This window comes from Nomascus leucogenys, chromosome 6 (assembly GCF_006542625.1).
Source record: "Nomascus leucogenys isolate Asia chromosome 6, Asia_NLE_v1, whole genome shotgun sequence".
Lineage (NCBI taxonomy): Eukaryota > Metazoa > Chordata > Mammalia > Primates > Hylobatidae > Nomascus > Nomascus leucogenys.
In genome coordinates, this window is record NC_044386.1 from 34,716,801 (window position 1) to 34,840,272 (window position 123,472).

Here is a 123,472-nt window from a genome sequence, read left to right on the forward strand (position 1 = left end):
AGCCCAGGCTGGGGCTATGCAGAAGAGCCATAGAGCACCATGCAAGGCCGCCTTTTGATAGTCACAAGGCAGTCTGTGACGTGACTCGGTTTCATACAAGCTGCTTCCTCTGCCTGGGATGCTCCTGATCTGTTGGCACTGTTTCTTAACTTTGGTCTTAACGTCATTTCTAATTGAAGCAAACTCCCCTGTTAGTGTCTATATTATAGGATCCTGTTTGTATTCCTTTAGCGTTTCTCAACACATGGATCACTACATATTTTACTTTTTTGAATGTTGTCTGTCTCCCCGCAAATAAAATAACTCCAGGAGGGCAGAGGTTTTTGCTTTGGTCACCATTAGAGCCCTGGTGCCAGGAACAGTCCTGGCACAGTGTAGGCACACCACAAGGGTTTGTTGAATGAATAAGAAACCATTTTGCAAGTTTTTTTCCCTCCCGAGTGGTGATTGGTTGCTGGGAGTTGATAGGCAAGGCCACTGACCATCCAGTGGGCTGTGTGGTAAGAAGGGGGTGATTCCTAATAAATACCTGTGGATGGCTGCCTGGCCCAGTGCATGCAAGGAAGTACAGAAGTACAGAGGGCAATAGAAATGAGTTTTTATTTGTAAAAAGTTACAAAATGATATTGTACAAAAATAAAGTCTGTAGAGAACTTTGGTTGTATAACACAAACGACCGAGACAGATCAGAGAAGTCAGAACTTCCAAACAAGTGCACTCCTTACTGTATCAGATGGTGATCGCAATGATAAAGAAAAATCACAAACTTTACCCTTTTGTGGATTTGGTGGAGCAACTTGCTTCCATTAAAACCTGCTGGTGGTGTGTAGGTGATGCCGGGAACGAGCTATCGACACCCATTGGATCCTACAGCTTTTTTGGGCAGGGACTTTCCATGGGGAGCTGTTGGGGGGGTCACTGAGGTTGAAGCCTGGGAACAGTGGCCATCGCACCTGCCAGGGTTCTCTGAATGGGACAGATGCCCCTGGGGCCACATCCAAATTGTGCTCCACGAATGACTGGATGGCTGGGGTTTGTCACTGTTTTGAGCAGTCTGAATTCTCAGCAAGATCCCAAGAGAGCGTGAGAGGGAAGGCCTTTCCTCCATTTCCCAGGTAGGCAAGGAGAGCAGAAAGGACAGAGAAGGGCAGAACCATGAAGAATTTGGGTATTTTGGGGGAAGGGGGTCGGACGTCTGATAACTGCTGCTTCTTGTTACTTTGTAAAACTGACATGATTACCTGATGGAGGCCAGTATTTCATTTAATTGCTAAATCTGTCATAGTTTTATGACTAATAGCCACTAAGGTAGTAATAGATTATCTCCTTGATGAAAATCCCTTTTATGAAATGTGTAACAAGCTGTATTACAGGGCCCAGTGTGTCACACATGTGTTGACTGCCTGATAAATTCACAATCTAGGGCATGGAGGAGGTGGCTGTTCCCACCCTATGCTTCCTTCCGCTCCAATCTCTTTTTTTTTTTTTTCTTTTTTTTAGACAGGGTACCGCACTGTCACTTAGGCTGGAGTGCAGTGGCTTGATCACAGCTCACTGCAGCCTCAACCTTCTGGACTCAACTGATCCTCCTTCTTCAGCCTCCTGAGTAGCTGGGGCCACAGGTGTGCACCATTACGCCTGCCTAATTTTTAAAGTTTCTGTAGAGACAGGGTCTCCCTATGTTGCCCAAGCTGGTCTCAAACTCCTGGGTTCAAGAGATCCTCCCACCTTGGCTTTCCAAATTGTTGGGATTATGGCTGTGAGCCACTGCACTGGCCCCGACCGCCTTCATTTAAAGGCAGCACACTCTTAAGTATGAGGCTCCGTGTGTGTGGCTGTGGCTGGCCCAAATATGGCTTCCTCAGCACCCTTCTCAGCCATCTGCTCCCCAGGGAGCTGTCAGGTGTTTGGGTATATAGGAGCAGCAGCTGTTGACCCCCGGTGACAGCCCAGGGGTTGTATAGGACCTGGCAGACCCTACCTCTGGAAGGTCCCTCTGTCTCCTGGGCTGCACTGGGCAGCCAGCATATTCTCGGGAGGGCGGTGGGTGGGCAGGGATGGAGGGAGTCGGTAAAATGGTAGCTACCTGACAGCATTGTTGACATTACTTTTAGGTCAGCATTAAATCCAGGACTACCTACTAAAAGGAACTGAACCTTTTCTACATATGGTTATGCATAGTACAGATAGGTATACGTGGAGGGGGCTAAGAGCTTAAATACAACAGGAAGTGGAGCCCATGACGTTTCTGTTCAGCAACGGAGCAAGGAAGAAATAAAGTCAAGTGCCAGTGGTCTCTGCACGCTGCTCCAGGAAAGGGGGCTTGCCTGAGATGCTCCACAAATAAAAACTGGGAAAAATGCTGAAATCTGGGGGAAATTAATGAGAAATTTTCTTAAAAAGGTAAAGTAAGTGATTTTTGCCTAGCAAAAAACTTTTTAATACTTTGAAAAGCATGGACCCTTGTTCCCAATTCAAATTTCCTTTTGTCAGCTTTCTTTGCATTTTGCGAGCACATATACTTTGGCACCTTTGAAAAGAAACTTTAATAAATAAGGGAAAAAAGAGAAACTCATTAGTGAACGGTAATAAATAACAATAACTTAAATCTCAATAAATATCTTCTCTATATTTCTGTATCTGAAAGAGATGCATTGCATCGAGTAGCTTCGCTGGTCACTGGTGACCATGCATCAATGGAGCTGGGTATGTAACATCTGTCTCTCTGTAAACCAACAGGCCCGAGGGGCTCTCCCTGCCCGGGGGCAGTTCGGGGCCTTCCCCGATTCTCTCCTACAAGAATGCTGGTGACAACCACAACTCGTTTCTTGTTTCCAAGGACATAAAGGCAATACCTTCAGGTTTGTGTTTGATCATGAGCACAGCCTTTTTGGTTCCTAGCCAACTTCTTCCCACCCGACACACCGTGATGGAAATCAATCACCAACCGTTGGCAAAAATGCTGGTTGTAGTAAACCTCGGGCCTCAACTTTCAAATGCAAAGGTGATTATCTCTTGTATCTTTGCTTTTCTTTTCCCTCTCCTTTCCAGGGTATGTCTCCACTGAGTGACAGAAAAATAAACCTCTTACTTTCAGCAGTAAAACGTAATGACAAGGAACAACACCAGGATCTCTGTTTCCCTGGTGTCTTCAGACACATGAAAACAAATCACAGGAGATACACTGGTCTGGTTCAAGTGCATCCGCAACCATGCCGGTAATCAGTGATGGTGGACTGTATCAGCTGAAACGGTGGCAATAGCCAACCAGGAACATCAGCCCTGAGCTTCTAGTGACATCGGCTGCCATCCTGGAGAATCCAGAGGGCTGTTTTCTCTCTCTCCTGTCCAGTTGTCTGTAGCTGGATCTCCCTCTACCAGGCTCCCATGATGGCTGCCTTCCTCCTCCTCCTCCTCCTCCTCCTCTTCTTCTTCTTCCTCCTCCTCCTCCTCTTCTTCTTCTTCCTCCTCCTCCTCCGCCTCCTTGGTCCTCATCTTCCATTCTGGGCAAACATTTCCTGGGAACCTTGGTCCCTTTCTTTGCACTGTAGCAGGAATGCAATACACAGCAGTCTCTGGAGCCGGAGTCAGATACATCCACACCTTTTAGCGGAATGCTTTCTTAGAATATGGTAAACCAGGTTATCATCTAAAAATGACAGGTCATCATCAAAGGCGATGGGTCTGCAACATGCCTGCCCTACTTTGTCAGTCACCAGCCTTCTATTTCTGGATAAGTTTTTCAATATTTTGTCGTACGTTGTCTCAGCTGCATCGCAAGAGCCGCTGCAGTACCTAAAAATCAGTTCCTCCTTGGTTTCATAGCCCAGACCCAAGTCAGTGACATTTAAATGTATTGCAGTTAAGACACAACCCCGGTTTTTGCCCCTCTGGTTTCTCCGACCTTTTCCTCTGGAATTCTCTGGGTTGGCAGCTGCAGCCTGCCGATTCCGCTCTCTTCTAGGAAACACTGCCATTTGTTTATCTGGTGACCTTTTCAGTCTTTTAATGGTGGCTTGAATAAAATCCATGACATCATCAAACTGATCAGGATAATCCTCTGGCATATTTGCTGTTCAAAAAGAAAAGAGAAAATGGCACATGAGACAAAATGATCATTTCAAGCCGTCTTCAAGATCAAAGTGCCACCCTAAAGTCAGCAAAAATTGGACCCACAGCAAAACTATCAGCCGGTTAAGCTATGGGACCACAGTAATCCCCAAGAACAGAGGCAAAAATGCACAGAAGAAAGATGATTTAGTTGGAAGAGGAGACTAATGTGGTGGTGACATACTTTCTCAAAGAAAACAAATCCTTAGAAGCGTAGTTTTCATTTGAATAACATCCACCATTTTTAACTAGTCCATGCAGAGCTTGCTGTGAGCTGGCCAATCTTCTAGGGGCATTTTTCCTGCCTAGTCACACAACCTAGAGTAGGGGTTCTCACATGTGAGTATGCAGGAAAATACCCTGGATATTGACTACCACGCAGATTCTTGGCCCTACCCTTGGAGACGATGAGTCATTTGGTCTGGGGAGGGGCCAAGGAATCTGCATTTCTAACAAGCCCCAAGGAATTCTAATGTAAAAGATCCACGCACCAAAGATCCACGCACTAAACTTTGAGAGACACCGTCTTAGAGGGTGAAAAAACTGAGGTCTTCCAATATGGCTACCTTTATCTGGAATACTGAGTGCTCGTCCCTGAAACTTGCTTTGATTCTGTGTGGCTGAGTGGGACAAGAGCCATTCTGACAGAACAAATGAAGAGCTCAGGAATGCAACTATAGTTTAAAACTTCCTTGAAAATCATTAAGGAACAGGAAAACAGTTTATATTTTACTAACAAAGAGACTAATTTACCGCTTCTTTTGAACAGCATGACTTTAACAAAAAAGTCCAGTGATAGAGTAAAATGGCATTTATGTATCATAGCAATAAATGAAATGAGATGCTGTTCATGCATAGAAGCAGCCCTGCCCCCAAGAGTCAGGTCCAGCCTCAGCTGCAGGCTGTCACATGGCTCCCACTGTCTGGCTGCAAGCAGGACAAGAGGCTCATTAGGGAGATCACATGGAGGAAGGATGCGGGGACACTACGATGTCTGAGACCTTTGGTGAAAGTATAAATCAGCAGTCTCTTGGTGCTTTCTGCCGGATTTCAGCGTTTGCTTTGGCGGATTAAGTAAGCAGAGAAAAGTAACTAATGGAACAATGTAATAAATTTCTAAATGGGGGAAAAACAATTCAAACACCTGTTTCTTAGGTATTAGGCCTCTTATGTCCCCCTTACCTCATTTTTCAGGTCGTTTAGTATGTTTAGGATTATAAGTGGCTTAGAGAAAAAAACCACAGAAGAGTTGTCAGCAAGAGTAAATGTTTTTTGCCAAGATTGTGTTAAAGCATAGAAAGATTACATTATGTCTAACCCACGTCAAATTGTTTTGTCATAAACCTAACCTATTTAATTGTTAAAATATATCAGGTATCCCTTCCTGGAGAACAAAATCTAGCAAAAGCAACTTAACCATGTGTGTGTAGTGTGTGTGTGTGTGTGTGTGTGTGTGTGTGTGTGTGTGTGTGTGTGTAATATATAAAACATATGATATATAATAATGAAAAGACTGGTGATTGGAATCCTTAGCATGCCTAGCTGCTATCTGAAATTTAGCATTGGCTGGATCAGCTGCACGGAAGTCACAAAGCTGTTTCCACACTGGCTGAAGCCCTGTCGCCTCTTGCCTGGATAACCGCAGTGGCCCCTGAACGGGGCTCCCTCATTCTACCCTTACCCACCTTCGATCTATTTTCTACCCAGCACCCAGAGGGATACTTTAAACGCAGAACATAACCTCCTCTGCTCAAAACCTTCCAATGGCTCTCTGTTACTCTTGGAGAAAAAGCCCAAATCCACAGTGGCCCTAGAGGCCCTGCCTGACCTGGCTGCCCCTCTCCTCCAGCCTTTATTACCTCTGACCTCCTCTCTTGTTTCTCCTCTTATTCCCTCCCATCTAGCTACCCTGGCTTCCTTACCATTCCTCAAACACGGGGCTTAGTGTCAGTACCACTGACCTTTTCGGCTGGGTCATTCTTCATTGTGGGAGGCTGTCCTGTGCACTGTAGGATGTTTGGCAGCATCCCTGGCTTCCACCCAGGAGAGGCCTGATATAGTATGGCTGTGTCCCCACCCAAATATCATCTTGAATTTTAGCTCCCACAATCCCCACATGTTGTGGGAGGGGGCCCAGTGAGAGGTAATTGAATCGCGGGGGCAGGTTTTTCCTGTGCTATTCTGGTAATAGTGAATAAGTCTCATGAGATCTGATGGTTTTATAAAGTGCAGTTCCCCTGCCTGCCCATGCCCTCTTGCCTGCCACCATGTGAGATGTGACTTTGCTCCTCTTTTGCCTTCTGCCATGATTGTGAGGCCTCTCCAGCCATGTGGAACTGTGAGTCCATGAAACCTCTTTCCTTTATAAATTACCCAGTCTCAGGTATTTCTTCATAGCAGTAAGAAAATGGACTAATACAAGGCCCATAGCATCCCCCATCCTAGTCATGCAATATCTCTGGATATTGCAAATGTCCCCTAGGGGCAACATCATCCCTCGAGAACTATAGCTTAAACAGTCAGGAACTCAGGGCCTTTGTGCTGGCTGTCCCCTCTCTGCCTGGACCCTTGGCCTATAGAGCAATTTGCATTTTACGTGCAATATAGGTAGGCAAAAAATACCAGATTAAATGTCTCCCACCCTGTGGCTACTCCCACATCTCCTTCAAGTCTCTGCTCAAATGTCACCATCCGAAAGTCCCACCTGACCTCCCTACTTAAAACAAGATTCCTCCCCAACCCCTAATCCAGATACCCCTGCCCTGCACCTCCCCCTCCACCGTAATTCTTGCTACATTCTAACACATCATCTAACTGATTTCTTCGGGTTGTTATTTATAATCTGTCTTCTCTAAAAGAATGTCAACTCCAAGAGGCAGGAACTCTGTTCTGCTTGTTCACTGATGGATCTCCAAGTGCTTGAGTAGGCTGTGGAGGCCTACGGTAACTGCTGGCTGAATGAGTCGGGTCATTTTACTAGGGTGAAAGAGAGTTCTTAATTTTTCAAGGGGACACTGGGACTTCAGCTGAAAACTGCATCATTATGAAATGAAATGCTCCAAAATAAACAGCCCACATTACTCAGGAAAGCCACTCTGCCCTGAGTGGCACAGTCATTGCCCGCCAGAGAGCTGAAGAACTGTCTCCAAAACCGCCTTTCCTCCTCGGCTTTCTGCAGCTTTGCAGCAGCAGCATTAACTCTCAGCACCCACTTCCCCTGGGTCTCCCAAAGCTCTCTGCTCCCTAAGTAATGCTTTCTTATGGGGGCCTGGGAGAGCACTCTTTTCTTTTTTTCTTTTTTCTTTCTTTCTTTTTTTTTTGTTTTGAGACGGAGTTTCGCTCTTGTCCCCCAGGCTGGAGTGCAATGGCATGGTCTCGGCTCACTGCAACCTCCAATTCCCGGGTTCAAGTGATTCTCCTGCCTCAGCCTCCCGAGTACCTGCAATTACAGGTGCCTGCCACCACGCCCGGCTAATTTTTGTATTTTTAGTAGAGATGGGATTTCACCATGTTGGCCAGGCTAGTCTTGAACTCCGATCTCAGGTGATCCGTCCGCCTCAGCCTCCCAAAGTGCTGGGATTACAGGAGTGAGCCACTGTGCCCGGCCAAGAGTGCTCTTAATTTGTCCTTTCCTTTGTACTGCTTTTCACTGAACTTCCTTTAGGAAGTTTTCTTTCAAAACAAAACAAAACAACAACTTTAAATCACTTTGATTGACAGAAACAATTGACTTAAAAAAATGAGCTGCGTTAGCTATTGGTGATTTCTTTCAATAATAAGCTGTTAAAGAGGAAATAAATACAGATGTGCCCAGTTTCAAAAAAAACATGCTTGTATATAAATCAGAACTTATAAAACAGATATATTAGGAGTGATTAATCAAAATACAGAAGAGTCTTCAAATTAAAAAAAAGAGACTCTGTTTTACAAAAGGACGCACATCATAGGCTCTGTTCAAGAATTCTAAGTAGGTCATTAATTTAGGAACCTGGGCATATAGAAAGTTAAGTTCAGCTAACAATCAACTGAAGATTAATCAGAAATGAGGGTAAAACATTAATAAAATTTTAATATAAGCTAATAGGAAAATATTAGAGTCACAGAAGTTTAAATTATGCTGGTTTAGACACTCATTAATCTATATGTTACATAATTTTTTATTACTAGAGTTATAATAATAAGGATTTGAATCAGCACTTACAGTGTTCTTTTTTAGCCCTTGATACTTGGAAGATCTTGAAAAACATTTTTCTTCCCTTTTTAAGACATTTTGACTGCATGGCTTTGTCACAGGCTTTGTTTGCCAGGTAAAATACAGAAAGCCTGGCTGTATTTGAATTTCAGGTAAATAGTGAATACACGTCATAGCAAATTTGTCCAAACCCATGGCATGTATAGCACCAAGAGTGAACCCCAATGTCAACTATGGACTTTGAGTGATAATGATTGTCAATGTAGGTTCATCAACTCTAATAAATGTAACATTCTGGTGGGAGATGTTGACAGTGGAGGAGGCTATGCATGTGTAGGGGTAGGGAGTATATGGGAACTCTCTGCCTCCCTTTCAATTTTGCTGTGAACCTAAAACTGCTCTAAAAAATTAAGCCTATTATTTATTTATTTTTTAAAAAAAGGCTTCCTGGCATGTGGCTTATGAAAATTCCTTCCTTTGATGGAAAATCTCCTTCACACTTTGTTGCTAATGTGGAAATATTATTTAAGCCCAAACTTCAGGCCATATGCAACTCTTACTAAGCTGAAGGTTTTTTTTTCCTTCGTCGTCATGAAAAATAGAAGAACCAACAAATATTTTTGCTGAAAAATTTACATGGATATGAATTCTGGAAGCCAGGAAAGGGCAACATTGTATTTTTCAAACCACAGGGCAAATAGGCCTGCATGTTCCAACTAAATGAGTTCATTCTTAGAGCCAGCCTCAATTTATCGATGTGAGGCACTTGGGGGCATTAGGAGCCATATTCCTCTGCAGAGGGTGCTGGGCAGCCTCACTAAGCCTGTCCTTAATTCTTCTGCAGAGGCCTCTCACCCAGCCAAGACAAGAAACTCCTGGTGTTGAGCTGAGATGCCCGCAGCTGCCTCCATTTTCCAGGAATTCACTGAGCTGAGGGAAAAGAAGAGGGGTCTGGGTTTGGATTCGTTACCTAAATTAAGACTTACTGGTGCATCTCTGTCTTCATCCTATAAAAGGCTTGGCAGAATGTCAGATATGCAAATTACCCTCATTTATTAACTTTAATAGTGAAATACTTGCAAACCACAAAAGAGGAGCATCATTAAAAAAAAAAATAGGTCATATATTTGCTCATTTCCCAGACCTGCTTGGAAGATCTATCTTGGAAAACATGTCCATCTAAAAGATAAAGTTTTTGGAAATCCAAAATGCTCAAATGCACTTAAGCTGTCCTTCAGAGTGCAACCAAATATTTTGGTGTTATTCTACTTAAAATATTTTAACTTTGATATGTTCTTTGTATAAATAGTGTTACTTAAACAAATGAAACCTTGTACTGGGGCACAACTCTGGGAACAAACAGTTCACTGCAAAGACTTTGCTGCCCTCGATTATAGGGGAAAAAATAGTAATGTCATCTCAGGAACAAAGGACTGAGATAGTGACTATTTTGTAAAGTCAACTGAGTTTTAATAGGAACAATGGTGAGGGCTCCAAGTCCTCCCTGTAATAGCTGAACTCAAAATTACATAAGCCAAAACATTATATTGGTTAAGCTGGCAATAGTGGACAAAGTCTTTCCTAAAATGCCAGATTTGTCTAAAAACAGTAGAGGTTAACTATATTTTAATCAAAGGGTCATTTTTATACTTGTAGCTGGTTGTCCCCTCCTCAGCCTGGCAAGGCAGGGATTCTAAGCTGACTTTCATTCTAAGTCATCCTAAGTCCCCAACCTGTGGGCCTGAGAGGGAGGTGGCACAAAGTTGTCTATGAGGGACAAAGTGGTGAGGACACAACTCCTTATCCAGAAGGCGGAGGGAAGGTCTTTGAGGCTCAGAGGGACCCAGGAGAGAGGGGGCCTGACCTCAGTACCCGCAGTGGTCCTGTTCAGGAGACGTCTTCCAGGCCAGGCTTGAGATCTGCATGAGCCAGGCTTGGCTGATGCAGGGGCCCCAGAGAGAAGGCTCAGGGGTTTCTTGCTGTGGTGAGAACAGCCTTGCTACTTCACTAGAAAGTGTCCAGCTTCTGTGCCTGGAAGGGTGAGGGCTAATGGGACTCATAGGGATGAGCTGCTGCCTGAGCCAAGGCCACACAAGTGAGAGATACATCAGGAACCAGTGCCCAGATGGTGGGGCTCAGTTTTGGGATGGGGCAGGATGCTGAGGATGAGGCCGAGGTGCGGTGCCATCCATCCTGACATGTAGAGCTTCCAATGAAAGGCTGTCTTCAGACAGGAGGAAAATGGAAAACCCCCTAATGGTGGGAGACATTTAATCTGGTATTCTTTGCCTACCTATATTGCAGGTAAAATGCAAATTACTCTATAGGCCAAGTATCTGAAAAATATAGAGATATCTCTCTATCTATAAACACATACATATACACATGCATGCATACATATGTGTCTACACACAGAGACACACACATACATACTTATACGAAAAGAAAAGATCAACTTAAAATTGATACAACCTCTCAAGAAGAGTCCCAACGAATGCCATTGTTTTGGAATAAGTTAACTTTATCTTTCTATATGATACAAACATGATTTTCTTCCACTAATATTGGAATATCATTACAAGAACTACATGGCTGAGTTTAACTTGTAAAACTTCTTGCATTACAAAATTTCGTCAGGCTATAACTTAGATAAGAGCTTCCTCGAAGCACTTGAAAACCATTACCAGTATAAAGGTGGAATACTGCCTACTTTCACACAACGTTAACTTTAAACCTGACAACCTCCCTTCAAGGATAAATTGAATACTATCTCCATTTTACAGCTCGGGAAGCTGAGACTCAGAGAAGACAAATATTTGGTGAAGTCCATAGGACTAATAAATGTGGACTTGGTGGTTCAGTTTCAAAGCTCAGACTTGTTGTCTTTTTGTTTTAAAGTAAAAACTCTACTACCACTGAGCGCTTCAAGTCTTGTGGCAGATGGGAATTTACTCTGAGACAAAAGCAAGACATGCTGGTTTCACCTGTACACGTTTACCAAAGTCAGCACAGGAGGTGAGAAACATACATTCTGTTGAAAAATTCAGTATGAACTCAGGTACGCTAAGTAGATCCTAAAGTTAGGCTGCCATGGGCCACAGAATACAGTAAATTGTCTCCAAAAAAGGAAAAGCCATGCTACTCAGGGGCATCTCTCCTGTGTCCTGGTTCTGGCATATCATGCTAAGACAGCTCTGGCGATTTCCCAGTTAAAACCGGAAAAGCCGCAGCCAGCACGGCAGCAGATCCAGACAGAGAGGCCCCATCTCCGGAAGCTCCTCCAACTCACGCTGGCACCAAATGACCAGGCTCTTGCTGCAGAGTTGGAGACAAGAGAGGCCCGGATTCCAGTCTTGGGTCAGTCCCTGACCAGCCGCGTGACCTTGGAAGTAGTCACTTAACCCTTCGGAGGTCAACTCAGTGCTCTCCGGGGCCCTTTCCAGCTCCAAAATGCTGAAGTGTGGAGAGTTTAAGTCTTGGCTGGAACGTGTGGCCAGACACGGGATTTTCATTCACCTCTGCCAGGGAGTAGACCACCTCTGGCTGACGCCCCAGCAGCATTCAGCTCAGCCAGTACCATCGGGGCCCCACAAAACCCCACAGGAGGTATTTTAGAACTCCGCATTGCCCGACCTCTTCAGTTTACCTCTTGGCTCAATGTCTCGGCTACATTTGAAATGATCGTCATCAGTCTTCTCTTAAATCATCAAGTCATCTTCCTGTGCCCTATTTAAGAGAGGTAAAAGATGTGTAGAAAGGACCCTGTATCTGCATCTGAAAGCATCCAGATTCTACTGTAAGGCATTCTTAAATGTCAGTTTCCATCTGTAAAAATAGAGATGGGCCCCATGGCCCCTGAGAGGACACACTACAGCCTCACGCTACAATTCCTTCAGTCTCCATCACCCAAAAGTCAAACACTCAATTTACCATTTTCTTCGAATCTCAATTTTATTCATTTCTGTTTTTGCTGCTTCAAGTATGCTTAGGTCATACCCAGCTTATGACTCCAAGGCTAGAATTGCCCACTGCAAGTGGTACAAAATGGATCGGGAGAGTCAAGCAGCTTGTCCTTGAAGTCGATTTCTGGGCTGTCAACTCTTGTTCTTATTTGACCTTCAGGAACCTCTAAAATGTGCAGTCCATGAGAATGGACTCTAAATGTGAGTTCATGAGAATGTTCCAGTTCTCTGAAAAACTTCTGTAAAGTTTTGTTATCTGCTCCTATTTCAAAGTGATGACTTTGCCATGTATTTGAACTACTTTTTTAAAAAGGCCCATAGATCAGTAAGCACTGAATGCTGATGCATCTTACATTATGTAATGACCTTCCGTGCTTTCCTATTTTGGACACGGAATTCATCTAGTGTTTGGTAGACCGTCCTGATCATAGGCTGCTGTTGGGTTAACTTTCAGAAGTGTCTACAGCATCTATTTTCCTAAAAACAATTACCAGCTGAGGCAATTTACTAAGTCATTGTGACCATTTCCAGAGCTACCAGTAGGTTCTCTTCAGGACCAGTGGTTTGTTGACAGTAAGGCATGACATTGATTTATTTGAAAAGTATTTGCATTGTAAAAACACCAGTGTTTTGTTGTTTTAAAAAAGCATTTCTGGATTCTCTCAAGGCAGAAGAAAAAGACCAACCGGAATGCAAAACACTTTAGAATATAGAAAAAGGAGCTATGGGTGTACTTTGAAAAGCCACTTTGCCCATCAAATTGCTATCTTATTTACCATCTCCACCCACTCTGAATGACATTGCACATACTAGTTGTGCTATATCCTAAACTGTTATCCTACAACTCAACTAAGAAAATTTGTAATAAATGGACTGAAAATTACTCCATCAATACAAATAGCCAGAAAACCCCACTCAGGGAGAGACAGACAGTAGATTCCTTTGTTACTCAGGTTCTGATCGCCTTGCTCTGATTTCTATGTATGTGGTCCATGCTTTTATTACAGTTATGCTAATAATTTTACAGTAATACAGCACGGTCCCCCTGGGTGGAAAGTGTCCATTCTTCAGCTTTTAAGTCAGGAAAACACCCAACAGGGTGTTCATTTGTTAGCTAATCCATGAACACCTGGTGTGAGCTAAAAGCACTCCAGAGTCAGTAATAAACACCCCAAGCTAACGAGCACACACCAGGAGCTCTGCTACTGCCCTTATAAAAAACTTAACAGGGAAGGGTGAGGAAGTTACGCAGGAAAATTAAGTGCACAAAAAGCCACTAGGGCAAATCATCCCTGTGGTGTTATCAGAGGCAGGTGGTTGTGGGGGAAGCGGAGTCTCTCCTTTCTTCTTTCAGCGAAGCCCTGCCCCCAGCCTGAGAGGCTGCAGGACCCTGCAGGATTCTGCACTCAGCATCCCTCGGCTCTTCCCAGGGGACCCACTGAGCAGTAGGTAAAAGGCATGTAAGGGTCTCAGTGATTTGAACAAGAAGGAGGGACTAAGAGAAGATGAAAGAAATCTGCTTTATCATTTGAATTTGTTTGGTAGATTCCTGTGGTCAGATATGAGTAGGGAATTTCTACCCCCAGTGAGTGAATTTACGGGAATCTCAAAGACTCTTCAGGTAATGAGATATGGTTATCATTCTAAAACAACTTTACCTGCCAAACCCATTCCCTGATTTTTTTTCCTTGATGACTTTTTGATGCAGTCAGAAGAGTGACATCTGAGTGTGGTGGGCTGGCAGGAAGTGATCTTGTGCAGTGGTGACAAGTGTGAGTGCTGGACTCAGGCTGCCCTGTGTCCAGACCCTGGCTAAGCTGCTAACCCTGTAAGCCTCAATTTCCCCATCTTTCAAATGGGGCTAGTCACACCTTTACCTTCAGGTCAAAATTAATATGATAACATAAGAAAAGATTTCAGCTCAGTTCCTGGTCCACAGAAAGTATTTCACAAATGGTGCCTAATGTAGGCCAATCTGGTTATGACATCTGGGATCCTCCTTCAGCAATATTTGCACAGAAGGCAGCAGTGCAAAGCCAACTCTATAGTCTCTAGACAAAGCAAGATTGCCCAAAAGGGGATCCAGACACTGGTCCCTACTTAGTCTAGCATGTTCTACAGGGAGAGACGTCTGTGCAGGGCCTGGAGCCTGGTGGGTTCTGGGCACAAGGCACAGGCCCGTCTTGGGAGGCTGTGTGAGCTCTTCCGTGTTCCTCAAAATGCCTGACAACTAAACATGCAAATATCAGCAGACCCCGGAGCTCATGAGGGATATCTTTGTGTCCACTATGGCTTAGAGCAGTGTCTTCAAACTGAGGCACCTGGCCCTCTGGGGGCACATGAAGACTTTCTGCAGTGCCTATGGGTGGTTGAAAGGGAATCCATGTCCATTTCCTCAATTTCCACATGTGCCGTGTCCTAAAACGTCTGGTCTGACTGCGGATGCTCCTGCTGTGGTTCTGCTTGCCCACGTCCCGTTTTCCAATCCCCCTTTGTCCTTACTGAGAGATGGTGTGCTTCTCACCTATTTAGCCATTCTATTGTGAGGCCTGTCCCAGGGATAAACACCTTCAGGTGCCATACAAAGGCATTCATGCATGAATGGCTCCTTGGGACAAACTGATATTGGGTGCTTCCTGATGTGAGGACACAGTGCCATGAACATGATATTCCAAGGATGTTTACCTACATCTAATCATGTGGAAATAATCAGACAGATCCAAACTGAAGGGTGGTTCTGGGAAACAGCTGGCAAAAGAGCCCAGAGTTTTCACAAATGTCAATGTCATGGGGAAAAAAAGACTTGGGAATCATTTTAGATTAAGGAAGTATAAAGATACCAGACAGTCAAATGCAATTTATGGTCCTGGGTTTAAAAAAAAAACAAAAACATAAAGGACATAATTGGTACAACTGGGGACATATGAACACAGACTATCTATTGGATAACAGTATTATATTCATGTTAAATTTCCTGAGACTGATAACTGAATTGTGGCTATATAAGACATTGTCCTTGTTCTTAGAAGGTACATACTGAAATATTTAACATTCTGATGTTTGCAACAAATTCTTAAATGGTTCAGAAAAAAACGAGGCCAAATGCTAAAAAAGAGGTTAATCTTAGTGAAGGATGTATGGGTGTTCACTGTACTACAAACACTTGCAAAGGGAGATAACTTTGTGAATAAACCAAGAAATCCTGAAGCAAGTTGCTCCATATTTCCTCCTGGCCAGGCCCCTTGGGAAGGCTCAGTGCTTTCTTTGCTTGTCTGACTGTTCACCTATCCATCTCTTTACCTTACAATTGGGAACCAGAAGTGTGACAGTTGTCATGGGGTGTACATTAACATGTACATTTGAATTGAAAATGAAGTCAGACCTTTTCTGACCAAGAAGCCAATTGATTTGGGCTGATTAGTTTGATCATTTTCCATGAACTGAATAAACTACATATGCAGGTGCAAAGTTTTACCAAAAGAATATTTAAAGCATATATACAGTTCCTGAAAGGGCTAGAAATGACATCTGGTGTAACTATTTAAACCTATGAGGAAAAATTTTAGAAAGCTTCAAAGTAGGTAATAATTTTTCAACATTCTTATTTGCAGGTCTGCAGGCAAAAAAAGTTGGAAGGCCATATTATTTTAAAGCCATGCTTTTCTACTTCAATTATGTTATTAAAGTTATGCAAAAGTGGGTTTTGCCTCTACTGAGCTAACCAATTGTTTCCCAGTGGCGACCCAAGTCTGCTTACACATACTCCTATTCCCACTGAGGCCATCGCTCTGGCAGTCATGCAGTCACACTAGGTTTCCATATGGATGCCATCCCCTCGCTGGGCAGAACGGGAGAGATCTGAGAACCAGAGTCTCCCACAAGGCCTCCCGAATGCTGTCTGCCTACCAAGCACTTGAGGAGACCTTGCTTTGTTGCAAAGAGTTAGGGAGCCTTCTCTCATTGCAAAAAGCATCAATATTATAGGAATACTTAGAGAAATTCATGTTTCTCTTCTTAAAAACATCCTGATCTGGACTTTGAAGTAGTCATTAGTAATACTGGCTTAAGCCCAAATGGAAATTTTTAAAGGGCCAAAAGGAAATTTGATAGTCTCTGCTTCTCCTTTCTCTTTGCTTGCTTAATTTTCCTGGAAATCTGTGTTTCAGGGTTAGTGAGTGCATTTTTAAGCAAGCCAAATGTCTGTATTTTCTTAATCCACTAATACGCACGCACAGTCTGTGTAAAGTCAAGAAATATGGGCTTTCGGACCAACATACTGAGGTTTAAATTCTGGCTTCACCACTTACTAGGTCTGTGACCTGGAACAACTCTCTAGGTCTCCTTTCTTCACCTGTAAAATGGGGATAATAATATTTCCTCTTGTATTGTAGAGCTCAAACTTACTTGATTTCAGGACAAGAACTGTGTTCAGCATGTGGATAGTTAAAAGGTGCTAGGTCATTAACTGTAATATTAAGTGTTTATTTGCAGCTATTCACTTACTTGGGGCTAATAGTTTGGTTCAATTGTGCCTATGTCTAGAAGATTTTTAAAAATAAAAGCACAACACCTCAAAATAAAAGACATGCTTATGGCATAGGCCCCACTCAAAAGCAGTCTGGGTATTTAGGTAACTTCTGCTGCAAGACAGCTTTGAAGCAAGATCCCGCCTTGCAGTCACCTGCCTGCTCCATGGGTGCCCCTCTGCTATCAAAAACAGAGCAAACACCTTTCCTGAATTTTATAGTATCACACAATCTGGTATCACCTGTCAAGACATCTTCAATTTCCCACCACTTCTTAGCACCTCTTTCTAGAACTTGGAGACTGGTCTGTCCTCCTCTTTGTTCCACTGTCCCTTCCCCACATCATGGTCACAAATTTGTATTGTATGGAATGTCCCCCTTTCCTTTTCCCTTCCCTTCCAAACACCCATCTTTCAAGTACCAGGTCAAATCCTCCCTCTTCCCTGAAGTCGTCCCTGCTATGATCCCCAAATCCCAGTGATCTCACTGCTAGGAATTTTTACCACACACGCATACAGCTCACCTAAACCCTACACAATAGACATATCTATCTGACTGACATTCTATTCATCCATCCAGCCATATGCCCATCCACCTAGCAATAGTTTACAGCTAGATCACAAGCAACTTTATTTATAAATTTAGCCTTTTTGAGGCCGCATGGCACCCAGTACATGAAAGATATTTAATATTTGTTTCCTGATTGAGCTCAAGTAATTAACTAAAAAACAAGTATTTTAATCAAATGAAGGTGCTATGGTCCATGAGTGTTAAATAAACAAAGATCAAAGAGATGTTAGGAGGGGAAAATATCAGGGAGCTTTAATTTTTATATCTGTTGAAGAAGAACCTGCTGAGTACATTGCTTACGCCCTGGGTCAGCCTAAGGTCCTAAGATTGGCCAAATCAATTTAAGCCTTAAATAGATTTCTCTAAGCAGTAACAGTTTGAAATGGGTTTCCAGATGGGCCAGAATGAGAATGTTGGTCTCAGATCTCAAGTAAAGAATCAGTGCCTCCTACAAGAGTCTGATGTGCAGTTTCTTGATTCCAAGATACCCATCCCAAGTGGCAGAGCTCCTTTCCAGCTTAGGTAGTTACTTTGTTAAAGTATTGTTCATTCATGCAGTCCCTAAGCAATAAGACACAATAGATAGATGGCGTTTGTTTATTCTAAATTCTGTATTTCATAACATTAGATTTGAAAGCTTAACTTTACCCAGCTTGTTGCACTAGAAGCTTCCTTAGCTCTATAGAGGTGGTCTCACAGTTTACTAAGTTTTTTTGCTAGGGTTATGAAACTTCTTAAATTAAATGTCCAGCTGGGATCATTTACAAAGATACGCTCCATCTCCATACAGGTAGCCTCCAACCCACAACCCTCTTGTCACTTACATAGAAAGATCCTACCCTGCCTTGGCTCCCTCCTTCCCATGAGGGAAGAGGTCTCCCTAACATAACCATGGGAGTTTGGTGAGAAAAATTCCACTGGAAATATGTGGGCTTGGAAACTGGGGAAGGGACGGAGCTGTGAAACCTGGGAAGAGCCAGGGGCAGCTGACCCAGGGGCAGAATCCCAGGCAAGCCTGGCCTGCCTATGTGCTGACCAACCAACAGTGGGGCCCAAAATAGCCTGCCCACAAGGCCTGCATTTCTCTCACTCCCCGTACTCTGTTGTGCTGCTGAAATCCCACTATTTAGAGCAGCATCCTGGCAGATGTCGTAGCGGAAGAAGGGAATTCACTGGGTGCCCCAGGAGGGGCCATTGCAAGTAGGAGGGTGGCAAATGACAACTATGATCCCTATTTATGGAGCAGAGGCTTTACAAAGCAGTATCTAAGTTAACCCCCACATCAACCCATGAGACAGCTTTACTCTTACACCTATTTTACAGGGAAGAAAAAACGAAGCTTAAGGGATGTTAAGTAACAGCTCAACATCTCAGTTAAGTGGCAAGGCTGGGGTCCAAATCCTAGCCTGGTCTGAATGTGTTACCTTGAGCTCTTGCTTGCTGAAGCCTCCCTGGTTTCTTGTTCTGTGCCCTCCTTTTGCAGATTATGGGATGTGCCCCCCAGGGCAGAGATTCTCACTTAGTAATATTGTGAGTGACAGTTCAGTTATATCGTGGTTTACATAGGTTTTTGTGGGCTAGCCTGAAAACTTGATAGCTTAATTTAAAAAATTGTTTCCATAGGAAATTTTGTGAACTGCTACCAAACTGGTAGAATATAATCCCATTATATTATACTAAATTAGGAATTACTTGTAATTACAACTTAACGATGCTCAGTGTCATTTTAGTTGGTTTCCAGTGGCACAAAAAATTCAGCCCTTATTGGACTGAGGTTCTTTCACGTTGATTTTTTCATACCACCACACATGTACATTTACTAGAAGCTATGCTCCATGAGGGCAGCGACTTTTGTTTATTAGGTGTATCAAGGTATCCCTAGCACTTAGGACAGTGCCTGGCACAGACAGGCATACATGTAACTATTTGGTGAATGTATATGTGCATTTAGATGCAAATTTTTAAAACCACATGCATTTTATGCTCTTACTTATTAAATACATTTAGAGTTGAGATAGGGAATATGACTATGATGAACTAACCTTCAATAAATTCAGACAACCTTGTGCACGATGGTCTAAATCATTAGTTCAAGACCTTCCTCCCATATAAAGTATCTTCCCCTTCCCATATAAAGTACATTTCAGTAGTTTGGGGGAAACTCTGGTCCCAGCTTCAGACCTGCCTCCTGTGATCATGGAACTGTGGCGCATTATAGATGAGTTGCTTTGCCTCTTTAGGTTTCAGGACTAGAGGGGTTTCCTTTCAGCTCGAAAATGCTATGACATTTGCAAGTTTCAACTTGCAGATTCCTCATGCCTGCTCTAATTGTCCTTTGGAAACTGGCAAAAAGCAAAATACTGGGAAAATACTGGCAAAAAGCAAAATAAACAAACAAAGCTAGCCAAAGAGAAAAGTCTTGGGTACCCCAAAAGTCAAATCACAAGTCCTTGAGTTTAGACAGGCTAGAAGTTGCTATAGGAGGCAGCCCTGGGCCATTTACTTTACAGCCAGCCTCTAGGCAAGCCCGTTGGCCAATTATGAATTCCATTTGGTTATCTCACACTGAGGTCATACTAGGAATAGAATTCTGGATGTTTTATTTACATTGGAACCAGCGGAACACATGCAATCTTAAAGGTGAGTGTGCAAACTGTGAATATTCTGGTCCTCCTGTGAAAAGCACAGAATGACGTTAATGTGGCATGAAAGCTCTTTTGCTCAATCATTAACTTACAAGTATTTGGATGGAACTAGAGGAATCAGAATTTATGATACTTTCTATTTTTAAATGAAATGTGGTGACTTAATGTTTTTCTACATAAGCCTTAACCAGTTACACCGTGTACAGTGCAGGATATAAATGTCAGCACTGTGACAGAGGCGTGTTGACACTGGTTGAGTGTTCAAAGTCTGCATACTGTCATTATTTTGCTTTCCCTGCACTTGACAGCTTGCTACCGAATCAAACATATCTGGAAAGAAGTCAGTTTGGCTTAGAATGCAGCTCAGTTTCTCTTTGGGAACGTTTCTTTTTCAGGTTTCCTCTGGGATCTATTGGGTCTTCCCATAGACAAAACACAATGGGGTGGGTTTTGCTGTTCAAATGTAAATAGAGTAGTGAGAATCTTGTTCACTGATGACACAGCATCAATTTTGGAAAAGGGAAGCAATCCCTCTTCCCTACAACATGCCCTTGTCCCTGCAATCTGTGCTAACTCGCTTACTTTGTGACTATTTGTACCTTACATGAGCCAAAGATTTTCGTGGGTATTATCAAGCCATGGTGGTTCAAGTCTAGTTGCACATTAGACTCATCTGGGGAACACCTAAAAACTCAGGTGCCTGGGCCACACCCCAAACCAAGTAAATCAGAATCTCCTGGGGTGAGACCTAGCATCAGTAGTCTTTAAAGTTCCCCAGGTGACTCCAATCTCTTCTTAGGAGATTATTCCCAAAGGACTTTAGGACAAGCATAAAGGCCAAGGGGCCAATCTCATAGCCACTGGCATTGTGGAGTAGAAAGGCCTCTCTTTATGGTACAGTTACAGACTATTCATTGAACTCTAAAGTAACTTGCCCGAAAGTCACAGAGTTAGTTGAAAGCAGAGCCAGGAGTCTGAGCCAGAATTAAATGAACCTAGTTAAACAGGGCACTAATATGGCAATTAAACCTCCATGAATTAATCAGTTTTATAATCAGGCACAGTCATTTTTCTCTTGGCAACGTCTGGGTTAGAGAACTATTATCTGCCACTGTGTTCCTGTCCCTCTTGTCCAGACCGTTTGAGTGAATGAATAGCCAGTTTTGGAAGACCCGGTACTAAGGGGCATTTTTAAGTTTCTGTTGGAGAAACATTTATATACACTAAATTTGTGATGGAAATAAAAGCCTTTAAAGTAGGTTTATACAGTTAATTGACAGACACTCTTGGAACAGGTACTTTAGTTTCAAAGGATTAACTATGTTCCCTAACTTCCTTTTGAAGTCTTAATTTGCCTTATAAAAAAATCCACTTTCTATCTTTCTTGGGACTTGTGGAAGAAGGTGCTTTTGTTGCTATAATTAAGCATAAAATAAGCATATTGCATTTACTGGATTTTTTCCTAGCCAAGGCCATTGGGTTTGGGGGACTCAGCGCACAGCTGACTATTGCAGGACTACTACTGTGGTTATGACCATAGTAAGTTTCAAGCGCAAAGTTACTAGAGGGATAATTCTGGGGGTGGGGTTAGGGAGGGAAGAGTAGCCAGGGTGGTATCCTAGTTACATACAGCTCATTCCTGCTTTATTTCGGGGTTGTGTGAAATTTTCTATTGCTACCTTTGTTGACATTATGCCTCTGCAACAGCCTCTATCACATGTAATGTAGCCTCTCTCACTTCATGCAACAAGCTTCTGAGGAGTGGAGGGAAAGCGAGATCACATCACAGCTGATATGCCCTGATTGACTTGCTTCTAAAACATGTTAATTTTTGAGAGGTAAATCACAGACTTATTTTCTAATAAGAATAACCTGGGTTTTTTTTCTCAAGAGTTAGCACTGTCACACGTGGAGTGAGCTACAGTCTTTGTCCCTAGTCCCAGCCAGCACTATTTATGGTTAAGTCTTTCTAGAACCGGAACTTTTCTGAACAGAGGAACTTTTCTGAACAGATTTGACATTACCCAGACGCTTGTTCTGGAAATGGAGGCCCTTCTGTGTTTTCTCTGCCTCTGGCTTGCTTTTGTGAAAAGCCGGCCTCTCGCCTTGCAGGCACAGTTTAGGATGAAAGTGCAATAGTTTTCAGAATTAAGCACAGCCAGGCACAGACACACAGATAAAGGGCTTTGGAAGCAAAGAAAAACTGGGAGTGTGTATAGATGAGGGAACAGAAAAGGGGACAGCTGTGTGTGTGTTTCTGAGGTGGTGGTGCTGGTGGGGAGGATATTTGTTCATCAGAATGCTAAAGGAGCAGCATAAAAATTCCATCCTCTCTGTGCTGGGCAAACCAGCGCGTGTCACTTTCGGGCAAGGTGTGCGGGCAGCAGTGGGCAGCCAGGCACCCCTGGGGCTTCAGCACCCGTACCCCTTGCCCACGGGTCGGTAGGCCACACAGCCATCATCAGGCTGGCTTGGGGTACATGCGGGGCTGGCTGCGGGTGGGGGTGCGAGGGGGGCCGCCGGCGGCCCCCCGGTGGGGAGGGAACGGTTCTTACAGTCACTGCTCAGCGCGAAGGGCGCGCGGCGGCGGCCGAGGGAGCGGTCTTCGGCGGGCGCCTCGGGAGGCCTCTTACCGGCGGGCAGCGGGAAGGCGGACGCGGTGTGGAGCAGCACCAGGCAGACAGCCACGACATCCCATAACTTCATCTTAAAGTCCCGTCCGGCGGCGGCACCTGCGCGGGCAGGCGGGAGGTGGGGGAGAGAACCGCAGAATGCACGTTAAGCCTGGGCTCCCCGCGGGTCCCTGCGCCCCTCTCCAACCTCGTCACCGCCCTCCTCCGGCACCGCTGCAGGCCAGCGGCTCCTCGGGCACTCCTGCCCTCCTTGCAAGTCCCCAGTTCGCTTCTTCCTCCTCAGTGCGCCCCAGGAGCAGCTCGCACTCCTGGTTCAGGTTGCAGCTGCCCTTCTCCACCACCCGGTCTTAGGGGTCAGTTTCGAGCAGGGCTGCTATCCCCTCCAGTTAACTTCCCATCCCCACCACCACGATTCCTGTTCAGTCCCCTCTACAGGTGCGCAACATCCCCCATTCCTGGGGGGCAATCGGGTAGTTCCCACCCTGCGTCCTCCACCCCAACCAGAGACCTCCCGTTCTTGTCCCGGCAGCTCCTATAGGCCCCGGAACCAGCCCTCGGCCAAAGCAAGGACCGGTCTTTCTCTTTGGGAATAAAATCAAGCGCATTCCCCTGCCTCGGGTCCCGAACAGGCTTCTGGCTAGTCGAGCGCAGGCTCGGGGTCACCACTCACCCCGCCTGCCGCCCACACCTCATTCTTCCCACCTAAATAGGTATTCTGTTGCCAGGGCAAGAAGTTAGCAGGGACTTGGAGACTTTTGGCCTGTATGGGATATCTGGGTTAAGTTACTTAATTTCCCGAAGCACCGATTCGATTTAAAATACTCGTCCCACCTCTTAAAGTTATGAACATTAAATCACGCATGAAAAACTCTAGCCGAACATGTAGTAAGAGCTCAGTAAATGCTTTACCATTGCTGTTAGGCAAAGACTGCATTTGCCTTGAAAGTTTTAATCCTCCGTGGTATACCCGAAAACCCTCTCTTGATTGGATTTTGCACCTTTGAGAGATTCTGGCCCTAATCCCTTCCCCTCCCAGAGGAGTCGCTGGCTCCCCGCGCCCCCGTCACGCCTGGACGACTGTACCCAGTCTCGGACGCTTTGGAGGTGCTCTGGCACTGGAAGGCCTAGACCGTGGTACGGCGCAGAGTAGGGGGTTCAGCAGCTCTTTTCAGCCCGAGGTGGGCTCTGTTTGGCTTCTCAATCCTCACACCCCTACAAAGGAGGGCCACGCAGCTGGGGGTGGGTTAGAAAAAGGGGCTGTAAATTTGGGGGCGAGTTCCAACCAATGAGGAGATGAGGAAGAACCGAGGCATCTTGGGGTGCAGTGTTATCTAGTGCCTTCCTAATCCCAGGGTTCCAGTCTCCAGGGGACTAGTGACCTAGAGAGAATCTCCTCATGCGGAATCTGCGAGATTCATGCAGTCGATTATCCTATCCCCTCGACCGGCTCCATAAAACGGATTCTTAGGAAAAACTCGATTTTTTTTCCCATGCGTGAGGGAAATGCAAAAACCAGGTTAATGCAAAAACCTCAGTGCCTTTCCTAGCCATTAGTTCACAGGCACCCCCGCCTCCATTCCAGGGTTCCAGTCCTCATCTCTACCCGGAACCCCAGTCCCTGTCCCGGTGTAGGCAACACGGGGAAGCCTTTAATTCGGCTGCCACCTCCCACCTCGGCAGAGACGAATGCATTTTCCATCCCCTGAGCGTCTGTTTGTTCGCTATGCAGCTGTTGGGCTCGAGAGGGTATAGGGACTAGAAACTCGTAGTGACCTGCAGCACCGAGCGCCTCTTGCCTCGCGGGCTGGTTTGCAAACTCAGGAAAAAGCTAGGTTCTGGGTCGCGACGTGCAAACACAGGAAAACTGCACCAGGCCGTGCAAAATGAGCCCAGAAAGGTACTTTGGCAGCTAGGACCTGGGGAACGCGAGCCTCCCCCAACAAGCCCCCCGCCGGTGCCAGCTCCCGGGTGCGTGCGAAATGGCTGGCGGTCGGACCGGAGGAGCATGGAGGCGCGGGGTTAATGCGCCATTCCAAATCGCGGTGCCCGCCAGCAGGAAGTCACAGAGGCACTAGATTTCCCTACCATCTTAAGAGGGTTTTCCCTTTTTTCCTGGTTGGCCGACGGAGGGCTTTTTAAATTGGACGTGGAGATCCTCAATTAGAAGTGTGGCGAAGCTGGCAAAAGACTCACAGTGGAAAACTCCCCGCCTCGCCAGAGGAGGCTCCCGGCTGCGGTTCCCGCCCTCGGCCGAGCGCCGCCAGCGCCCCGATCGAGCTCCCCTCTTCCCCCGGGACAGGGAGGGCGCATTCTTCCCTCTGAGCGCCGCCAGGACCGGCTCCAGTCCGAGGGGCTCTTTCGTTCCCGGTATTTGCTGGGCGGGGGAAAAGGGGGGAGGTTGGGGGACTCGGCACACACAGCGTCTATTAGGACGTTTTTCTCAGAGTCCGTGTAGGCTCCACCCCTCGGCTTCTCGGTTTGTCTCTCTATCGCTTTCCCAAAACACATCTACATCTGCCCGACGCGTTTCTCCTCAACCATGGGCCTTTGCCCGCAGTGCAAACTGCTTCACGCGCCGCCACGTGCGAGAACCAAGCTCTGCTCCTGAAGTGACAGGGGCTCTGCTCTGCCAGGTGACCCCGCACCATTTCTAGTGCCTGGCAAGCTGGTCCCCTTCTGGGTCCGGGACCACCACGCCCCGGCAGGGCAAAAGCAGCAGGCCGTGGGCGCCGGCACCTGGTGGGTCCCCAGGCCTGGGGAGGCAAGCACGCCCAGGAAAGCCACAGAAGCAGCCGCTCGCCGCGAGGCACTTCTGAGTTCCCGGCAGCAGGGGGCACCAGAAACCGTCTGAGCCGTGTCGCGCCCACGAGGCCCGGAGGCTGCGTTATCATTTTAGTTATAAAACGGGAGAACCATCACTCCCTCTACGAGCCTCCCGAAATCCGATTAGCCCGGGAACTTGTGGAGGTCCTTACCAGCATCTCTGCTTTTCAGGCTCCCAACCCTCCATTCTCACTGATTTTCCTCTCCCCACTTCACCTGAGCGGGTTTCTTGGCAACCTGCTTTCAGACCATCCCCCACCCCTTCCCCGCGTCACCATGACAGCTTCGCAGGAGGCAGCGCTCCCGCCGTCTCAGTGCCCCCGCACCTTCTTGTGCCTGGCAGGCTGGGAGGTTTGTTTGGGCTTTGCCTTCAAGATCCAGGTCTCAGAGAGAGAAAAAGGAGGCGGTGGGGCGGGGAGACGGGTTTGCTATAAACTCGAGGTTTTTTTTTTTTTTGGCGGGGGGAGGTAGAGGCAGAAATTGCTGGAAGATCTATTGCTTTTCTTAACTATGCTTCATGTTCTTGACTGACAGAGGACTTATTCTCCCCTTAACCCCCCATAACTGCGGGGCCCAAGATGAGGGAAGGAAAAAGAATTTGGGACACCTCTCGCAGGCAAACTGGGAAGGGGGTCTGACTGTTTAAAGGGCCGGTTTCTAGGCCCGAGAGCACCCGAATTGCTAGCGGCAGAGAGCTTGGGACACGGCGGACTTCCCAGAGATCGGACACTTGTTACTTGTTGAAAAGGCGCCACCTTCCCTGCCAAAGCGAAGGCGCAGTGAAACAGTAAGAGTTTGGTCGAGGCCGGCTTTGACGGCTTTGCGGGACTGGGTGAGTGAGATTGGAAGAAACATCTCTTCCTTGAAATACCTAAGCATATATTCCAAATACTGAGCAAGAGTCGAGCGCGTTCTAACATCTCCGCAGCAGGGGCCGGAAGAGTTGCCTTTGTCCCCGCCTATGAGCAGAAGCGTCGCGAGCTCTGGGATGGGTAAGCCCCCCGGGGGCGCGCACATCGGTCCTGGCGGCGGATTCTACCAAAGCCGAAACTAGCTGGGCCCCAGGAGGCTGGCTGGAACCCGCGAAAGTCCGTTTCCAGCCCGAGGAGGGTTCGTTTTTCTTCGTTCGGGCAGGAAACAAACCACCAGCGCGGAGTTAGCCTCGAGGTGTTGTAAAGTAGTGGCAGTGGTGGTGGGGTGTTATTGGAAGGCGGCACAGCGTACAGGAGAAAAAGGGGTCATTAAAATAATAACCTCAATGGCCTAGTGGAGTCTCAAGAATATGTTCGAGACAGAGATTTGAATCCAGGACTGGCAAGAAAGTCCCTCTCCTAACCTCGACGGGGATGTTTAGTTGGGGTGGAGGGCGTTAGGAACGTGCAGGCAGCCGGGTGAGGAATGTAGCTTTGCCAGACCTCGCACGGAGGAGGTGAGCCCTCCATTTTTAGGTTCTCATCACCTTTGCAGCAGCCCCTCCCCCCGGCCTGCGCTTTTCCTTGGCACAGATCAAAACAAGCTCAATAGTAAGTTGCACTCTTGGCAATGACAGTATCTCTGCACGTCCAGAGAGGGCACATTTCGACGGCGGTGGGTTCGAAGATGACCCAAGCCCTGAATCGTTCTGTGACTTGACGGAAGAGCGCCTCGCCGAGTCGGGGAAGGAAACTGCCCCTCTTGGGCATTCCGGGTTCAGGCGCATCTGGAGCTCCACAGATCTCTGCCCACGTGGAAAAGGCAACATGCCCCTCTGAAAGGCCGGCCTCTCTCCGGTTCTACTTTTCTCCTCCTCGCATAGCTTAGGCTCCCTCTAGTCTTTCCACTTTCTACTCTCACCGCTTGCCCCGGGGTCCAGACGCACCCCTCTGACTAGGTCGCCCTTCAGCCAGCCGCACCCGCCCGCGACGCAGGCACCACCCGCTCCCTCCTCCCCGGCCCGCTCCCTCACTTACCTCGGATCGGGTCTCCGCAGACCCCAGGTTGGACATTAACTCCAGGTGTCCCAAGTCCCAGCCAGGAGACCCATCCGGGCTGATGGCTGGAGCGCGGAGCCCCGCCCAACAGGTCAGGGGCAAGAGTTCGCAATCCTGGGGTCGCGCGGGGCAGCAAGGGCGCGCTGGAGGCGGCGGCCAAGACTCCCGCCGCCGCCGCCGCGAACAGGGCGAGGGCTGCCGGCAACTCTCCCGCCGGGCCCCCGCACCCCCAGAAGCCGAGGTCCGAGCAGCCGCCGCTGCTTTGGGTGGGGGGCTGACAGGGCTGCGCGCGCCGCGCTCTTGGCTGGGGCTGCGCCGGCCCGGGGCGCTGCGGGCGGCTCAGCGGCTGCTGCCGCGCTCTGCGCCTCCTCTGGGCGCACTGCCTGGGAGCACGAGACTGGCTTGTCTGATGCTGCTGCCGGAGCTGAAGTCTTGCCTGGAGATCCGAACGAGACACCACGTCAACCGGCGCGGGGAGTCCCGTGAAGACATGAGGGCGCCAGGAGCGCAGGCTGGTCTTCTAGAGCCCGGGCTGGGGGGCCGGGGGCCGGGGTGGGGGAGGGGAGGCGCGGGGCCCCGGGAGGGAGGGGTCGGGAGGCGTCGGCTGAGCCGGGCGGTGGGGGAGGAGAGGAGAGCAGCGAGGAGGCCCTGGAGTTCCTGAGGCGGGGGGCCGGGGTGCGAGTGGGCGACGCGAGGCGCCCCTCCCTGGGCTGCAGGGAGAGCGCTGAGAGCGTGGAGACGCCGCGGGGCTAGCGCCTTCTCCTCTCGGGGTGGATCAAAAATCGGGAGGAATGTGCGGCGCTCTGCGCGGGCCAGCCGAAGTGGGCAATCCGAACTTGACCGCGGCGCCCGCGCCGGGCTTCGCCCCCGCGCGCCGCACTGGGAGGGAGGCGCTCTGCCGGTGCAAGGCCGCGCCGGGCTTTCCTCGCGCCTGTCGAAGGCCGGCCTTCTCGCTCGGATGTCTCGCCCTCTCGCTTCTCCGCAGGGCAGGAGGCAGTGGCGAGAAAAGGAGCTGCCGGCCGGAGTTCTAGCACCGAGAAGGAGAGGTGCGGAGCGGCCGGGTGAGGGAAGCCGAGTGTTTGCCAGGGGACGCTGCGAGTGGGGATGAATTTATAGGGCTCTCACTCCGTGACGTGCCCTCCAGTGGCTTTTCTGATTCGCTTTCTGACCTAAACACACATTAGTTTAGTCCCCATGCTAAGGCCAACACGGTCTCCAAATATCTGCTGGCTGAAGTCAGAGGCTTTGCATATCATGTATTACATGGCAGGCAATGAAGAAGGCTTCTGAGGCTGGCCGGCTCCTCAGTCCTAGGCTCCATTTTCATGCTGTTGTAATCTAATACCAGACATGGGGTAGGCACATACATTCAAAATCCCGATTCCAGAGGCGTAAGATCACTTTATCAGGAACGGGTTAGGGGAGGTTGAGCTAAACCTGTTTTTATCCAGATTTTCGAAAATGCAGATGGGAAACTTCAGCAAGCGCCCACTTGGGTGCTGAGTTTCCAGCGATCAGTGGCCCGGCCCCCATTCCAGAGTTCTGTGGATGGGAGAGGTGAGACCTTCTGGGCATTCCTTTTGTTGGTTAGTTCACCACCAGAAGCTGCCTGAGCCTTCTTTTGTAGAGGACAGGAGGAGGGCAAGTCCTTACACACCCTGTGCATGGCTATAACCATAAATACATTTCATTCACATGGGGCATGGAATTGGCTCTACCTCTAAAATAATGTACTAAATAAGGCATGTCTTTGCTAAGCAGAAACCTGCTTTCCGGAAGCCATTGGACCTGAATTCAGTGGGACCTCTTTTATTTTATTAGCTGGGGCCAGGGAAAGTGTAAACAGGCTCAGTTTACGTCCATGTACCTCTTATTTTATGACTCATCCGGTTGTTGGGGAGTATGTGTTCTTCAAGTAGCTGATACAGACAATAGGCAGGGGAAATGCGTGTGGCAGTGTGGGGGGAAGATCATGTATTATTAAACTTCTTAAAAGTCAAAGATCAGCTACTTTGCGGGTTTGTCAGTGAAGCGAGTGTGGGAGGAAAATTGTTCTTACTAACGTTGCTGTGATTTAAGATTAAGCGAAGTGAAAATCGAGTCATCCAAACATACCTTAGCTGAAATTAGGATGCTCCCTGCAGTTCTGCAGAAAATGACATTTCCCTCTTTGATAGATTTATGGTAGAAATGTAGTTAGATTCAGAAATTAGAGGGCAGAATAAGCTTAATATATTTATTGCCGTTTAGCGTTGTTTTTGGAAGTTGAAGACGACCCTCATCAATGTTCTGACTCTGAATGATTTCTTTATTTTTAGAGGGCTTTTTGCTGGGGGTGATCAGGCCGTCCAAGCACCTGCAAATATCTAGCATTTGCTGTGTGCCAGGCAAAGGGCTAGGCCCTGGGCATTGTGCTGATTGGGCTTTTTTTGGGGGCGGGGGGGCGGGGGTTGCAAGGAACAGATACCACTGAGTTGACCCTAAGTAATGGGAATTTACTGTGGAAGGAAGGCTGACCGGAATCTCCACCATTCAGCCACGTGTCTCCGAAAAGCCTTCCGGAAAGGCCACCCAGCCAGGCCTCACGAAAACTGGATTGAAGTTCAGGAACTGGAAGGTCATTCAGGATACAGCTCTGTGACTGGGTTATCTCGCTGCCCCCTCAGCAGCAGGCATCTGCTGATCCCCACTAACGGCTTAGCGGGCAAGGTGATTCAGCTCCTCTCTCGCTGTTTTTCCCTGGGTGTCCTTTGGCTTCTGCTCCTGCTACCAACTGCTCAGCTCTCAGTTGATCTCACATTTAAACTCCTTTAGTGAAAGGATCTAGTTTGTCCCGCTAGGGATTCACCAGGGGTGAGAGTTGGACTGAGCCTTTGTATCAGTCTCCTAACAGGTTGCAAAACACCCTGTATATCCGCAGACCTGGGGGCAGGTGCCTATCCTGGGCCAATCATCTGTGTCCAGGTTGTTGGCATCACAGAGTACGCAGCCTGGCCACCTTTGCTTGAGATACTTCCTAGAGTTCCTCCCCACCTTCCCCCCACGGCGGATGGTCCCTCAGAAGGAGCTGGGTTAATGGTAGGCACTTTGGGTTTTGACAGTCCTCTCCCAGCCCTTCAGAAACTACCACTACAGACAGGGAGATATGCCCATGAGTATTGATGGTATAAAGTGATAAATACTCCAACAGAAGTGTATATGAGATTCACGTCCTGCAGTCTGATTTTCACATGGCCAGTGAAACACTGGGGAGATTTCAAAAAATATCCAGACCTGTAGGCTGGGAGTGGTGGTGGCTAACACCTGTAATCCCAGCACTTTGGGAGGCTGAGGTGGGTGGATCACTTGGGGTCAGGAGTTTGAGATCAGCCTGGCCAACATGGCAAAACCCAGTCTCTACTAAAAATAGAAAAATTAGCTGGTTGTGGTGGTGGGCACCTGTAATCCCAGCTACTTGGGAGGTTGAGGCATGAGAATTGCTTGAACTTGGGAGGTGGAGATTACAGTGAGTAGTGATTGCACCACTGTACTCCAGCCTGGGTGACACAGGGACTCTGCCTCAAAAAAAAAAAAAAAAAAACAAAAACAAAGTCCCAGACCTAGGCCCTGTTCAGGGCAATTAAATCAGAATCTCTTGAGGGGTGGAGCTCAGGAGTTGATCTTTCAGATGCTCCCAGGTTAATGAATTGGCTTTATCTTTTCCCAATGGTTGCAATCATCTTATGATTCTTTTTGAAAGCAAAATGAAGAAGCTGTGTTTTGATAGGTTCTAAGACTGACTCTTCCAAAACATTAAATTCCTTTCAAAATACGAAGCATCTTAAAACAGTAATATAAAGGAAAATGTTAAATTTAATTTAGAATTAAAGCAGATATTTCTAATTTTGAAAGAACATTTATTTACATGGCTACAGCATACAGATGAATTCAGCAAAAGTTCCTTCTGAAGTGACTGCCTTGAATAAAGTTAAGATGGGAAGCAAACATTTGGTGTCTTGGGAACCAGGGGATGCCCTGATGTCACAGTCTCACGCCCCCATAAGCTGAAAGTAGGGAGCCCCACAGCTCCGAGGCTCCATCTTCTCTGTTCTCAAGGAAACAGAACAGTTTGATTTGAAGCTGTTCCTCAGCGAAGTCCAGAAGGGAAGAATTTGCAGCACCGACTCTGCTCTCAATAGGCAGAACATCCTCTGATAAAGCAACAACAGCAGCATACCGCTAAGGATTCTCACATTGTCCCCAGATCTCAGCTTTCTATCTAGGAAGCCCTGCCTGAGAATCAGAGAGAACAAACATTGTTCAAGCCTCCCATCTCCTCTTTGAGGAAAAAGGTTCGAAGCCCTGCTAATTTCCTATCTCATCGCTATCATCCTCTTCACCGGGATTTCTTGTGAGTCTCTAACTGAAAGTTGTCTAAATGATCGGTGCAATTTGTGCCCAAGGATCTTACAGTCCTTGGGAAGAGAAAACACAACCATAAAATGATGAAAAATAATACAAGGTATTATAAGGTTATGGAACTCAAACTAGCCCTTGATTGGAGTAAGTAAGCAGAGAGAAGGTGGGGGTGAGGGGACATTCCAGGCTGGCTGAAAGGGTCGCTGGAGGAGACTGGATGCTAGGTGCTGCCACATTCTTGCTCAGCCTCTGTGGCCCTGTAGGGCTGCAGCCTGTAGACGTGATGGGGTGGGTGGGTCAGCTTTTGGCCATTCACAGAGTCCTTGGCGAGCTCCCACTGGGGCTTTGCAGCTGCTTTGACTGTAAGGGCCAGGACCCGGGTCCCTGGACTGCCTCATAACTTGGGTCGTGAGGACTGAAACAGAATCCATCACTTAAGCAGGGCAATTTCCTTTTCAAAGTCACTGCTTTATTGGACCGCAATTTGTTCCATGCTTGCTTGCTTTTTAACAGCCATTTTCACGAATGATCCTATTACTCATGAAGGAAAGATAGATTTGCCTTCAGACCACTTAAAAAAAGTGAAAAGAAAAAAAAAAGGAAAGGGGAAAAATTCACCTTAATGGCCTTTTTGCAAGTAGTGGGTAGTGACAAATTCTTTGGAGTAAATCGTTTCTCATAAGAAATCAATCCTGACATTGGCAAGGGAGATTTATCAGTGATTTCCAGCAGTTTCTTTCATTAGGATCAAATTGTCTAATTGTCCACTAATTTTGTTTTTGGCTCTTGAAATTACTTTGTGAAATTCCTCTTTTCCAGAGATAGAATTTCAATCAGGTGAGAGTGTTGCGGCAGACTTTCTTACTATGCAAATAATCTGATGGCTTAGGTCTGGGGTTAGCAAACATTTTCTGTAAAGATAATAAATATTTTAGGCTTTGCAGGCATACTGTCTCTGTTGCAACTTCTCAACTCTAGCCTTGTGTTGCAAGAGCACCCATAGATGATATGTAAATGATAATATAATTTTTTCCACGTCATGAGCTACTTTTTTTTTTTTTGTTTTTGAGACGGAGTCTCGCTCTGTCGCCCAGGCTGGAGTGCAGTGGCGCAATCTTGGCTCACTGCAAGCTCCGCCTCCCGGATTCATGCCATTCTTCTGCCTCAGCCTCTCCAAGTAGCTGGGACTACAGGCGCCCGCCACCACGCCCGGCTAATTTTTTGTATTTTTAGTAGAGACGGGGTTTCACCGTGGTCTCGATCTCCTGACCTCGTGATCCGCCCACCTCGGCCTCCCAAAGTGCTGGGATTACAAGCGTGAGCCACCGCGCCCGGCCATGAAATACTTTTTTGATCTTTAAATGTAAAAACCATTCTTAGCTCATGGACCATACAAAAGCAGGCAGTGGACAAGATTTGACCCAAGGGCTATGATTTGCTGACTCCAGTATAGGTTAAAGTTCTCACTTTGATGAGACTTATCAGCTCCAGAATTGGAAGGGACCTGAGACTTCTAGTTCAAGCTCCTCATCTTACAAGGGGAGAAAATGGAGGCAGAGAATTGTTAAGTGACTTCCCCAAGGCCACTCTTTGACAGTCCTACCATCCAAGTAAGTGTGCTATACAATTATTTCACTGGTTTTATATGTGTGTGTGTGTGTGTGTGTGTGTGTGTGTGTGGAAGGGGGCACACGGGGAGTGTTCTGTCACCTTTCAAATTGTGATTTAGTATATTTTATTGAGGCAAGAAATGAGTCAAAATTCAGGTAAATCAACTGGGATCTCTATTGGGGGCAGAGGTTAATGTCAGGCTGAATGGGGAGCGGAACTTTGAACAGAAGTTGATTGCTGCCTTTTGGAACAGCAAAACTCCCAGGCAGAGAGCAGAGCACTAAATACATTTTTTCCCCTGAAAAGGCCATGATGCTTCTGTAATTGGCTTTTAGACAGCCATCACAAAGGCACAGAGATAGGTGGGGGTTGGGCGGAAGAGAGATTTGAGTGGGGAGTCAAGATACCAGTATCCTAATTCTTTTGTGGACCGCCTAGTTCCTCTTGCACACTTTTGGAACCTTCCTAAAGAATGGGAATTCATAGTGGTCAGTTGACTCTGACAAGAATTCAGTATTTGGACCTTTATTTATTTATTTATTTTTATTTATTTATTTATTTTTATAAAGAAAATAGGCCAGGCGTGGTGGCTCATGCCTGTAATCCCAGCACCTTGGGAGGCTGAGGCGGGCAGATTGCCTGAGGTCAAGAGTTTGAGACTAGCCTGGCCAACGTGGTGAAACCCCATCTCTACTAAAAATACAAAAAAATTAGCTGCACGTGATGGCATGCGGCTGTAATTCCAGCTACTCAGGAGGCTGAGGCAGGGGAATTGCTTGGACCAGGAAGGTGGAGGTTGCAGTGAGCTGAGATCGCGCCACTGCACTCCAGCCTGGGCGACAGAATGAGACTCCATCTCAAAAAAAAAAAAAAAAAAAAAAAGAGCAAAAAGAAAATAGAGATGGAATCTCCCTATATTGCCTAGGCTGGTCTGGAACTCCTGGGCTCAAGCTGTCTTTCCACCTCACCTCCCAAAGTGCTGGGATAACAGATATGAGCCACTGCCTCTGGCCAGTATTTGGATCTTTAAGCCAAAATATTCCAAGAGACCTCTATGCCATATATTAACTACGTAATAAATGGACTTCAATCTAGTCTCTTCTGCTCTTACCTAAAATACATGAATTGTTTGACTGTTTCCAAGAATGGCAACAGAGCAACATGACATCCACTCCTCTTTACTCTTACACCACCTCCTCCATTGCCTTCTCCATTTTTCCTCCATATGGGAACACTAATCAATCAATTCATGAATCCTCAACAATTATTTATGGGTTTAATAGAAGCAAGCAGTGAATGCGAGTGTGGATTTTATGGCCTCTTGAGTGTTTCAAGCTAATACATATTTCACTGATGTAGCAGCAGGGCCAGGACTCAGGTGAAGCCACCGAGGCACCTCTCTCACCTCATCCTAGACCTGGCCCTGATTAGCAGAAACTTCAGGTTGACAGCCCCAAGTCCCATAGCCTCAAGTTGAGAGGAAGGCATGCCAGTGATCAGGCAACTCAAGTTGGAGCTCTGCCCCTGACAAGCTGTGGGAGCTTGGGAAACTTGTAGCCTCACCTATTTTTCTACCTATTTTTCTCTTCTTGCTCCTTCTCTCCCTCCCTGGGAATCTGTGTGAATAGATGAGATAATAAACCAGATTTTCTGAGTTCATAAGTTACTCCCTGGGAATAATTTATATTGCACAAATACTTTCCGGTCACTGGTGTATTATTTGGTAAATTACTGCCCTCCTGCAATGCTGTAAGTGGAACCCTAGTGACCTGAAAGAGTTAATGCCTCCCTGCACGCAATTAACTTACTCCTGGGGCATAATTTACACTCTAAGAGGATCTGGCGGACCATATGTGAAGCGCTTGGAATTCTTTGAGAGAAAGGCAGCTCTAGAAATGTAAAGAATTAATATTACGCAAGGCGAATTTGCAGACCTTTCTTCGAGCAGTCTATCACGTAACTTCACAGAAAAGTCCTGTAAGGTAGGTCATTGTTATCCTTTCCAGAGGCATTCTCTAGCCAATGGTAAGTCAGCGGATAATATACCCAGCATGAGGTTAGGGAATACCTATTTGTAGAATGAATTCCCTATTTGAAAAATAATGGGCGAAAGATTGGGAGGTACATTTTAGAAATCTGAGTAAAAAACAAAAGCTAAAGTTAAGATAATTGTAATAAGTCTCTGCTTTATAATCTTGAATAGTAGGAATGTGACCTAAATATAATGGGTCAATTTTTTATACAAACTCAGGGACACCAACATATTAGAATGTGGCATCTGTTTCAAAGTGGTCATCTGAGAAGACTATCTGTATATCCTAATATGCACCTGTCACTTGAAACACTTTTATAACCTGCAAACACAATTGTCATCCATCCAACAAATATCATTTAGGCATCTCCCTTCATAAGGCCCTGTGTTGGCAGTTGCTGAGGGACAAAGAAAAAGTCATGAGACAGCATCTCTGTATTCAGGGATGGCAGTTCTCTGGGTTTTGAGGGTGGGTTGAATTTTGAGCAAAGATCAAACCATCTGAAATCAATTCTAGTGAAAGAGGAGGGTTAAAACCAAGAGAAGATAATTTAGAGACTGGTCATGGCTCAGTGGTAAATTGCAACGATGGCCTCAGTTCTTCACCCTTCTCTGTATCTATGCTCTTTGCTATGTGACTGCAGTTCCTTTTGCTAAAGTGATGGTGTCTATTTCCCCATCCTCTGAATCTGAAGGGGCATTGTGACTTGTCTTGGGCAGTAGAATGCAATGGTAGTGAGAGTGTGCCAGTTTTGAGCCAAGACTCACAAGGTAAACATGTTTCTACTTCCTCTTTCAAAGCTATGCCATTGCCAGGAGAACATGCCTGGGCTAGCCTGCTGGAGGATGAGAGGCGTGTGGAACAGAGCAGTATTGCTCCATTTGTCACAGGCAAGGTCAGTTTAGATGAGCTGAGAGCCAACTGATTTCCCTTCCACTCTTCATCCCCAGACATGTAAATGAGCCTGTAAAGATCAACAGCACTGCCTCTTCAACCAGTCTGGAATAAGCAAGGAAGGCTTATTGTATACCCGTGGGATTTTGTGGTTGTTATGCAGCAACATTATGGCAGTAGATCACTCACACAGCTTGTAAACTGATTCCAAAAGAGGAACTCTCAATGCTAAACAATCACAACATTTCTGGACTAAGTGATTGGTGTCTCCAGGTGACTACCAGGAGGCTGTAACATATGTTTGGAGAATAAATGTCCCAATGTTTATTGGGCATCCTTTCTCTGTTCTACTGCACTTCATACCTATTGTATGAAATTGCTTGTATGCATAGCCATGGCTACATTGGACCAAATGTTCTGTAAGGGAAGGAACAACATTTTAAATGTTCACCTCCTTAGTATCTGGCACATAACTACTTGTTAAATGAATGAAAGAATGAAGACTCTCATTAGAAGTCACACCTTGCATTGTGTGCTTTTAGTAACTTTGGTCTACTCATGATATGTGTTGGGCGTGTAATATGTAGTCTTAAAAACTCAGTTAATGCAATTACTTGACAAGATTATATATGCACATTACACCTTTCAAAAGGTGCAAAGGTATTTTCAGTGATAAGTAATTGTTTCTCTCATGCCATCTTCAAGCCATCCACTTCTCTGGTAACACAATTACCAGTCTCTTATCAATTCTCCCAGAGAATGTGCAATCATTAAAATAAAGCTTTTGTCTAGGAAAAAAATAACATTTTCAGCCATTACTTTTTGATAAGTTTGCACATTTTACAATTCGTTTTCTTTTGGAGGCTGGACCAATTGGAAGTAGCCCTTATGTTCTTTGCTAGAATGTTTTGAAAGCTGTTTCCCCAAGTTTGTTCCTTTAACATTTTTTTTTTTTACTTTTAATTGACAAATGATAATTGTATGTATCTGTGGGATACAACGTGATGTTTTGATACATGTATACATTGTAGAATGATCAAATTAGTCTAAATAACACGCCCATCACCTCAGATACTTAACATTTCTTTGTGATGACAGCATTTAAAATAGTTCTTCTGGCTATTTTGAAATCTTTAATACATCATTATTATTAATGGTAGTCACCATGCTGTGTAATAGATCACCAGAACCTACTCCTTAGCTCCAACCAAAACTTTGAATGCTTTGACCAACGTCTCCCCTTTCCCTCCTTTTTCCTCCCTCCCCCCACCACTCCTCCCACCCTGGCCTCTGGTAACCACCATTCTAGAAATTCAACTTCTATGAGTTTGACTTTTTTAGATTCCATTTTTGATTCAGCAACTTTCCTCAGGTTGTTTAAGGTTTGAATGCTGCTGGAATTCACGCAGCTGTTTGTTTCTTTGCCTGTGTACTCCTATCACATGAGCTGTTAGGCCAGCCCTGGGAGCCTGGTAATTACCACAGAGCGAGGCAGCAGAGGGAGCAGATAAACTTGAAACATTGGGCTCTCCAGGTGACAAGGATCAGGAGTTCTGAACCCCTAGAAAGAACCTCTGTCATGGAGAACCCAGGCTCCCTATTTGATGACTATAGTGGGGTGAGTATAACTTGAATTTAAGACTGGTGAAAGAATCTTTGCAGACTGGCATGCTGTTTCTATTTTACAACAATGCAAAGATTTATAAACTGGTGAAACCATGTTGGCCTGCTCCGGAATAAAGCTGGCATTGTATCTTTTAAGGCATGTTTTGGGGGTTCTATGAAGTGGTTTAAACCAAAGCCACAAGAACAAGAAAAAATTTATTTTGAGATAAATCTTCGTAGACTGCCGACTCCTAGAATTTATGTGCTAAAGATGCATACTTTATTCTTTTCCACAATTAAGTGGTTGAAAAATATTCTTCCTCATGGTTCACTGAATTTCAGGTTCAACTAATTTTTAACAAGCGCAAAATATGTACTAGGTACTCTATTAAATATTCACATATATATTTTCTCATCTAGTGAAATGTAGTGTTCATTAAATATTATGTTACAAAGATGAAAGCAAGAAAATGATTAAGAAATAAAATGACTTGTTTTATATCTGCTACATGGTTTGCATAATCTTAGTTCGTGTAACATGTTTGCTCATAATCTCCCTAGACGTCTTTTGTGGGTTTGATACCAGATTTAGCATGATTCATTTATATTCAGATGATGGCAAATCTCAGAGAAGAAAAACTGCAGCAGAGCATGCATGGGATGTGAGTTTTTTTCTTTTTGATTGAGGGACTGTTTCATCAAAACATTGTTTCAAACAGATGTGTTCTAGTGTTTACTGAAGGGAGAATTCAAGCCAGACTGATTAATTAGCAGTTAGTCAAGCCATTTCCCTGCTCCTATCTGGGTAGTCTAGGGATTTTGAAGCTGTCAGTAGGTTATAGTCAGCCAATGGAAAAAAATGACAAACAGCAACTAAACCTCAGATCACCATGCTAGGGTGTAAAATACGGTGTTCTAACCACTCTGCATTGTTTTTTATTGGAGCATAAGTTTTTACGAGTGGGTGTGATAGGACTAAGGCAGAGGTTGGCAAACTTTTTCTGCAAGGGGCCTAATAGTACATATTTTAGGCTTTGTGGGCCATACAGTAGTTTACAACTACTGACTGCTTTAGTGCTGTAATTGCAGCACCTATATAGGTGGGTCTCATTTTCAGAAAGGTCGGATTAAAAATCTAGACTTGCAAAACACAGATTAGAGGTCAAATAGTGCTGTAATTGCAGCACTAAAGCAGTCATAGACAATATGTTAACAAATGAGCATAGCTGTATTCCAATACATCTTTACTTATGGACACTAAAATTTGAATTTCACATTTTTATGTGTCATGAAATAGTGCTTTTTAAATTTTTTTAGCTATTTAAAAAATGCAAAAAGTGTTCTTAGTTCGCCAGCTGCACATTTGGACCATAGTTTGCCAACTCCTGGACTAATGCAAAGAGTCTTGAATCAGTGCTAGGTCTGGTTCTTTCGATTTTTTTTTTACATGAGATTCATTCTTTCTAAATCTGTTTCTGTATTTGTAAAAATGACTGATAATAATAGTTGCACTTATCTCTTCCCAGGATTGTTGGCAGGATTAAATAAAATAATGGATTTAAAAGTATTTTGAAGAATGTGAAATGCCATGCTGACATAAGATATTGATTGTATTATTATTTGTGTCAGGAATGTGTTTGGTATAAGTAGCCCAGAGCTCGATTAACAACTGCTTAAGCCATAAAGACATTTGTAGTTCACTTACCTGGATGTACCAGTTCCCAGGGTTGGTGTAGTGGCTGGATGATGTCATTAAAGACCTGATGCTGCTGATGTCCCTGTGTTGGTGATGCCTCTTTTCATGGTGCAAGATGGATGTCATAACTCTCAAAAGTCATGTGCTTACAGGACAATGTACCAAACAAGGAGGAAGCGGGGAATGGAGTGAAAAGAAATCTCCTTTCAGACTTCTCTCTCTTTTTTTTTTTTTTTTTTTTTTTTTTTGAGACGGTGTCTTGCTCTGTCGCCCAGGCTGGAGTGCGGTGGCGGGATCTCGGCTCCGCCTCCCAGGTTCACCCCATTCTCCTGCCTCAGCCGCCCGAGTAGCTGGGACTACAGGCGCCGGCCACCACGCCAGGCTAATTGTTTTGTATTTTTAGTAGAGACAGGGTTTCACCGTGTTAGCCAGGATGGTCTCCGTCTCCTGACCTCGTGATCCGCCCGCCTTGGCCTCCCAAAGTGCTGGGATTACAGGCGTGAGCCACCGCGCCCAGCCTAGTCCTCTCTTAATCAAGAGAGGAAAATCCTTCCTAGCATCCCCCTAGTAGCCTTCCCTTCACATATCATTGGTCAAAACTGGTTCATGTGCCTGTCCTAGACCAATCACTGGTGAAAGGAAGGAGGATTGATGTGCCTGGCTTGTAGACTAACCATGAATCAGCTTCTGGGACTGGACACAATGCTGCTTGGACAGTCGGGGTTCTGCTAGCGAGGAAGAGGGAGGAGAAACTAATAATGTCATCACATAATAATGTTAAAAAATAATAATTTTTTCCACCTATTACAAGTTGTGTGTCTGGCATCAGGTTGGGTGAAGAGTTGATGAGCTAATTTCCTGTGAATACTCCAGGTGCCATGCAAGCTGTCTACATGGGCACATAACAGGCAAAGACCATGGTAGTCGGCTGGCAGAGTCAGGCTGCGAGTTGAGGCTGCCTCAGGATGGAATCGACAATCAACCAGTACCCATCTCAGAAGGAAGCAGAAGAAGGGAGGAATCTGAAGGTCATCTGCATGTGGCTTCTGGAACATACTAGAGAGAACCAGTTTAATCCTCAAATATTACACATGATAATAACATGCTCCACAGTCATTTTTCTGGGGAATCTCGTCATTGTAAAATCCAGAACTGTAGGTGCCTATATAGGTGGGTCTCATTTTCAGAAAGGTCGGATTAAAAATCTAGACTTGCAAAGCACAGATTAGAGGTCAAATAGTCTGAAGTTTAAACTATTCTTCATTTTATGGAAAAATTTATCTTAACATTTGTTTAGTGACATAATTGGTGCACTTTAAATGATTTTGTTGATGAATATATGATTTCCACATAATTTAGTTTATATAGTGTGTGTATACACACACACGCACACACCTATTGCATTGTATTGAGTTAGGTAGACCTATAAATTGATTAATTGAAAAATCGTGAATAAAATAATTCTTTAGAATAAAATGTGCACTAATATGAACTTAATTAAACATCTCAGAGTTTTAGGGTACCATAGCAAATGACATTTCCCAAGGAATTAAATACCTATTCCAAAAATCAAGTTATACACAAATTATACACTCCGTTCATACAGGTCAAATATTCAGTGCACATATTCCCACATTGTGTAGGATATTGAACCAAAGGTCCCTCAAAACTCTAAGATTCTTTTATTATGTAAGTGCCATTTGACCTTGAAGTTTTCTGCTTTCCTTAAAAACGGCAACTTTATGATTATAGTAGAATTATCTTCATATCCAAGTTCCAAGCTCATAGCTCACAGTTCATTCATTCACCTATTTATTTATTTGTTCATTCATTTTTTAAGCTCTTATGTGGTCCCACTCTCATGGAATTTATGGCCTAGAAGAGATGAACGTTAAACATGTGTGTAATCATACTGATGAATACATAACCCCATGTAGCTCAGTGATCTGAAGAAATGAACACTACACTATGTAAGGACATAATGAAGGAACCGGATCTTGACTGGGGATCAGAGAAAGCTTCTCTGAGGAAGCAATGCTTGAACTGAGAGCCAACATGTGAGTAGGAGTTAACAGATGAAAGAGTCTAAGTGAACTGGAAAGAGCATTCCTAAGAGAGGTACAGTGTGTGTGTTAGCCTACTCGTCTGTCCGTCTGTCCATCCATGCATCCAAGCATCTGTGCATCCATCCATCCATCCATCCATCCATCCATCCATCCATCCATCCATCCATCTAGTTTTACAAAACAGTACAGTACCAAGTGATCATAGAGATGCAAACAAGTAGAAATCATCTGTGTTTTCTAAGTCTGTAAGTCCATTTGAAAGACTAGAGAAGTACACTGGTAAAAAAAAAATTCTTAGAAAATGTTCAGAGGTTATTTTAAGTAACAGTAGATGTGAGGCAATTTCAGCAGTTGCTCTTGTTCTTATGGGAATGGGATTTGCAGCTCTCCTGGGCATCGACCTCACTCTACTTTTTCCCCATGAGAAAGGTGCAGAGTGTAGAGGATAAGACTCAGGTGCTAGCAACATAACCATGCTTCCATGGGAACTGCAATTTGCCATTAAAAAAATGAAGAAAAATCTTGCATTAAAAAAGGAATTTGTTTAATTTGACAATGAATTATTTTTTTTCTAGTGCTTTTAGGATTAACCAAAAAGCAAATTTTTTTAAAAAAATGGGATTTAAATTAGTGTCTATTCTACATAGACTTAATCATCTCATTGTGACTTCCCTGAATATGATTGCTTATATTGAAATCGGGGTAGTTTGGGGCTCACTTGTAGTGATTGGCAAATTATCCATTTGCACTTGTTATCAGGTTAATGGTAAATGTTCCACTGAGTTCACAGAATCTTGGCATTAAATTTGTAAGTGGAATTGAGCCTAGAGGTCAATCAATCTAGTATAACTCTCATTTTACACAAGAAGAAATTGAAAGCCAAATAGGTTAAGTGACTTGTTCAAGCCACTTAAAAATTTATGTCCCAATTCACTCCATAGACTTTTGTGATGGCTGTATAAGTAAACACTGGATCTAGGATCTTCTAACTCTAGGTTCAGTATAAGGGGCTTTGGAGTGTAATTATCTGCACTCAAACCCCTGCCATTTACTAGTCTTGTGACTTTGGAAAAATTATTTACAGTCTTGTCATCTATAAAAGAGGATAATAATTGTACCCCTCTCACTGTATTGTTGTGAAGACTAAAATGCACGAGAAGAGCCACGCTTGCAGTAAATGCTCAGTAAGTGCTTTGCCATGTGTCTTGCTTTGGTCAATAGGAAGGACGGAAGTGACTGTGTGTCAGTTCTGAGTGAGACTTCAATAGGCATGGCAAGTTTCTTCTGCCCTTTTGTGCTCCTGGACTCAACCATGTCCTGGGAAGTCACTCATCTTAGAGAAAGGAGACATGGAACAAATCTGAACTATTATGACTGATGTCACCATGAACATTCTTGAACAAGTCTTTTTTTGTGGACATATGCATTCATTTTCTTCAAGTATTAACCTAGGAGTGGAATTACATTAAAAGGGGCCAAACGGTTTTCCAAAGTGGTTGTACCATTCTGTACTCTCACCAGCAATGTATGAGGGGCCCAGTTGCTCTACATCCTCACCAGTGCTTAATATTGTCAGTCTTTTTAATTCTATCCACTGTGGTGGGTGTTTAATGGTATCTCATTGCTGGTAGCCTACTGAGTTGAAAAAAGTTTCTTGTTTATTTGAAGATTTCTAATACTAGCTTCTGGGTCCTCTGTTTCACCCTCAAGGAGGGCTGCACGAAGTTTGACTAAGCCCAGACCCAGTCTTGTCACTCAGCCTTCCTGGTCTATGCTACCAATTGGAATTAGCCAGACCAAGTACCACATAGCACGGAAACACCCAGCCAGTTCACTGGGTATTTATTGAACCTCCCAGGTGGCTTAGAGGCCACTGCTTAGAGGCCAAAGCTCAGTTCTCCTAAGTGGCAAATGTATCTGTGAATGTGATGTAGAGGTATTGAAGCTCTTTCCTGTACTTTCCATGTATTTAATGAACAGCAAAAATTCTTACATTTTGGTAGACTAAAATCACATTGTTCTTTTGTAGCTCACAGAGGAAAAGCCTACTCAGGACTTTGCCTGGGATGGACAGCGTGGAGATGTTATGGTAGTTGCTACAATAAACTTTCTAAATCTTTCTGTCTTTCTGGTCCCCTTTCTACTTTCTATTTCTGCTTTCTCCTTCTTTCTTTTTTCTCTCTTCTTTTTCTCCTCCCCTCCCTTTTTATTTCTTCTTCCTTGTTCTTCTTCTTTCATCAGCTGAACAAGAGTTTAACAAAACATCTGAACACATAAAAAATCATCAGAAAAACGCAAATTTCTGGAACATCCATATATGCCCTAATCTTTTCTGAATTTAATGTAGAACTGATTTATATCATATAGAATTTTAATATGTATATTATTGATTTCTACTTTGTCTTGTTATTATTACTTCCTGTAGTTCTTCCCACATTTCTAGATAACTCTAATAATTGTGATTCTTAATGGCAATAGAGTAGTTCATTATATTATCACGCCAGCCTGCTGAGCCATTTCACCAAACCAATATGCAATATTCTGTTGTATGAATGTAGCCATATTTATTTGACCCATCCCCTTTTATTAGACATTTATGTTACTTCCAGTTTGGAGTATTAATAATAATGCTACAGAAAACATCTATAAAACATAAAATCACTTTAGGCTGGGGATGGTGGCTCACACCTGTAATCCCTGTACTTTGGGAGGCTGAGGCAGGAGGATTGTTGGAGCCCAGGAGTTTGGGACTATCCTGGGTCAACATGGCAAAACCCCATCTCTCCAAAAAAATACAAAAATTAGCCAGGTGTGGTGGTGGGCACCCGTAGTCCCAGCTACTTGAGAGGCTGAAATGGGCTACGCTTGACCCTAGGAGGTTGAGGCTGTCGAGATGTGATCAGGCAACGACACTCCAGCTTGGCCTACAGAGTGAGACTCTGTCTTAAAAAAAAAAAAAAGGAAGACAATATGCTTTTACATAAACCTTTATTTGCATTTCTGCTTATTTTCTTAGGATTAATTTCTAGATGTAGAATTTCTGAGTCAAAGGGTGGTAAACCTTTTAAATGTTCTTTGCCACCTAGCCAATAATATTTCAGGAAAGCCCAACCAATTTTGTTCTTAAAATTAATATATGAGAATGCCTATTTCATGGGAAATGAAAACATTTTGAAAATATTGTATAATTAACAAAAAAATATTTTTTAAAATTACAAAGCAACACCTATCACCTCTCTGCTGTCAAAATTCAATCTTAATAGAAATGCATGGTTATTTCTTTAGATGTTGGGATGAAAGCTGGATTATGTTTTGGCACTTGCCCTCTACTTTGCAGGTTTTACAGGCAGTGGTAAATGCTGTTGAGTCAGGATCTGAGGACAGTCAGTGACAGTAGTAGGATTTTTCAGTGTGTCTTTGTCAGCAGCAGTCAATTCGTAGGTCTTCTCCCATCCTCCCTTCTTGGTGGTCATTAGCGCTGTTCTTCAAATCTTTCTGGATCTTTGACTTTCAGGCACAGAATAGGATTTCACTTCCTGGCTCCCTTGTCATTGGGTGACTGGTGGCTGGGCCATGTGACCAGTTCTGGGCAATAAGATATGAGTGGAGATGCTGTGTGTCACCATTAGATCAAGCATTTAATTGCTGATTCAAGGCTGTGCGGAGCTTTCTTTCTCTCCCCCATATGCCTGGCAATGTAGGAATTGGTGGCCACTTCCTCAGCCTGGGTTTTGGAGTAAGGAGTAAGGAGTGGTCCCAGCCTCCATCTCCCCCCACCCCCCTCCCCCTCCAACTGACCTGAGATGGATATGTAGTAGAGTGGGAAAGATGCCTTTTTTTTTTTTTTGCCATTGATATTTTGGTGAATGGTTATTACCCCGGTACAAGCCAACCTGTTCTGACTGTTATTCCTTCTCCTGTTTCCCTTCCTTCCAACATGTATGGCTAACACACCCCTATCTATCCTATAGTCTTAAAGCCTTTGCCATGAGCCTGATGGCTGAGAGTCAACAGAAATAGACTTGAAGCCCATATGTTACATAGCTGACATAAAATGCTTATTATCTACACTTACCACTTAATTTTATAAACTGTATATGACACTAAACAAAAATAAGTATTTTTGTTTATTCAGAAAGGTACAAAAGCAATTAGACTGTTGGTTGCAGGACAGGAAGGCAGGGGTCAGGGAGTAGGTGATGCTGGCCAGCTCACAGAGAGACTGATGTCTCACCAGGCTGGGCTGTAGCTGGTCTAGTCTGTAGCTTTAAGCTTCCCAAAGTAGTACAAAAAGGCTTAGGCCTTTATAACTTGAAAACCATCAAAAGAGTTTTCCTCCATGTGCACAGATAGGCACGGTGTGTGTGTGTGTGTGTGTGTGTGTGTATGTGTGTGTGTGTGAGAGAGAGAGAGGGAGAGAGAGAAAAGGAGAGAGAGAGAGATTGTGAAGAAACTATTTGCCAGTGGAAAATAATGCCCCCTTTTAAACAAGCTGAAAATGTCTTGATATAAGGCAGTGTGGTCTTGCTCCCATGTTTACAGAGGAATCCTTTCATGCAGCCATGATATATGGAGGATTTAAACCATCGAGATCCTTTATGCTAACAGACCATTTGTCTTGGATTTTCCAGGTTTCCAGATTGTCTTCAAGGAGTACAGCATTGACTCTGAAATTAGCTATTGTGTAGACAGATGTATTACAAGTCTCTAAATTATCATGTTGCAGGAACTTGTCATTCTAACACTTTAATAGAGTCTAGTTCTGTGTCAGCCCTCCCTCTGTCCTGAGACTTTGTCACATGGGTAATTCAGATGTCAGTGTCTCTGCCCCGCTTCCTTGCTTTTCATTAGGATCAACATTTCCAACTCCTGTTTTCTAGTTATCGTTCTTTTGTTTCTGTGATATTTTCAAACCTGGGATTTTCCCTTAAGGGAAAAGTGGGTCTTTTGCTTGAGAAGCATGCCTGTCTTCCCCAGTTGCACTCCAGGGCCCTTTATTAGTGAGCTTTTAGACTTTTGGGAACTAAAACCTTTTGGTTGCTGAATTGTGTGTGTCCCCTACCATCACAGAAAAGAAAGAATGTGTGTTCTTTCTCTTTTAAAGTCAGTTAAAGTCTTGTCTAGAGAATGCTTGAGGACTTCCCTGAAGGATGCCTCAGGATGGCACCAACCCACCAGATGTAGGCACTCTGGGATGAACATCTTTCTCCTTCCGGAAGGCTTTCCTTCTAGCCCAGTGGCTCTAGTAGTTTATCATCTGCATCAGAATCACCAGGGTGGTTGTTATTGTGCAGATTCTTGGGTTATACCCCAGACCCACTGAGTGTGAGCCTTTTAGGGCTGGGACCCAGGAATCAACATTGTAACAGGCAACCCAGGTTTTGACGCCCTGCCTCCTGGCAGATCTCTCACTGTCTGCAGAGTGTCTCCTAAATAAGCATCTCACTTCACCTACAGCAAAGCCACTGACTCCACTGTCTCCACAAGGCCTGGAGGGAAGGAAGATGGCTCCCTGTCTCTTCTTCCAAAACTTTCCTTTGGAGCTGGGCCTGGTGTCCTCAAATGAGAGGGACTTGCGGGAAAGCCAGTGAACAAGACTTAGGAAATGCACAAGGAATGAAACAGAGATGTCAGAGCCTTTTCTGGCCAGGGATGGTGGAGCACTATTTAGTTTTTTCTACAAGCACCATGTAGTTTTTTCACGCATTAGTCCTCAAATATTTATTATGTGCTTACCATGTGCCAGGCACCACTCTAGGTGCATTCTGTCCAACCTTGCATTTCCCATCTTTTTGTCAGATATGAAAAATGAAGCTGAAATTTAAATCCCAAATTATCACCAAGTAGGCAGGACCAGCAAAATAATTAGGAGACATATTTCTGCCTTTTTCTGTGGGTGTATGTGTGTTGTATGTGTGCCTCTGTGTGCTTTTGTGTCACACATACTCATGTGGATTAGATTTTATTAAATAGCTTGTGTTTTCCAAGCATGTGTATATACTTTATTCATTTTATTACTTCATTTGAGTGTTTGTTTATTCATTCAGTAAATAGCCATTCATTCATTCATTTATTCATCTAATATCTGTAGTAGGTCTGCTGTGTGCCAGTCTAGTCAGTAGGTACTAAGGATGCAATGATGAGCCAGACCAAGTTCTTGCCCTCATGGAGCTTTTATGTCAGAGTAGACGATGCTCTTGTATGCCTTATTGAACACCTAGCTGTTGTTTTGTAATTTCCTTTTCTGTAGGGATCATCGTTTCAACAGATTGCCAAGTAGACCCCAGGAGCCCTCCCCCGTGCTTTCCTCCTTCCTGGTTTCACAATGTCCTTTTCAGCAAAGATGCCTTTCCAGACATTTCTTTACATGTCTGAAATATTTATACACAAAACTGGAGAAGATGAATTAAAAGTGTGAACTCTACATGGCACTGAAGTCTAAAGAGGAAGTGAAGCTGTTCAGCTGTGCGTTTTGACTGGTTCTCACTGGGAAACCCCTTTCAAGCAAAACTTTCATGGGGCAACAGACTTCAAAGAGGTTCCCAGTCATGCCGTGTTTAAAACTTGTTAATGGGACCTAATTGCAAACAGCTGCTCAGTTTAGCCACTGTTTGGGTTGGCATTCACCTACCATAGATCTAGGTCATCTTTTTGTTACATTATATTCATATTGGTATCATAATATATTTGTTATAATCTTAGAATTTGTCACCATCCAAAGGATTATGAGATAATAAATAAAAACACGGAGACAACATGTTTGTCAAGCCCTGAGGTCACAGCCAAGTACAAAAGCACTTGGGAGCAGATGCCTATTTGATACACTGTGTGTAGTCGTGGCACTTCACTCACACACATGGGAAGATTTCCAACAACAACAACAAATCCGTGGTGTTTGCTGGAAGCACTAAATGATCTTTTATTGTCCATTTCTTTTAACTATTGCCTTTTAATGCCATACATCACAGGAACAAGGGGGACACTAATAAATAGTAGTTTATTAGGTGAAATTGCTATTGGATCTAGTTTGATACAATATTCATGTTTCCTAAGAATCACTTGGGGGAACAACTTATTGGTTAAATGTGAAGGGGTGACTTGGAAAATATTTACCAAGTGATAAGGCACGAACACTGAGGAATTAGAAGGAATACTGGCCGTAGTAACTGGCATGGCCACACTCAGGCATACTTGTTGTCTAGCAACCAAAGTGTCTATTATCAAGCAAGTTATCACTAAGGGTAACTAGAACATGATCCTGCTGGGATTCAGTGTAGAACATGCACCTCAGAGTTATCTTACTCTAGGAGTACGAGAGCCAGGGTATTTCTACCAACTCCTGCCCATCATTGGTTGAAGGCAGTCCTGCCATGCAAGTGGCTTAGTGGGCTCTGGAGGTCTGAGGATGCCTTTACGCAAAGAAATGCTGGTTTGGCAACTGGAAGTCAGACTACTGAGTACTGAGGTGACGAGTGCCCAGGGGTATGGGTGGGCACCAGCAGCACCTGCTATGGTGGTAGGGGGGCATTTGAGGATGTTGGTGGGGCTGATCATGAAATATTTCTCTCTCTGCATTAGCCACGTCAGTAGAAATAGCCTCCTTGAGGTTATTTGAAACAAATTGATACTCAGATTACATCTTATAAATTAAATGGGCTTGAGGGAGTGGAGCATTTAATGAAAATGGTGATGGTCTTGAGAACAGTGTAAGCAGTTAATACTAATTTGTTCTTCTATGTGATAAGCGTGGCTTCTCCTTTTTCCAGATGAGGACATTGAGGATCAGAGATATTGAAAAACTTGCCCAAGGATGCACAAGTGGAATGGTAAAGACAGGATTTGAATTCTGACCTCTCTGACTCCGTGTTACAAACTCCTGAAAGTGTGAAAGGTTTAACACAAATTCCTTCCCCGCTCTTTCTCTCTCTCTCTCCCCCTTCCAACTTTTGCCTTTCAACAAATATTTGAATACTTACTATGGGCTGGGCACTATTTTAAGCACCACATAGCAAAGAAACAGTTTTGGTCCTTTTTGATCTTGATGACTCCCCATCCCTCCCTTAAACATTTTTCCTTGCCCAGGTCCTTCCCTAACTTTTGTGGGGCCCTGCAAGTGTAAAAACAGAGGCTCATATACCATACCTAAATATTTAAAAGTGATAAATCAAGCTGGCAAAGTATTAAATAAAAGATGCTCCATCCTCCTGCCTTGATAAAGACACTTGTGCACAAGGGCTGCTGTGCACTGAGAATCTGTGGGGTCTTGGAGCACCATGCAGGAATGTTGTGGCTCAGAGGGTGTGGACACCTAGCCCACGGCCTGTGGCCTGTCCCTCATCTCTTCCCACCCTGGCAGTCCCACATAAGGGGGCGGTACACATATGTGTGTGGACATCCTAGCCTACACATACAAGCTGTATCCCCACAAACAGCACCCCGTGGCTTAGGGTTGTGTGCACTGGGGGTGTGACCTGCCTTGGAGAGAAAAGGCCTGGGGAAAGCTCTGGAAGTGGACTTAAGACCACTTGGACAGGGGATTCAGTGTCTCTGGTACCCAAGATGCAGTCTGAAAGATGATACGCAGGCTGCAGGCTCCAGGTGGGTACATCTCTGTGCCCCTCAACTCTTCACTCCATAGGAAAGGGCACAACCAGAGGAGTAATAGGGGTCCCCCTTTCCTGGGCCTAAGAGTAACAGCGCTCCTCCCCATTCTATTTTGTCTTCCAAATCCCACTTTCACATGTGGATATTTTTTGAGATTTGGCCATCTGAGGATTTTTATAGAGGAAAATGTGGAATTCAAACACTCTACTTGTTGAACAGAGAGCAGGTCCACTGAGGTGGGCAGATGGTAGATGTTACCGGAAGTGGAGGAGTGGGATTGTGGAGAGACCCGCTGGCCTCTCTGGGGCTACATGGACTTCCCTGCATTCAGCAGCCCTAGTCTACAGAGGGAGAAGCTATGCTATCCCGGCCCTCTGTCTTGAGACCTTGATGGGTTCATCCCAAACCTTGGGAAGTGGATGCAGTTTAGCAAGATCAGCTCTGCGCCCTGTTCACTTCTCCAGCCATGAGGACTGCAGCTCTGGATAGACTCCTAAAGCACACACGAAAGCAGTGCTTCCTTTACTGGGCCAGATTCTCCTGGAGGAGCAGGCAGAAGCCCTCCAACCTGAGCAGTATGTGCTCATGCCAGTGTGCATTCGCCTGTCTCCCCTGGGGAAGGTAGATGGTTTAAATTCTTTATTTATTAAGCCTGCACAATGTGATAGAACACTATAGCAGACAGTCCTCGATGTTTAATTCTTAAGAAAATAGGAAACTAGATATATATTTCCCTCCATTTAAATTCTATTCACTTCTCTCTTTGTGTTGGGGGAGGTACTGAGGAATGCTGTTTTCATTTGCTTTTACTTTTAATATGGTGCTACTCAGAACCAGTAGGGTACATCTATTAATATATCCGTATCTATATCTATGTCATCTATCTATCTGTCATCTATCTATCTTCTATCTATCTATCTATCTATCTATCTATCTATCTATCTATCTATCTTATCTGTCTGTAGATATATGAGATGGGATTTTTAAAGTTTTTTTTTCTTTTTTTTTTGAGACAGGGATCTCCCTCTGTCACCCAGGCTGGAGTACAGCGGCACAATCATAGCTCACTGCAAGCCTCACACTCCTGGGCTCAAACAATCCTTCAGCCTCAGCCTTCTGAGTAGTTGGAACTATAGATACACACCACTGTGGCTGGCTAATTTGTTTGATTTTTATTTTGTAGAGACAGGTGGGGTCTTGCTATATTGCCCAGGCTAATATTGAACTGCCAACCTCAAGCGATCTTTCTGCATGAGACTCTCAAAGTGCTGGGATTACAGGCGTGAGCCACCGCAACCAGCTGGAAGCTGGATTTTTAATGTTTCAAAGTAGAGCAAGTCGGGTCGCCCATTAGGGAACACATCCCAACACCTTTTCTCCTCTGAGTGGCTCCCATGTTCATACCTCACAAGGTGCTCTGTGCTTCAGGGTGTCTCCCCAGTTGCTCTTCAGCCTCCTCTTGCTACACGGGCCAAGGGCACTGTTTGATGTTTGCAGCTTGTCCTCTTGCCTCCCTTCAACCCTTCAACTTATCTCTTTCCATTTGCATTATCCCTGGCCAGGTGTGTGCTGGGGGTCACTCATACGGACTCACAAAGGCCAATGTTAAAATTTCAGGAATGTTGTGAGCCACTTATTAAATACAGCCATTATAAAAGTGAAATGGCCTAAACTTACATTTAAATATATTTCATTAAAAACAAATGTAGTAATAATAATACTCAAAATTCATTATTTTCAAATTATTTTACTATATGTTACTATTATCTATGCTGTTGGGGTTATTTCAGTCTATTGTAACTGCAGGGTGGAAATATTGTATAACAGTGTGCTCTGCTATGCCCTTTTCCCAACTGTGTGTTTCATGATGTCCTGTTGGAGCTTGAAATCAGCCGTGGTTGTAGTATTTATTTCATGTAAATTGGTAAACATTATGAATCAGGAGTCCCTCCCTTACCCAGAGAGCCTGTTGTTAACATTTACCAGCACACCATGATCTGTAGCTCTCAAATCCTTAGATCAGAGTTTCTCAGTTCTGGCACTATTGACATTTTAGGCCAAATAATTCTTTGTTTTTTGGGGGATGTCACTTGCATTGTAGAACGTTGAGCAGCATTTCTGGATGCCAGTAGCTTCCCCTCCCGAGTTGTGACAACCAAAAATGTCTCCAGATGTTGCCAAATGTTTTCTGGGGGATAAAGTTATCTCCACTTAAGAACCACTGGCCTAGACAACATTATCCTTTAACGTAAGTGACTTGCTACTCTTCCCTTTTTAAACTTTAACATGCATCTGACAAATATTCGGTGCCCATTATGCATGTACATACAATGATGAGCAAGATAAGCATTGTCCCTGTCTTCATGGAACTCCAGTCTAAAATCATGGACTAAGCTGGAAATATACTGTGTATCCACTAGGAATAGAACATGCTATCTGCATGCTAATGTGCTCAGTAGGTTATCTTGATCTTTATTAATTTCATTAACACTAATTGCAACATTGTATAATGTTTGCGTTTCCCCTTCAGGTGACTGTTGTCTCTTGGGCACAGGTAGCTACCAACAGGTGAGCCTCTCGGATCACTGGTAGATCTAGGATGGCAAATAGCTTCTTTAAAATGACAGCCTCAGTGTAGTGGCTGGCAAGGAGCTGCGATTGGGAGGAACTGGAAGTCACACCCAAGCTCATTGAGCAAGCGTGCCGTGCCATGAGTAAGTAGTCCCAGCTGATGAGCTTATCATGGGGTTGCCAGCAGGGGGACTGCCCTGGGTGGAGATAGAATGGGAGACATAGCCATACCTCAGAAGGATATGCAGCTCCTGCGAGGACCTAAGTGGAGCTGGGTCAGCATGGCCCCAGTAAGCACAGAGCAGGCATTGATCAGCCACAGACTTCAGCATCAAGGCCTTCCAGGGTGGGAACTAGATGAACCGGAGGACAGGCCAGGAACCTGCACATATGAATCATGTGGGCCAAGGACCTTCCTCCCCTTTCCTACCACCATGAAGCAGACCCTTCCCCCAGGAGTCACCTTGGAGAAAAATGGGAAAGTGAAGCAGTGGTAGGGGGCAGGGGGTGCTGCAATACCAAAATATCCAGAAGGCATTTAAAATTATTGGACTAGATGACATTTAATTTTCCTTCTTTACTCAGTAAAGTGAAGGGCTCAGGAGAAAGATTGGATCAATTATAGAAAATAACGAAGGTACATTTTCTTTGCGTAACTAAATGTAGGGTAAGTACATTTTGAATTTGCTAAAATTGTCTTTGCTCTGCCTCTGCACACGTTTGCCGTGTGCACACACACAAATGGCACTTCTGGGAGTTCTTCCTTGCTACCATCTCCTCTCAAGAATCAATGCTCACAAAAGCATTTGTGAGAAGTGTGGAGTTTACTGTGGAGATTCAAAGGGAAGTTGATGGAGGTTTCACTGTAACCCCCACAACAAACAGATTCATATTCCACTTTGATACTGTGTTCATCACTTCCAATATATACCTTTTTCCTAGTTGAGTATTTGAAATCTTGGAAACCAGACTCTGTCTTGCTGTGTTGGTGTGTCACAGTATGATTGGCAGCATGTTTCCTTTGGTAGCAATACATAAGACAATGGTGTGTCTTATGTTGATGACTTCTTATATTTGACAAAATCTTTTAAGTCTACTGCTTTGCAGTCCTTCCTCAACTGCAAGCAGAGGCTTCCCCACTGAGGCCATTGAGTAAAGTGGTTCAAAGTACAGTCTGGAGTCAGACCATCACTCACTATCTCCACCATTCACAAGCCAGGTAACCTTGGGCAAGTTACTGAAGGGTTCAGGGGCTTTGTTTCCCCACCTGTGCAGTGGGGATAATATTATTAACTACTTCATCAGATTGTAGTAAGAATTAAATGAGTTGATATATATAAAGAAATTGGAACAGTATCAGGTGGTGGTGACTTCTAGAAAAATAGTTGTTCTTACACGTATTACCTCTTTAGTCCCCTCCCACACAGGCCCTGCCTCCTGTTACCTGTTGCTTTTTCTTTCCTCCCTTATTTTATAGATAATACTTCAGTGACTGCTGTTTGTATTTGAACAAAACCTTGAGATCTGTCCTCTCCTTCCCAAATGGCTTACCTAGGTATTTACTCCAAACAAATATGTTGTCTTTTAGAGATACTCTGATAAGTAAAGATTGCTGTATGTAGTCACATATTTTTATCATTATTTCTGATGCATCTATGGTAGATGCAAGAGATAGTAAGGTATGAGCTTGACTGGAGCCGAGCTAGGTTGTTGGGGAACATTAGGAGATAGGATGGAAAAAAATAGGTTGGAGACAGATGGCACTTGAAGAATCTCCCCTTTGAAATCTTTGGTAAAGTCTATAGTATGATACCTCTCCATACATCTCTTAGGAGGCTTTGTATTTTGATGACAGCCTTGAATGCTAGGGACACCCAGCCACACTGGCTAACCCACACAGGGCGGAGAGGACTTTCACCCTCTTCAATTCACTGTGTATGGGTGGCAATGTTTCTTCCCACATATATGGCTGGCCCTAGGAGATGAGTCAGGGCATGTGAGCTGTGGATGTGAACTGAGAGAACAGTTGGGGCTTAGGTGAAAAGTGGAGATTCAGGAACTCTTCAGATATAGTGGCCTTAGGGAAAGATAGATGTATTAGGCAATTCTTACATTGCTGTAAAGAAATACCTGAGACTGGGTAATTTATAAAGAAAAGAGGTTATATTGGCTCATAGTTCTGCAGGCTATACAGGAAGCATAGTGCTGGCATCTGCTCAGCTTCTGGTGAAACCTCAGGGAGCTTTTAATCATGGCAGAAGGGGAAGGGGGAACAGGCATGCCACAAGTTGAAAGCAGGAGCAAGCGAGAGAGATTGGGGATGAGGGGGTGTTAACAGAGTTTTAAATGAGCAGGTCTCATAACAACTCACTCACTATTGTGAAGATGGCACCAAGCCATGAGGGATCTGCCCCCATGATCCAAACACCTCCTACCAGGCCCCTCCTCCAGCATTAGGGATTACAATTCAACATGAGATCTGGGTGGGGACAAATATCCAAAACTATATCACTAGGCAGTAACAAAGAGACACCCGGCCCATCTGGGTTCAAAGTGTGCCACAGGCCTGCATGTCCTCCTAAGCTTTTCTTAGGTGGTGCCAGAGTTCGAATGGCTGCAGTCCTGGCATATTCCTCAGTGAGGCTGGAAAAAATAATCCACTCCTGCAAATGGAAAATTTCTTCTGTGTAGGGTGAGCACTTCCAGCTCCAGTAATGAAACATGCTAAAGGCAGAGTGTGACTTGGCATGGGGTGACCAGTATCCCAACTGATTGGTCCTCTACCCTGTTAGTTCATTTCGCTGGTGGTCTTGTCCATAAGGGCAAACAACTTTCTAGCTGGTCACCTTTGGAACAAAGTAAGGGTTTTTGAAAAAGGATTTAAAAAAATTCTTTTTTGGTTTGTTTTGGGTTTAATGAGTCAATGCTTTATTTTACTATGAGTGTTTATAACCAAACCTAAATGTATGTAGGATCTTGAACCTCCCCCACAACTATTTCCTATTTGTTCCCAGAAAAATTCCAATGCCAGATTTTGCCATAGCAACCAGAGGCAAATATCAAGACAGCAATAAAGAGCAAGCTGGAAAAGGGTTTCCCTACAATGTGGCTTGAGTTTCTGTAGGGCATTCCATCCTCCGTGTGGAGCCCTGGAAGGCAAGAGGGGGCCCTGCGGTTCCTCGTGGGGGGTCTGGTAGAGTTCAGCTTTGCCAGTGTCCAGGACCCACTAGGAAATGTGTCTCTCAGGCAGCTGGGCTGGGTGGAAGGATCAGCTTTCCTGCTCCTCGGGCTTGGCACCTGTTGTGTGTTGATCTTTATTTTTGTATGTCAATTTTTCAAAATTAAATATATTGAATTATTTTTCCATTATGGTTTTCCTCTGAGCAGTTTAGTAAACAAGCCTGTTGTGATTTCCTGATTGTCCCCTCAAGTGCTCTTTGGAAGAAGGCAGTGCATATATATATAAGTAAGCAAATGAAACCAAAGAACAGGAGACTCTTCCAATATCTGCCCATGACGTCCCTCATTCTGTGTCCTTCCTTTTTGTCATGGTTGTTATGGTAATGTTAGGAAGTCCCACTTCTTGCCCGTAGGTAAATTCATCTCACTACAGTATAGCCTTCTTGCTGAAAGAACTTTGGGCTTCCGAGTTACTTCAGGTGCTGGTTTGGATTAGCGGTGTGTTGATAAATGTTTAACAACTTGCTTGCAGACATAAAATTGCCTTGATTTGTAGAGCTGATTTGCTGATTTCTGTGGTGTAAATCCTCCTACCATGGCAGATTTCATCTTATCAGAGTGACCTCATGAACCTGGAACTGGAAAGAGATGCACACATTTAACTCTCATGCACTGGTAAGAGCTGGCTGCCCCACACTGCTGGTTCTGTGGACCTAGGCCCGGGTTTCTCAACCTCAGCACTACTGACATTTTGGGCAGAATGGCTCTTGGTTATTGGTGGCTGTCCTGTGTATTGTAGGATGTTTAGCAGCACCTGTGGTTTCTACTCACTAGATGCCAGGAGCAATCCCTCCCCACTAACTTGTAACAACCAAAAATGTCTCCAGATTTGGCCAGATGTCTCCTGAGGGGCAAAATCTCCCTTAGTTCTGGGCTATTCTGCATTGATAGTGCTTAGAAGGTCCATCCAGCAGGCAGTGGGCCTCCCTTGGTAGCTTTTCCATGAACCACTCTGAATATGCACCCAAAGAGGTTCTCTCTTGGCATTTTGGATGTGGTGCATTAGTCTTTTCTCACGCTGCTAATAAAGACATACTCGAGACTGGGTAATTTATAAAGGAAAGAGGTTTAATGGACCCACAGTTCGACATGGCTGGGGAGGCCTCACAATTGTGGCAGAAGACGAAGGACGAGCAAAGGGACGTCTTACGTGGCAGCAGGCAAGAAAGCTTGTGCAGGAGAACTCCCCTTTATAAAATCATCAGATCTCACGAGACTTATTCACTATCATGAGAACAACATGGGAAAGTCCTGCCCCCATAATTCAGTCACCTCCCACTGGGTCCCTCCCACGACACGTAGGAATTATGGGAGCTACAATTCAAGATGAGATTTGGGTGGGGATACAGCCAAACCATAACACGTGGTATTGCAAAACACTGAAAGTGTGCTTCCTTGGGTAGTCTTGAGAAGAGTCATGCTGGTAAGGACTTAAGGCACCAAAAATTGAAGACACAGCAGGGCCAGTAGGAGAGCATCAGGGTAATTCCACTATACGATATATCCTATATCCATTATAGGATAGATTTTGACAGACTGCAGAGGTCCCTTAGGCAAACCTTTCCTTTGTATGGGTGAGAAATGAGACTCAGAGACAAGGTGTGTCTTGTCCAAGGGCAAGGTGTGGATGTGCTTGGACAGTCACAGAGGTGTTGTGGTGAATGCTGTAAGACGCCTGTGTGACATACTGGGAATTAGAACTGACTCCAACTTGTAGCTAAATGTGTTTTGTGGGCTTTTCAATGTTGGGTTTGGATGGGTATATTCTGACATCTCCCTGTCCCCTACCTCTCCGCCCCTTTGGAAATATCTGCTCATGAAAACCATAGTATAATGAGGGATTTCTGTTTCAGATAGAATTATTCCCTTCAGCTTCAGGAGTGAGTTGATTATTCACATGTTCTATTTAGGGGGTTTAAGCTGCTAGTCTTTAAAGAATAAATGCTGAAGGTTGTCATTGATTCCTCTTTCTTTCCTCCCACGTCTGCTCTGGGCCTTCTCATTGATGTAGTATCTCAGGTTACTTCCAAAATAATTTGAGAAACGGATTTATAGAAGAAGCTAACTTTCCAGTAGAAAAGTTTAGATGACAAGATTAATATGATAAGAACTAAGAAAGCCCTTCCTAGTTTTCATTGAAAATATGTTTTTCATGCCCAGAGGTGGCCAACCAAAAAGAAAATATTACAGAAGGATTATTTTCATCAGCAGAGTTCTTGGGCATTACAGGTTCCAGTGTAATTAGGGAAATCACATGCGAGTACATCAATACACTTAAGATGCCAATACATTGGGCTTAATGAGGACAGCAAGTCTGCTTTTATTAGGGGATTGAATAGAAGTGAGAGGAGTGCTTGAAAAGAATTGGTAATTTTGGATGGGATAATTCATCACTTCACTCCAGATCAGTTTTTCACAGTAAGAAGTGCTGGCTGTTCAGAAAATTTGGCATAACCAAAGTTTATTGTCACTACCTCCTCCTTCTCACATTGTCCTTTGTCACACCCCCAGCAGGTCCACAGTGATCCTGCAGGCCACCCGCATGGGCCCTGCCCGTTTTCTTCCATCAGGGGCTATCTTACATCAATCTTTCAACGTCTCCTCAGTAACGTAGGCCAGTTGGATTTTTGCTTTCTTTTCCCAGAGGACAATTCAGCCTCAGCATCTTAGTCTAAAAGGATTCATGCAAGGGTGTCATATGTTTTATTAGGTTAAGGGGGAGGTATTTTGGGTTGTGGGAAGCACTTAATGCAACCCTGTATGACATTCCCTACTCAGTGATGTTCAGGCTGCACAGGCCAACATGGAAAGGGCTTAAGGGAGATGACAAAAAAAAAATCTCTTCTTCCACAAGGATTTTCAATTGATCAGTTTTGTTACTTTTTTGTGATGAAACTATCTGCACTGCAACTAATGATTTTTTTCTCAAGGTGGAAAAGGTAGGAGCAACAGCTTTCAGTTCTAAGGATACATTCTGTTGACCTTCATAAGCCCTAGGAACTAGAGGGGCAAGATTGAGGAGGAAATAGAGAAAATAATTTGCTCTATAGTATTTTCCCCCTGAGCTGCCATCTGGGGCTTTCAGAGCTTAGCACTGCACTCTTGCACTGTTGCACACACCACAGGAGCAATACCAAGAGATGTCAAACATGAGTGGTATTGGTCACTGGAAACAGCAGATTGCAAATAGCTGTCTCACCAGACTGTTCTTTCAGAAGATTCATTTGTGCCAACTACTTCTTTGTCATGGATCCTTCCTGGTTCTGCAACACAGATGTGGAAAGTGAAGAGAACTTGTCATGGGATTCCATTTCTAAGAGTGGGAAATATACAACTTACCGTGGGATGTTTAAGACATTAATATATTGTTCATGTGTATCCAGAGCTTTAGTAGAAGTAGGTTGAAAGAGCTGTGCATGTATACACGGTGCACCTCATTGTCAAATGCTGAAGCGTGTTTCAGGCTGGGTTTGGGGGCTGGGGGTACTTATGGGACAAAGTCTGACTCTCAGTCTGTAGGCTGAGTGCCTTCTTAGTGTGTTGGGACTCAGCATGTATTCACCCCATCTGTACTCACAAGCCTAATTCATTAATCAGGATGACTTACTGGTCTGTGAGCCCTTTGAGGACAGGACCTTGTACCTTTATCTTGTGCCTCTCATGCCTAGCATAGCACCAGGCATGTAATAGGTTCTTTTTAAAAAAGTGTTTTACAGCTTTATCAAGGCATACATGATGTCGGATCAACTGCATGTGTTTAAAGTTTTACACTTGATGAGTTTTGATATATGTCTATACCCATGAAACCATCACTGCAATCAAGATAATAAACACATTCATCCGCCCTAAAGTTTCTCGTGTCCCTTTGCAAGCTACCCCCCTTCCTCCCATTGTTCCCAGACAACCACTATTCTGCTTTCTGTCACTGCAGATGAGTTTGTGTTTTCTGGAATTTTATATAAATGGAATCATACAACATGTACTCTGTTTTTCTTTCTGGCTGTTTTCACTCAGCATAATTTTCTCAAGATTCATTGAAGTTCTATATATTAATAGTTTGCTACATTTCATTACTGAATAGTATTCCATTGTATAAATCATAATAGGCACCTAACAAGTGTTTGTGGCTTTACGTTGATTTGAAAATTAATTTTTAAGAATCTAATTGGGTGAAAAGTGGACAATGGGTTACCACTCTATTCTTGGTGAGTGGGTTCACTCAGGAAGTGGAAATAGGAATCAGGAGATAATTTGGCATGGTAGAGACTTTTGTTGTCATCCAATATCTATTTTTCCTTCTTTCTTAGTACTAGAATACCTGAGTTTTGGCTGGGCACAGAACTGTCTGGAATACAGACTACAATTCTCAGCCTTCTGTGCAGTTCTGTGTGGCCATGTGACTAAGTTGTGGTCAATATGAGGTAAGCAGAACGGGTCCGTGAAACTTCTTATAAGTCTCCTTGAAGGAAGAGGGATTTCCTCTTCTTCCTGCTTTCTGTTGTCTGGAAAGTGGCTGTAATGTCTGGATCTCTGGCAGCCATTTTGGACCAGAAGAGACCTTGAGAATGGCAGCCACTCATGACAGAGCAATAAAGTAGAGCAGGCCTGGGCCCTTGATACCGTAGAGTGCCATGGCCAACCTGGACTACCTCCCGCCAGGCTTCTCAACTGAGAAATATATAACTTTTGATCTTGGCTGGGAGTGGTGGCTCACGCCTGTAATCCCAGCACTTTGGGAGGCCGAGGCAGGTGGATCACTTAAGGTCAGGAGTTCAAGACCAGCCTGACCAGTATGGTGAAGCCCTGTCTTTGCTAAAAATACAAAAATTAGCTGGGTGTGGTGGCACACGCCTGTAATCCCAGCTACTTAGGAGGCTGAGGTAGGAGAATTGCTTGAACCTGGGAGGTGGAGGTTGCAGTGAGCCGAGATCGTGCCACTGCACTCCAGCCTGGGATACACAGCGAGACTCTGTCTCAAAAAACAAACAAATAAACAAATAACTAACTAAATAAATAAATTTTTATCTGGTTTAAACCACAACTGTTTTTGTGGGGGTTTTTGTTTGTTTCTTGCAGACAAAACAATTCTAACTGATACAGTTAGTAAGATGGAGTTAGTTAGAACAAGAGGGAGCTTAATGTTGCTGGAAGATCGTTTCTATCATGCTAATATGTCCATCTCCAGTGTATGGATGTTTCTGACTAGAAACCTAGTATCAACTATTAGAATCTCTTTTCATGAGTTCTGGAAAAACCCTGGCAAACCATTCTTAAAATTCCCCTTTTCCCAATCATGTAACTCAAGCCCCGTCTATTTGTAGCCATCATTAACATTTTAGACTTCTTAAAATTATACTTATTTTATATTTATTGACTTTTAACGTGGTGGCTCTGTGGTGGGATGTGGGGTTAACCTAACATCATTACAAAATTTACAAATCATAGTTATGGTGGTTTATTTGGAAATGTTTTCTGTAGATGCCCAGTCTCATTTATTGTGTATGAATTTTTGTTATGTTTAATCCTTAGGGTTGGTTTGGCTTGTGACTCTCATTTTTTATTTGAAATATTTCAAACATACATAAAAGAGCGTATGTGCAGATGTCATTTATCTAGCAAACATGACTCTGTAGAACAGTTGTTCCCAACTTTATTTATTAATGTAGTAGCGGAACCCTTTTTGCAAATGGCATCCTATGCAGAAGCCCATTATATAAGCCATCTCAGAGCTTCTCTGGTTGAAGCAAAAATGGAGGGCTTGGAGCCTTCCTAGATTAAACCCCACCTTGGCCACCCCTTTCTACACCATGGTAGCCCCTTGAGTCTGCTCACACAGCCTGAAGGTCTTGTGAGCACATCTGAAAAGCACAGATTAAGAACCAGAAAGCAGGCTAAACACAGTGATCAGATTAGCCATAGCAGGTGATCCAGTGTCCAAATAGTAAAGCCCATCCGTTTTCTTCATAGAGGAGCCTCTGAGATTCTCATTCAGAACTCTGGGCTCTTACGTTAGCCACAATTCTAACAAGCTTTGCAATCTGGTTTCTCAGTCACGGAAGAATAGAAGAACAAGTCAGAGGAGGAAGAAGTCAGACATAGCCAGACACAGCTGCTAGCAGTTCCACCAATGAAAGAGGAGACCAGGATGTTTAAAACAGGCAAACACAAGGTGCGAAAAACCAGAAGCGGAAACTTCTGAGGTCATTTAAGGTAAATGTAGTTCCCTAATATATTCCAGTGGGTTATGAGGCATGATTTTATATATTTACATCTAGAGTGTGTGTATGTGTGTGTGTGTGTATATATATAATATATATGCATGTATAGATGCATACATATATGTGTGTATATTTAGTGAGTGTGTGGTTGTATAAATTATGTGTATACATAAATACATAAAATATTTGTATACTTATAAATATATATTATATATGTAAACAATATGCATATATACACATACAATATTTTGCTTAGTGGTTATAATGATGACTCTGAGAAGAAAAGCCTCATGTTTTCAATTAGTCATTCTGTTTATAGTAATAACAATAATACTTACTGAAACAATTTTTATGTGCTAGGTACTGTTCTGTTTTGTATAGTTAATTTCTTTACTCTTTCTACTTTCTGAAGCAGGGACTATCGTTATCCCCGGAAGCAGAGAGAAGTTCAATCCCTTGCGCAACATCACACTGCAAGCATGCGTTGGAGCTGAGATTCAAGCCCGGGCATCCAGGGTCCAGGGCCCATGCTCTTAATATATTCCATATCTTAGGAGAATTTCCCCTATTTAAACAATAAAAGTGCAAAAATCTTGTGGCTAGCCAAAATTTTTAGTTGTTTGGAAAACTTATTTATCCAATAAGTGGAAAACTCACTTGTCCTCCAACAATTCTGGATAAATGAAAGAACGAATTGAACTGAGACTGGAATCCGGGTCTCCCAGTACTTTGTAGTTCCTATCCATATGGCTTGTCAGGAAGGCCACAGGGAGGTTAACTAACTCTGAGTAACCAGAAACAATCCCACATCAGACTGTTGGCAGTGCGAGCGGAACACTCAGAGCTGAACCGCATGCAAGATGGTTGCATTTTCATTTGCAATGTTGTCATCTTCCTCATGGCTAAAGAGGTATTTTGGAGTTGACATGAAGGCTACTGTAATTTTTGGAGGCATTTTCTTTCTGGCCTGTATTTACATATTGTGGTAGAAGAGTCAGAAGACTTCAAGCTTCAAAAGTGAATCTTGTTGCGAGTTAACAAAAGCACCACCTGGTGGGGTGCAGCTCTCAGCATGTGTCACCCCAGGGGCTGTGATTTCCCTGTCTTCATCCAACTTTGGTTGCTGTTCTTCATGATCAGGAATTCTGCAATTGCTGTAGCTTTTGCTGTTGTTATGTCTGTAGGTATGGACTCATTTCTACCATTCTGGAATGAAACATTATTTCAAGGGAAGCTTCTCATTGTAAAAGGTCCACACATTCAGAAGGAAACCAGGAGTACATTTTCTTATAGGCCTGGAGCATTAACAGACTATGCGTCTTTCCCCTCAGCGTTGTCATCATGTTGTAAGTGGATGAGTCATGGACAACATTTTCACACACATACATGAGGTCCATCGACCAGTCTTTAGGACAACTAGAAATCTTTTCTTTCTTTATTTTAAAAAAGACAAGATACAGCAAATAAAAACGCTCAGCACATTTGCTGAAATCTTAGCAAAATCAAATTGCTAGTAATTTGTTAATCACACTATACCTGTTTTGAGCCAATCCTACTTTTTTCTTTTTTTTTTGAGACGCAGTCTCACTCTGTCGCCCAGGCTGGAGTGCAGTGGCGCAATCTCGGCTCACTGCAAGCTCTGCCTCCCGGGTTCACGCCATTCTCCTGCCTCAGCCTCTCCTAGTAGCTGGGACTACAGGCTCCCGCCACCACGCCCGGCTAATTTTTTTGTATTTTTAGTAGAGACAGGGTTTCACCGTGGTCTCGATCTCCTGACCTCGTGATCTGCCCGCCTCGGCCTCCCAAAGTGCTGGGATTACAAGCGTGAGCCACCGTGCCCAGCCTGAGCCAATCCTACTTAACCCAAGCTCCATCTTCCTCATGCTTGCCTCCCTGGTGAACTCCTATTTATGTTACAAAGCTCAGTGTTTATGTTACTACTTTTGTGTTATTTCTGAATGTTAAATGTACCTCTATTATAGAACATATCTCATGGAATAGTTATTATTGCATATCCACTGCCCTTGTTAGGCTGTGAGTGAGCTTTCTTTCTTTCTTTTTCTTTCCTTCCCTCCTTCCTCCCTCCCTTCCTTCCTTCCTTCCTTCCTTCCTTCCTTCTTTCCTTCCTTCCTTCCCTCTTTCTCTCTTTTCCTTTTCTTTTCTTTTTTTTAAATTTGAGACAGGGTGTCACTCTGTCACCCAGGCTGCAGTGCAATGGTACGATCATAGCTCACTGCAGTCTCGATTTCTCAGGCTCAAGGGATCCTCCTGCCTCAGTCTCTGGAGTAGCTGGGACTACAGGCACAAATTACCACTCCTGACTTAAAGCCTGGGAGTTTCTTGTAGGTAGGATTCATAACTAATGTATTGCCATGTCCTGGCACATAGAAGGTATGGTATGCAGAATTCTGAGATCACTCCCAAGATCCTGAACCCCTCCGGCATCCATATCCTAGAAAATCTCTTTTCAAATATGAATGGGACCTGTGAATATGGTGGCTGTCACTCTCTGATTAGATTACATTATATGGCTAAGGTGAAGGAATTCTGCAGATATAATTAAGGTCCCAGATGAGGTGATATTGAGTTACTCCCAAAGGAGATTATACTGGGTGGTCCTGCCTTAATCAGGGAAAAGCCCTTAAAAGAGGACTGGGCCCTTCCTGAAGGAGGACAGTCCACTGCTGGCTTTGAAGCAGTAAGCAGCTGTGTTTTAAGGGGGCCTATGGAGGGGCCCATGTGGCAAGGACCTGAGGGTGGCCTCTAGGAGTTGGCAGCAGTTCCCAGCCACTGGCTAGCAAGAAAACAGGTGGTTCAGCCACATAGCCACAAGGAAATGAATTCTACCAACAATCCAAATGAGCTTGGAAGTGGATTTTTTCCATGGTCAAGCCTCCAGACGAACACCTTAACTGTAACATATGAATAGCTGAGCAGAGGACCCGCTTCAGCCATGCCTGGACTCCTGACTTGTGGAAACTGAGATAACAAATGTATATTATTTTAAGCCGGTAAGGTTGTGGTAATTTGTTATGCAACAATGCCTAATACAGTAGGCACCTTAGATGTTTGTTGAACTTAATTTAATCAGGGAAATATAATATTTAAAAGAAATCTTTTCTAAAGTTTTAGCCAATTTAATGAATGTAGATATCTTAAAGAATTGCCATCTTCCTTTGGATCTTCTAGCCATGCAATCGACTTTACACACTTCCAAGTTTTCATAAATACCAGCTTCTGATTGTCTGGAAACAGGAAGTGAGATTCTCTCCAGCCATCATTTGGCATTCTTGGGAGACAGAATGGATAAAAATTGATGTTGAAATGAGACCACCATCATTTTTCAGTCTGCTCACCATGTACAGAGCTCAGGATGATTAGAAAATGTAAAACACATGTGAGTGGCTCAAACCCCTTTAGTTAAATCACATTTACATAGATCAGTTTTCCCAAGAGATATAAGTTAGCTGAACTTAAGCAATTAAAAAAAATAAAACAAAACTAAAACCTTTTGCTAAAGCCAAAAAACATGGATGAGTTAAACTGTATCAGATGGAATGGTTTGTTTTGAAAAGTGTTTGGTTTGTTGTCTATATAAGTGCATGCTTTTTTAAAAGGCAGATAGAAAAACAGAACTTGCAAGACCTTTAGCTGCCAAGGTGGAAAGCCAGTATTACTTCCACCACAGCAGTTGATATCATCGGTCTCACCAGCAGGTCACGGATTTGTTGCTTGCTCTCTACGACATTCTTGAACCATTGTAGGGACCATGGCAGATAGAGGGACGGTGAACAGGGCTGAAAACAAAACTGGACTCAGTCTTGAGCTTGGTATTCCACCGAGAGCAGGTTTTCTGGGCTTTGAAATACCACCGCGGAGGGACCTTCCTTGATATTCTGCCATGTTGAGAACAAGAACAAACTTTTTGGCCCTGGAACCTCTTCCCTCCCAGTGCCAACATGTTCAATTTCATTTGCCCTTGGCTAAACATAGCTTCCTGTTTCTAAGAAAAGAAGCAGAAAGGGGCTTTTGAAGGCCTCCCAGACAGTCTCCGAAGGCTTCATGGGCAGCAAACAACTCTTAGCAAACAACAATTTGATGAGTTAAGTGTAAACGGCTCAGAGACATATGGATTACATTTTTTGGGAAATACACATGGGCTTACAATGTAAAACTGGGTAGTGTGGGGGTGGGGTGGAGAAGGGAATGCTTGGAAAAATGTGGTTTGGGTCTTGCCAATTGCAAAATATTTGAAACAAATAATTTGAGATGTTTTGCTCGACGTACAGCGCGGTTGGATTTGCCCTTTCCATCTATTTACGTGTCATTTTCAGACTCGGCTCACATGCCAATACTGGTTTGGGTCTTAAGTTGATTTTTAAAAATGCAGTTATTTTGAAAGGTCATGCCATGTGATTTCTGTGTAGCCTCTGAGCATAAAGGGTTGGGTGGTATAGGGGAAGAACTGGGCATTTAGAAACCTCTCTGCCTGTAGGTCAAACTGCTGCTCAGCTCTTCTGGTATATTCTACTTATGTAGGTTCCAAATCCAGGCTGTGCTAGTAAGATGCAGCAGCCTCAGTCTCCCCACCTGTAAAATGCGGACAGTAATACTTATCCCAGAACCCATGGCGATTGGGATGCTGTGTGGTGTGGAGTTGGAAGTGTAGACCCTAGAGGCATATACCTGTGCATATCCCAGCTCTGCTGCTGGTGTGAGCTTGGGCAAGTTCTTCAGCCTCCCCGGGCTTTTGTTTCTTTATCTGCATAATGAGGAATATCTTAGCATCCACCACATAGGGTTACCTTGAGAATTAAAAGATTTAACCCAGTGCCTGGCACACAATAAGTGTTCAGCAAATGCTAACAGTGGCTCTTGTTTATAATTTATCTTGTTCTATTAAGTATATGAATATAGTAGATAATAAGGCAAGTTCACCTCCAGGCTGGGGAGAGGAATAGCTCCTTACCCAAACTATGAGGGTCTCCTTCAGCTTACCTTCTTTTTCTTATTGTTTCAACTTATGGATTAATTGTCTAGTTTTGTGACCCCAAAATAAAAGGTAGATTCCTTGGTCTAAAATTAGACTCATCTTTTCCCTATCCTAGGAAGGATCCGTTTCTCTCTTCTATTTTACCACCGTCTAGCACCTGGAGACACTTGGTTTAAGAGCCCAGCTAGTTTGCACTAGAGCGTGAGGGAATTCTGAGGGCTCAGGTTGAAGGAAAGCATGATTCCATGATTCCAGAGTTTCGGTGGGTTAATGCATTGCTTCTCAACCCTTCCTGCACATTAGAATGAATTGAGAGGCGTTTCAAAAATAATAGAAGTGTTGAGTGTGGGGCTTGGGTATTAGTACATTTTTTAACTCCCCAGCTGCTTCTATTGTGCAGCCAGGACTGAGAACCACCCTGGCTAAGGCATTCAGTGGTATTGTAGGTGCTTCCCTTGGTCGTTTCTGACTCACCCCTTTTAACTCACTGGTCCCTCAGACTCTGATTTCTGCCCTTCATGTAGTGGGTGAGCTTTCCTCTGGGGCTTGCCTTGAGGTCTGCAGGAGCAAGGCCACTTCCTCTCTGAATCCTAGACACAGGCTTTGGGTCAGAACTGCCACCCACGTGGAACCCCCTTCTGCCCCTCTGCTCTGGGGGATCTTGTCTGAATCCATCCCTTCTTTGCCTGCCTTATTCCTTCTAGCTACTATTCCTCTGCCCTTCCTTTCTTGATCAGCACAATTCTGCTGCTTTAAGTCCTTTTTTCCACTAACCATTGACTGCCCTTTGCTCTGTCAAACATAGTTTTGGAGGCTTTTTAGTGTAGTGAAAGAACAGGGAATTTGAGGTTGGACCTGGGTTTAACTCTCTCCTTGATTGCTGACAAGTTACTTAACCTCTCCTCATTTGTAAACTAGGAATAATCTGACCTGGATGAGACTGCTGTGAAGATGAAAGGAGGTAAAGGAGGGGTGACGGTGTGGTAGTGGTGGCCTGGTGAGAATGACGGTGGTGGAGTGATGGTGATAATGAGAATGATGATAATGGTAATGACGGTGTTGCGGTGAGGGTGTTGATGTGGCGGTAGTGCTGATTTTCGTGGCAGGTGATGGCTATAGTGATAGGGGTGGTGGTGTTGGTGGTGGTAGTTGTAATGGTGACTGTGATGGTGGTGTTGATGATACTGGTGATAGCAGTAATGGTAGTGATGATGGTAATGATGGTGGTAATGATGGTGGTTTGATGGTGGTGAACATGACAGTGGGGGTGGTTGTAGTAATGATGATAATGATTTGGTGGTGGTGGTGGTAGTTGTGGTGGGGGTGGTGATGGTGGCAGTGGTTTAGTGGTAAAAGTTCAATCAAGAAAGCAGAAGGCTGGAGGAAGCATCAGTGTTTTGATCAGAGGAACCACATGGGAAGCATAGACAGAGGGTCTTTGCATTTGCTAAGGCCATGGGAGTAGCTGGTTGTATCAGTTAGCGTTTGATCAGGAAATCAGAGCTACTCTGTATGACATGGAATAAGGGATTAATCATAGGGATTAGACTTACCCATTATGAAAACTAGTAAAAAAGTCTAGGCAAGGCTGTTGCCTCTGTATCTGGTGTTGGGCTTGATGTTTCTTCAGGTCAGCAGGGCTTACAGATGGGACAGAAAGTGGATGGAAGGGGGAGAACAAGAACAAACTGGACCATGTCTCTGACTCACCACCTGCGGTGGTAACACAGTGACCTGCAGGAAAAGCCAATGCCTCTCATCGCAGGCCTGGACATGCACCTGGGTCAGGACTCTGGGCTGGAGGAGACCCAGGGAGCCGGAGACACTGGAGCCCTGCTCCATCAGGGTGAGGCAGCAGGTCTGAGATATGTGTGAGCTGCTGCTGTGCCGGGTCCCTAATTAAACCTCCTGAGTGGAATGGCTACTGCTTCCCTTCTGCCTTCCAATCCTCTCACAGATTTCTCTTGTTGCCAGCTTTAATCTGGAACCATAGAGGAAAGAACTCTGGGAAATGTGGTTCCTGCTTAGTTCTGGTGGCACAGCACAAGTCACTGCCAAGGGGTCCCCATGTGGATTGGATGGGTTAAAAGCTTCAGCACCTGTAGTGGCCTGTGCAGTCTACTTACTCTGACATTTCAAGCCTGGAGAGGCAAGGGGAACAAGAGCTGAGCTGAGGGCCATGCCAGGGAACTGGACAAGGAAGGCCTTGGCACTCTGAAGTCAGGGAATAGCCTCGCCATTTCATCTCATCCTCAGATGCTGGAGTGCGTTGGTCTCCCCTTCTAACCTCTAACCACTGAAAGGGACCCTCTCTACTACCAATCCTTGACTTTGGGATCATGGGCTGAGTAAGGCTGAAATATTTAGCCGTCTTTGGGACCCCAGTATGTCCCTAGTCTCACTCTGGTGTCTCTTGAAGTGGCTGTCTTTCATGGTGTTGACCCTACTCTCTGTTTCTAACATCTGCCTGCTACATAATCCAGCTGGACTTCTCAGGTCTCCCTGGTGGCTGACCTTCTTAGACCAGGGAGCTCCCTAGTGCTTCTAGTGCTGACGAAGTGCCACTTTGCAACAGTTCTGCCCTTTTCCCGGTTCTCTGGCTTCTAAAGCCTTCATTTATCCACAGATAGAAATACAATCGATCCCATCCTTACTCTTTCATTTGACAATTTTCCTCATCAGATATGCATTTAGAATTTAACTCAACTGTGTTCTCTCCTATTTTGTCAGTCACTGCTGTAACTTACATGGAATCATGGTTGGGTAGCAGGGACTGAAGTAGTTAGTTCTCACTTATGTACTGTGAAATGAATAGTTTGAGATTCAGTCAGTAGTCAGAATGGTATTTTTCACTTCCTCCTTTTCTTTATTTACTATGCTACCTGGTTTGTGAACTTTTTCTCCAGCTGCAAGCAATTTACACAAACTGTAAACTCTTTATCCATTCTAGTCCGTGTAACTATGACTAGAGACTGGAAAATGACCAGTTGTCATTACATTCAGAAAAGCATAGAAAGGATCTCATTACTTGTGGCCTCACACCTGGTACTTTTCAGATAGTGGATGAGTTATTAGGATGATTTGCACCTCAGTTTTCTTATCTGTAAAATGGGAGGGTTGCCTTGCATTTCATGCTGTGTTCTTTGACGCCCTGGGGGATTGCCGAATTGCCAGAGGACTCATTGGTAATTTGGGGATGGGGAAGAGCATGTGTCTAGAGGGCCTTCATCCCTCATTCAACTAGCAAAAAGCCACTTATTCTGTGTTATATATTTGGTTTCTATGATAGATTGGATTATTGGTCAGCAATAAAAATCACTCCCTTCCTTCTTCCTCTTGGAGCAGACCATAACTCCCCTGTTCTACTGACTTTGGGCTTGGCTATGTGACTAACTTTGGCCAATGAAATGTGGGAGGATGTGATGTGAATAGAGGCTTTAAATGGACTTGCATGGTTTGGCTTACCTCTTGTACTCTTCTGTTTGCTGTGAGAATATGCTGCAGGGAGCCACTGGTCCAAGGAGAAGGAGAGGGGTATAGAACAGACCTAAACCCAACCTGTAGCCTGAAACAGAGCCGAGTCCAGCCTAGATCTGCTTATAGTCAACCTGTTGATCTGTTAGCACAAGAACACATGCTGCCATAAGCTGTTGTGTTTTGTTACACAGCTATAGCTGTCTAATTCAGCTTACAAATAAGTTTTGTCCATAATCATATTTTTTGGTTTAAAAAAGTTTGAAAAGCACTGGGTTTGCTGAATTTTCAGCTTTCCCATCCACTTCTACTGTCCTGTTTCTTTCTCTTTGTGTATTTAGGAGAGAGAGGGAGAAAGAAAGGGTTTTGGAAACAATACAGTCTTGTAGAAGGAAAGAAAGAATAGTTTTTTCTTTTGAGGAAAGAGGGACTTAGGGAGCTGGGAGGAGAGAGAGGCACATTCATAGTTAAAGTATGTTTTGTTTCTTTTTTGAATCCTCAAGTAAACATTTCTCCACTGACATTGTTTTGCACTGTTACATTATTTTGTGCACTTTTGTGTTCCATTTGTACAACCTCTGAAATTCCAGGAAGAAGGTGAAAGAATAACATTGCGCATAGCCCTGGGTTGTGCTGTGTTTACTTCATGATGGACCGTTCACTCGGGCTTAACCTTAAACTGACCTTTCTGATTCCAGACAAGACAGCAAAGCTTTGCTCACAGATTCAAAATCAGGAAACAGAAACAGCTGACTTCCCTGGCCAAGGATGTTTTCCATTCTTATTATTTGTGTCCGTGGTCACAAATGAGATGCTAGGGAGGTAATTTTTAGGAATTCCTGGAGTACTTTACTTCTGATGTGCATGCACGGATACCCTGGGGTCTTTTGCAATTGGTACCCCATCCCAAAGTCTGGATATATTCGTTGTAGGATGAAGAGAGGGAGGAAGGAAGGAAGGAGGACTGAGGAAGGTCTTAGGCTATTTTCAAACCCTTTTTTGCTCCAGCACTTCGCAACATGGTTTTATTTTATTCTTATAAGTTTTGAGATCATCTCAAATATAAATACAAAACCATTGATCAAAGGCCAAGAATAAGAGATATTTAGATGCCCTCTATTCCACTGAATAATTAAAGGGTTGCTATATCATGTGTAAAGGTAATCTCTTCAAGGATGAGCACTTTAGGTCAGATCATGGAAGCCTGGTTTTATTTCTCAGAAAGAGTGTCTTTCTGGGGCTTGGGAGGCCAACATGAGGCAGGCTGAGCTTGTCTATGGCAGGAGCTGAGTTTGAGGCTATCTCTGCCATCAGCCTGTGCTCAGGTTGTGTCCCTACACTGATGGCCATCAGAATTTGGGTATCAAGTGATTCGCTTGCTTGTACTAGACTGAGCTCCTTTGAGGACAACAGGAGCCATTAATATTTTAGAGCCAGAGGCCAGGCGTGGTGGCTCACGCCTGTAATCCCAGCACTTTGGGAGGCTGAGGCGGGCGGATCACAAAGTCAGGAGATCGAGACCACCCTGGCTAACACGGTGAACCCCCATTTCTACAAAAAATACAAAAAGTTAGCTGAGTGTGGTGGCGTGCACCTGTAATCCCAGCTACTCGGGGGGCTGAGGCGGGAGAATCACTTGAACCCGGGAGGCAGAGGTTGCAGTGAGCCGAGATCGCGCCATTGCATTCCAGCCTGGGTGACAGAGCGAGATTCCATCTCAAAAAAACAAAACAAAACAAAACAAAAACTTAGAAACTGGACTGGTATAAGCCTTAATTTAAATGCCATCTCTGCCCTGTACAAACTGTGTGACCTTGGGCAAACAACCAGTTCTTTGTTTGTTCATCTGTAAAATGGGGATAATTAGTACTTTTCTCATAGGGATGCTGTGAAGAGTGAAAGATACAATGGTCGTAGAGCGCTCATCACAGAGCCTGGCACGTCGTATCTGCTCATATATGTTAGCTATCACCATCATTGCTGCTGCTGCTGTTTTTATTAATCTAGTCCTGGGAATTTATATCAGGGAAAAAAGCCAAAAAAGTTATATGCATAAAAATGTGTATTGCATCCTGTCTATAGCAATGAGAAATTAGAAACAATCTGCGTCTCATTCATTCAGTCAATTTAACAAATATTTTTTGAAGTCCTGTTATGTGCCAGGCACTGTATCCCACTGTTTGGGGTACATCACTGAATAAGAGAGACAAAGATCCCTGCTTTTGTGATGGAGAATGGGTAGCTAAACTATGGGGCAATAATTCAATGGAATGTTATACAGCTATTAAAGCAATAGCAATGAAGGCATGGGAAGTTGTTTGTCATGTCATGTAAAATCAAAAAGCAAAAGAGGAAAACATAGATGCCTTAAAATATATATGTGGGTGGACAGAGACTAGAATGGAGCATTTGAAAATGCAAGTGGTTGTTAGAGTGATGGAATCATGTTTTTTGTTTTTCAGTAATGTTTGAAGTGGTTTTACAACATTATGGAAAAAATATATATATATATGCATACATAATTGAGAAAAATGAACTGGCCCTAAGAGAAGTTTCTTATGGTTTAGGAATCAAAGTAAGGCTTATAAGCAGAAGAGGAAATTGCCTAGGTAGCAAGGAAGGAAAAATTGCTATTTCAAACCAAAAATGACTGTTGCAGTTCCGCCGTGCACTGGAAGCATGGAATTCATGCCAAGGATGTTAGTTCTTTGTTAAGGACAACCTATTAAGCAGATGAGTAAAACAGGCCCTGAAGCCTCTGGAAAGAGGAGAGTTCAGACTTAAATATCTTTGTATAATAAAGTAACAGAAGATTTCCATTTTCCCTCAGCAGTTTGGGGATGGAAGGGAGAAACAGAGATTCAGAGGCTGGAGAACCGGGAGAAGACGAGTAAAGGAAAGAGCCAGCTAAAGAGGTTGGAAGAGATGAGGCCACAACAGCAACTTGAAGAACACTGATAACTAATACTCAATTTTAAGAGATTCCCTGTCCCAGGAGACCATATGTCTTCCCACTCTTGCCTTCCCTCAGGAGTCTCCAGGAGGGCATTGTACTCCCGTGGGATAGGGGCTGATATGGTTTGGATGTCCCCACCCTAATCTCATGTTGAATGTAATCCCTAATGTTGGAGGTGGGGCCTGGTGGAAGGTGTTGGGATCATGGGGGTGGATCCCTCATGAATGGCTTGGGCCATCCCTTTGGTGATGAGTGAGCTCTGGCTCTGAGTTCACAGAAGATCTGGCCATTTAATAGTGTGTGGCACCTGCCCCCACCCCTCTCTGTCTTGCGCCTGGTTTCACCATGTGATGTGCAGGCTCCCACTTAGCCTTCTGCCATGAGTAAAAGCTCCCTGAGGGCTCCCTAGAAGCCAAGCAGATGCTAGCACCATGCTTCCTGTACAGCTTGCAGCACTGTGAGCCTGAAACTTTTTTATAAATTACTGACTCTCAGGTATTTATAGCAATGCAAGAATGACCTAATACAGGGGCTTGGGCCATTTTGTTTGATTATTAAAAGAAGGCTGATGTCATAGAATATTCAGGGTTCACCTACACAGGGGGATCTGAGGGGTCAGAAGCTACCTGTTCCAAATTGACCGCTTTTGGGGCCTGAAATGGCTTCATTGCTACCACTAGCAATATGATCTTTTGCAAACAGGCAATCTAGGACCCCTGATTTTTTAGGTGCAGTAAGGTCTGGGAGAAGTCTTGCTCTTCCATGAAGACCTTAAAGAGAATGATTTTGACAGATCATTGATCTGCTGAGGGAGGAGGCTGGGCAGGTTTTGATTAATGGGTGGAAAAGGGAACAGTAAGCACACAGGAGAGTGATGCTGGGGCTTGGAGACTGGGAGGCGGTAGGCAGGTGGTGGGAGGAAGCCTTCTGCAGCCCAGAGTCTCTTAGGACAACTCGAGGGTGGTCTCTAGACTCTGAATCCTGCTCCCAGGAGACCCTGTGGCTATGCCCCTTTTGGGAATTGTACTTAACTTAAAGGCCTGTAGAATAGCGACCTTGTATGGCCATGGAGAACCACGGTGGGGGTGGGGAGGAGCTGTCTGCCCCAGGTGCAGGCTACATTTAAAAATGCTAATAAAATAAAGTAAAACAAACTGCTTTTTATTATCACCATGTGCCAACAGCCAGTGATAAACTACCCCTCCCTGCTGGGGCAGATGGTTTGGGCCGTCCCCATCCCCTAGTCTGGCCAGGCTGTGGGATGGCAAACAGCCAAAGTAGGGGATCTGGAAGGAGCACGTGCAGGAAGAAAACCCAGATTCCTCACACTGGTAAATAGGAGGCTTCTCAGGACTGAACTTGAAAAACATGAGCTCCACCAAGGGCGGGACAAGAAAATCCTCAGAAGACGGCTGAGCAGAGGTTAAGCAAACCTCGGTGCCAAGCCAGCGGCAGCTCGGGAAGCAGACGGCTCCATCCTTGGCGAATGCTCAGGATTAGTGTTTTTTCAGAGAAAAGAAAAGACCTAATCTCAGCTGTGGTGGGGAGAGAGGGCTAACTCCTCTTTTGTGAAAGATCATAGCCCCAGCAAGATCTTGAGACAATGTTCTAAAAACATGTGGCTGTCCTGCAACCCTGGGGGCACTTCACAGGCTACGGGAAGGGAGGAAACCCAGATCCCTTCTAAATCCTAGTGTTTAGATGGGACTGAGGCCACTAAAGTTTAGACCAGCAGCATCAGCATCACATGTGAACTTGTTAGAAATGCAAATTCTCAGATCCTACCCCAGACCTACTGGATCAGAAACTCGGGCTGAGGCCAGCAATCCGTATTTTCATCAGCCTTCCTGATGACTCTGATGCCCATAAAAGTTTGAGAGCCAAATCCAGAGTGAACTGTGAGATTTGGTTCCTTCTGAAAGGTGGCAGCTGTGAACTCCCTCTGCTCTCCTCCATTCCAAGTACCTGGGGCTTTCGGGTCTGCAAAGTGCTATGATGGTGCTATCATTGCAAAAGACACAGGCTGGCTGGGCACAGTGTGTCACGCCTGTAATTCCAGCACTTTGGAAGGTTAAGGTGGGAGGATTGTCTGAGCCCAGGAGCTTGAGACCATCATGGGCAACATGGCAAGACCCTGTCTGTACAAAAAATAAAAATAAAAATAAATTAAAAATTGCCAGGTGTGGTGGTGCACACCTGTACTCCTGGCTACTTGAGAGGCTGAGGTGAGAGGTTTGCTTGAGTCTGGGAGGTGGAGGCTGCAGTGAGTTGTGATGGCACCACCGCACTACAGCCTGGGCGACAGAGTAAGACTCTGTCTTTTTTTTTTTTTTAAATTTCTGGAGAAGCCTGTGAATAGCATTAGTTAGTTACTGGGTCTGCAGCCTGCATTGTGAAACATTCTAAGGAAAGTCAATTCAATAACCCTGCTCCAGTGTCTCATTCTTCTTATGTTTGGGAAATTTAATCCAATTATTTAAGCCAATCCTTAATGTCTGGGCAAGTTCTCCAATTGTCTAACCTAAATCCCTTCTACTATATAGGCAAACCTAGAGTGAAATCTGTCTTAGAAATGATAACTTTCATCAGAGTTTTTGATCCCAAAGTTCACAGAAAGAATGGGAAATAGGAGGGAAAGGGCTGCCCAGAATTAACATCCCATTGGCTGGGCCCAGGCAGCCCTGTGTTTAGTAGACACTTCTGGTCACCTGGTAAGGTCCTGGGACTGTGTCATTGCACTCTTTGGGAGGCTGTGCAGTGAGGCAGAAAGTACTTCATTTTTAAGAGGCTGGGGTAAAATTTGGCTCTCCTCTGTATGAGCTCTGTGATGTTGGGTGAGTTCTTTATCTACTCTAAGTTTGCTCATCTCAAAATTGGGGTAAACCCCACAGAGGATTGTACCACATGTTGAAGGTGAGGGTGTGATGTCATTGTTCCTTAAAACCAGAAGGCAGGGGCATGTGCTGCAGCGGACACTAGAGAGGTGGGCAGGAACCAGATGTGAGGGGCATCATATACCTCCCTTTACAAAACCATTGGCCAGAGTTGTTTTGTATTTTGAACAGTTTGAATTTTACTCTAAGAGCGTCCACATGTAGAGTCACCCAAATGCTTCACAGAGTAGGGAGATACTAGGTTGGTGCAAGAGTAATTGCAGTTTTTGCAAAGGAAACCTACTTTCAATTGCAAAAACCTCAATTACTTTTGCACCAGCCTAATACTTCTGTAGATTTCAACTCCTGGCGTGAGGGGGTTGGTCGGCACAGTCACATCCTGAGGGCTTTTCCAGAGTCTTCCATGGCAATAGCTCCGTACTTGCAAACTCGTCACCACCTGCTGAAGGCCAAGGAACAATGTGGTGGATAAAGGCAGCTCATGCTCTATGCCGAGGGTGGATATGAAGAGTGGGAACTCGCGACCAGGAGGGTTATGTTTGAGAGTAAACCATCAGGCAGAAAGGAGATGTGAGTAATCTCAGGTCACTGAGTTCAAGGCAGTTGGGAGAGGCCCATTTCTTGGCCACATATTGATTTGTCACTTCCCACTGACTGCCTGCCATGTGTCAGACACTTGTTAAGAAGACAGGGGCGGTCCTGTCCTCGGCTTGTTGATAGTCCAAGACAGCTCCAGGCTAGAGTTGGAAAATGCCGGTGCTTCTGTGTGTGAGAATGATCTGAGGAAAGTTTTTGGCCTTATGGGATGTGCACTCCAACCCCTTCCAAAGATGTTCACATCTTAATTCCTAGAACCTCTGATTGTGTTACTTGTCGTGGCAAAAGGAGCTTTGCAGATGGATTAAGTTAAGGACCTTGAGATGGGTTTTTCATGCTGGATTATCTGCGAGGACCCCAGTGAATCACAAGGGTTCTGAAAAGAAGGCAGAAAAGAGTGGGAGGAAGATGGGACTACGGACAAAGAGCGATGCCTGCAAGGTTCAATCTGCTGTGGCTGCCTCTGGAGATGGAGGGAGGGGGCCAAGAAGGAAGGAATGCAGGTGGCCTCTAGGAGCTGGAAAGGCAAGGAAATGGATTCTGTACTAGCGCCTCCAGCAAGCAACGCCCCCCTGCTGACCCCTTGATTCTAGCCCAACAGGAACCTTGTCAGACTTCTAACCTACAGAATTGTGAGATAATACATTTGTGTTGATGTAAGCCACTAAATTCGTGAATTTGTTGTAATTGCCCCAGGAAATTAGTAAATGAAGCTCTGGACCTGTAGTCAGACCAAGACTAGCCATTTGTCTCCAACTCCAAGAAGTTTCCTGCTGTCTCTGTACCTGAGTTCTTGGGTTGGGATGTGGGGACTGACTTCTTTGAGAGATTGGCTGCACTGAATCTCTGAAGGTCCTAGGCTGGGTGTAGCAGGAAGTTCAGATTCAGGGGCAGGAGTGCTCGTGGGCACTTGCAGGGATGCTCTCAGGATGCCACAGAATCCCGAGTGTCAATATGGCAGCCTTGGCAAAGCTTGCCAGGTCCGACGAAGTAACAACTCAGGCAGGAGAGGAGCCTCTTGTTTGGACTTGGCCTAAATATTGTATCTTTCTTGGGTTTTGGATATCCCTTGCTGTTGTAGAGACAACACAGGATTCTCCTCCAGCCAGATCACTTAAGATTGTGCAACATTGGGCAAATTACTTCACTTCTCCAAACCCTAGTTTCCTCATTTGTAAATATGCACTTTGCTCTGTTATTATGAGGAGGGTTGTTACAAAGTATAAATAAAGCTGTGTAAAGCACCTGGCACATAATGGGACAATGACTCTTTCTGAAGAAGGATAGTTGTAGGTTTCTCTCCAGCTTTGTGGATGGCTGTAGAACCAAGTGTGAGTACCTTCCTGCTGGCTAGTCAGAGTCATGGTTAGTCAGAGATTTGGGGCTGCTGGGAGTGCAGCCAAGCAGGCGATCCACCCCCCAGGCACCCTTTGAAATAAGATATACAGCTGTTCTTTTCAGCCAGGTTTTAGGGAAGGGCCATGTGACAGGAAACTGCATAGCCGAAGGCATTACTGGGTCTGGGTTTTTGGGCGTTGATGGTGGCTCTAGCGGGGAAGACAATGAGAGCAGCTTGGTGAGTCCTGGAAAACACACCCATTCCCCCAGCCAGTGACTGCAGGAGAGCAGGCATCTTTCAGCCTCCTGCAGTCCCCTGGAAGGGCACGGCCTGGGCCTCCCCAGGCCTGATCCGTTTTCCTGACATTTTAGCATCCTTCTATAGCCAAGGTACTCTGACAGGTCTGAGAGGAGGCAGAGGACCTGAGGTCCAACCCTGACCCTAGGCTGCTCTTTTATACTTACCACCCCAGAGTGAGCTCAGTGCGGCAGGAGCCCGCTCTGAAGTTAAATAAGAGCCACCTGGGAAGGCAGCCCTGAAACCTACCTGGCTTCCACCTCTTCCCACTTTCCTCCCCAAGCCTGTAGCCTCAGGCTGCTCAAAATTCCCTTGCTCTAGACCCTCACTCAGCGGACCCCTTCCTGATGTTTCTGGATAAGCAAGAGTTTACAATAGAACTTTGACATCCCAGAAGATTATACCTCAGATCTTTCTGACCCCTCCAAGACTTGAGAATAAAGAATAAGAGAATGTATGCATGAGTTCTTTGTTTCCTCCTAATTCACATTTCCACTGAGTTGAATGCTTCTGCGCTTACCCTCACTTTGCTCATTAACTACAGTTAACTATCTTTCCAACTTCCCATGAAGTTTTATCCCTCATTTGATGGCTATTTTTTACACAGAAACAAATTTTTAAAAATCATCTGTCAGGCCAGGCATGGTGGTTCACACCTGTAATCCTAGTACTTTGGGAGGCCAAGGTGGGCAGATCACTTGAGGCCAGGACTTTGAGACCAGCCTGGCAAACATGGTGAAAACCGGTCTCTACTAAAAATACAAAAATTAGCTGGGCATTATGGTGCGTGCCTGTAATCCCAGCTACTCGGGAGGCTTGAGGCACAAGAATCACTGGAACCTGGGAGGCAGAGGTTGCAGTGAGCTGAAATCGCACCATTGCACTCTAGCCTGGGCAATACTCTGTCTCGAAGACAACAACAACGACAACAAATCATTTGTCAGAGCTACTTTGTACACATCTTCAGTGAGTAGAGAACAATGGAACCTGGTACCTTAAGAAAATTACAGGGCGCGGTGGCTCACGCTTGTAATCCCAGCACTTTGGGAGGCCGAGGCGGGCGGATCGCGAGGTCAGGAGATCGAGACCACAGTGAAACCCCGTCTCTACTAAAAATACAAAAAAATTAGCCGGGCGTGGTGGTGGGCGCCTGTAGTCCCAGCTACTCGGAGAGGCTGAGGCAGGAGAATGGCATGAACCTGGGAGGCGGAGATTGCAGTGAGCCGAGATTGCGCCACTGCACTCCAGCCTGGGCGACAGATCGAGACTCTGTCTCAAAAAAAAAAAAAAAAAAGAAAATTACAAATTGCTACATTCCCTAGACCTTTGGAATTGCTTTTGCCATGAAATGAAACTGGGACTGCTGAGTGCCGAGGGCCTATTGCTCCTGTCTACCCCACTGAAACAGTTTCTTCTCCACTAGCCACTGCTGGGTGCTAGGAAAGCAATCTGTGCTAATCCAGGCGAATCCACCTTGGGATGTTTGTACATTCATCAGGATGAATTTAAATGTGGTAAAGCATCAAATGTGAATGAGGGTTTTTTTTAAAATTAACTTTGTTATTTGGGGGAATTGTTTTTATTCTTCATTTGTGTCCTTTGTGCACTCTTCAGGCTGTGAATTTTTAAAAGAAGGACTACAGTGATCATTAGGAAAAGAATACTTAATGTACACTAGAATAAACATGAAAGAAAGTTACTTGATTGCAAACCCAAAGCATTCAAAGTTTTATGGATTAATAAATTAACACTTATTAGTAATAAATAATGTTTTAATTATGTTAATTTCTAAGAAGACGGAGGGCAACTTTTTTTGACTAATGAATGTGCTAGGTGCAAGAGAATACAATGATGAATTAAACAGATATCAATTATTTCTCTTTAAATTTCCAGGTCTTCCACCTTTCTCACCATTATGACAAATAATCATGCAACTCAATGATGCTTATGTAGAGTGTTGAGTGGATATCAGGTGAACTTTGCCTTAAATCAATGGTTCTAAACTAGGGTGATTTTGCAACCCAGGGGACATTTGGCAATGCCTGGAGAACCAGATGCCACTGGCACCTAATTGGTAGGAACCAAGAATTCTGTGAAAAAAAGAATCCCTCAACAAAGAACTTCCTGCACCAAAATGTCAATAGTTCTGAGGTTTAGAAACCTTTCTCTAAACAATAGATTCTCCATTTTTGAAAGCTAATGTACAATGAGAAATGTTACTGATGTGAATGTGCTGAGCTTGGGCCCAGAGTGGAGGCAGGAAGATCTGAGACCCTTCCCTCTGATGTGTGTGTAGCTATAGCACCAAGCTCTTTATACTGCCCTGTCATTACAGATGGCGTTCATGGTCATTTCCTGTAACTAAAAAGAGTGAAAAGAGAAATCAATTCTGATTCTGCTATTGACTAGCTGTGTGATCTCAGGTAGGTCACTTACACTCTCTGGACCTCAGTTTCCTCATATAAAATGCAAAGTTTGCAATGCAAGATCTGTAAGGTGTTGTGTAGCATTCTCATTCTGTACCCACAGAAGCATTTGCAACACTCAAAGGCTGTCCTTCCTTTCCTCTAGGTGCCTATAATCCAAGTCTCTTGGTCTGCCAATGCTTTTCAACTCAGACTGGCCTTTCCTCTTTCTCCTACCATTAGTTGATCAGTTTCTAGGCTCATTTTTATTTAAAAAAAATTGAATTCCTAAGGCTCCAGAGTTTCAAATAACTCTTGGTAAATTAGAGCCCAATAAATATTTCATAGTTAAACCCAAAATATCAACCTGGCTCTTTCCTAGTATTAAACAGATTGAAAAAGTCTCCACAGTGGGAAGAGAATATCCCAGCAATTGAAGACATCTGTGGGTATGGCAGTTTTACCCTCCTGGCTATATCAAAGAAACAGACTCCTAAAGTGTATTCAAAGTTACCCTGCCAATATCAGCACTTCGTCCAGATAAATTGCAAGGCCTGGAGTCGGAAGTAAAGTTTGCAGTTTAAAAAGGAGAGGCTGTACCTTCCTGGTAAATAAGCACTTGAATAAATCAGGACTCAGTAATAAGCACTGTCTAAATGAGTTTAATAACTGTCTCTGACTTGAATCCAAGTGTCAGGACTGGAAAAAGTTGGTTGAAACTGGTCCCTTCTGTGAAAGATAAAATGGGTGAAATAGAAATGTCCTTCTAAGAAGTTAAAAGGCTTCTTGTTTACAACTGGCCAGTGGAGACATTAATAAAGGCAGAGCTCCAAAATACCAACACATTACTAATCTTGCCCATAGAAATTTGTTCTTTTATTGTAGATTTGTTAATGGTTGGTTAGCTCTGGCACCTGAATAGTGATCAAAGGTGGACAGAGAAGTACTGAGGCATGAATCTAGAAGGAGAAGAGGCTTTGAAAGTTACTGGATTGGGCCTGTTCCCACTGGCCCTTGCCCATCCAGAACCCATTCTCCTGCCCATCAGATTGTTTTGGGCAGGCTTCTCCCAGTCTGACCCATTCTGGAGAACTCTAAGGGAAAGGGGGCGCTTGGAAACCCCAGTTTTATGAATGTCTCAGTTACAGATTTCTGGTCTTAATTACCGGGTTGGAGAAATGATGTGTGTTTTCTAAGATTAGCTTTTACACCAGCTACTGTAACTGGCTAGGCTTGAGCTCTTGCAGAAGTAGCCTGGCAGCTGCAGAGAAATGGCTTTCTGTGAGGGGGCAAAGAGCCATCTGAGTGTTTGGAGAAGCCATTTACAGAAATATTTTTTTCCTTGTGTGGTTTATGTGTGCTGGCTAAGGATTTTGACTTGGAAAAGAAAAAAGGTAAGTAAATGATAGCAGTAGGTCAGTTATATTTGCAAAAGTTGGAAGTTAATGATTTCATGATCCATTCTGAGGACTCTTACAGCCCAGGATCTGTCATGACCAGATGTTTCCTTCATCCGGCAGTGTATGTTATTGAGCACCTGTGACTGTCCCTGTGCTGTGCAAAGGGGACGCAGTTGAGAATCACCCAACATAATTCTGTCCTACTACTAGACCTTGTAGTCTAGTCTTTGTCCAGTTGTTTTTACCTCATCTAAATTATTGCTATACAGTTATTTTAGCACTTGTATCATTTATCTATTACCACAATAATACTGTGTAACAAAACACCCAGAAACACAGTGGCTGAAAGCAATGAGTATTTACTAAGGCCATGGTCTCAGGAGGGCAGTTTAGGTTGGCCTGTCTAAGAAGTTCTTCTGGTCTTGGTTGGGCCCATTAGTATGCCTGATAGTCGCCAGGGTTGACTGAATTAGGATGGACTCAGCTGGGAGGTTCTTCTGGCTTCAAATGAGTCTGGCAGTTGATTGGCTGTTGAGTGGGGCAGAGTCACTGGGCCATGTGTTTCTCATCCTCCAGTGGGATAGCTTGGGCATGTTCATGCAGCAATCACAGATGAGCAAAAGTAGAAACACTAGAATGCTTCCTTTTAAGCTTTGGCTTCTGTCGAACCTGCCCACTGGTCAAAGCAAGTTGGAAACTGAGAGTCAAAGAGTGGGGATAGATATTCTACCTTTTGAGAGGTAAAGCTGCCTGAGGATCCAGAGAAGGATAAAACATTGGAGCCATTGGTGTCATCGGTCTATCACAGTATTTGATGATATGGGTGGCACTTTCTTTTTATTTGTAGAAAAGACAATTATATGTATCTGTGTTTATTTAAATATATTATTGTTTTAATTGAGGACTAAATACTAATTATTGTCCTAACTAGGAAAAATAGCCAATAAATACTTCTTGAATGCTTTTTTCTTTTCTTTTTTTTTTTTTTTTAAGATGGAGTGTCGCTCTGTTGCCAGGTTGGAGTGCAGTGGCATGATCTTGGCTCACTGCAACTTCTACCTCCTGGGTTCAATCAATTCTCCTGCCTCAGCCCCTCAAGTAGCTGGAACTGCAGGCACATGCCACCACACCCAGCTAATTTTTGTATTTTTAGTAGAGAGGGGGTTTCACCATGTTGGCCAGGATGGTCTCAATCTCTTGACCCCATGTTCCACCCACCTCGGCCTCCCAAAGTGCTGGGATTACAGGCGTGAGCCATAGCAACCAGCCTGAATAAATACTTTTTGATGTAGAAAAAAGATATGGAAGAAAAAAGTGGCTTTAGAAAGTTTTGGGATAGTGAGTGGACTTCCTAGCTTAGTGAAAGATAATTTGTTCTGGAGAGGGATGGAGAGAGGGAAATAAGGATAGAAAGTTAGGATGGAAACAGATTGTGAAGGACCTTGACTTCCAGGCAGAAGGATCCGATCTTTTTCTTTTCATGTGAGTAATGGGAAAATATTAAAAATAATCTGAAAACAGGGATGAAAGTTGAAAGTGACATCGGAGTTACATAATGTTAAAGTCTTGTAAATGGAAGAATCCTTCTCTGCTTGCTTGCTTTCTGCGTTTATTGAAACAGTATTGTCAATGAGTGGATGGAAATGCTGTTAGTGTGGGGATTCATTTGGCTCAAGAACAGTTTACATGAAGCAACCTCATCCACGTCCCCCCGCCCCACCCTTGCTGTTTCAATCTTCTGGTGAGTCGAATGGCTTTGCTCTTTTCTGTGACTTCTTAAATACCTAATGTGTGTTTCTTTGCAAGGAGGACCAGGTAAGTAAGTGTGGATAAGAGGGACTGGTGATCAACTCCACTGCAGGAAAAACACTTTTAAATACATATCTTACCACTAGCACAAGGTATATGGATATATTATTACCTCTGTATCTATCTCTATCTGTATAGCTGTACTTATATCTAGCAAATGAGGCTATGCTTGAATATTCATTAGTGTGTTTCAATTTCATACTAGTTAGTTTTCAGGGTTGAGGCTCATGCTCAGCCAAACCTATTCTGGAGTTGATGTTTGTAATTGAGACAGAACATTTTTATCTTTTTTTTTTTTTTGTCACCAAACTGATAGGGAACAAAGTTCCTTGAATGAAGCTATGGTTCTCTACCTGGGCTACACTTTAGAGTCATCTAGGGAACTTGGAAAAAAAAAAATCCCCGTGCCTGCAATCACTGAGGTTGGGGCCCACACATCAGGATTTTTAAAAAGTCCTAGGTGTGTGCAGCCAAGGTTAAGGACCACTGTAATGGGTGCATGAACAGAATCTTAGTTTTTGAGCATCCTGGTGTGAGCATTTTCTTTGTTGGGCTTTTCGCTTTCCTGATGTGTTCTCTGCCAATGCCTCTGCACGGAAGAACCACCCACCCCTGATTGTTAATCCTCCCTGTAGCTGTGGTTTTCCCATGAAGCCATGACAAGCAAAACAAATTCCCTGCAACTGTGCTTTGCATTACCCTCTGTTGGTTTCTGCTGCCCACCTAGTGGCTTTCCTGTGGGTCTCCACTTGCTTACCACCCAAGTGAAGCTGGGAGAGGAGCAATGCCTTGTTCTGGAAGGCCAGCACCCTGGGTGCTGTGACTGGGGACTGATAACCTTGCACTGGGATCTCTTTCATTCAGACTCATGGTGGGGGCAAAATTTCTAGGGTATTGTAAGGAATAAACAGGATAATGCATGTGCAACCAGGACATCGAATGAGCTGGAGTGGGTAGGGAGAAGCAGAAAGTCACATTCTTCTTCAGCGTGACTTTTTAAACAGGCTCTTTTCCTGTCCCTGGCTTAGTCCACAGGTGTCTGGTGACTTTCAGCCATTTTAGTTATGCTTTAAGGTTTTAAAAACTCTGATATGAGTTAAAATTTGGAGTTTTCTTCCAACTCAAAACTTCCAGGTCTGATCCAGGCTTGGGACTTGCTATGGGCGAGGGTAGAGCGTGCTTTGTTGTTCTAAGGTTTCTCTTCCTTGCTCCTTTATTCCTCCTCTGCCCATGACTGTGCTGCTGCCGCTGGTTCTCCGTGGTTTTAGTCTGATGTTAGAGCATTTGTTCTCTGGTGCTGGTACCCCCTGGGTATCAGCCAAACGCTGGCTTTCTTTCCCTTGGGGCGCTTTCATAGATTCTTAGAAGATCACCTTTCCTGAAAGGAATGTCAGGCACTGCCCACTGCCCTGTTCCCTGACTTGGGCGGGCGGGGTATAGTCTCCTGCTGACCACTTATAATTCTCTTCTCCCTGCTTCTGATCCCCCCACCCTGCACCCCAAGCTTCTTGCTGCTGGGGTTACTTTGCCCACCAGAAAATTCTTTGGGATTGAATCCTTTCAAGGTGACTCAAGTATAGCTGCCTTTCACTGTGCCCACTGTTCTCGGAGGTATTTTGTATCTCTGTTCACCCCACTCTGGAAGGCAGGCTGTGCTCAAAGCTTTACATGCCCTGCTCTGGTTGCAGTGCTAAGTGGTTCTGTGGGTTTCTGCTCCTTCACAGGCATCGAGCTTGGGGGCAAAATGTCACTCTCTCTTTCAGGCAGATACACCCATTCTCTAGGCTTGTGTGCAGGTGGGGACGTGGGTCCCTACTCTTAACTGAAATGAGCAGGATTCTCTAAATACCAGCTCACAATTCTCTTTGGAGAAATCTTTATTCCCCAATCTTCCCTCAATTTTTTTCCCTTATTTATTGGCTAAAAGTTAAGTGATAGACCATAGGTCACAGAACCAGCCTATGAAACAATCCCAAACTTAAAAAAAAATGGAAGAACAGTACAAAGAACTGTTTCCCCCTGTACCTTCTGAGAGTAAACTTCTAACCTGTATTCTATCACCCTAGAACACTGTAGGGAGTATAGGATATTTCCTATGTAACCACAATATAACCATCAAAATCAGGAAACTAACATTGACACCTTGCGATCATCTCATCCTTACTACCCCATTCAAGTTTTGCAAAATTGTCTGAATAACATCCTTGGAGCACAAAGGATATATTCCAGAATCACCTGCTGTATTTAGATGTCATGTCTGTTAGGTATCCTTCAGTCTGAAACATTCTTTGATTTTTATCACCTTGACTCTTTGAAGTTTACAGGCCGATTATTTTGTAGTACATCCCTCAGTTTAGATTTGTCTGATGTTTCCTCATGGTTATGTTCAGATTATGCATTTTTGGCTGTGATTATCACAGAGGTTAAGTAATGTTCTTTTCATTGCATCCTATCGAGTGGTACAAATGTCTCTTTATGCCACTGCTGGTGGTGTTAGCTTTGATTACTTGATTAAGCTGGTATCTTCTAGGTTTTCTCACTGTAAAGCTACTCTTTCCCTGTGTAATTGATATGTATTTCATGAGGAGGTATTTTGAAACTCTATAAACATCTCATTCCTTATCAAACATTCAACTTATCTATTTATCTGTTCAGACTCATGTTTTCCTATTATACTGAATGAATTTAAATTCTTATTATTTTGATGCTCAAATTTGTCACTGGTTTGGCCAGTAGGATCCCATTCAAGCTGGCTTCTGTATTCCTTTTGTGTGAATATGAACCCCATCATTTTGTGAGCATTTCCTGGCTTTCTGGCACAATAAGAGGCTCTAAGCTCCTCTGTACTTTCTGTACTCCAGCCCTTGAATCAGCCATTCCTTCAAGGAGCCCTGGTCTGTTTTAGTAGAAAATAGTATTTAGGAGCCAATATCTGAGTGCTAGGTGTGCTTGTTGCTAGTGAGCTGTTGCTGCTCTTGGGCTCATTCAATGGTCAGAGCTAGGGGATGTATATGTGTGTGTGTGTGTATGTGTGTGTACGTACACATGTGTTAACTTCTTCTCAAAAACCTTGAGTTCACACAAGTCTCCAGTTCTAATCCAACACCAGGGCTAATTGAGCCTTTTCCCTGTTATGTTAATTAGGTTGGCGCTGCTTAGGTGTGTTAACTCTCATAGAAGCCAGTGAAGTTTCACAGTGACACAGTAGCCAATTATATATGCTCAAATTCACGGTACATTGTGAGGCCCATCAATCATGTAGTTAATATTCACACAGGCAGTAGTAAAAGGGGGGTAGTGAAGAAAAGCAATGGCTTGGGAGACCACCACACTGACAAGTCAAGTGGGTCTGGAGGTCCTTTTGGATACTAGTCATGGTGTAGGGGCAGAGCAAGGTGGGATGGATGGGGGTTGGAGAGGGACATGGGTGTGGCTTTGTTGCGTTTCTCTCTCTCTACCCTATCACCCCTATTGCAGAGCCTCTGTTGGCAGCTTCCAGTTGGGAGAAGGCCTCAGTGTTCTCACAGGAAGAGCCTCCAAGTGTGTCTTGAAGAAAGCTGGGTCCTGGCTGCTTTTATGATCCTTCCAGATGGGTCTGTTCTCATATCTCAGCCACCTTTCACTTCCTATTTGTTTGCTGCAGGTCTTGGGTGGTATTGTGCAGCAGCAGGTGTTATCACTTCAGTCTATTACATATATGTTTATCATTTTGAGGGGGCAGCTTTACTGTTGGCTCAATGTTACTTGACAGGAGTGACTCCATTTTAAGACATTAGGGACCAGGTGCAGTATGGCTTACGTCTGTAATCCTAGCACTCTGGGAGGCCGAGGCAGGTGGATTACCTGAGGTCAGAATTTTGAGACCAGCCTGACCAACGTGGAGAAACCCTACCTCTACTAAAAATACAAAATTAGTCAGGCATGGTGGCACGTGCCTGTAATCCCAGCTACTCAGAAGGTTGAGGCAGGAGAATTGCTTGAACCTGAGAGGCAGAGCTTGTGGTGAGTCGAGATAGTGCCATTGCACTCCAGCCTGGGCAACAAGAGCGAAACTCCGTTTCAAAAAAAAGACATTAGGATCACAAATTATGATATATCGCCCCTTTCTGTATTTGTAATTCTCTTTTCCAACAGTGAGAAACCTGGCTTCCATTATTCCTAATATACTGATGTCATCTATGCCCTTGTATATATCTGGTGCCACCACCTCTTCTACAGGGCCGCCTTCCTCACTCTGCATGAACTCTGATGCCCCACCCTGAGCCCCTGTGGATTCCTCCATCCCCACTGCAGAACTAAACTTGCTGTACCCCAGCTAATGATGTTAGGACTGAATTGTTTAGGAAGAGAAGGAAAATACTAAGGATCTGTTTTGAGTCACCTGTTAGGAAGCCTCACCTTGATATTCTAGCACAAGGGTCCTTAATCTGTCTGGTGTTTACAGACCCCCTTGCATAAAATTCAGGGGATCTGTGAGCTTGGATGGGAAATAAATTACATGTTTACTTTTTCTAACTTCTAACTGAATCTTACCAATTCCTTTAATTATGAATGTAGGGAACAAACCATGGTATTAGCAGTGCCTGTGACTTTGTCAACAACAGAAGTCACACATGTTTTCATATCACTTATAGTTGTTGCAGAAACTATTTATGCTCATCATAACTTTAACATTATGGTAGTTGTGAGATTCTTCCTTAGATCTCATTTATTTATTGTTTATTGTGCTAATAAGTCTGCATATTATGATATTGCAACATTACTCTAAATTATTTTAATAATTATCTTCAACATATTTAGTGTCCTTTATAATCCTATATGTTTTGTTGTGTGCATTAAAAATAATTATCATGAGAAGAGGTCCTCAGTCTTCACTAAATTGCCAAAAGGGTTCAAGGAAACAAAAATGATTACAGCCTCTAGTTTAGCAGTTCTCTTTGGAATATGAAGGTATTTCTCCCTATTATTTTAAAATTTGGTGCCTGAACTAGGTCAGAAAATTTCTGAATTAATCTCCTGTTAAACGTTTAAACTGCTTAGCACTGTGCTTGGTATGTAGTAAATCCTCAACAAGTGGCAGATATTATCTTATTGTTTTTATAACTTCCTTGTTGCACCAAATGGAGGGAGTAGCGCTGGCACTTGTATGTTTTTGATTCCTCTCTTGGTACTCAGAGAGTTCCCTGACAATATGCCCAGGCTGGCCTGATGGAGGGAGATGGGAGACAAGTGGATGTGAGAGGCCACCTAGAGGGGAACCAGTCAACTTGGGCGCACCCGTTCTAGATGCTCTTACTCCCAGCTGACCCTGCTGGCACAGACCCACCAGCTGAGCACAGATGCATGACCAGTCCAGCAGAGATCAGCCAAGCCTGGCCCAAATCAGTAGAACCTCCTGGCTGACATTAATGTTCATTGCTATTTTTGTTAACAAGTATGATGAAAATGAAACAACTAAGATGTATGTTGTGAACTTCACTCATTTGTCAATCATGTGAGTGACTTCTTTGCAGAATCAGATAACAGTTTTTACAAACTGAAAAAAATATTTCCCTATTACATTGTGGTATTTATAATGTAAGGGCTATAAACATGACACAAAGTTTAATCTATGTTACTAATATTGTGTCCATCACTTTAAGTCTAACACAGCAGTAACTCAAGCCCTGACGCTGATTTCTATGGTGTAAGTGGTGATAATACTCTCACTGTAGCTGACTTCTGGCTACCAATGTGATGTCACAGAATGTGGAGTTGTATATTGATGGAAGCACTGTATACTGAGGAGCATCTCTTCCCAGTTCCAAAAAGTTTTGAACCTTGGCACATTTTGGATTTTGGATTTTCAGATTAGGGATGCTCGACCTACATAACACAAGACATGTAAATAACATCAAAAGCATAAACAACAGAAAAATATAATTAGGATGTGATAAGCTTGAGTATCTCCGTTTTAACTATAATTTGTAAGTTATAGAATTTAATTTTTAATAGGAGCTGTGCTTAACAGACTCATAAAATTGGCTTTTTAAACAATTGACTCTTGGGTGTGGTCTGTGCTGGCTCCAGCATACCCCTGGTTATATAGCATGTTGTGGCAATAGCCAAATGATAGACTGGCGAAGGAGTGGGGAGGCTGGCAAGGGAAGGGAGGAAGGCTGATGAAGGGGATGTAACTGTGCAGATTTGCTTGTGCAGACAACTGGGACTCAGTCCTGCTGGGGACCCTCTAAGAAACTCTGTGGAATGGATCTTAAATTATCTCCCTGGTAGATTGAGGGTCACTTCTGGGGTATTAACTCCCAGGCACATCTGGCCTGTTCTGCCCGCAAGCTGAACATGCTTGCGGGGCCAGAGGACACCCTCAGGCAGAGAGGTGCGGGAGGTCATTGGTGGGTATAACTGTCTGCAGGAGGCCTCTGGGTGAGTTGAGGGGATATGGGTGGGCCACCCTATGCCCTTCTTTCTGGGCTTCAGCTCCCTCCTCTCTAAAATGAGGAAGGACAGTCTCCAAGTCCCTCTTTGATCCTCTAATACAGTTTGAAGAATATGCTTGGCCCTGGAGAAGGACAGTGGGCACAACTACAATGGAAGAATCCTGCGCTTTGTATCTTTTCAGGGTGGTAGGGTAGAATGTGTCACTCTGGGCCTTGCTTTATCCTCACTCACTCTCTCTTCCCTGAGGTGCCAAAGGAGAGGGGAGAGGAATTAAGGTCACAGAGGTCTAATGCAGTGGCTGGTGGTCAGCCCATCCAGGGTGAATCTGCTCTTCCTCCTCCTCTGGGCCCCAGAAAGTCTGTTCTGCAAATGAGCTGTCCCGTGTCTGATTGCTACTTCCCAGGTTGGATTTCTAGACCTTCATGGCACTCAGGTTACTGCATGGTCTGGTTCAGGGTATCACTTTCTGAGACATCCTCTCCATAAAGCCTCTTCGGCACTCTCTCCAGAGGCTCTTGACCCAGATACTCAGAGAATACTTGGTTCTTCTTGGCAGAAAAGCAACATAAAGTGAGTTGGTAAAACAGGAGGTCCAGCAGAGGACTTCCAAGGGCTTTTTATCTCTACTATTGGGACTCCATTGGTCTAACACATATGTCAATTTAGGCAGCCAAGTGGGTGTTTGCCCTTCCAGGTGGCCATGTTGGACTTGATTAAAACATAAATGTAGCTATTTTTTTTCTTTCCAGAATTGTTTTTGTAAAGCTGGTCTATGAGCCACAAAAGAGAACCATTCATATCGCAACCATTTTATTTACCAGTTTTTGGTCCAGGTGGCTTTTTGATTATTCCAAAGTCTAATTCATCCACCAAGGTTGAAGGTAATAGATGCCATCCACACAATATTTTCTGTATTCCAACTACTGTGCTAAGTACATTCCATGCATTTTCTCATCTACAATCCTGTGAAGTAGTTGCAATTTTTTTTCTGTTTTTACAGATAGAAATGAGCTATGAAATGAGGTATATAATGAGGTATAAAAAGTTAATAAACTTGCTCTAAGTCACATAGCTAGTAAAAGGTGAAGATGAAATTCAAACCTAGCACTAAGACCACAGACTAGACTCTTAACTACCAATGAATTTCTTATTAATTGATCCATTCAATAATAGTATGTGTCAGACACTGTTCCGGGCATTGAGGAGTCATCAAAAAACAAGACAGACAAAAATTCCTGCTTTCTTGGAACTTAAATTCTATTGGAAGAGGCAGAAATAAAGAAATAACATACTAGATGAGTAAATGATATGGTAGTTAGAATGTCATTTCGAAAATGAAAGGGCAAGGTGCAGGGGATTGGGTGGCTAGATGGAGGCTGAAATTGTAAGTGGAGTGGCCTGCATAGGCCTTATGGGCAGATTTGAAGGAGTAGAGCAAGTGAGCCATATGTTATCTGAAGACTATTTCAGGCAGAAGAACAGCCAGTGGAAAGGCCGTGAGGCGGGAGCATGGCTGGCATGTTTGAGAAATGGGCTTGGCACAGTGGCTCACACCTGTAATCCCAGCACTTTGGGAGGCCAAGGTGGGAAAATTGCTTGAGTCCAGGAGTGTGAGACCAGCCAGGGTAACACAGACTCCTGTATCTACAAAAAATAAAAAATGAGCTGTAGTCTCAGCTACTCGGGAGGCTGAGGAGCTACTTGAGCCTGGGAGTTGGAGGCTGCAGTGAGCCATGCTCATGCCACTGCACTTGAGCCTGGGCAACAGAGTGAGACCCTGTCTCAAAAAAATAAATAAATAAAAAAGAAACAATTTGGTACATCTTTGATGTGATTTGAATGCTTGTGTCTCCTCTAAAATTCATATTGAAACTTAATCCCCAGTGTAACAGTATTAAGAGGTGAGGCCTTTAGGAGGTAATTAGGCTATGAAGGCTCTGCTGTCATGAATGGGATTCATGCCTGATAAAATGGCTTGAGGGAGTGGGATTGCCCCCTTTCTGTACTTTTCTGTCCCTTCTGCCATGTGTGAATGCAACATCTGTCCTTTCCAGAGGATGCGGCACTCAAGGCGCCATCCTGAAGGAGAGACCAGACCCGCACCAGACATCAACCTTGCCGGTGTCTTGATCTTGGACTTCCCAGCCTCCAGAGCTGTGAGAAATACATTTCTGTTGTTCATAAATTACCCAGTCTCAGATATTTTGTTATATCACCATGAACAGACCAAGTAACAACCTCTAATTGTAAAGGAACTTCTAGTCCATTGTAAGGACTTTGGCTTTTACCTTGAGATAAATGGAAGGGAAATTGCAGGATTTTGAGCAGAGGTGTGATGTGATCAGACTTCTATTTGCACAGGATTAGCCATGGAGAATAACTGTAGGGTGGTAAGGACAGTTATCTCTTCTTATAGACAGATATAACCAGACCTTGTTACAGGTACAGGTGAGAGATGATAATGGTTCAGACCAGACCCAGAAGGGATGTCTGTGCATTCAGCAGTTGCATTAGAAGTTGCTACCAGGTGTGTTAATTCTTTTCCCAACTGAGCAAAGACAATTTAAAGGGCCTGGCTAGGTCTCTGTATAATAGCTTTAGGAACAGCAGAGGAACCAAGAGAATGTGTTTGGCAGACAGAACAGTCACCACTGTGGCTGCTCACCAAACTTCCAACAGAACCTTGGGACAGAAGTTCCATGAGAAAAATTTCTAGACTCAAACTAGCCTAAGAAAGGTCAAGACAGGGTCTAAGCAGGTTACAAGCTGCATGTTGGGAAGGTGGAGAAAAACGTAAACAGGAAGGAGCTGGTAGACTTGCGAAGGTTGGGTTTCTTTGATTCCATAGGCCTGCAGTAGATGAAGGCCTATGTCAGGCAAGGGACAGAGGCAGAGTATGGCCAGAGACTGGCAGCCAAAAGTCCAGAATATAGGAAGGTAGAGCAAAAGAGGAGTCCTAGTCTTTAGATATGAGACAGCGTTTGGGATCCAAGGTTTGGAGAAACAACAGAGTGGAGGCATCAGCAAGCAGTATATCTGGGCTATGAGAGTCAAGCTGTGACTCTGGTCTCTGTCCTGGCTTTCAGGGACTTTCCTTTGGACATGGATTAACCTGTGGCACAAGGTGTGATTCTGCAGAGCTCTTGTAGATAGTGTTACAACTCTACAATTCTTTTTTAGAGGAAGGCCAGTAAAGGCCTCCCCAGATTATCAGCCTCCCGTGGTTTTCCCGGGTAGGTAAGAGATACCACCTTCTACCCAGCTGGTGGCTCAGGCTCTAAACCTAGGACTCATCCTTAATGCCCCTCTTTATCTTGCCACCTATGTCCATTGCATCAGCAAAGACCTGCAACTCAACCTAGACCAATTATTGCAAAACCATCCTCTTCTTTCCACCTCCTCTGCAACACTCTCCCTGCTACCCACCAGCCCAAGTCACCAACCTCTCTCACTTGGACAACCACATGGTTTGATGCTACCCTTGTCCCTACAACTCATTCTCCACACTGCAGCCAGACATTTTTCTTTTTTTTTTGAGACAGAGTTTCACTCTTGTTGCCAAGGCTGGAGTGCAATGGGATGATCTCAGCTCACTGCAACCTCTGCCTCCTGGGTTCAAGCGATTCTCCTGCCTCAGCCTCCCAAGTAGCTGGGATTACAGGTGTGCACCACCATGCCCAGCTAATTTTTTTTGTATTTTTAGTAGAGACAAGGTTTCATGTTGGTCAGGCTGATCTCGAACTCCTGACCTCAGGTGACCCATGTGCCTCGGCCTTCCAAAGTGCTGGGATTACAGGCATGAGCCACCACGCGCAGCCCAGACAGAGCTTTTAAAATATAAATCAGATTTGTAACTCACCCAGGTAACCCCCCACACCCCAATGGCTCCACATCACACCTAGAATGAAGTCCAAGTTCCTGTTGACCCTTGTTACTTCATTTTCCCACTCTCTAACTTCTTCTCTCTGCTCCAGCTGCATTGACCTTCCTGCTGTTCCATGTGCACTCTAAGCTTATCTAACTTACAGTGTTTAGAAAATAACAAGGGAACTTCCTTTCTAATGCCTCCTTCCTTCATACATAACTGGCCATTAAGAAAGGTGACCATTTGGCCTGGTTTTCCTGGGCCAATATTAGCACTCCCTTCGACTCTCAAGGTTGTCTCAGTTTAGACAATAAATTACTTGGTCATCATATAAAAGTTTGCCATAATCTGTATGTGGCTTTCGCCCTCCCTCTTTTCCTTCCTTTAACATATGTAGAGTACCTACTAGGGACCCGAGATGTACTAAGTGCTGGAAGATGGAGACACCTGAAAATAAACAAACCTGGTTATGCCCTCAAGGAAAGTTCAAACATCTGCACAAACACCAAAGAACAAAATAAAATCACAATGATGTGACCTAGACATTTTCTATTCTACAGACAAAATGGCTGGCTATTGGCTTCAATATTTTGCAGTTTACCCAGACGTTCGGCACCACCTAGACACTGTCTGACTTCCCTCTCTCCATCAGTTGATCTCAGCCCTCCCTCTCTTTCCTCCCTTGTTGTTCCCATTACTCAAGATTTGGCAGGTCTCATGCATGCACCATACCAGAACTTCTTTACATGGAACATGATTAAGACCAAGGCTTCAGGTCTTCGCTACCTTCTGACAATTTACTACGAAATTTTCTTGTTCTGTCTTCCTTCCAGACCCAATTCAGCCAGGCGGGATCTAAATTAGCTTCCTGATGGCCCTTGTATTGCTGCCAAAAGTGTTTTTGATTGCTTGGCCTCCAAGTTCCTGTACTCCGGCTCCTTGGTGGTGTGCTGGGGGAAGCACATGAGGCTTGCTGGCCCCTGGAGTGCTGTTTGTCTGCTGGACTCCCCGACCACAGGGTGAGGAAGGCCACCCTCCACGTGGGAGTTAGAGAGGCTCCGCCTGTGGTTTTGAGCAGGGTCAGGAGTTGGGGTGAGGATCAGGAACACTTAACCTTTTCGGAGAAGCATGTCCCTGTGGTCATCTATTCCCCTGGCTTTGCTGGGGAGGGAATTGGTGACCATTTGCACAGGATAGCATAAGAGGACTGAACTATTGCTATACCCTATAATGACTCCTTTTTGGCCTACACTGAATTCTTAGAACCTTACCTCTAATTTTACCTTGCATGGGTTTTATTCTTGATAAAGGATAACCTTTCAGCTAGCAAATGCATCAGGTGATAATTACATTAACTGAGCCACACATCATTGCCCATCACCTCTAGGGACATAGGACTCAAAAGACTGGCATGTGTGTGGTGAGAGTAGAGAAGGTTTCAGGAGAATTCGGGATGATGGGGCTCCACTGAGCATGGGGAGTGTCCCTGGGCTGAAGTTGGGAGATTGAGTGTGTGAGGGAGGGCTCTAGAAGAAATTCAGGAGTGTAGCTGGAACAGTGGAGACGTTTAAGAACAACTACCTAGGGCATGACTAGAGTATACCCTGCTGGCATTTACTCAGAGTGTGGCTGGGAAAGAGGTGGTGGTGCTGTCAATGGGAAAGTCATTCTTCCCTTTGTCTCTCAATAAACCAAGGAAGCGGAGGGTGGAGAAAACATTCTTCCCCATGCTCAGGAGAGCTTCAGCAGGCTAAGGAGAGATGGAGAATCAGGGCACGCTGACTGCACACCTGGCTTCAGGAGCGTGGGCATATAGAGGACACAAATCCCTCACCAGATGCAGAATTCCCCACATTTTCTCAAGGACAGCAGGGCCATGTTTACAGAAAAGTCAGACTTTAAATCCATACCCTCTTAAGAGACTCTGTAATGTAGGGAGACAGATGACTTCCACCATGAATACAGGGGCTGTCACTTGATCCCTGGCTGCAGGAAATACTTTATTACAAGGCATTATTGGATTGAGATGTCACGTGTCCCATGGAGGCTGCCTGCAGGAGACTTCCCACAAAAATCTCCCCTCTACTAGGGCAGAGAAAGGCCCTCAGGAGAAAGGACTTGGATCCATAGATACAGTCACACAGGCCTGGGACGGGGGTGCCTTTGGATGTCTCCAGAGTAGGATGGTTTGAGTCATGGTCCTGCAAGGGTCAGAAGGACTGGCCTTTCCCAGCAATGGCAGGTGGTCTGGTGGGGAGTGGGGAAGGAGCTGAAAGTTTAGCATTTCTTTACTTGAGAAATGAAACAAGGGGATAATAAACCCTATAAATGGAAAACATGTTTCTTAAAACAAGGCTGTATGTCAGCACCCAGGGCTCACGAGACAAATTCTTTTGTGAGGATGAAGCTTCCCGGGAGTATATGTGTGTACTGTTCACACTCATGAACTGTTCCATGCCCACATACATGCACAGATCCACACAGATACATCTGATATGGTTTGGATGTTTTGTTCCCTTCAAATCTTATGTTGAAATGTGACTTCTAGTATTGGAGACGGGGCCTGGTGGGAGGTGTCTGAGTGTTGTGGGAGGATCCCCCATGAATGGCTTGGTGCTATCCTCAAGGTAATGAGTGAGCTCTCTGAGTTCACATGAGATCTGGTTGTGTAGAAGAGCCTGGCACCTCCTCCCTCCCTCTGTTCCTCCCTCTCCCGCCATGTGATATGCTGGCTTCCCCTTCTGCTGCTTCTATAATTGTGAGCTTCCTGAGGCCTCACCAGAAGCCAAGCAGATAGGAGTGCCATGCTGGTACAGCCTGCAGAACTGTGAGCCAAATAAACTACTTTCCTTTACAAATTACCCAGCTTCCGATATTTACGAAGCAACACAAACAGACTAACATAACCTCCTTGTACATGGACATTATAGACCACTCTCATATTAACACATGAATGTTACACCTAGACACACACACATAATATTGGAGTTCCTTTGCTACATGAACATGTTTATATGTATATATACATTCACACATGTAATATGGAGACAGAAGCCAACTCCCAATTATCTGTCATTATCCACTCTTTTTATCCAACATGTTTTTCACCTGAGAATGGCTTCTTTTTCTTACCAAGTATAATTCAGCTATCATCAGTTGATCTGTGCTTATGAAATACAGTTATATTGTAATTGTAATTTACTCCCCCCGCCCCCCAAAATGCTAAACATTGATTAACTGTGAGAGGAAAGAACACAAAAAACTGACCCCGTGTCAACCTACATTATTCATTTTAAAGTCAGATAAAAACAAAGGCTGTAGAAATGTGCCATTTGCATCTTCTTGATGATTGGTACTGATACTTGTAAGTTGGCTGGGTTTCATTCTTGTTGTTAGTTTTTTTCCCTGGCATAGATGAACTGACTTGGGCAAGTTAGGAGTATCCTTGACCTGACAGGCAGAGCCAGGTGTGGGTCATGGCTTATAATCCTCATACCTACTTTTGCTGTGTGTGTCTGCATACACACACACACACACACATGCACACACAATACACTGTTTAAATGTGTGATTTTTAGCCCTTGAAAACCTATAACAAAATTGAGGAGGATGTTTTCTCTGGTGGCAGAGTACTGTAAGGGATTCTATTAAGTCCATGAACTGGGGCTCGTGATTGAGGCTGGCACTTCACTTTTAATGCCATAAAAGGTCTCCTTTTGGGGTGTGTATTCTATCCCTCCAAACTGTAGGAGACATAACAAGTGGGAACTTTCTGATGTGACTTGCAGAGAGAAACTTGTGATTAGGCAGTCCCTCGGGCCTCCTGAAGCCAAGGAACAATTTAACCTTGCAGAACTGAGCTCCTACTAGAGTGTGGGGTTTTTACTGGTAATCGATACTTGAAAGAGAAACCTTTCCTGTCTCAACCATTTGGTTGAAAAGCTTGATCAAATGTGTTACCCTTTCTGGTAAATTCCATGACCATACTTGGATCTTTATTATTGAGGATCCTATAGAAAGAAAGACCAATACATTTGATAAAGAGAAGATGAAGCTATAGAAGAAAGAAGATTCTTCATGCAACTGGGACGTTTTCCTTTCTTCCTAAATTCCTGATATCCATTTGCTTTCTTGTTACGGTGATGATGATGATAATGAATTTGAAGACTTCTACCACTGACACCACTAAATGTTTTCTCTGTGCCTGGCACTGTGCTGAGATCTTTTACATGCAGCACCTCAGTAAGCCTCACAACAACCCTTTTATCGCTAAATAAACTGAAGCTCAGAGAGGCTAAGTAACTTGCTCAAGGTCTCACAGTTAGTAGGCTGTGGAGTGCAAATCAATTCAGGTCTGTCTGACATGTGCTCTTAATTATTGAAGCTTTTGCTTCTTTTCCCAAAAGGGAGCATATTGAGGTTTTAGCAATTTAGGTTAATAGCTGCTTTATACTGTGTGTGTGTGTGTGTGTGTGTGTATGTATTTAGATCCATTAAATATAAGTCCAAGTATTTTACTAAACATTTTTTACTTGCCCCATCACAGAATTAAAATACTTGAACAGAGCTGTAGTAACCAAAACAGCATGGTACAGGCATAAAAAGAGACACATAGACCAAAGAAACAGAATACAGAACACTGAAACAAATCCACACACCTACTGTGAACTCATTTTTCCCAAAGGTGCCAAGAACATACACTGGGGAAAAGACAGTTTCTTCAATAAATAGCGCTGGGAAAATGGAATATCCATATGCAGAAGAATGAAACTAGACCCCTATCTCTCACCATATATAAAAAAATCAAAATGGATTAAATTAAATCTAAGACCTCAAACTACGAAACTACTACAAGAAAATATTGGGGAAACTCACCAGGACATTGGTCTGGGCAAAGATTTCTTGAGCAATATCCCAAAAGCACAGGGAACCAAAGCAAAAATGGACAAAAGGGATCACATCATGTCAAAAAAAAAACCCTGCACTGCAAAGAAAACAATCAACAAAGTGAAGAGACAACCCACAGAATGGGAGAAAATATTTGCAAACTACCCATCTGACAAGGATTAGTAACCAGGATATATAAGGAGCTCAAACAACTGTATAGGAAAAAATCTTAATAATCTGATTAAAAAATTAGCAAAATATTTGAATAGACACTTGTCAAAAGACATGCAAATGGCAAACAGGCATATGAAAAGGTGCTGAACATCACTGATCATCAGAGAAATGCCAATAAAAACTACAATGAGATATCATCTCACCCCACTTAAAATGGCTTTTACCAAAAGGCAGGAAATAACAGATGCTGGTGAGGATGTGGAGAGAAGGGAACCCTCATACACTGTTGGCGGGAATGTAAATTAGTACAACCACTATGAAGAACAGTTTGGAGATTCCTCAAAAAACTAAAAACAGAGCTACCATACGATCCAGCAAACCTACTGCTGTCTATACACCCAAAAGAAATCAATGTATTGAAGAGAGATTTGCCCTCCCATGTTTGTTGCAACACTGTTCATAATAGCCAAGATTTGGAAGCAACCTAAGTGTCCATCCACAGGTGAATGGATAAAGAAAATATACTTATGCACAATGGAATACATTCAGCTATAAAAGAGAAGGATATTCAGTCATTTGCAATAACATGGATGGAAGTGGAGATCATTATATTAAGTGAACAAGCCAGGCACAGAAAGACAAATGTCACATGTTCTCACTTACTTGTGGCATCTAAAAATCAAAATTGAACTCATGGAGATAGAGAGTAGAAGGATGGTTACCAGAGGCTGGGGAGGGTAGTTGGGAGGGTGGGGAGGATGGTTTATGGGTACAAAAAAATTGAATGAATAAGGCCTAGTATTAGATAGCACCACAGGGTGACAGATCAAAAATTTAATTGTACATTTAAAAATAAAAGAGTATAATTGGATTGTTTGTAACACAAAGGATAAAGACTTAAGGGAATGGATACCTCATCTTTCATGATGTGATTATTAGACATTGTAGTTCTGTATCAAAACATCTCATGTACACCATAAATATACACCTACTATGTACCCACAAAAATTAAAAATTTAAAAAACACAAAAAGGAGTGAGCAAAATCCCTGCAAAAAATAAAATACTTGAATAGGCTGATGATTTTACATCCTCTCTCCTGATTAAAAAAAAAAATCCATGCTCTTGTACCCCTTTAGTTTTTGTTTTGGTGTTTCCTTTCTATTAACCTCCTGAAATTTTTTGAGTCAGCAGCTTTTGCAGTGCCTGTGGTCATTTTGCTTACAGGTGAGTTTTGGTGACTTAAGGACTACCAAGAAGATATTTAAAGCTTCTGTCAATTCCTTTGAAAATAACAGAATTTAAAAAGTGGAATTTCCCTCTGTCAGTGGCTACTTTCTAGAGGAAACCTAACCTCTGGGGATCTTTGCCAAGAATAAATGGAGGGGGTATTATTTGCTGACCATTATCCTTGAGTTCAGATAGCCTCCTCCTGTCTCCTGGTCCCAAAGTATAAATAGAGACACAGAGGAGACTGGCAGAGATCTTGCTGACAGCCCTTCCAAACTTCCAGAAAGGATGACTCTGCCTATAGGAGTCTGTCTTACGGGTGGGCAGCTCTCCTGTCGACAAAGATTCCTTTTCAGAACAGTGACCCCTCTGGCTCCCCCGGCATCTGTGCATCTGTCCATCCACCTGTTTCCTTGTAGGCATTTTTTTAGGTACTATAGATGAGAAAATGAGCAAGATCTGGTTTTTACCTTCCAGGAGTTCCAGTTTACTTGAGACAGATACGTAACTAGATGACAATATGACACTAAGTCTTTGGAGAGTATGGATGAAGGCCATGGGAACAAAGGAGAAGGGGCTGTAGGCACTACCTGGGGGAGTCCAGGGAGGCCTCACAGAGGAGGGGGCGTTTGAGCTGGACCCTGAGGAATAAGAAGGCGCTTATCAGATGGGACCAGCATAGGCAAGAGACCGGATTTGCTAAACCAGCTATGATACGTATTTGGAAAAGGGTTAACAAGTGGATATAATTGATTCATTCTACCATCTATTTCCATACAGTTCGTAACTTGTGTCATTGGATGAAAAGAGATAAGGATAACAGAGAATCCCGTTCCCTGTTTAGCTTGGCAGCACTGCCCTTCTTGTTGAAAGCATTGATTTATTTGCCTTCCCCATCTGGCCTTCCAGGCTGAAGCACTGAACATTTCTACTCCATTTTTTTTTAATGTACATTATTCTTTTGGAAAACTGTTTTGGGGAATTTGAAAGACAAAGCTTCCACTTCATTTGTTTTCCTTAATCAAAAGCCTCTGCTGTCACTGGCAGTTCCACATTTCTTCCTCTCCAGCTTCCCCCAGAGGCACTCTTGGAGATGGGAGATGGGCTGGAAGTGTCTCTTGTGCAATCCACGGAGACTGTGATTGCCTCCGGAGCCAGTTCTGACTCCTTTAGTGGCCTTGCCCCTTGAGGTGCATCAGGATGAACCCTTGTCTGGGCTTTGCTCTTTGGGAAGATTTTTCTGTAAACGTGTTCTCTTTGGAAGGACAGACATTTTCTGGGCTTTTTTTTTTTCCTTGGACCACCAGCCCATGCCATCCATTCTCCATCCACAATGCATCGTTTTCCATTGTGTTCTCTCTGTTTCTTTGGATCCCTGATCTGGTGTCAATGTGTGAGTAGGGAGTGGGGTGGGGGGCAGAGGGAGAGGAGGGGGTTGTTGGGGATTGAGGGCCAGGACAGGAAGAAAATATAGACTTATAATGAGAGTTTTGATGCCACTGACCACTAATTGTCAGTCTTCTTGGTAGGTACTCTTACTGTTAATAACTCAAAAGATCAGGCAGTTAAGCATTATTTGATTTTAAAATACTTTTTTTTTTTTTGAGACAGAATCTCACTCTGTTGCCCAAGCTGGAGTACAGTGGCATGATCTCAGCTCACCGCAACCTCTGCCTCCCAGGTTCACGTGATTCTTGTGCCTCAGCCTCCTGAGTAGATGGGATTACAGGCATGCGCCATCACGCTCAGCTAATTTTTGGATTTTTGGTAGAGATGGGGTTTCATCATGTTGGCCAGCCTGGCCTGGAACCCTGACCTCAAGTGATCCACCTGCTTCGGCCTCCCAAAGTGCTGGGATTACAGGTGTGAGCCACCACGCCCAGCTGATTTTAGAATACATTTCTTAATTGACCTTTGATTGCTTTATTGTTTGATCAGGAACCATGAGAAATTTCAGGGTTTTATAGAACATTTGTTCTGCTGCATTATTGTGAGGTGAGAAAATCAGGAAGCTGAAGTCAGGTGTGAGAGCTGGGAAAGGCTAGCATTGCGTATCAACCTGACCATCCCAGACAGAGGCTTTATTTTGGGCAAATCATTTGGCCCAGGCTTCTTTTGCTTAGACATTCTTTATCAAGATATTTACCAGTTTGGTTAGTTGCCAGCAACAACAGCCATGCTGCCATTCTTATGAAAACACACCCTCAGGCCCTACGGGTAGCTTCCTTACTGGGTGCCAAAGTGAAAATCCTATGACACAGTTCCCCTATTTTAGTAGATACAGAATGTCAGGGGGATGAATGAGCCCAGAGGCCATCTGTTCTAACCCTCTGACATCCAGATTGTTCAACAGCTTTTCTGAAGATGTATGCCACATGGCAGAAGTAGGACTAGAACCCAGGACTTGCTCATTTTTAGCCCTGTGCTATTTCTTCTTCACTGAGCCACTTTCTGTGTATGTGAGTGTTCCTTTAACAACCACAAAGTGATTGGGTTGATTCTAACCACATTATTTGAATTTCTGGTGCAGGGGTTCTCAACCCTGGCTACACATTAGAATCAGCAGGGGAGCGTTTCAAACATACCCACGCCCAGGTCTCACTTCAGAACCTGAGTCTCTGGGTGTGGGGCCCCAGTATGAATATCTTAAAGAACTTTGTGATCTAATTCTAAAATGCAGAAAGGATTAAGAACCCTTGTTCCAGTGTGGAGGAAATAGAGCCTTTCCTAAGAATTCTTAATTTGCTGACTGGACAACAGAGTTTGCTAATGCAAACCTAATGTCATTCCCTGACCTGAGAAGATAGTTCTCTCCAGGGGCATGTTAAAGTCTAAAGCAAACATTGTTTTTCTTACTCCAAATTTGCAAGTGATTCAAATATTTCCTGACTAATTTAGAAAGGAATATGGGGCTCAGAAACCTGACAGAAATACAGAGGTTTTCCTCTTTTTCAAAAGTGACTTGGAGGACCATCAGGAGGGCTAGAGATCACATCCTCCCGTGTCCTGCTCTACACCCACCGAAATTTGAGAGTAAATTTGTTTTATATTAGCAATAATTAATGTCAGATCCTGGATCTAGTTGTTACAATAAGGCAGCTGTTTATAATAGAAATGGCTCAGGCTTTCTCATACAACCTGTTTTTTCAAAATCCTGCAAAGGTGTTTAAAGTATAACAACTAAGGTTGTCCCACCCACCACCCCCCCCTTCTAGGATTGTTCTTGATTCCCCCTCTTTCTTTGTCTTTGGAGGGAAGGTGGGGTGCTTGGGGAGAGGTTGCTGTGGGGTGTGCTGGAACTGCTGCTTAGGCTGGTTTGGGACAGCACCTCTTCTTAGTGACTTCACACTAGTCGCCTGAAGTTAGCAGTGGTGGGAGTATTGACAGCACAGAAATCAGCAAATGCTACTAATTCAGGATTTTTTTTTCCTCCTCGGAGAACATGTTGTTAAATGTTTACCGCCATACCACATGTCACAGGTACTCTCTGGGGAGTTCCCAAATAAAAGATATGAGTGTTTTTACTGGGGATTATATTTAAAATTTTTCTCCAAAGAAGATTCTGGATGCCTGTGGTATTAACACCACACTTTCATAAGGTATCTAAAAGCCAGTTCAAACGTTTCATACTTAAACATCCAGATTTCTATCTCCCCCCAGCTCCAAATATGTTCCTTCCATAGTCTTTACCAGATCAGTAAATGGGAACTTCATTATTCCATTTATTCCAGTGAAAAATCTTGGCGTCATCTTTCACTCACACTCCACATGCTGTCCAGTAGCAAATCCTATTGACTTTGCCTTCAGAATACAGAACAGCCAGGACTTTCAGCTCCACCGTTGCCACCAGGTCCAAGCCACCGTCATCCCTCATCTGGATGATTGCAACGGCCTCCCGAATGGTCTCCCTGTTTCTACTCTTGTCCCTACAAGTCTGTCTGCCACAAAGAGCAGTGAGAATCATCTTCTAAGCATGCGTGTCCTATTACGTTGCTCAGAACCCTCCAGTGCCTTCCCATCTCGCTCAGAGTAAAAGTGAGGCTTTGCCAGGCCCTGGTGATCTTTCTTTCTCCTTCTACTCTCCCCACTTGGTGTCTCTCTCTCTTACTCTCTCCCTTTCTCCTTCCACCCCCTTGGAAATACTAGTTAATTTGCTTATATTTTTGCTTTTACCACTCCTAGAACATAAGCTCCAAGTGAGCAGGGCTTTGCTTTGTTTGCTGCTGTATCTTCAGTGCCTAGAAGAATGCTTGGCATATAGTAGGCAATACTTATTGAATGAATAAATGTTTGTGAGGGTGTACGCACAGTGAGTGTGCATGTGTGTGCATCAAGCCATATGAAATTGACAGTATGTGACCACTTTTGACAGTTTTTATTACTAGACAGTATGGAAACTCAACCATCATTTAGTTCAACTCTTCATTTTTCAGATGAGCCCCTTGAGACCATGAAAAGGCAGATGACTTGCTTTAGGGACAGTTAGTGATGGGATCACGCTTTCTTTTTATAAGCAAAATGTTTTTGCAAGCAGAACACTCAAGTAATATCAGTGATGTTTGGGATATTGGTCCTTCCCATTATGGTTTTTGTCTTCATCTCTGAGCAGAAATGCTTTCAAAGAGACTTTCCTCCCCTTTGGGCAGGATAGTGCTTTCTGGAACACTCAGAGAAGGCTCAGAGCTGCTCCTGCATCACCATCAATAGGGTGTCCTTCTGCACCAGTGGAGTCAGGACCAGGAAGCACCTTCTGCTTACTGCTTTGGACCTTTGGCAAGGAAGCTTGCAGCTCAGTGCCTTCAGCTGTGAAATCTGGACTTAACTATAAGACTTGAACTAGGAACACTTGGAGCACGCCTAGAGCCACATGGCTTTTAAAATGCCAAAGTCCCAGCTCTGCAAGCATCCTCTTGCATATTGGTGCCAAGACCCCTTCCTGGGGAGTCATGTCTTGAGGAGAAAAGATCTCAGTGGCCCTCCTCATGAAAAAATATGAAGGGGGAATGCTGACTTCTTTGGTGTGTCTACTGTATAGTAAAATTTGAATGGTTTCATCTGATGTTTCCCAATAAATAATGTTTGATGTGAATTTATTTCTTAATAAAATTTACCAGAAGGAAGAGCTGGTGGGAAGACATTTGGATTGATTTTCAAATGAATCAGGATTTAAGAGCAATTCAGGATGAAAACTCTCATGCTGACACTAAACAATAGCAAGAAAGCTTGAAGTTCTTTTTCTGTGATATTGCTTCTCTGAATTATCTAAAGGTTACATTTGGCTTCACCTGGAAAACCCTTTGCTGTTGGAATTCTTTAGCTACAGACCTGCATGCTTGGGTTTCAGCAGTTATGAATAATTTTCCTTAAAAATGGATCCAAAGCCTCCTAAATGGCAGGCTCAATTTATTGAGATACATTTCACACATTTTCTTCCTGAACATTGAATCATTGGACTTCTCAAGGCTACACCTGACATCAGGATAAGTAACCTTTCAGGACGTCTGTACTAAAAACCAGGGCTTTGTCTGCAGAGATGTGGAAAAGTTTGCTAAATTCATTCTGTGCTTACAGTTGTGCTAAGAGCTAGATTTTCTTAAGTCTTACTCAGTAGCCATGTCTATACTTGTGTGTGTGGTTTCCTAATTTCCTATCAGTGGTGCAGCAAACCACCATGGCACATGTTTACCTACGTAACAAAACTGCACATACTGCACATGTATCCCAGAACTTAAAATTACACACACACACACACACACACACACACACACACACACACACACACGTAAAGAATTTCCTATCAGGATTTGGCCCTTTGTAGAAGCTGGGAACATGTGTATGGGTTCACTTCCTTGGTTGGCTCCCATATCCTCTGTTATAGTATGGGCTTTATCATATCTTTCTTCCAGAAACTGGAAGACTTCCCAGCCTGAAATACTTCCAAAGCATGTGATCCACCTTCCTCACACTACAGTTTGAGCTTGTGAGTGCAGCTCTGGTGACTATTGCCTGGGTTCAAACCTCAGCTCAGTTAGCCATTAGACTTTGGAGCAAAATCCTCTCCTTGCTCCAATTTCCTCACCTGTAAAATAAGAACAATAATAGTACTGCTGATGTTGCAGGGTTTTTATAGGGATTAAGTAAGCTGATATAGGTAAAGGATTTACAACCCAACACATAGCAAGCACTCAACAAATATTATGATTATAATCTATCCCAACGTACCTACATTTAAACAGATTCCCTCAATCATCAATGACTCTCCCAGTACTATCTGCTTCTCCAAGATAATTACATGTCTGCTCAAATCATCTGGACCATCCATATGGTCATGTTCTTCATTTTGTAAGTGCTATGTAATGGCATTTTTCTTGAGTGACCACTCTTTCTGTACTGCCAGAACTTTCTGGCTCATTCAGTAACAGCCTGGAAGTACTGTCATGGACTCTCTCATAACCTTCCTTCCTATTCTAAAGAACTAAGGGTTTTTATTTCTAACTAGACAATTAATGTATTTATAAACATACCCATGGCCATGTTAAACTAGCTGTAAAGCAGTTTAATTAGATACTGCTCATTGACAAGCCCTACAAGTGTTGGGCTGGTATTTTCTCAGGAAAGGTGAAGCCACATATGCTTCGTGAACTATTCCTGTCACTTATGACAGGTGGTGGGAGCAGTACACCTTAGCAACCCTAGGACCAGGTGGAGGGCAACTGGACGACCATCTAGAGAACGTCAGATCCAGTTCAAGAGGCAAAGAAAGGCCAGAGGCTCAGGATGAAGTAAGCATTAGGATATCTGAATGGAAGCCACAGAAAGCCAGGAAGGAGAGTCCCAGAATTGTACCCTTGAAACAGGAGCCCAAGATCACTGCCTACAGTGTAGGAGAGGCAAGGCAGATGTAGTGCAGATGGTCAGTGAACAGATGATGCAGTGAGTAATTTCTGAGACCTTGTTGGCTCAAGCCACTTTCCAAGGGTCAGGTGTGTACTTACCTGCCACCAAATATTGAATAATTCCAGAACCACCTTTAGGTCTTGGCCTACCTGTGTAAAGGATAAATGGATATAAGCTTGTGTTATAATTCAATTATGATTAAAGTCTCCACCCATAGTTGAGTCCACTGCAGACAAGAACTCAGTAAATGCCCCCTCCCTGGTTTCCATGCAGTGCTCTCCTTTGCTTCTCCCCCTATCGCTTTGGTATTACCTTTGCAGTCTTCTTCGCAGGCTTTTCTTCATTTCCCTTTTAAATGTTGATGTTCCTCAGAATTCTTATTATCCTTCTCTTCTCTTCTCTTCTCTTCTCTTCTCTTCTTTCTCTTCTCTTCTCTTCTCTTCTCTTCTCTTCTCTTCTCTTCTCTTCTCTTTTCTCTTCTCTTCTATTCTTCCTCTCCCTGTATAATCTTGTCTATATTTTTTCCTGTTTCTTAAAAATTCTATTAAAAATAGTCCTGAAAGACTTAAAATGTGAAAACCAGTCTCCTACACCAATTACTCCTATCCAGTGTCCATTCTCACTCAGTGGAGACAATGATTTTTTAATTATTTTGGTTTTTTCTTTTGATAGTTTGTCTCTTTATTTATATAATATTTTCTACTGCAAGTTTTTATTTATCAATTTCAGACAACTTCTGGAATTAACAAAATTTCTCTAACGTAGATGAGGATTTCGCTCTCTTGGATCTCCCAGTGCTTCCCTCCCTGATACCCCAAGATGCTTATATTTTTTGTTAAACCAACCATCAGCATTTATAATAATCACAACTATATTCATACTATTCACTTTAAATTCAAGTAGAGAACTATGGTAGTATTTACCTTCTAGGATCTTTTTTATGTCTCCTGGAATCCATCAATAATCACTTCTAATTCTCGTAGATTCTTCAAGGTAGTTATTATTTCTTTTTTTTTGGAATGCTGCATAATATATGTCACAAACCTATCAGTAGTTTTTTCTAAATGGGTGCTCATATATAGTTATATTTCAATTCTTCCCCTTTCCTTTTCCTCAGTCCCTTTCACCATAGCCCTCCCTTCTACTCTGGCCAGATCCCTTGTTCTCAGAATCCACAGGCAAGGATATTCCCATGTTTGGTGAAGAATACTGTCTGAAAGCTCCTAAAGAAAAGGTGCATGGGAGTTAAAATTCTTTGAGTCCTTGCTCACCTGAAAATGAGCATCTTCTCTGAGAAGCCTAGGAGAAATGCTTTCAAAGAGACTTTCCTCCCCTTTGAGTAGGATGATTTGCCTTCATAATCGATTGGAAGTTTGGATGGGTCTGAAATTCTAGAATCAAAGCCATTTTTTTGTTGGAATTTTCAAGGCATTTCTTCATGGTGTTTTTGGTTCCAGTGCGGCACTTAAGAAGTCTAATGCAGCTCTTTGTTTATTTCTTATTTTTCTTTTTCAAACAAGGCATAATCTTTTTTAAAATGTCAAAATGTAAAGCAATTAATATTAAATTATAAGTTGATGGATTTTTACAGATGTATTTGCCCATATAACCCCCTTCAGATCAGCAACCCAGAAGTTTCCTTTGTGCCTGTTTCCTGTCAATACCACCCCACCCCCATCCTAGAGATAACCACTTATCTGACTTCTATCACTACAGATTAGCTTTGCCTGTTCTTGAACTTCAAATATGGAGCCACACTCTTTTGTGCCTGGCTTCTTCTGCTCCATAACGTGTCTATGAGATTCATTCATATCATTGTGTGTATTCGCTGTTCATTTGTTCTTATACCATGTACAATTCTAGAGTTTATCTGTTCTTCTGTTGATAGACATTTGGGTTGTTTCCTGTTTTTGGCTACTACGAATACAGCAGCTATGAACACCCTTGTACATGTTTTTTGGAAGACACACATACTAATTTCTCTCAAGTAAGCACTTGGGAGTGTAATTGCTGAATACTAGAGTCAGAGATACTATCAGAGAGTTGGACAGTTTCTCAAAGTAGATGAGTCACTTTTCACAATGCATTAGAGTTCCAGTTGCTCCATTTCCTCCCAACATGTGGTATTGCCAGCTTGTTTAATTTTAGCCATTCTTGTGGGTCAGTAGTGATGTCTCGTTTAAGTTGTCATTTGCATTTTCCTAATGCATAATCATGTTAAACACTTTTTATATGTTTGCTGGAAAGTTATCCACTTTTGTGAAGTGCCTATTCAAGTCTTTTGCCCACTAAAAAAATTGACTTGTTTTTCTTATTAATTTGAAAGAACTCTTCATATATATATTCTGGACGCAAGTCATTTTGATATATGTGTGCAGACTATCCTCTCATAGGCTATGATTTGCTCATTCACTTTGTTAGTGGTGAATTTAATTTTACCTAAATCCAGTTTATTCATTTTTATGAGAGTGAGTGCATTTGGTGTTCTGTTTAAGAAATCTTTGCTTATGTCAAGGTCATAAAGATATTGCATATTTTCCTCCGGAATCCTTATTTTATTACTTTTATATTTAGGTCTATAATCTACCTTCTGATATCATTGTTGTTTTCACTGCTTTGTATATGAAGTGCATTGTCCCCCCTCGAGAGATTGTGGTTGTGTGTTTAACCTAACGTAGGTGTTTTGAAATTTCATTGTTACATGCTTTGATATAGGTCTGGATTTGGTCACTGGGTACATACTTGGAGGGATTTTTCAATCTGGAAACTGGTTCTGCAATTCTGGGACATTTTGGGGGGGTATTATTTCTTGATAATTTCCTTCATCCTCTTACCCTGTTTTGTTTCTAGAATTCCTATTAGCCTGCAGTTGGATCTCCAGGATTGATTGTCCAAGTCTTTAACCTTTCCGTTCTTGTTTTCCATCTGACTTTTGCTACACTTTCTAAAAGATTTCTTCAACATCCACTGTACTGCTTTCCTATTGATTGTTTTATTAGTTATTATTTTTAAGTTCTAAGAGCATTTTACTTTCTTGAGTGTTTCTTTGGGGGGCCAAGTCAGCTCCTCTGCAAGCGCTTTATATTGAGCCTTTTCATTTAAAAATCAGTTTTCCCTCAGCCACTTTCTTCTGAATGTGTTGTTCACTGCTAGCTGCTTTTTGTTGTTGTGTGTTCACATCTTATTAAATACCATAATAGTATGCTGGTGTGGTCTTGGGAGGGAGAGGAGACATATACTTGCCATCAACCTAGAATCTCTCCCATGGTTTCTGCTCCCTCTGTTTATTCCCAAGTTTATTTTTTCTGTGTATAACCAGCTCTTAAATTCCAGATACATCAAAATTCCTGTGGGAAAAACACCACCTCCAACTTGGTACATCAATGACAAAATGCATCATTTCTACCTACCCCCTTCTTCCTTCTGAGTTCTCAGTCTCAGTGAGTGGCAGAAAAACAAGGAGTCATTCTTAACTTCTCTTACTTCTTTACTCTCATATTGAATTCTCTCCAAGTTCTGTTGATTCTTTCAAATGCCTCTTTTATCTGTCCCTTCCTCTTCATTCTCACTGTGTGGTTTAGTTCTGTATTATTACTCATCTATACAATTGCAATAATTTCTTTCCTAATTTCTTTGCTTCTCCTCTCAACCAATCTCTTCTAACCCATTCTCCATACTTTGCCACAGTGCCTTTCCTGACACTAGTATTTGAACTCCATGAGGGCAGAACTTGGTCTTTGTTCACCAATATATCTCCAACTCCTAAAACAGTGCTTTGCTCTTAGTAGGTATATTAGTCTGTTCTCACAGTGCTAATAAAGACACAACCCAAGACTGGGTAATATATAAAGGAAAGAGGTTTAATTGACTCACAATTCCACATGGCTGGGGAGGCCTCACAGTCATGGCGGAAGGTGAATGAGGAGCAAAGTCACATCTTACATGGAGACAGGCAAGAGAGCTTGTGCAGGGGAACTCCCATTTATAAAGCCATCGAATCTTGTGAGATTTATTCACTACCATGAGAAAAGTATGGGGGGAAACTGCCCCCATGATTCAATTATCTCTACCTGGCCCCATCCTTGACACATGAGGATTATTACAATTCAAGATGAGATTTGGGTGGTGACACAGCCAAATCATATCAGTAGGCCCTCAATAAATATTTGTTAACTAAATAGATGACCAAATAAATCTGACCCTGTTGCTCTTTTACTTGGGAACTTTCAATGCTTTTACTCCCCCTCCCTCATCATCTGCATAGTAAAAGCTGAACTCTTTATCATGACATGATCTAGCACTGGTCCAACCTCATTTTCTACCTCTTCCCAGCTCACTTGATCTATTTTCTTTTCCTATTAACACTGATTAGCACTGAATAACTTGTTCACAGAGAGTGCTATAATTTCTCGGGACTGCAAGCCTTTGCACATGTGAGAGCCCCTCTGCCTGGGACACCTTCCTGTTCCTTTGCCTGACAAGTTACTATTCATTTTTAAAATTTTATCACAAGTGTTACTTTCCTGAAAGAGGTTCTTCTGGACACTCGAGGCAACCTTAGGCTTTCCTTTCTTTATGATCTTATTACACATTTTGTACCTCCTTAAGTACTTTTATCATAAGTACTTTCATCAATCTCTGGTTTCACTCTACTTTTCGGTGTGCAGGAATATTATACTTTTTTGTCTCTTTGAAATTATGTATAGCCATGTGGCTCTATCTGGCCAGCAAAATATGAGTGGAATTGTTGTGCTGAAGCATACTTATAAGTGGGAGTGCAATTCTCCATCTCTTCTGCCATCTTCCAAGATAATCAGCTACATTCTATGTAATGGAGTCTCCATTAGCCTGTGTCTCCAGATGTGGATGAAGTTGAGCAGAATCCCTGGCCTGTGCATGAAGGACATATAATATGAGCAAGAAACAAATCTTTATTGTTTTAAGCTATTGAGATGTTGAGATTGTTTATTACTGCGGCATAACCCAATCTATCCTGGCAAACATACTTCCACATAGTCATTACCTTATCTCTTAATAATAGCAGTTTACCATTTCTTTGAGGTCAAGGGCCATATTATTACATTTCTTTTTAGATTAGGCACTTAAAAGATTTGTTAGTACAGTGCTAGAAAAATATTTTCGGACACCTGTGATGTGCCTGGCACTGTACTAAGGATTTTACTCACGTTATTTAATCCTCAACAACAAATAGGCATGATTCCCATTTTACTGACAGAGAAAGAAGCTCAGAGGTGTTGAGGTGACTTTCTCAATGTCACACCGCTGGTGAGAAACAGAATCAGCCACCAACCAAGTAGTTCCGATTCTTCAGGTCACACTCATTCCACTACATGCTGCCCCGGGACTAACAGATGAAGTATGTGCTGTCTGTGAGGAGGTTCCCATCCATGCAGACATTCCTGTCCTGAACCTTGTACTGGACAACTAAACAAGCATCAAACAAATCCAAGTGTCAAGTAAGTGATTAAAAAAAATTGGAAACATTTTTAGGATCTAATGGGAAATGGAGAATCCTTTGGATAACTTTTCAGTTCTTAAGGAAAAGCCAATTACATCCTGTGTGTTCGATGAGAATCCCATCTGCGGCCCAGTACAGAAGCCAGTTTCAGAGCATTGCCTGTTTGGCCCGGTTCTGGTTGGTGTGGCTGACTTCTGGAGCTATTTCCTTGGTGGCATTTCTGAACATGTGCTAATGATCAATGACAAGGCATGGTCACACAGTCCAGCCTCTAGCCCTGGTATGGCATTCTCAGAACATATTTCCTCGAGTGTGTCGGCTAGGTCCTCAGGCAGCTGTTAGATGATGGATTGAAGTAGACTGACAGTGGAATGAAGACATACTCCAAGCCTCATGGAACTGTAGCTTTGGGCACCGTGACCCATTGAAGGAAAAACCTCCATTAAGGGGCTGGTACTCAGGCCAGAGAGCGCTTCCAAGAAGGAGGGAATAGCAGCCTGAGAGACAAAGGGGCTGAATGCCACTAACTGCCCCATGGAGGGTTTTCCCATGTGTGGAGGGAGTAAATTTTGAGAGAGTGTCTCAAGGGATTGCTTCCTGGTTGATGTGACCATCAGAGTTGGGCTTGGCCTTAGAAAATTCTCATTTCCTTTTAACTGTTATTCTTGCCCCTCCATTGACTTTTATTTGCATTATTTGTACATTCTTTCTACTCTGAACTTTAATAGTGTATAACATGCATTTGGTATTTTTAATGTATTATTATATTTAATATAATACATACACATATTTGGGGAATTTGAATGTCATTTGCACAAGCAGTTTATATGTTTTTTGAAGACAGAGTGGGGCTTATATATCTTGGGCAGGCATCTAGCATGGAGCTTCACACATTTCTAGCTCTGTTGTCTGACCCAGTTTGTGCCACTTCTTTGGTGAAACAGCTGTTGGTGACCAACAGCATCTTTGATCCTGAGAGTATTAAGGAATCAGAATATGAATACAAGAATCCTTTGCTTGTTTTTAGATCATTTAGATCCTGGTTTGAACAGCAAATTTTCTAAAGTTGTTTCCTGTGTTTTGGTAGAGTTCAGATAGCAAGGGTGTTTCAATTGTACAGGGATTTAATTTATAGAGGTAACTGAGTGACAACACGGAGGGGTCAATGCCATTGAAAGAAGAGTTTATTATTTTCAGTTTCCAGGAGGAGGGGACACACTCTGCCATGCAGAGTCACCTGGGGAAGCACCACGGTCGGTCAGGAGGCAGAAAGCATGAGCACAGCCTTTGTCATGGATTCTGCAGGAAAGGCAGGCAAGGCAGAGTGTTTAGGATTGGCTGGTTCTGAGCTATAATTTTGGTGGTCTCTAGTTATCTGGTACCTGGCCCTGGGGTGGTTTAGGGCAGTGAAAGATTGGCTTGGTGTGTGAGAGTTGGATAAAGTAGATGAATGGGAATATGGGCTTTGGATTTCTTGGTTTGCACAAGAAACGTGTGCTCAAAGGCAAGTTGTTTGGTATCTGTAGGAATTAGCTAATCCTGGGAGGGGCAGTCTCTCCCCAGCCAGCAAGGTCCCCAAGATACCAAAGCATCACAAAATATAGATAATAAGAAACATGATTAATACAAAAACTTATTTCTATAGAGACTGGACTAGAAAATTCTCAGAGGCTTTTCACCTATACCAAGTCCTGGTTTACTCTTCCCGGCAATACTATGAGGTGGGTATTATCCCCACTTTACAGAGGAAGAAACTGACCCTCTTTGCCCAAGTCAGCCAGCTGGCAGCTGAGGGATTAGGGATTTAATCTCCAATTCTGCCACTGCACCTTGGGGTTTATTAAACCACACAGAGAAGATAGTTTGGCTCCATCTGCTGCTTGAGGCAGCATTCAAGTTAAGGCCCTTGGAATGTGAATGGCAGTAATTAGGTCTCTGAGTTTAGGACCAGGCTGAGCAAAGGAAAGGAAGTTCATGTCTGGGCTAGTGCTGACAGGCCCTGCACTTCCTTTATTCAGCTGGGTGTCAGCAGGAAGGGTTGACTTTTTTTCTTAAGCTAAGCTTCCAATTTGGACATACGTCAAAATCCAAGGCAAGGCCTGAAACCTTGGGTGTCTGTGAATTTAACATGTTTGTAGCTGCTTGAGGCTGCTTGACAGGCCAATGTCAAGGTTATGGGGGTGGCCAGGCTGTACCTATTAAAGTGTGCCTGTAGCTGGACACTCAAGCCAAACCCAGTGGAGAGTGGTCCCAGGAGTGGGGAGTCAGCCCCTGGCAAGGAGTGTGGTTGGCTTGAGAGGGGGTGAGCATAGTTTGATTCTGTGTTTCTTTCCTTCCCTGCATGGACAGTTCCCTCATCTTCCTGTGCATGGGTGATACACCAGAGACTTAAAACTTTGCTACCTATCTATTTTAGATTGCACTTTGAAAGCAGAATTGCTGAAAATATAATGTTGCTTCAATGACTGCCCAGTGGCACCCTTCCATTCCAAGTAGGGTGCCTTTGAATCATGTAACAAGGGCCAGCCAAGGGAGACTGCTCTTTAGGAGCAAGACCAGCCACAGTGTCTAGAGGAAAGTAGATTTGAAGTGTGTGGGGACTCTGGAGCTAGACCATGGACCTTCTAATCTTAGCACCACCACTTCCTGACTGTGACCTTGGGCAAATGACTTAATAAGAACTAACACTTGACAGCTTTGCAAACCCCTTTACATAGAACAACTTGTCTAGTCCTCAAAATCAACTCTAAGGAAGGTGGAGTATTGCCTCCATTTACTGAAAAAGAAACTGAGGCAGAGGAGATTACATAACATGCAAAAGCCAGACCCTAATAAATGGCAGAACCAGTATTCAGATTCCTTCCTACAGTCTGGCTTCTGCGTCCATGGCTTAACCACAACCACCACACTTTCCTATTGCACTTAAGCTTGCAGCATGTTCATTTCCTCATCTGAGAAATGCGTGTTATAACCCTTGCTGCGTAGGGTTACTGAGGGATGTACTGGGATAATGTGTAGAATGGATTTGACACACACTAAGTGCTCAATAAGTTAGCTTTTATTATTCATTATAAGCTGGTGTGTCCTCCACTTTTTTGTATTGGTTGTTTTTCCTCATGCTCCTTCTCTGGGGCTATAGAAAGTGAGAGGAACCCAAGGGCTTATGTTCTTAGCTAAGTTTAGAAAAAAAATATCCTGGAGCATATAGTAGCTGTACTAATGTCCAGTGTACCTTCTGACCTTGGTAAACCTCTGATGGGTTCTCTCCCTGTACAGTCTCACTAGCCACCCTCCCCACTGGGCCTGAGGCCTTGCATCCGACAGGATAAATCAAGAGTTGTGAACATGCAGGAGCCCTGGTGGGACCTTAGGTGGCTGACCTGTGACAGCGCCCAGGCGCTGAGGTGGTGTCTTCTCTCAGGTGGGATTATTGTTTGTGCTGTGTCTATTCCATTCCTGCCTGCCCCCACCTCCCAGTGCCACTGAAGCTTGGAGAGGCACGATGATGGTCCCCCAGGGAGGAGAAGGGCAGAAAACTTCCTCTGGGTAGATTCTGTGCAACCAAAGGAGGAAACGGGAATGGAGGCAATGAGCCTGGCTAATTTTCCAGGCTTGTTCCTGTAATCTAAGTGAACACTCTGCATCTCTTAGCCCATCCCTAACCCCCGACATTTTTCTCCCCTCAGTTACCCTAAAAGGGTGAAACAGATTTATGTGACCACAAAAAAGAGTGTAACGACATGTAAGGAAAGATTCTTGTCTATAAAAGTGATTAAAAGGTAATGAGAGGGTGAAAAGTCTCCATCCATGGGGACATTAGAACCTTAAAAAAAATAATTTTCCTTAGCTGGGCATGGTGGAGTGTGCCTGTAATCCCAGCTACTCAGGAGGCTGAGGCAGAAGAACTGCTTGAACGTGGAAGGCAGAGGTTGCAATAAGTTGAGATTGCACCACTGCACTCCAACCTGGGCGACAGAGTGAGACTCTGTCTCAAAAAGTCTCAAAAAAAAAAAAAAAAGTTTTCCCAATTAGAAGGTATACATTCAGTTCTATTTTGAAAACATAAGAAAATATCAGTCAATTCTCCTTCCACATTCCAGAAACAATCTTCCTAATATTTTGAAATACCTTTTAGACCCATTAAAAGTTGCACATATGAATATGTATTGTTCAAAAAATTGGGATTATTCTGTATTACAGAAATTGTTTTGTTTACATGTTATCTCATAAGAATTCTTTTTTTGTTATTATATATTTTTAGAAACACAGGAGCATGGTAAGTATGAGGGCAGGTAGGCCCTGGTCTTGCTTGGGTTTGCAGCATGGAGTCAGGGTAATGGATCGGGAAACCTGTGTGGAAATCATCCTTTTCTCTTTAGTGGACTGAAGCAAATTTAGTCTATTTAAAAAATCGAATTTTAAATTAAAAGATTAATGTTATTACTTAGAGAAAATAAAATCTAGAAAAAAAATTAACACTGTGCAATGCATGTTTCCATGGTAAAATTCCAGCATCGATTTTGGAAGGTCATTTCTGAGTGTGGGCAGGGTGGGCAAGGCAAAGAAACAGAAAGGAACAGAGAAGGAAGGTTGTGAGTGTTCCTGATGGAGACCCACAAGGACCTGGGAGGTGGGAAAAGGGGGCTGGGGGTCTGATTCGAGAGGGACTGACAGCTCACTGGGCTTGAGGCATGCCCCTCAGGTGTGCAGGTGAGCTGAGAGAACGTGTGGTGACCGTCAGTGCTGGTCACCAACTATTCCAGATCTACTTCCAGGCACACGGTCGGGTGGTGGCTCCTGGCTCCCTTGTGGTCTGTATGGCCCTGTGGCATGTTCTGGCCAGTACAATGTGAGTGGAAGTGCATCACCCTTTGGTGGATGCTTTAAGAGCTGGTACAGGGCTTCCCATGTTCCCTCTGCCACTGTGATTGGTAAGGTCCCAGAGGTGGCAGACATCTTTGGGTCCCAGAGCAAGGACAACATAGACCAGAGTCCACAACTGACCTGTAACAGACACCTTTCCTTTGAAGGAGGCAGCATATACTCGTGGGTTCTTACAGGGAGCTGACTTGATATAGATGGGCACTCTGGTAATGGTATTTGGCCCTGTGGACCCAAATATTAATTCAGGACAAAAGATGGAAGAGACTGAGCCTCAAAAGAGGCTAGAGCCATTGTTCACAATAGAACCCACCAGAAAGAAGGTAACCCAAGGGTAGTAGTGGGCTCCCAGAAGCCACAGCGAACAGACTTGATGTGGGCCAAAGTGGTAATGATCACATGACTAACTGCAGACTCTGGGGTAGGACCCAAGGGAAGACTAGAGAAGTGTTGGAGAAGAAATTTCAGCCTTGGGTCAGAGAGGGTGAACTAGGGTTCTACCTGGAATTGCTAATTTTATGTCTCATCCTGGCTATGGTGCCCAGTTCCAGTTGTTAGGTCAAACACCAGTCCAGATGTTGCTGTGAAGGTATTGAATTGCTAATTTTATGTCTCATCCTGGCTATGGTGCCCAGTTCCAGTTGTTAGGTCAAACACCAGTCCAGATGTTGCTGTGAAGGTATTTTTGTAGATGTGCTTAATGTATACAATCACTTCACTTTAAATAAAGGGGATTACTCTTGAGAGTGTGGGTGGACCTCATCTAATCAGTTGAAGGCCATAAGAGCAAACATGAGGGTTCCCAGGGCTAATTTTTAAAAAATAAATCTCTCTTTCTGTTTATACATTTTTAATTACAGAAATTAATATATAATATATATCATATTTCTATAATTATAAATATATAACAAATATATATCATATTTCTGTAATTAAATATTTTCTGTAACTGCAACCTTCTCAGTGCCTGCTTTTAGCAATTCTTCTGTTCTTATTCAGTAAATCTCTTTAAAAAAACAAGAGATATGTGTGCATATTTTGGACACAGTCACTTGGGAAGAAATCAGGAGTCTAGCTTTTTCTGAAGAGGGCCTTTGGGGAAGCAGAACCCAGGTCCTGGAGCCTAGGGAAAGAAAGGGGATGCGGGGTGTGTGCTCTGGCTACAGAATGATAAGGCCCTGCTCTAAAGAAAGAGCCACTTAGTTTTTCAAAAACCTCCTTTTGCTACACTTCTCATTCCCCTTAAATCATCAGATCCATTAACCAAAAGCCAAGTTGCTCTTCAGGGATTTGTTTTTCAGTTTTAAAAAGTCTTTTCCCATCCCAAAGCTATTCCATATGTGTATCAAGGAGCTATCAACTTGAGTTCATATTCCCATGATCATGTTCCTGGGGGGACAAACCAAAGGACAGAAAACAAAATATTTATGGCAATTTTCCTTGGAAATCAAGTGGAACTTTTCAGGGGACTCAGTTCTGCAAACATGTAGCAGTTGAACATACGGTTGGGAAATGGGCCAATTTTGTACTTGCCTCCTCTCTGGGTGCCATCTTACTCTCAGCTCTCCCCTCAGGCCCTCCCCTTCTCTCTTCCCTAAGGCCCCCCCCCCCACATGCCCTTTTGCGCCCTCAGCTTGCTGTAATTAGCCCCTCTATACCCACCAATGTCTGGACAATCCTCTCCTCTCCCATTGCCTCCTTGAACCGTCAATCTTTCCTTGACCCTAGCCCCAAAGCCTTTGTCTAGATTCATCACAATAATGAATAAATACACCACCGCTAATGTGCTAGCTTCCTTCATCTAATTCAAGGAGTTACCTAGCCCCATTAAAAAGCCTTGCTCCTTACTTACTTCCTAGTGGAGATCTAGGATGGGAGTGGTCACCTCTCAAATTCCAGTCATCCACTGGCGTGCAGGAGGTACCTCCCATGGGCTCATGAGAACTGGTAGTTAAATATTCAGAAATTTTGTGAGTTGGTTGTTAAACTGTTGGTCATTTGAAATTGTTCATTGTGAGAATGTTTGTCCCCTTGGAGATCAGTAAACACTACAAATCAGAGCTTTCTTTTTAATTCAGAGAGCGAGCTTAACAATATGTCACTGCACTAATCCTCACGGGCTATGAAGTGTCAAAGTGAAGTGTCACAAACAAATTTCACCAGCCACAGGGTGTGGGCTGTGAGTTGGAAATTGAAGTGGAAGAACTTCTTACCTCCTCTGTGGACAGGAAGCGCTTTTATCATTTTTCCCTTTTGTCTTCATTAAATTTTATGATTCTTTTTATGACCTTAATTTGTGATTATGACCTGCCATGTATTTCTTGTTTAAATAACCCTGTAATTGTTTTCCTCTGTATCTTGATTGGAATCTCCTTCAGGAAAGATGATGTGTTTTATAATAAGAGAAATATTTTAGAAGCCACGTACCACATTAAAATTAACATATGCCAGGGTGAATGGTGGAACACCGAGGAAGACATGTTTTGGTTTCTTAAATGTTAACTGGGTCTGAAGGAAATAACTGAAAGGTCAAAATGAGCCTGGAACACTTGTTTATTGAGCCTCCAAAGAGAACCTCTCAGAGGTGGAGAGAGGCCAAGGCCAAATCTACTTTTTTTAGGCTTCTAGAATATAAAAAATGTGAGAAATGCCTTGTATATAGAAAGAACCCTTTAAAAGGATGAGAAGTTGAGTTCTGGAGGAGCAGATGTTCCTTTTCTAGAATCTATCATGATTAGAACATAAAAACAATGCCTTTTTGTAGAATAACTATTGGCCTGTCTACCTCTTCCCAGACTGTAGACTCCCTGAGGACCAAGACTGTATTCCATGCCTGTAATTCCAATCCCTGGCATAGTGCCAGGCACTGAATCAGTCCTTCCGTAAATGATGGTTTATAAAATGACAGGTAAGAATGAATGAATGAATAGAAAGGGTAAGAGAGGACGTCATGGGGTGCTGAAGTTGGTGAGGTCTCCCATCTCCAGTCAGTGGTTCCTAGACTTTGAATTTCATAGGTGAGTGCATTTTCAAATAATTTTGAAGACAGATATAGGACTTCTAAACTTCTTATTTTGTCAAATAAGTCAACAGTTACTATCCCCTATGACTAATGTTTTATTAAGAGAAAAAATATTTTAATATAAAAATTAGTAATGTTCTAAGAACAGAGATAGCAACTTTCTATTGATATCTACTGATAAATATACTGATATCCGTCTATATTTTATATATTTGGATATGTCTTTGGCATATATCCTTGCTGAGTATTGGAGAATTTGAATCTTGAGGATCTCATCCAAGTCCAAAATCAATTTTAATAAGCCCTGCTTCTGATTAAAATAGCAAAGAAAATAATTAGGTAACAATCATTGTCTACTCATTAAGTGGATATAGATTATTCATTGTTTGGCATACGAAGAAACAAATTTGAAAGCCATCAAGGAGATGTATGAGACTGGGCTACTCATTGAACATCTGCAAATCAAGACTGGTCTAGCCTTGGATTCTGAAGATATTGGGAGATGGGAGGGACAGTTCTGCTTCTTCTCTGCCCTTTGGGTTTATGTGGATAAAGTCATCTTGGGTAATCTTAAATTTGAGGATTTCTGAGGGTTCTCAGGGTCAGCGTTATGCATAAGGTGCACTTGGAGTTAGAAGTTAAAAACAGCTTAGTCCTGGCAAAATGCCTCGAGGGAGATCAGGCTGGATGGCTGTCTAAGGTCTGCTTTAAGAGTGTGAAATGCTGGGTGAAGGAGAACGGGCTGAAGTTCTCCATAAAATTAGAAACTTTGAATGCTGCTTGTGGCTTTTTTTTTTCTTTTTTAAAAAAGATAACATGATAAATGGAAGGCTTCCACTCTGTATAGACCCAGCTCTCTAATGGGATGGTGCCTGTTTCCTTCGAATCTGAGCATGTGCATCTGGATCACCAGACCCAGCTGCCAGGAATGGGATGGAGTAGCTTGAATTCTTTGGCCACTGAGTTCATGCATCCTGGAATTTAGGGCCTGAGTATAACTTCTGTTAGAGAGAGAGGATTGCTTTGAGCCTCTTCCATTCAATTTGTTTTTAAAAATTTGGAAGAATTATTTTCCAGACAATGGGTGGGACAAGCCAGTATGTTTAGTAGCCATCCCATAAAAAAAAATGAAGCTTTTTGCAATAGGAACAAATGGAGTGAAATTATTTGTGTAATTTGAAGAAACTGCTTATTTCTGGGCTGGCTGACACAAAAAGAGTTTGCATCCTCCTTTGGTGATTTTATCCCCCAAGGAGAATATTACTTACCTTTACTGGCAATACTTTAAAAATATTCTCATTTCAAACTCAGTATGAATAGCTAGAAATTGACATGTGGCTGTGTGATTCTCTTGGGAGTTCAGATCCCCTAGATGAAGTACTGGAGGGAAAAGAAACAAAAGAATGACAGCTTTAATTTCAGTAGTGCACTCATCATGAGTGCACATCAGAATGGCACCTTGCAGAACTCTTCGTGATTTTGAATCTTAAGTTTCTCATTAGTATGATCAGTTTGATCAAGCCTACATATATTTTTAAAATTACTATTTTCTTCTATTATTCTTCAGAGCAGCAATTGACATGTTTTATTTGAAAATTAGAATGAGTTGAGGCAGGGAGCAAAGCCCAAAGTGGGGCTTCTTTTGCCCTAAAGTGTGATGAAGATTGAATGACTAATTCTTTAAGACAGTAACATTGAGATCTTGGCCAGAGGATGGATCTCTCAGTCTGTCCTGTCAGGCAATCCTGAGTGTAACGGGCTCAGTGGTCACAGGCAAGGGTGACTTTATATACAGAAAGACAGAATGTAGTGCCATGCAGGCAACTCTACCTGGTGCCTAGAATTCTTCATGCTCAGGAGATAGGGATTTCATGATGATGTTTGATCTAGAACACTTGACATATAATTGATCAAGCAGAGTGCAAGAGAAACCCAAGCAGGAAGAGTGGAGGACAGAGGAGAAAGACCCTGGGGACAGCATGGCCGAGAGGCCTGGGCAACCCTCCCCTGAGTGTTAGACACACAGGAGGACTAGCAGAGTCAGAGGAGGGAGCTGTGGGCCACCAGGA

At 43.6% G+C, this 123,472-nt stretch overlaps 1 protein-coding gene and 1 non-coding gene across 7 annotated transcripts; one reads left to right on the top strand and one right to left on the bottom strand.

The window, feature by feature from the left end:
- Positions 1 to 582: 582 nt before the first annotated feature.
- GDNF (glial cell derived neurotrophic factor) lies at positions 583 to 27,939 on the bottom strand. 5 transcript variants are annotated; one of them, XM_030813785.1, is made up of 3 exons: positions 27,411 to 27,939; positions 22,561 to 22,737; positions 583 to 4,072 (listed from the first exon to the last, which is right to left on the bottom strand). In XM_030813785.1, exons 2-3 carry the CDS (start codon positions 22,709 to 22,711, stop codon positions 3,588 to 3,590), a joined length of 636 nt encoding a protein of 211 aa, XP_030669645.1. In that variant the 5' UTR covers positions 22,712 to 22,737; positions 27,411 to 27,939; the 3' UTR covers positions 583 to 3,587. The 5 variants fall into 5 exon arrangements, with proteins under 5 accessions (XP_030669645.1, XP_030669646.1, XP_030669644.1 ...); XM_030813786.1 differs by lacking the exon at positions 27,411 to 27,939 and adding an exon at positions 23,548 to 23,740 and having other exon boundaries at positions 22,639 to 22,737; XM_030813784.1 differs by lacking the exon at positions 27,411 to 27,939 and adding an exon at positions 23,548 to 23,740.
- Positions 27,940 to 28,075: 136 nt separating this feature from the next.
- Positions 28,076 to 63,874, top strand: LOC105738669. Of its 2 annotated transcripts, XR_004030346.1 has the most exons (4): positions 28,076 to 28,477; positions 60,457 to 60,570; positions 62,200 to 62,359; positions 62,780 to 63,874. It is a non-coding gene; the product is annotated as a GDNF antisense RNA 1 (transcript). The 2 variants fall into 2 exon arrangements; XR_004030345.1 differs by lacking the exon at positions 60,457 to 60,570 and having other exon boundaries at positions 62,780 to 62,976.
- The last annotated feature ends 59,598 nt before the right edge of the window (positions 63,875 to 123,472 follow it).

Excerpts from the sequence above, each read along its gene's own strand:
- GDNF (XM_030813784.1), bottom strand. The coding sequence starts at position 23,572 with ATGCAGTCTTTGCCTAACAGCAATG. Across the intron at positions 22,738-23,547 it reads GTCTTTGCCTAACAGCAATG|GTGCCGCCGCCGGACGGGAC; the intron begins GTAAAGCATTTA and ends CTGCCCGCGCAG. Across the intron at positions 4,073-22,560 it reads CTTCGCGCTGAGCAGTGACT|CAAATATGCCAGAGGATTAT; the intron begins GTAAGAACCGTT and ends CTTTTTGAACAG.